The sequence below is a fragment of the Mus caroli genome, unplaced genomic scaffold (genome assembly GCF_978045245.1).
Source record: "Mus caroli unplaced genomic scaffold, Mus_caroli_1 scaffold_4, whole genome shotgun sequence".
Lineage (NCBI taxonomy): Eukaryota > Metazoa > Chordata > Mammalia > Rodentia > Muridae > Mus > Mus caroli.
Window position 1 is genome coordinate 35,648,428 of NW_028227259.1, and position 144,179 is coordinate 35,792,606.

Sequence of the window (144,179 nt, forward strand, 5' to 3'; positions counted from 1 at the left end):
ACACAAGTCAACAGGAGGGATCAGGGCCTGGAGATGCCTGGAGAAGTTCTCTGCTGTGCCTATCAGCAAAGCAAAGGTCAGCAAAGACGTGAGACCAAGAAACATTCAGCTATGCAAGCAGCCAAGCTCAGCCTCCATCACTATTGGTCAAGACCTTTTCATACTCCCTTCAAACATCACGTGTCCTCCATGGGTCTTGCCTCAGCACGTGAGCCTGTCTCACTCTGCCAATCAGCCCGAGTCTGTGGAAGCAGCAAAAAAACTGCAACATCATCAAAAGTTTTTTTGACTTGTTTTTCTCTATGGAGTCCTGACAAATAGAGTGGATCAATACATGCATGTCATTAGTGAAGAATCCTTCATCACGTGTCCTTTCACGTGCTTGCTTTAGCAGAACATTCTTTCTCCTGTGTCTGCTTCCGTGAAACGTTCCTTCAGGAGTCTGCCTCAGTCTTTCACTTGTGTCCACTTCAGGAAAACACTCCTTCACAGTTTTGCCCCAGTAAAACATCGTCCAACACAACTGACTTTCCAAAGAACCCTTAAGCATCCACTTCACACAAGTACATACACAGTAATATACGCATGTATACACATAAACATAAGTATGCACACATGTACATACACACATAAATGTACATGTGTACACAAAGATAATTGTATGCATGCACACATAAATATACACATTTACCCAAACATAGATAAGCATATTTTTAGATATAACTTCATACATAAATATACACATGAATATACATATAAGTATACACATATACAAAGACATAAAATACCCACATGCATACACAAATATACATGACTATACATGTAAATATACACAGACATAAATATACCCATATGCACACAAGCATATGCATGTACACACATAAATATACTCACATACACTCTGTTTTTCCCGTTTTCCTAGTCACTTTCCAGTTTTTTTAAAATTAGGTATTTTCTTCATTTACATTTCCAATGCTATCCCAAAAGTCCCCCATACCCTCCCCTCCACTCCCCTACTCACCCACTACCACTTCTTGGCCCTGGCGTTCCCCTGTACTGAGGCATATAAAATTTGCAAGACCAATGGGGCTCTCTTTCCAATGATGGCAGACTAGGTCATCTTCTGATACATATGCAGCTAGAGACATGAGCTCTGGGGGTACTGGCTAGTTCATATTGTTGTTCCACCTATAGGGTCACAGACCCCTTTAGCTCCTTGGGTACTTTCTCTAGCTCCTCCATTGGGGGCCCTGTGATCCATCCAATAGCTGACTGTGAGCATCCACTCTGTGTTTGCTAGGCCCCGATATAGCCTCACAAGAGACAGCTATATCTGGGTCCTTTCAGCAAAATCTTGCTAGTGTATGCAATGGTGTCAGCATTTGGAGAGTGATTAGGCGAGGATGTGGAGAAAGAGGAACACTCCTCCATTGTTGGTGGGATTGCAAGCTTGTACAACCACTCTGGAAATCAGTCTGGTGGTTCCTCAGAAAATTGGACAAAGTACTACCAGAGGATCCCGCAATACCTCTCCTGGGCATATATCCAGAAGATGTTCTAACTGGTAAGAAAGACACATGCTCCAGTATGTTCATGGCAGCCTTATTTATAATAGCCAGAAGCTGGAAAGAATCCAGATGCCCCTCAACAGAGGAATGGATACAGAAAATGTGGTACATTTACACAATGGAGGACTGCTCAGCTATTAAAAAGAATGAATTTATGAAATTCCTAGGCAAATGGGTGGACCTGGAGGGCATCATTCTGAGTGAGGTAACCCAATCACAAAAGAACTCACATGATATGTACTCACTGATAAGTGGATATTAGCCCAGAAACTTAGAATACCCAAGATACAAGATACAATTTGCAAAACACATGGAACTCAAGAATAATGAAGACCAAAGTGTGGACACTTTGCCCCTTCTTAGAATTGGGAACAAAACACCCATGGAAGGAGTTACAGAGACAAAGTTTGGAGCTGAGATGAAAGGATGGACCATCTAGAGACTGCCATACCCGGGGATCCATCCCATAATCAGCCTCACATACACTCTTAAATATCCACATGTACACAGGTAAATATTCACATGTACACACACATAGTTGAAGTTGAAACTTAAAAGTTTTTGGAAAGTCTCATATTGGAAGGTGTTTTGCTGGGTCAAACACATGAAAGGACAGTTAGCTGGAGCAGATACAGGTGAAAGGATGTTCTGCTAAAGCAAGCGTGTGAAAGGACATGTGATGAAGGATCCTTCGCTAACAACAAGCTTGTATTGGTCTGCCTTACATTCTATAATTGAGCTCCATTCTTTGGGACTCCACAGAAACTCACCAAAACCTTTGGGTGGTGTGCTGTTGCTTCTTGCCACTTCTGTGGACTTGGGCTGATTGGCAGAGTAATGTTAGCTAAGATAGACACATGTGCTGCATGTGCTGAGGCCAGACTTGTGGAGGACATGTGATGTCTGCAGAGAGTCTAAATAGGACTCCATGCACAATGACAGAGGCTGAGCTTGGCTTGCTTATAGAGCTAGCTGTGCAATGCTTATTGGTCTCGCATCTTTGCCGATCTTCACTTTACTGAGAGAGGAACAGCCGAGAACTTTTCCTGGCATTCCTGTTGGCCCTGGTCCCTCCTGTTGACTCGTGCTCTGGCTGAGGCATGGCTATCTCTGTTAGGGAGTGCCACTGTTGTTGATTCATATTTGCTATCCTGTTTTCTACTGAACTAGACTGCTGTTATATCCATGAAGTGTTTGCCAGTGGATCAAGTCTCCTCTGCTAACCTGTAAACTGAACTGCTGGTTTCCTGACAAAGCAGATGGGATCTGCTCCAAATAGCTCCACTTCCCCCATAAACTTTCTTTTCTACTGGTGGGTGGTGGGCTAGAAGGGAGGTTAAAGCATTTAAGAACCATCATTAGAAGTCTTAGAAAAAAATTAGTTACACTTAGTGTTGGCTTGTGGTTAAGGGCTGTTGGAAGCTCTTTCAGAAAACCCAAGTTTGGTTCCCAGGGCCCTGTTGGGCAGTTTCCTTTTGCCTGTAACTCCAGCTCTAGGAATCCAGTATCCCCAGCCTCCAGGCACAGCACTCATGTGCACATACCACACATGAACACATCATTTTTAAAAAAGCAAATGTATTCTTCACCTTTTAACCAAAATGGCTTTAAAAAGAGTATTATCAAGTTACAGAAAAATAATATTGTTATATACTATTCATGATCTTAGCACCCAGTCTATACATACTTAGTGAAATATTAAAACCCTGACCATGAAGTTAAGAGAGAAAAGGGTGCTCACGGTAGTCAGCATTTCTAGACAACGCCACACAGGAGTTCTTGCCAATGACTCCACACCACTGTACATGTAAACAGTCTAGAAGCACACAGACCTTTAGCAAAGCCACTGATGTAACACAACACTTTCCATACTTGCAATGAATGCATAGAAGATGATGTTTTAAAGCTGCCATGCATAGCTCTCTATAGCAACCAGAACCTAAGGACAGGGCTACCACAGTCACAGGCCACCAAGGAGACGCACTTCAGTTTCCTGAGAGGCGAGGGAGCACTTGAACAAAGAATAGTCCACACTCATGGGCAAAAGGAGCCAATCCAGGGTAGATGTCAACTGTCCCTTAATCTTTTTTCCCTAAGCGTAGAAAAAAAAATGACAAAGAAAGGTGGAGAGGGCAGGGGTAGAGGGAGAAGTATTTTCTTTTTTTTAAATTTTTAATATTTTTTATTACATATTTTCCTCAATTACATTTCCAATGCTATCCCAAAAGTCCCCCATAGCACCCCCCACTTCCCTACCCACCCATTCCCATTCTTTTGGCCCTGGCATTCCCCTATATTGGGGCATATAAAGTTTGCAAGTCCAATGGGCCTCTCTGAGAAGTATTTTCAAAATCAGATTATTTGAAGTAGGAAGACCCACACTGAATTCAGGCAACACCTGGCTGCAGCCCACAGAAAAGGACACAGAAGAAGAAACCTTTGCTTTTTGCCTGCGTGTCCTCACCCTCACTGGCAAGTTCACCTACCCTGTTGCTGAGGAACTCCTTCACCAGCAATAGAAACAACTTCTTCAGGATTCCAAGGCAGACTGAAGATCAGTTGCTCCCCAGGAATCCTTCAGGACCATAGCACCAGATTAGGACTGCTGAAACAGCCAGCCTACAGACTGGACAACTACCAGTTCTCAGCCTTACACCTAAGACAGTCATTGCTGGAGTACTCTGGACCACAGGGTTCACGGCACATCACTGTTCCAGTGTGACACTCCCAAATGCACTGTCACTGTCCAAGTCACTGCCAGTTCTCTCCAGGGGCACACCCCAAATGCATTGTCACTGCCTAGGTTCTCAGGGAACATATGGTCCTATCTTTCAGGTCCTGGTTTGATCTACAACGTATGACCTAGAAGCACCTTTGGACCCTCATCATGGCCAGCATCCAACAGGACCTAGACAAGACAGGGAAGAAAGGTTCAGCACCCAGAAGTAGACAGACACAGGCCCTGGGCGCTCCTGTTTGGGAAGAGCTTTACTAGACCTTCTTTGTCTTCCAAGGCACTTTTCCCTTTTTGTCTCCAGCCCTGGTTCTGTCTGCTGGGCGATTCTGCAAGGTCAAGGAGCACAAGGAGTTTGCCCCACCCAGGCTGGTCTTGATTGTTACAGACATGATTGTGTTACCTAGAGTCTAAAAGGCAGGGATTTTTCAATGTCACATTGCATCTATTGCCTTAAAGTTAGTCATCCCTTTCTACCTCTGTCTGAAGGCATCCATGCCTCATTTGAACTCACTCTTCCTTGTGGTCCCTCAGGGAGGCAAATTCCAAGCAACACACCCTCCAGCTGAGGTCACCGTCAGCTTTCCTCCCAGAGGCCCAGTCTCCCCTTCATCTTGCAGGCATCTAACTAACACTGTACTGGTATTGAATGTCTCGTGTAAACTAGCAATGGACCATTTTCATCACAAACAAACCAACACATAAATATATGTCTGCAGCCAATGCTCTTAATGGCTGTGCCATCTCTCCAGTGTTCATGGAGGATTTCCACTTGTATCGCCCCTGGTCTTGGAAATTTTCCTCAGAGTTCTGTACAGAAAATAAAAAAGCAGTGTTAGTTCCATAAAGTGCTGCATTTGTGATTTTTGAGAAGGTTGCTGTATGCATTCTTGGTATTCAATCAATATTATTCCGTTAATATCTTATTAAAAAGCAGACTATCATTTTCTAAGCTGGAATCTGTTATTAAGCCAAGTTAAGTGTGAGACAGCAATTTAACAGAACATATTCTTTTATTTTGGTGTAAAATGCAGGAACATGACTTTATACATTTTTTTTTAACCATCAGGCAAAAGAGCATTGCTTAATCGTGATAGACTTTCTTCACTGAAGTCTTTATGTTGGGCTCCATGGCACACACTTGCCTGCCTTGGCCAATTACTTCATCCTTACTTGTCAGATGAAGAAACTGAGACTTAGGGATGACACAAGGTAAGTGAGCAGATTTGAGCCCACGTATGGCCAGCATGCACTGTGGCACAGTGACTCAGAAAGCACTTGATGTCATAAGAGGGGACTGAAATCCTGGACACCCATGCGCCTGGATCTCTGCAGGTGTCTGTCTGGAAGCAGCTCTTCATTCTTCATTTACTTCAGAAGCTCGCACCCTCTGCTCCCGGGAAGACACTTTGCTAGTAAAGTTTGGAGAATAAAAAGGCAAATGAGCTCAGTCCCCTTTCCTAGAGCACTGCCTGGTCGCACACAGTTAAGAAAGATCGCTCTCCCTGACCCGCTTCAGCCTACACAGTTCCACCTTAGATCGACTGACGTACAGGCAGCTTGTTTTTTCCTTGGTTCGGGGGTTCTCTGCTGAGAAATGAATTTCTGCCATGAAGGGACAGGTAAGCTGGATAGGCAGGCTGACCCTCTGATGGTCTTGTTCTTTGAGTATTTGCTCAATTTTTTTTTCAATTGGATGTTGACTCTTGAAGGCCTTGTCATTTTTTTTTTTTTAGTCCTTTGCTTGAGCAATGGCTACATAAAGACCATGTCCTCCAACTTGGATATCTAAGTGGATGTGCTGTGCAAACCTTAAAATGTTGGGGACCTGGCCTGCTTGAAAAATAGCTCATTCCTTTCCTTGGTTTTTCTTTGCTTTATTGCTTTCCCAGACTCTCCCTCCCTCCCTCCCTCCCTCCCTCCCTCCCTCCCTCCCTCCCTCCATGAGCGAGGTGGTACACCTTCTTCATCTACCTTTTGTGTCTACACTCTTGTTCTTATAATAACAATAAATTGTGTGCTAACAATTACTCTGATACCTAAACCACAGAAAGACCCATCAAAGATAGAGAACTTCAGACCAATTTCCCTTATGAATATAGATGCAAAAATACTCAATATAATTCTCACTAACCGAATCCAAGAACACATTAAAGCAATCATCCATCCTGACCAAGTAGGTTTTATTCCAGGGATGCAGGGATGGTTTAATATACAGAAATCCTCAACGTAATCCACTATATAAACAAACTCAAAGACAAAAATCACATGATCATCTCATTAGATGCGGAGAAAGCATTTGACAAAATCCAACACCCATTCATGATAAAAGTCTTGGAAAGATCAGGAATTCAAGGCCCATACCTAAACATGATAAAAGCAATCTACAGCAAACCAGTAGCCAACATCAAAGTAAATGGTGAGAAGCTGAAAGCAACCCCACTAAAATCAGGGACTAGACAAGGCTGTCCACTTTCTCCCTACCTATTAACATTGTACTTGAAGTCCTAGCCAGAGTAATTTGACAACAAAAGGAGATCAAGGGGATACAAATTGGAAAGGAAGAAGTCAAAATATCACTTTTTGCAGATGATATGATAGTATATATAAGTGACCCTAAAAATTCCACCAGAGAACTCCTAAACCTGATAAACAGCTTCAGTGAAGTAGATGGATATAAAATTAACTCAAACAAGTCAATGGCCTTTCTCTATACAAAGGATAAACAGGCTGAGAAAGAAATTAGGGAAACAACACCCTTCTCAATAGTCACAAATAATATAAAATACCTTGGAGTGACTCTAACTAAAGAAGTGAAAGATCTGTTTGATAAGAACTTCAAGTCTCTGAAGAAAGAAATTAAAGAAGATCTCAGAAGATGGAAAGATCTCCCATGCTCATGGGTTGGCAGGATCAATATAGTAAAAATGACTATCTTGCCAAAAGCAATATACAGATTCAATGCAATCCCCGTCAAAATTTCAACTCAATTCTTCAACAAATTAGAAAGGGCAATCTGCAAATTCATCCGGAATAACAAAAAACCTAGGGTAGGAAAAACTCTTCTCAAGGATAAAAGAACCTCTTTGGGAATCACCATGCTTGACCTAAAGGTGTACTACAGAGCAATTGTGATAAAAACTGCATGGTAGTGGTATAGCGACAGACAAATAGACCAATGGAATAGAATTGAAGACCCAGAAATGAACCCTATGGTCACTTGATCGTTGACAAGGGAGCTAAAATCATCCAGTGGAAAAAATGACAGCATTTTCAACAAATGGTGCTGGCACAACTGGCGGTTAACATGTAGAAGAATGCGAATTCCTATCTCCTTGTACTAAGGTCAAATCTGCGTGGATCAAAGAACTTCACATAAAACCAGAGACACTGAAACTTATAGAGGAGAAAGTGGGGGAAAGCCTCAAAGATATGGGCACAGAGGAAAAATTCCTGAATAGAACAGCAATGGCTTGTGCTGTAAGATCGAGAGTCGACAGATGGGACCTCATAAAATTGCAAAGCTTCTGTAAGGCAAAAGACACCGTCAATAAGACAAAAAGGCCACCAACAGATTGGGAAAGGATCTTACCTATCCTAAATCAGATACAGGACTAATATCCAATATATATAAAGAACTTAAGAAGGTGGACTCCAGAAAATCAAATAACCCCATTAAAAAATGGGGCTCGAGCTAAACAAAGAATTCTCACCTGAGGAATACCGAATGGCTGAGAAGCACCTGAAAAAATGTTCAGCATCCTTAATCATCAGGGAAATGCAAATCAAAACAACCCTGAGATTCCACCTCACACCAGTCAGAATGGCTAACATCAAAAATTCAGGTGACAGCAGATGCTGGCGAGGATGTGGAGAAAGAGGAACACTCCTCCATTGCTGGTGGGATTGCAAGCTTGTACAACCACTCTGGAAATCAGTCTGGTGATTCCTCAGAAAATTGACATAGTACTACCGGAGGATCCCGCAATACCTCTCCTGGGCATATATCCAGAAGATGTTCCAAACGGTAAGAAGGACACATGCTTCACTATGTTCATAGCAGCCTTATTTATAATAGCCAGAAGCTGGAAAGAATCCAGATGCCCCTCAACAGAGAAACGGATACAGAAAATGTGGTACATTTACACAATGGAGTAGTACTCAGCTATTAAAAAGAATGAATTTATGAAATTCCTAGGCAAATGGATGGACCTGGAGGGCATCATCCTGAGTGAGGTAACCCAATCACAAAAGAACTCACATGATATGTACTCACTGATAAGTGGATATTAGCCCAGAAACTTAGAATACCCAAGATATAGGATACAATTTGCGAAGCACATGAGACTCAGGAGGAAAGAAGACCAGGGTGTGGACGCTTTGCCCCTTCTTAGAATTGGGAGCAGAATGCCCATGGAGGGAGTTGCAGAGCCAAAGTTTGGAGCTGAGACGAAGGGGTGGACCGTCTAGAGACTGCCATATCCGGGGATCCATCCCATAATCAGCCTCCAAACGCTGACACCATTGCATACACTAGCAAGATTTGCTGAAAGGACCCTGATATAGCTGTCTCTTGTGAGACTATGCTGGGGCTTGGCAAATACAGAAGTGGATGCTCACAGTCAGCTATTGGATGGATTACAAGGCCCCCAATGGAGGAGCTAGAGAGAGTACCCAAGGAGCCCAGGGAATCTACAACCCTATGGGTGGAACAACAATATGAACTAACCAGTGCCCCCCCCCCCCCGGAGCTCCTGTCTCTAGCTGCATATGTATCAGAGGAGGCCCATTGGTCGTGCAGACTTTATATGTCTTAGTGCAGGGGAACGCCAGGGCTGGGAAGTGGGAGTGGGTAGGTGGGGGTGTGTGTGGGGGTGTGTGGGACTTTTGGGATAGCACTGGAGATGTGAATGAAGAAAGTACCTAATTAAAATAAAATAAAATAAACTACCTTTAAAAAAATTGTGTGCTAACCCATTGACCTGAAAGTATATTTGCACCTTCATGAAAATCAAATGTACTGTCACGTAAACTCCTCTGGTGCTTAGAAAATTTTATTGATGCTCTGGGGGAGTTTCTCTTTACATATAGCTGACTTGTGTGTGCAGACACTCTTCCTCTGTTCTTAACACATTTAGAAAATAGCCAATCTACCATGTAAGCGTTTCCTTTATTAGGATGCCATTATTAATCCTCTCTTCAGCCTTGGCTCATTTTCAAGCCTGGGTAATCACAGCTCTTTTAACTATCCTGCACAGCTCTTAGTTTTCAAAGCCTTTAATCAGCTTCATGGCTTCCTTCAGTGCCTCCCGAGCTCTCCAGTTTCCTCTTTGGTTGCTGCACGGAGATCTGGACTCAGAACCTTAATAAGTTTCCAGCCAGTCTGAGCATGATGGTTCTGCATATCACTGTAATTCGTGAATCGTGATATTGTGTTCAAGAATGGGATGTACAGGCAGGTACTCATCAGCTGACCCTCTCCAGGTGACACAAACTTTAGCATTAGATTCTAAGCAAATGATGTGTTCACCAGGTGACAGTGAAGTACAGCAGAAGGTCCCCTAAATACCATATAACTTGGATAATACCAAGGGTCGAGAATTTCAATAGTTTATTATTCTATATTTTCCAGTCTTAACTTTAATAGAGATACTAAAATTATGGAGTCTTAAGGAAGAAATAAAATGGTTAGTAAGAATAAAATTATGAAGCCTTACAAGTAATAAAAGTTCAAACTATAGCGAAACATCCCTTGTTTGTTGTCAGATTTAAAAATTTTTTGGATAATGCAGAAAATAACACTCTCCAAACACTGTTGGAAGAACAGGGCAACAGAGGAGTGCTTAAGTAATGTGTGTTAAAAGTTGCAGTGTGTATATTACCACCGCCCCCAGCATCTCTGCCTGTAGAAAAGTATTCTATGAACATGTGGAAGTTCACAAAGTTACATAGACTTTACTGAGCTACTAAGGTAGCAAGACTGTGCTATGAAATAAGGAATAAGCCAGCTAAGGAACTGTATGAAACAGCAGAAGAAACTAAGAAATGAATATCAATATTAAAGATGTCTGTGCACCGGTGCAGGGTATGTGTGTGCCTCATTATCCTAAACTGGCCTTGAACTCTTAATCCTCCCGGCTCTGCCTCTGTGGTGCTGGGATCACAGATGCAGCACCAGACCTGGCTCCTCCCTGGTTTATAGAAAGTCTTTACTGGATACTATTTTTATATAAAGCATTGATTTTAAAAGTACACATATGTATGTATTAATGTGTGTGTGTGTGAGAGAGAGAGAGAGAGAGAGAGAGAGAGACAGAGAGAGAGAAGCAAAATCTGAACAAGTAAGACTCAGCAGTTCTTAGATGGATTGGAAAACTGTGTTCATGTGACTTCTATCCACAATTTGGAAAGACAGACAAATGAATACGAAGAACCACAGCACACCAGGGCAAAAAAATGCACATATAAAAATATGCGGAAGCTGGTACTAGGATTCTTGTACTAGATACATCATGTCTATATTTTAAGCAAAGATTGAAAGCTGTATTGAAAGGTAGAAATCTTGTGTGTGTGTGACCATTGGAGTGTGACCATTGGAGCACATATGCAAGGATTTTAGAACTACCAGGTCAAGGACTTTAATAAAATTTATGCTAAAGAATCTAGGGGGGAAAGCAGACAACATCAAAGAAAAGGAGGGTGATATGAATAGAGAAGCTCTAAGAAAATATACGACAAAGATCAAGCATGCTGTAAAAAGAAATGGAGACTGTCCTCAAGGTATTGGTTAGAGGTTGGCCAGGACTGAAAACAGCGTCTGAAGATAGAGCCATCTGCCAAAACTGAGAAGAAAAAAGAAGAATACGTGGACAGACTGGCCGAGGTCAACAAGGAGATAAAAACTAAGCATGAAGGCAGCATCAGAAGAAAGAAAGGAGAAGGAGAAATATTGAAAGCAGCATCGACAAACTTGAAGCAAACTTGAGTATTTGAAGCAAAAAAGGAAAACTTCACGTTAAGGTCAGATGCCAGACACAGACGTAGGGAATTCAGGAAATACCACACAGGACCAATGCCCAGAGCAACACTAACAGCAGTGACAGCCAAACTACAGCTATGTCATCAGATTAAAGTGACAAAGCTGGGAGTCTTGATCAAAGCCAGAGGGGACATTTTCCCCACTGGGGAGGAGAGATAAGTCCATCTGATGTCTCCAAAACCACACAGGAGGAGAGAGAGGTGAGCACGCAGTGGGCTAGGGAGAACCGGGCAACTGAGGCTTCCACATGCCAGATATACAATCTCAGTGTTGACACGGTTGGCAGAATGTGAGTCACTTAACCTCAGAGCCATAGTTCCCTCTTCACAGAGGGGCAGGACTATTGGGAGTAGAGATGAAGCGCAGAATGTGAGGGTTTCCGGGGTCCATGACTGGTTGTGGTGCTGCTGATTATCCTACTCAGCCGGGCTGTCAGTCACATGACAGAAGAATAAACAAATGTCAAGGCTGGTGACAGAATAAACTTCTCCGAACACATTGTCCCAGGCAGGAACGGGGCACTGCTGAGTAATGATAGGACTCTCTCTCTGTCTCTGTCTCTGTCTCTGTCTCTGTCTCTGTCTCTGTCTCTGTCTCTCTCTGTCTCTGTCTCTCTCTGTCTCTCTGTCTCTGTCTGTCTCTCTCTCTGTCTGTCTCTCTCTCTGTCTGTCTCTCTCTCTGTCTCTCTGTCTCTTTCTCTCTGTCTCTCTCTGTCTCTCTCTCTGTGTCTCTGTCTGTCTCTCTGTCTCTGTCTGTCTCTCTGTCTGTCTGTCTCTCTCTGTGTCTCTCTGTCTCTTTCTCTCCGTCTCTCTGTCTCTGTCTCTGTCTCTGTCTCTGTCTCTGTCTCTCTCTCTCTCTCTCTCTCTCTCTCTCTCTTTCTCTTTGACATAAGGTCTCACTATGTAGGTTTAGCTTACCTAGAACTTGCTCTGTAGATCAGATTAGTCTTAAACTCACAGGATCTCCCTGCCTCTGCCTCTCACCACACTTGACCTAATAGGGCTCCTAAGGGCTCTGAGACCACAAAAAACATTGAAGCTATGGCTGTCACTCCAAATGGAGAGAAACTTCCTGAAATGCCAGGTCTCTGGAGTAAGAATTTTGTCCCTCTCCTAGTCCAAGAATAGAGTTTGGAATGTATTAGGCCTATAATCTATATTTGTTGAAATCTTAACAGATTGGGAAAAAATTCTTATCTTCTAGGAGGCAGTGTTGTTTTGGTCAATTGAAATTTTTTTTTGCCTTAGAGCTAGAGGCTTCCTGTGTTTCCAAGGCTGTGTTGAGTTCAAGGGTTCAAACCATTCACCTAGCTCAGGCCCCTGTGAACCTGGAACTACATCTGAATGCTGTATGCCTAACTCAGGAGCTGTGCATTTTGCAGAGCTATTCTCTTTTGTCTTTTGAAAACAATAAACTGGTTTTGATTTTTTTTTAGCCCAAGTGGAATGTTAATCTGATTAAATAAGTGTTGGAGATGTTTTAGGATAGTTTATTCCTGGGAAAGTGTGGTCTCCCTTCCCCCACCTGCTTGAACCTGCTTGCTCAAGGGTGGAGCTTCCTGCTCATTCGTCCTGCCACGCCTACTGCTGGACCCTGCCTTTGCTGCTTGGAGGCACACACGTGTTCGTCCTGCTACTGGACCCCGAGATTGTTTGGCGGGAAATCGGGTTCCCTCCCCCTTCCTTTATAACTGAGTGTCTGGAAATAGTAAAATTGAGCTTTGATCAGAATCTTGTCTTAGCTTCATTCCCTTCTCTTGCGGCCTAGCCCCTCTTCTCTTCCAGGTTTCCAAAATGCCTTTCCAGGCTAGAACCCAGGCTGTGATCTGCTGGCCAGACACAACAGGAAAGAACAGGAGAGAAGGAGGCTTTGATAAAGCAAGAAGCACAAGAGATAGTGGATTGAGAAGTGACTGTTGGGATGTGAGTTGGGGAAATGGTCCCAGTGCCACTGCTGGCTATGCTGCAAGTGTCATGCGTGTATGTCAAATGTGCTTAGACTGTGGAGACACAGGCAAGGACAGTCCTAGGCCACATTCAGTGGACCTCAGAATGCTCTTCAGGCATATATCTTTATATAACAGATAATTAGATGGTTGAAATGTATAGCTTGAGCTTGGACCAATTAGGGTTCCAGCTTTCCCGAGAGTGAGGCTTTGCCATGCCTACAGGAAGCATCTTCTTGTCGGCCAGAGAGACCCCTGTCCTGCTCCATGAACCATTGGCTCAGCTGCATCCTGCTAGCTATGGACACAGCTGCAGCACAACTGTGTTTCCGTTCATGGACTGAGCAATGCAAAGGCCTTCAGCTGGCTCAGCTGCGAAGCATCAGTTTCTGTCACACACATCCGACAGACAAGATACCTGAGGGAGAGCAGTCAAATAACTGCCCTATGACTGAAGCTGTAGGTGACAGTCAGCATGTAAACTTGGCTCTGACTCAAGATCTTCGTTCTGTCAGCCATAATGATGCTTATGTTCCTCCACTAGCACCCACCGAGGAAGGGATGCATGAGCAGACAGAGGCTGCTGCCTTGCTCAGGACAGTGTCTACCAGAATAAAGGAAAGGAGAAGGCAGTCCAGCAAACTATCCTGCTTCAGTGTGGACACAGTACTCACAAAGCAGATGGAGCGTCATCCATCACGATAGCCTGTGTGAGCTTATCATTTGATTCTCAAGTCGTCTGGATAGTAGGCTTTTTGAGAGTAGACCTTCTCTGCATCTATCTATCATCTATCTATCTATCTATCTATCTATCTATCTATCTATCTATCTATCTATCTATCATCTATTTACCTATCTACCTACCTATTATCTCTATCTATCTATCTATCTATCTATCTATCTATCTATCTATCTATCTATCTATCATCTATTTACCTATCTACCTACCTATTATCTCTATCTATCTATCTATCTATCTATCTATCATCTATTTACCTATCTACCTACCTATTATCTCTCTCTCTCTCTCTCTCTCTCTCTATCATCTATTTACCCATCTACCTATCTATTATCTATCTACCTACCTATTATCTCTATCTATCTATCTATCTATCTATCTATCTATCTATCTATCTATCATCTATTTACCCTTCTACCTATCTATTATCTATCTACCTACCTATTATCTCTATCTATCTATCTATCTATCTATCTATCTATCTATCTATCTATCTATCATCTATTTACCCTTCTACCTATCTATTATCTATCTACCTACCTATTATCTATATCTATCTATCTATCTATCTATCTATCTATCTATCTATCTATCTATCTATCTATCTAATGGAGCATGAAAGTCAGAGGACCTTAGCAGGAGTTGATTCTCTCCTACCATGTGGGACCCAGGGACCAAACTTGGGTTCTCTGGCTAGGCAGCAAGTGTCCTTTATCCAGTGATCCATCTCACCAACCTTCCTTCTGTATCCCATGTCATGCTTTTATGCAATATTACATAAAGATTGTAAATGCTGACTGATGCTCGTATAGAACTTTTACAACCAGAGGCAGGGGCACAACATGTGGATCTTCAGAAAATGAAACATGGAAAAGGGTTTTTTACTTCACCAGTGTAGGTTGTAATAGTAACAAGCATTCACAAACAAGGAAGAGATTCAAGGAGGCCATGTCTTTCCAGGTCCCACTGCTGTGTGTCTTGAAAGTCCCTGTAACAAAACCACAATCAGAAGATACAGGAAGCAGGCAATTCCTGCCAAGTTAAATTCATTGGAATCTTTCTGCTTGTGTGCCTCAAATGCTATCAGTTTAAACATTGTCCGCTGCCATCTTGGCGCCTGAGTGACCTAGCAGAGAAGCAGAATAAGCTGTGGAAGACAACTTCAGTCGGGCACGGACTCATTTCTGTTGGCTGTTTCACCGTTCAGCCTGTCTCCTAGTTAGAAAAGGGAGGATACTGTACATTTACATTTTGGAGTTACGAGGACCGCTGAAGCCTATGAGCCAGGAGTGATAGCTCTTGCCTGGAGCCAAAACACTTGAAAAGCTGAAGCAGGAGGATTGCCAGGACTTTGGAGCTATCTGAGCTGCATTGCAAGTCTCAGGTCAGCTTGGGCTACAAAATGAGACATTTTATTAAGCCAAATGAAACAAGAACCAGGGCTGAGGATGTAGCTCAATCAGTAAAGTACTTGCTGTGCAATCACGCAGACCCATGTAAATAGCCAGGGATGTAGCCGGGTACGGCAGAATACACGTGCAATCCCAGGGAAGCAGAGCCAGGAGGATGCCTAGGCCGAGAGCCCACTAATGCAGGCTCATGAGCGACCATGTCTCAGAAACAAACAAGCAGGCATAAGCAAGTGGACATCTCCTAAGAAACAGCATTCAAGGTTAATCTCTGACCTTCACATACATGACCACAGACACACAGGCACACATGCATACAAAAACGTTTGTGACACATTTCTACAGGGAGTGTAAGCTCCATGTGAGTTGACATTAGAGACATAGTAACTCCTGAACTGTCCACAATCTCTGCAGTTTTCCATTTATAACCAAACCCCACACCATTCTGGCTGAATTCCTTAAGTATGGCTGTGTAGAATTCCGTTGTCTCCAGCGGTGTGAGCCGAGAATGTCGCTGACAGAGCTTCCAGCTTTCCCCTGTCAGTCCCTGGAAAGCACCTCTGGACTCTGTTTCCCCGTGTGTCCTTGACATGAATAACGGGAATGAAGAACTAGTGAACATTTGAGTTCTCATTGTGTGTCAAGTACTGTGCTGGACTCTTAAGGACATGGTCTCAGTCAGCTCTCCAAGTGTGCCTGAGTGAGATATGTTATTATTACAGGGTGCGTATTTTTGCAGGAGTGGAGGACAAGCAAGTGTGTGATATGGGCAGTAGTGAGAGCACCCTAGGAGGAGACAAGAGTCGGAGTGGCTATGCAGCAGTTTGGGACACTCAGACGTTTCTCACACAGAGATGACCTGAAGAAATGGAGGGATGAAGATAGTATAGATACTTACGTATGACGTATTTACAATAAGACACAAGTATTATAAACATTTATGAGGCTGAGAGAAAAGGGCACTGTAGAGGCTGCGTTTGAATACTGACTCACTATACCATGTGACCTTGGTATGCCTCTTTTTCTTTGCTTTAGTTTCATCACATACAAAGTCTTAAATTGTCCCTATGTGTATAAGGTTGATACCATGAGAATTCATATATGTGTAAAAGGCTCCCTCACGTTGGGTTGGCACTTAAAAAATACTGGATGTCATGTTTGAATTTTTTAATGTGCCTAAAATTTTAATATATGTATAATGCAGAAGTATAAAACTATAAACATTGTTACATATACTACATTTGATAAATGTAAGACCATCTTTCTAATCACACATTGCGCGATTGCTCTCTGGGGAAAGATTATTATATTTAGGAGAACATGCAAAGGGCCTGGGGCAGGTGATGCTCAGAGTACTGAAGACATGGGTAAAGCCATCAAGGAAAATGGCAGGAGAGGAAGTTGAGGGTAGCAGGGGTTGGGGTCAGCCACAGAGGGATTTCAAGTCCTTGTAAAAGATGCAGCTGAGTTGGAGAGTGAATTCATGTGACTTTCCTTTAAGGTTGTTGTTGCTGCTGCTGCTGCTGCTGCTGCTGCCATTCTCTAGAGAAAATCTTGAAGAAAAAAGGGTACATGTCACAAAGCTGTTGAAATCCAGGTGGCTTAGACTTCCCGTGGTGGTTTTGAAAGCACTGCGTTCTGTCTTTCCTGTCCCATGCCACAGGTTGGAAACTGTGTCTCAGGTAAAGCTGCAGTCCAAAGTCACATAGCTACTACACTGTACAAGTGAAATTAGAACACTAGTCTGGTTCCTGGACTGTAGGGCATCCCTAGCAGGAAAAGGGTGGCAAGTTTGAGACAAGGATTGAGGAAAGAGACTTGACCTATACTGCCACACCCTCTGCCCTTTGAGGACATCAGAGGAAGAGTCTCCTGGGATGAGAAGGCTGCATCCCACACTTGGTCCCTGCTTATACTTCAGGGTCTTTCAGGCTTAGGAAGTTTTTGCACAGTACTGGCCTCCCTCTCTCCCTTCAGTTTGTTAACCACACATGTAATATACGGTCAATACTCTTTAGAAGCCTCCACCTCAGCCTGGCAGTGGTGGTTCATGTGTTTAATCCTAGCACTTTAGAAGGCAGAGGAGGAAGAGGAGGAGGAGGAGCCCATCTTAGCAAGGTCTTTAAAAGTACTAGTGATGATTCTGGCCAAGATGGAGTAACTCCCTTCTACTGTACTCTGCTGGCTAGTTACAACCAAACCCTAGTTTTAACTAGCCAGTTGTCTTAGTTAGGGTTTCTATCCTGCACAAAACATCACGATCAAGAAGCAAGTTGGGGAGGAAAGGGTTTATTCAGCTTACACTTCCACATTGCTGTTTATCACCAAGGAAGTCAGGACTGGAACTCAAGCAGGTCAGGAAGCAGGAGCTGATGCAGAGGCCATGGAGAGGTGTTACTTACTGGCTTGCTTCCCCTGGCTTGCTCAGCTTGGTTTCTTATAGAACCCAAGACTACCAACCCAGGGATGGCACCACCCACAAGGGGCCCTCCCCGCTTGATCACCAATTGAGAAAATGCCTTATAGGGAGATCTCATGGAGGCATTTCCTCAGCTGAGACTCCTTTCTCTGTGATAACTCCAGCCTGTGTCAAGTTGACACAAAAACCCAGCCAGTACACCAGTTATAACTAAAAGGTAGGAAGCAACTATCAGGAGACTAAAGAGTAAGGAAAAAGTGGCTCAGGACCTGAAGACTCAGCACAGCTCAACAGGGGATGACCTGCTTGTTTCCCCCATCTTGTACAGTCTAGTCTGGACACAAGGAAAAATTGTAATTCACAGGCAGGGAGGGAAGGAGGGAAGGAGGGAGAGAGGCAGGGAGGAAAGGAGGGAGAGAGGCAGGGAGGGGTGTCTTTAAAGAAGAAACCCTTTCTATGCTATATATCCTGGTCCAGATTAACCCTCTAAAGGATACTGCATCCTCTCCACTGGATGCTTTCACTGTGGTTAGGATGGGTGGAGCCCTGGCAAGAAGCCCACCTGATGATGGACGGACAACAGAGGGCACTTTTTCTCTGCACAAACCACTGGGAGGATTCCTGAAAGGAAAGGGCAGAGGAAATGGTCTAACCTGGGTATTAGGTCACAGGTTATGGACGTATGTTAGAACAGCCATATATCAAACTAGGATGCATGTTCCGAACCTAAATGGGAACCAGACATATAGCATAATACCTGAAATGTACAAGATATAATTCAGAGTTGCTCACCCTGTGAAGATCCAGGAAAATCTCTACCTGAATGAGAAACACCAGTACCAAAATGACTCCGTTGTTGGAGCAACTGACAAGAATGTTAAAGTGGCTCTCATAATTGCTTTAAACATCAGTGCGGAGACCTGCGAAATAAATGGAAAATACAATTTATGAAGAGAACAAAATGAGGCTGACCCATGCCTTTAATCCCAGCATTTGGGAGGCAGCGGCAGAGGCAGGGGGATATCTGTGAGTTCAACACCAACCTGGGATACAGAACCAGTTCTAGGACAGCCAGAGCTATATAATGAGATCCTGTCTCAAAAACAAAACAAAACAACAATAACAGAAAATAGATCAGTGCCTTATTCAGTCGTCACCAGAGAGGCTTTCTTTCTCTTGCAGCAGACAGTAACAGGTGCAGAGACCCACAGCCAGGCATTACGTGCACACACACACACACACACACACACACACACACACACACGGGGTGGGGGGAGGAAGAGTGCTCTCAATGAGATATCTCCATCAAATCCCTCCAGTTCCAGCTCAGGAAACCCACGAAACAGAGGGGATGGAGGATGTCAGGATAACAAGGCCCACAGAGACTGAGCCAGCAAGCACAGGGCCAGCACAGGTCTGCACCATGGCCTCTGCATTTATATTAGAACTGTTAGCTGAGTGTTTTTATGGGAGTCCTAGCATGTGGATGAGCGGGTTTCGGATTCTTGTGCCTGCTCTTGGAGTTCTTTTTCTTCTGTTGAGTTGCCTGGTCCAGCCTTGATGTGATCTTTTTTTCTTTTATCTGGTTATGTTTTATTTTGTTGTGTTTGGTTGTCATCTCTCAGATGCCTGATCTTTTCTAATAAGAGACAGAGAGTGGGTGGATCCGGATGAAAGAGGATGGGGAAGAACTGGGAGAAGTAAAGGGAGGGGAAGTAATAAACAGGATACATTTTATGAGAATTTAAAAGAAAAAAAGAAGAAAAAGAAAAGGAAGGGATGAACACATCAGGACAGGAAAATACAGGACCATGGAAAACTATGCCCTACCGAGCAGACTCAGCAACGGTGGGAAGAACCAATGAGCAAAACTAGTAAAGACAGTCTTGTCTGAGTGGCAGAGAGAGAATGGCGATGGAATAGAGCCTTGCGGATTGTGGAATAATGATCACAGGTCTAAAATATGTGGAGTCCCAGTGGAAAAGAAAAAGAATGTAAAGCCAGGAAAAAAATGGAGGATGTAATGAATGTAAAACCTCTGCAGATTTTGTAAAAGACATAAACTTGCAGATTCAAGAAGCTTGGCTAAACCTCTAAAACATCCATCTCCACGTGCATCACAACCAACGTCCGGAATTAGAGAGCAGGAAGACGGAGGCGCATCTGGGAGACTGTGGGAGAGAAGGAGGGCATTGGCAGTGATGACTGACGTCAGGGGAACAGACTCCAGCAAACGGTGGCACATGCCCCGGCTCTGAGAGCATGCCACCAGAATCCTACATACACCAAAGTGTCTGTGAAGACACTCTTAGGTCAGAGGAGATCAAGAAACCCAAGGACACTTGACTTAAAAAATATTTTAACCAGGCATGGTAGCACATGCCTTTAATCCCAGAGCCTTCTGTGTAGCTTAGGCTGGCCTGGAACTCACGGTGTAGCCTAGACTGCCTTGTGGAGATCCACCCACCCCTGCCTCCCCATTGCTGTGCCCCAGCTTCGTTCACATCTGCTGCTCTCCAATTTAAAACTAACAGTTGAAAGCAAAGATTTAAACATTGCTGTGCCTTTCACTGTATATGGAAATAATATTAAAGACAGCTCAACATTATTTGATGTTCCTTCTAAAATAGTAAAATATTCATACTAGGAGTTACTAATAAGGAATAAAACTATAGAAAGATATAGTGAAAACACTATAGATAAAGCAAAATAAAATATGAGAAGTTCAGGCAACCCACAGGTAGATAGGAAATTGGAAAAAGGAGACAAAAGATGACAAGAAAATAATAAAATAGCAGGCATACTTTCTTCTGCTATTAATAGTTATAAGGTACATAATATAGTCTAATCAGGGGCTCGAGGAGGATTGTCAACATGGACTTTAGTTGTTATAATGCAGACTGTGGGGGAAGCGTCTTGAGCACGGTGCTCTCGATAGAGTAAGAAGTAGAAGACAGGCCATCCAAGCATGCATTAACAAAAAGCATGCATGGCTCAGATAAGGTGGGCTTTAGAGTAGGATGTCACTAGGGGTAAGAGACTTCTCACAGAGCGGGAAGAGAGACAACCATCGGAAGATCACCAAACGATACCACTTCTAAACCCATGGGACGCAGATAACAGAACCCAAGAAAGAACTAGGTGGATTGATGTTTTCCCACAGCCCTCTCCGTATTTCATATAACTGGACAGAAAGTCAGCAAGGACCTGGAAAGACTGCCGCAACGACGGACCCTCCTGACATTTGCAGACTGTTGTGTGAGGTGACAGTGGAGCAGGTGTCTCTTCTCAGGCGCACATGGGACATTGTGCAATTTAGGGAGCAGGGCCCCAAAGGGGTCTGCTGAGGCAGCTGACTGCTCCTAGAGAGGAGCTCGCGGTGACTATGGAAGATCACTTTCCAAACATGACCACCTAGATGTCTGTCATGTCTGCCATGCTCAGAAACTTCCGGTTAGGGCTGCATCTCTCCTGCTGAGCCTCTTCCAGAGCCTGGCTGTGTATGGAATCAGGGTCTCCACTTCTCTATGACCAAACACCCCTGAAGCTCACCCTCATCCTCATTGGGACGGTCAGAGTACTGCTGGTGTGTCAGTGGTCACACCTTATTTTTGTAGGACTTGCTCATTGGCATTCCTGCATCTGCTCACATGGGGATGTTCTTGCCAGCCTGTTGGTCTCTGTGTACGCGTCTTGGGAGCAAATTGTGCATTCGTCTGCCTTCTTTGAGGTGCTGGGGAACAGCAGGAATTTTATTCCACACTTTCCCAATCTCTAGGCTTGTAATAAGCCTGGAACGGTGTCTGGCCATATGGTGGAGGTTCCGTAAATATTTGTGGGTTGAAAGTGTGTCCTAAAACATGCTCAGTGGGGGATTTTGAATTGATGATGCCAGGTTGACTCTCGTGTTAAATGCCAGTCTTCCTGGAACGTTGCGTTATCAGAATGAGTGGAGGGTACTTTCTGCTTGCTTTTGTCCAGATTCCTCTAGCCCTAAGTACACCCACTCTACTCCCTTCCTCACACAGGCAAGAGTTACAGGAGGAGGTGCCATGCCACGTGTGGCCAGCAGGTGTCAGAAGAGAAGCATTGCTTATAGGAGGAGGAAGTTGGTGCAGACTGACTGAATAACTTCTGGGGACAGAAAGAAACTTCTACACGCCAACACCCAGGCGCTCTGTCACGATGTTCAAAGCAATGGAGTAAAAAAACACATTCCCACACTCTCCCCAAAACTCACACTTTTCTGGTTCTTCACACCCTTTCTGTTGAGGCTTCTAGTTTGGCAGCCCTGCACATCATTAATCTCTTCTCGCTGTCTTCTATCTACTCCAGGAGTTCCCAGTTTCAGATGTTGTTTTTGTTTTTGAAGATTCCAGCAGTTACGAATCTCCATCTTTTTCATCCCTTTGGTCCACGAGTTTCCCAGTCTTCTTTTTATGATCGAGTGCCGCTGTTAGCCACATGGTGGCTCATAACCATCTGTAGTGGGATCTGACGCCCTCTTTTGGTGCGTCTGAAGTCAACTACAGTGTACTTATGTATAATAATAAATGAATTTTTGGTCTGGAGAAAGCAGGGACAACCAGAGAGAGCAGAGGTCCTAAAAATTCAATTCCCAACAACCACATGAAGGCTCACAACCATATGTACAGCTATAGTGTACTCACATACATAAAATAAATAAATAAATCTTAAAAAAAAAAAAACCCGGCACCCGAGGTTCTGTTTAAGGCCCTGTTTTCAGTTCTCTGGGTTATAAACTTAGTGGAATTTCTGGATCATATGTCAGTTTATCTCATATTCCTGCATCCCCCATAATTTGGAATGGGTCTTAATGAATCTAAATTTACTCTTTAGCATCTCCCCTGTCCTCTGGAAGCTCTTCTTTCCTTGGCAAATCGCTGTCCCAGGCCCTGCTTCAGAGAGCTCCCAACCCAGGGTGATGCTGGCGGCAGCTACATCTCATACACAGGCCTGAGTGAGGTCTGACTGTCCTATGGAATTTAGGCATTGGTGTCGATTTAATATGCCACCTTTCTCCTGTTTCCTCGTCTGTAATAAGACTTCTTAAAAGCCAAGGGACACTTATGCAGAGGGGAAGGGTTCCATCAGAACCCTTTCCAAAAGAAGGGAACATCCGAGTGTTCTCACATCCAGCAGTACTTTTTCCTTAGTAATCACACTGTTTTCACGTGTGATCACTAGGCTCTTCCAGTCTCACGGTCTTTCTCTGTCAGAGGGACTAGCTACCTCATTCACAGAAAGCGAAAGGAAGGTAAGAGGAGAGGGGCTGCAGCCCTGGCTTGGGGGTTAAGAGCTCTTGCTTGCTCTTCCAGAGTTTGGTTCCCAGCACTATATCCGATGGCCCCCAACTGCAGCAGGGAACCACACTTGTGTGCATGAACCCTCCCCCCCTCTGAGAACGTATAGAGAGAATTACAAATAATAATTAAAAACCCGAAAAAGAAAGAGAAAAGATCTCTGGGGAACTTACCAGACCAGAGGAGGAGCAGGCACAGCGTCCCGCCCTGCTCCTCCTGTCTTCCCTCAGACTAAGCTTCCCACCCTGTTCCTCCCGTCTCACCTCAGATTAACCATCCAAGATATCTTCACTCTCTTTTCACACAAAATTATCTATAACTTACTGCTAAGGGACAATGATAAGTAGTCACACTAAGAAATAAGATCAAATCACAGAATGCATTAATCTTAGGGGCTTCTTATGCTGGGTGTGGCTGTACTGCCCTTGATTGACAACTCTATACTGCCCCATCTCAGCTTCTAGCAGGCAGCATCCCGTACTTCTCAGACATCTCTCCATTCATGGACTAGAGCTGAAGACACACCTGTTTCTCCATCAGGCTTAGAGCAGGAACCCAGAAACCAAGTTATCAAGGCAGGAGACAAAGTTCACGGGGCGGGGGCCAGCCTTCATCTCACTGCCCAGTGAGATAAACCCGGTGCTTTTCTGCCCAGGGGCCTCTTTGTCCCCTACTAACCAAGATGGCTCAGAGTCACCAGCTACTAGACAAAGTGACTTTAAAGGATTTTCTGTCTCTAAAGTGGTAGCTTTCTCAGGTCCCCTGTGGTCCATGTTTAATCCTATTGAAAAGAGACATACTTTGATGGCTGGCTCCGAGGTCATCTCCCGCACTTTCTAGAATGGTGCATTTCATGAGACTCCACACAGCTCGTATGTGCTCTTGCTGGACCTCTGGGGTCTAAGGGCATAGTCTCGGGTTTTACAGTTCCAGACCATTTTAAACATGTATTTGCCTTTTACTGGAAACTTCAAAATTAAAGTAGGAGCCTATTTGTAACTATGTGTGCACCATGAGAAGTTGAGGCATACCGCAGGCTCTATAGGATTTTCAGTTCAGTGGAGCAGAGATCTAAGAACACAGAGCCTAGCCAGGCAGTAGTGGCGAATGCCTTTAATCCCAGCACTCAGGAGGCAGAGGCAGGCGGATTTCTGAGTTCGAGGCCAGCCTGGTCTACAGAGTGAGTTCCAGGGCAGCCAGGGCTACACAGAGAAACCCTGTCTCAAAAAACAAAAAACAAAACAAAACAAAACAAAACAAGAACACAGAGCCTTTGTTGACAGCAGGCAGCACAAGCATGTCTGGCTGACTCCCGTGAACCTGGTGAAGCCGTCCCTCATGTGTTCACACAGCAAATGCAACTAAGCCAGATCCTGGAGTTCAAAATATGTCATAAACAACAAAAATGAGCCTTCAGTAAATGTTTTCATTAAAGGGATTTTCAAAAAACAAATGTTAGGAATTGTAGTTATGGGATATTAGAGTCCATTGTCTGGTTAGTAAAGATAAGAGGCTTGGTTGGGCCTTCAGCATCTGGCCTGTGTGAGCCAGGGTGTGGGTCCCCAAGTTCACATCCTCCAGGCATGCTGAGTCTTATCAGTATCCATTCCTTTGCATATCGCCTCTGTCCTGTCTTTCCACGTGTGCTCCAAGCCTGAGTATGTTCACCTGCGGCTACTCTGTGCCTCTCACGCTCTTCTAGTTTGGCAATCCAGTCCCTTCACTAATCTCATCCAGTCCCTTCACTAGCCTCGTCCAGTCCCTTCACTAATCTCATCCAGTCCCTTCACTAGCCTCGTCCAGTCCCTTCACTAGCCTCGTCCAGTCCCTTCGCTAGCTCGTCCAGTCCCTTCGCTAGCCTCGTCCAGTCCCTTCACTAATATCATCCAGTCCCTTCACTAGCCTCGTCCAGTCCCTTCGCTAGCCTCGTCCAGTCCCTTCGCTAGCCTCGTCCAGTCCCTTCACTAGCCTCGTCCAGTCCCTTCACTAATCTCATCCAGTCCCTTCACTAGCCTCGTCCAGTCCCTTCGCTAGCCTCGTCCAGTCCCTTCGCTAGCCTCTTCTCGCCATCTTCTTTTGAATCGATTCCATGAACTCCTTGTCTTAAGTCACTGGTCCTCTGATCTCTGCAGTCTCCAGCCAGCAGTGACCAGAACGACTAGGACACCAAGGCAGGTTCACGCAGGAACTTTACTTCAGGCTTTTTCTTTTACAGCTCTCTTCCCCAGCAGCTTCTTCTTAGGGCAAGGGCTAAACTACTCTTATTCTACTACTACTGGCTTCTACCTAGGGCAAGGGCTAAACAAACTCTCTTCACTACTACTGGCTTCTTTACAACAGCTAGCTTCTACCACTTACAACAGCAGCTTCTACTACTCCATCCTTCTCGCAGCAAGGGCTAAACTCTTCTCTCTACTTGCGCAGACTCACCTCCTTCTAGCTCCACTCCACCTCATCCAATCAGAATTCACACACGCTCCAGGCACGAGCTTAGATGGTTCACAGATAGGCTGACAGATCTGGATCATGAGGAACTGTCCAGCCTGGCAGGCAGCCCACGCATGCAGCCTCACTGCACATGCTCGGGCAAGGCAGTAAACAAGTGGGTTTCACGGGGCCTGTGGCCGCACCCGCTTCCCGAAGTCTTAGATACAGACTGCCCAGTTCTGGTGTGTGTTCCCGTGTATCTTAAAGATTCCAATAGTTAAAATTTCCCCATTTTCATCTGTTTCCCTATCTTCTTTGAATAGTTTGGTTATAATTCTTCAAGTTCCTTTCTGAGTTCTCTGTGGATCTCTTTTCATTGTCTGGTTGTCTTTGAGGCTTTAGTAATTTGATTTTTTTCCAAGACCTGACACATTTCAAAGTTTCCTATAGTTGAGTTTAAGAAGCTGACCTCGGTGTGCAGAGCTGCTCAAAGTGATGCCTGAGCAGATTCAAGTTGGGAAAAGAGAGTTTTGAAGGCAAGGGAAGTGAGGCTAGCTAGAGCGTGAGAAGAGGCAGCCATAGCCAGAGTGGCTATGGGACAAACACAGGGAGGCTTCTCCTCACGTGGTTGTCAGAGCAACGTGACATCACATTAGCCCCACCTCTTCAACAACTCCAGCGGCCCAGTGACTCTTGCTGTCACCAATGTTGGCAGCAGGCAAAATAGGCAGATCACTCGTCCCTTTTATTCCTCCATGGCTCCTTGACTTCCAAGTTGGAAAACCCATTTTCTTTACCAGGAAAATGGTTGCCACGCCAGGATTTACCCAGGTTTTACCTGCTGAGGGCACACGGAACAGATGCTGACGTCTCCTGTGTGCCAGGCTTATCCTCATAATCCAAAGGACTTCCTGTTGTCACATCATCTCCGCTGTTCTTATAAGCACAGAACAGAGGTAGAGGACAATGCTCACTGTTAGGTAACAGGGCTGAGAGCTGGACCTAGGGTGCTGTCCAAACTTCCCAACCTAAAGCACAGCTTCTCCCTCAGTGAGCACCAGGGAAACTGCAAGACTCTGTTTCCTCCTCGCAACCCATCCCATCATGGTCTGAGCTCGGCCCACCTCTGCTCTCTGCCTCCCAGCTTGCTGTATTCATGCAATAGTTTTCAAACCACATTATCATTCTTGTAAATCGATTACTGAATAATGGTCAAAGTGAACTGAAAGACTTCAATATTAATCAATAAAAGGTAGAGTATGAAAATACATAATCAGTATTTGTAAAGGATCATTGTTACATTTAAGTTCCATTTTCTCCTTGCATTCAAATCAGAAAATCTGATACTGATTCTGACTTACATGTTAGAAGGCTGTCATGGGGCTGGAGAGATGGCTCAGCGGTAAAGAGCACTGGCTGCTCTTCCAGAGGTCCTGAGTTCAAATCCCAGCAACCACATGGCTGCTCACAACCATCTGTAATGGGATCTGCTGCCCTGTTCTGGTGTGTCTGAAGATAGCTACAGTGTAGTCATATAAATATATAATAGATAAGTAAATGAAAAACAGAAGGCTTGTAGTGGTTGCTATATTATGTTGAAAATACTGAGTGCCTGTGTCTTTCTCAGAAGTGGGGTGAGGCACACCTGTGTGGAAATGTGTTTGCATCTGGGAGCACCCAGAGATCACTATGGTGACAGTGTGGTTGGCAAAGTCAGGCTCTGTGAGGCATGCATCCCTCATGGTACTTCCTCCCCACGGGGCAGTGGGCTCCTGGAAGCTGGGGGCATGTAGAGTCAGGCTGTATGTCCTGCTATAGAACACTGGCAAGAACTCCCCACTCAGCCACAAGTAGCATGCTAAGTGAAATCAGAGACTTTCAACTTGAGGGAATCTGACAGCCCAGAAAACAAAATAAACCTGGGTTCCAGGTGTCAGAACGAGGCTTCCTGTTTTATGAATTATAAAATTTACCCTAAAGGCAACTTTCATGTCAGCTTTTCATAACTTGATAACCTATCATAGGAGAAAAGCTTTTTAATGTTCTACCTACTGCCAAGTACTACAGACGTCGGGAGATTAGCATTACGCCATAAAACAACACCAGGTCTCAGCCTTCAGTGGAAGAATCCGTATTACCTGCCTGTTATCAGCACGCCACTTGGGATGTCTCCACTCACTCTCACAGCATGGAAATAAAGAACAGGTAAAAATTAAAAGCTAAAGCAGAGAAGAAATGTCTGCCTTTCCATCTCTGCAGCACCAGCCACTCCTGGCTGTTCGTTTGTGAAATGGGCCAGTTGCAAGGCATTGCTCACTGGATGTTTGCATTTCACTGAGTAATTTTGTCAAGTTGATTTTTGTAAGAAGTGACACATGGAGCCTAGACTCGAGTAGATCATTGCTGCCAACCCTAGTGAGCCAGATAAAAAGATATTTGGGCCTCGGGGCCTTTTCAAGGATGAGGCTGTCAGAGGTCCTTTCAGTGGCTGGCTTTTGAAGATGCTGAGCTGTGACAGTCACTGCCGGGTCAGTCGGCCTCAGGAAGCCTGAGTACTCTCCTTTACAAGGTTCCTCTGGTGGAGCCCAGCGCTGGCCTCTGTGACCAGCCTGAAGTTCTGTCTGTCCCCATGGCATGGCAAGAGGGGAGGAGGACGAAGAGGAGGAAATGACAGAGGGAGAGTGCTGTGTGGTGTGGGAAGAAGGAGTGGGCATGTGCATCGAGGAGGGAGGGAGCAATGGTTTCTGGGTTTACAGTGTCTGAGAAACTTGGTAGCTTGACTTATCTCTCAGAGATCCACCAGGGCCTATGGTCCACTTCTCTGCACCGAGAAGTGGTAAGGGCCTGGGTTTTTTGTTTGTTTGCTTTGTTTTGTTTTGTTTTTGAGACAAAGTCTTTCTATGTAGCCTGTCCTGGAACTCACAATATCGACTAGGCTAGACTCGAATTCATAGAGATCTTCCTACCTCTGCCTCCAGGATTCTACTATGTCTGGATTTTAACTGAGGCCTCGCCTTGAGAAGACTCATTAGTGACAGACAGTGATCCAGCGTGGCGACAGGCTCTTTCCTATGCCTGGCAAACTTGGGCAGGAGCTGTCAGACTGACAGGTCTTTTCAATGGCAGTTAGACTACCCTCAACTGAGCCGAGCTGCTTTAGACACTGAAGTCACTGTGCCCAACACCCCCCTCCACTCCCATTCCCACCCCCACCCCCAGCAACTATGGAAGACCACAGGATCCAGGACACACCTTCCTATGCTGCCTTTTGGTGTTGGAGCATTAGGTGTCTCCGGAATGGCTTCTCTCGCTTACTTTTACTGTCATCATTGGTAGACTGGGATGAAATGGGGTGGTGGCACTTGGAGGTGGCACTAATAAAGATGGCAGCTGTCATGGAGGTGGCACCTAGTGCCACCAACATAATAACAATAAACAGTAGCAATTAAATGGCAGGTAGAGAGTTCCAGAGAGCAGATGGAGAAAAAACAGAAATCAGAGACAGGAGAGACGATAAGAGATGACCGTCCAGAGGGAAGAGAGCAGAAGGCTGTGGAGAGCTAGGAAGAGAAACTAGAGGCCCTGCTGGATAGAAGGGCCCAGCCTTCCGAGGCCAAGTTTCTCAGACACTCCAGTTCCAAAACTTCTAATGTCGAGCATGGAAGGTCCTAATAGTCTAGGCCTAAGAACTGTAACATTAGTCCCTCAGGTATTTAACACTAGAGGGTGTAGGTCTGAGCGTTCCAGAACCAGAGACCCACTGCCCACTATCACCTCCTGCTGGTTACAGTAACTGCCAAGTTGAAGTGGGAATAAGTGTGTTGATTGTGGTTAAAGCCCAAAGCAGTAAGCCTCTGCCTTGAGCACATAGAGCCTAGACCAGAGCTAAGTCCCCTAGCTCTCCAGACTCAGGACTGTAAGCCTCAAGATGTGACAGCCCAGTCACTAGGTGCTAGGCACTGAGAACCGGAGACTGCTAACACCAAAGCGCTTCTCTTTCCTGGCATGGTTTCCGTTTAGGTGGAACCAACAACCTCACCCAGGTGGCTAGAGCACCAGCTGGGGAGGGTGCAAGGGCTGAACTATACAGACCTTGTGTTGATTCCTTTCATTTTTGGACACACTGTTTCATTTTTTGTTTTGCAGTAATGAGGATTGAACCCAAGACCTCACACATGTTTGTGTTTTACCCTAGTCCCAAACACATACTCCTTTTTAATGTGAGAGTATACCATGTGAGAATGCTTCAATACAAGATTTCAAGCTCCTTCCCCAGCACCTTGTCTGCCTGCATGCTGCCATGCTTCTCACCATGACAAGAATGGACTAAAGCTCTGAAACTGAAACTGTAAGCCAGCCCCAATGAAATGTTTTCCTTTATAAGGGCTGCTATGTTCATGGCGTCTCTTCAAAGCAATCAAACCCAGACTAAGACAGGGGCCTGAATACCCTTTCCCGAATATCCCACACATAATTAAAAAGAAGATAAGCCTTGTTTATAAAAAGGTCCCTGGATTTTCTCTGCCTTCTTTTCCTTAACCTTGATGTGAAATGTCTTAGTTAGGGCTTCATCACTGTGAAGAGACACCATGACCAGGACAACTCTTACAAAGGAAAATTGGGGCTGGCTCACAGTTTCAGAGGTTTAGTCTATCATCCTTGTGGTGGGAGGCATGGCAGCATGCAGGCAGACATAGTGCTGGAGACAGAGCTGAGAGTTCTACATCTTCATCCAAAGGCAGCTTGAGCATAGGAGACCTCAAAACCCTCCCCGACACGGGCACACTTCCAACAAGGCCACACCTCCTAATAGTGCAACTCCCATGGGCCAACAAGTCCATGGGGGCCAAACCTATTCAAACCACCACAGGAGGTAACAACAGAGCCTGCAGTATGTGGGGGAGGCAAAGATCATCCCTGGTATACAGTCCACATGATTTTATAGTCAAATACCTTAAAGAGGCTGTCCTGGTATACTGTGTTTATGCCTCTATTTCTGCTCGGTGATTATTAAAAACTCCTTTTATTACGAAAAATATATATTCACACAGAACTGCAAAGCTGTGTAATGAATCGCAGTCTTTCATTTCATTCTCCCACCTCCTCCTTTTTTCCTGGAGAATGTTAAAACAAATTCCAGGTTAGAAACTATTTTCCACCCATCAGTACATTAATATTCACCTCTTTTTTTTTTTTTTGCATTTGTGTGTGTGTGTGTGTTAGGGTTTTATTGCTGTGAACAGACACCATGACCAAGACAACTCTTATAAAGGCAACATTTAACTGGGTCTGGCTTACAGGCTCAGAGGTTCAGTCCTTTATCATCAAGGTGGGAGGAGCACGGCAGCTTTCAAACAGACAGGGTGCTGGAGAAGGAGCTGAGAGTTCTGCATCTCGATACAACTGCAGCCAGGAGAGACTGTCTCACAGGCAGCTAGGAGGACGGTCTTCAAAGCCCACCCCCACCGTGACACACTTCCTCCACATCTCCTAATTGTGCCACTTCTTGAGGCAAGCATATTCAAACTATCACAGTGTGTGTGTGTGTGTGTGTGTGTGTGTGTGTGTGTGTGTGTGTGCATCAAATTTATATTGTCAGGCTTAATGGTAAGCACCTTTACATGCTGAGCCATCTCTCTGGCCCTGGTACCACCTGCTGTTGTGGAGCACAGCAGAGCCACTGTCTATGATGCCCTTTATCCTATGTGTGGGCTTCCCGGGTTCTGCAGCCACCCAACACCCAATATTATATGACCAGTGGACTGAGAAGTCTGCAGACATCAACACAAATACCAGGTCACCTTATTTGGCCCACGTGCCTTCAACCACCCTGCATTGTTCAGGGCATGACAGGGTCATAGACTATCTCCAGGACCTTCAGCCCTTTCCTTCCATGGGCTGACTGGAATGGGATCAACTGTTGCGATACCTCAGGAAGGCAGGCCAAACACTGATCTTATGTACATTGTCTTGTCAGTAGACAGGTCAGTGTGTGTCCCTTGAATCGCTTCCACAGACTTCTCATTGACCTTCTTAGGTGAGCCAGGTGGTGTCTCTCTGCCCACTCCAGCCCTCCCCACTCACTGCCCTCGTTTCAGAGCTTTCATGTGATCCCACCCAGCAACATGTCCCATGAGGGAAGGAAGGCAGATGTGACATCTAACAGGGTCTCCACCACTCAGTGTTCTCATGGGTTTTGAAGACTCCATAGCAGCTTGTGACTTTGTGAGTATGGTCTCACAATCGTCACCATCTGGCTGGAGCACTGAGCCCACCCATCTGCTTTGGCTTAAACACACCACAATGGCACCTCTCTGATCTTCTTTTCGGTTCTGGGCTCCTGGTGCGATACATACACCCTACTGATATCCTGGGACTGATCGTTCCATCCCTAGGATCTCTTGCGTCTGATCTTAGGGTTTACCGATGCTACTGCTGATAGCATGAGGCCTGGTGCTCTGTGTGTGTCTTGGCCTGGTGACCACATGTTCCTCCATGGGACAAATTCCAGTAATGCTTCCAGGTAATCATATGTTCCTTGCTCCAAAGTTCCTCTGGTGTTACCCTCCTGGGAACTTTAGAAAAAGGCCTTCTCTTTCTTCCTTCCTTCCTTCCTTCCTTCCTTCCTTCCTTCCTTCCTTCCTTCCTTCCTTCCTCCCTCACTCCCTGCCTGCCTGCCTGCCTGCCTGCCTGCCTGCCTGCCTGCCTGCCTGTCTGCCTGCCTGTCTGCCTTTTTTTCCTTTTCTATATCAGACAAGGTATTACTCTAACCCACTATGTAGCCCAGACTATCCTCAAATTCATGGCAGTCTTACTGTCTCACCACCTATATGCTTAGAGAAAGCTTTTAACCAAGGTTTCTCAGATCTCCATGACAACTTCCAGAATGGTGACCCTGTGATCTTGGTTTTTGGTCAAGAATTTTTAATAGCAGTACCTAGTGGTGGGAAGTGGGCCTGGCATCTGACTCTGGACCCATCGGAGTAAAGGCCTCAGCAGTCAGAAAAGTAGCCCACCCAGGGTCCCCTTGAAGCAAGGAGGAGGTCTTCACATTCAAGCTGATGGAGCAGGGCTAGGAGGATATCCCCAGAGTTCTGCCTAGCCTAGGATAAGATGCCAGAATGACTTCGGAATCTACTGGGGTGGGAGGAGGACTGGGCAGTCTTGACACAAGAGTAAGTGATGTGCCATGACATCACTGCAGGTTCCTGTGAATGTGTGACCCCTACTTGTACATACAAATAAGCGCCTCTGCTCCAGGGTGTCCAGGGATGGTGGAAGGACACCGTCTGACATTTTTCAGGAACACGACCTTTATTCGAATGCAAAGGGATCAACGACACACAAGGGCCAAGTTTCCAAAAACTGCCCCTCTTTGTTTGCTCCTCCTGTGGTCACCCCCATGTGGGCACAAGAGTGGTGTGAAGGTTGACTCCCTGGCACGTGCGGTGGCAGCAGGTCTGAGGTATCTGACAGCAGTGTGGTTGTGGGGTTCACAGGCTTAGAGCATCCTCTCAGCTGTTCCTGGCATGCCTGCTCTCTGTATCAAAGGCAGCCTCCCTCCCACCACACTAATAAATTACAAGGGAATTTATGTAGATCAAACCCACGAGCCTCAGGAGTCACACAGTGGGAGAGGCAGTCTGTGGCTTACCTGCCACTGTGGGCCTCTGTGTAAAGACCTTCTGTCAGCCCAGGATTGGTGGGAAACGGTACAAAACTGCCCAAGCTCTCCATCCCTGCCTGCACGGGCCTCCTGGAAACTCCTTGGGGCCCAGATCTGAGTCCCAGCCTTGAGGGATCCTAAGAGCTGCTTGCTACTGAAGTCTAGGTTTAGACGCAGTTATCTGGGGCACACTCGGCCTCTTCTTCAAGCTCGGGACAGGGAGTCCCATTGTTAGCAGGCTGAACACGGACATAGCGAGTTCTGCTCTTGGCTCCCAACTTTCCACATGGTCCTCCACACAGTCCCCAGGATGACCACAGGGAAACCTCACAGTCCAGCGGTGTCTCTGGAACTGGATAAAGCACAGGGGAGACTGGATGTGAGTGCTGTGTAAGACACTTGGAAAAGGCAGAAGGGACCACCCTGACCTGTGCATTCATCCCAGGAAACAACCCTGCTCCAGAGTCTGAGAGAAACACTTGCTTTTCTCAGGAACACGGAGCAAGACACATGAGAGGTACCACTGATACAGACTCAAGTAACAGCCAAATGCCTGGCTGGACTGTTCCCCTCTAGACATAAGCTTCAGGGGGACTTGTAGCAGCCTGAACCCTGGGATCTTACCAGCTGTGGAGGAGGTGTTGCAACCATGGGGACCTCTCTAAGGGTGGTGGCTCTCAGGCCACAGTGACCTTCATAACTGACATTACTGAAGTACTACAAATGCCAGGAAATGCTTTGGGTTGTGGGGCCTTACTCCCCATTGAGATTCAAACCCTTTCAATAGAATTGCTTTGGTTTGTGTCTCCTCTGTTTCCATAGTATTCACAAATTTAAAAATAATCGGTTGGGAGTTGTAGCTAAATGACCTGATGATTTCCATTTTCTAGATAAAAGTGCAAATGTCCCTATATTCAACACATGCTAAACCAGCCAGCCAGCCAGAGGAGAGCAATCACCTACAGGAGGCCAGGAGCCCGGTCCCCACCATTGCAGACACAGGAAGACAGTGTAGTGCTAACAGCAGCTGGGCTGGCAGCTCCCTGAGAAGCCTTAGATGATATACATAGGATCTGGGGCACAACTTCAGCTTGGATTCTTTCCCCAGTTCAGACAGCAGTAGACATGAAGTAGACATAGGAGGTCAGACACACTTTCCCAGCCTGTGCTAACATCCTCCAACTGCTAGCCTATCCACCCCAGGGTTACAGATGGGAATCATGGAAATTACCTGAAAGGCTGTCAACGATTTCGTTGCCTCTGCTGGCCAGGTCCAGGGAAGGTGGGGCAAAGGCCCTGGGACTCTGCTGTAGCCGCACGAAGGTCACTTTGGCGATGGGAGGTAAGGACTTGAGGCGTGGATAGTAGAATGAATTTGCTGGGTGGCTGGGCGATGAGGCTGTTATCTGGATGAAGGAAGGAGAGCTGGAGCTAACACAGGGGTTGGGACGCCCACGTTCAAGTGCATGTTTGGCCTCCTGAGTCAGTATCCAGCATCTAGCAGAACACTGCCAGCAAAGACTCCCAACTTGGGTCTCATCTCTGCATGACTCTCAAGCCCAGCATAGCTGGAGGTACCCGCATAGCCTCTCCCTGAGACTGAGAAATTTCTCCTGTCTCCCAGAGGCAACAGTGCAGCTCAGCTGAGCCGCCTGTCTATAGAACTCCTGCTTATGCACTAGGCAGGCCTATACATGCCTCCTCGCTGGAAATGAAGTACAGTGAAAGGCCCTTTATCTTGTTCTCTCTACAGATTGCCAGATCCCAGGCATTCCACTGTTAACCTGAAGGCACCAGAAATGGGACTACTCTCTAAAGAGCATCCACAGGCTGGAGTGCCCAGAGGTCCGCCTGGGGCATGCCAACGCCTTTGCCCTGTCCTTTAGAGTAAACAACACCCTCACAACCAGGCCAGGCACCCTCTTTGTTGCACCCACCTCAGAGACAAGAGCTGCCTGTGCATTGGGGAGTGGCTGCAGCCTATGGAGAGGGGCAAGGGCTGCTGACCACTTACCTCAGTCACTGTGTCTTGTGGGATAGTTGCAAAGTTAGGGGAGGAGAAGGTGAAACCACTGTCGGTCCCTGCATCGTGTGGATAAAGATCCAGGACCACCTGCTCCTTCCAGCGGCCTCCCTCACACAGGTCCAGACTGTCGATGCCCACAAACCAGTCAGGGCTGGGGACAATGCGTACCACGAAGGACACCTGGATGGGGCCAGAAGACTTAGCAGCTGCAGCCATCGGGACATACCCTCTCCCAGGCTAGCCATGACTTACCAGCGAGTGCCTAGGGTGCACCTCTAACTCTGTGGAAGTCTGCCCGGTACCGCTAGGGATGGCAGGAGCTGAGAACACTGCGTGCACACTCTGAAGTTTCTCTCCTGCAGCTTCGATCTCCTTCATCAGTGCCCAGGCCTCACCACGCTCAGCAAAGTCCCTCAGCCCGTTGCTGACATACTCATTCTTCCGCCACATGCTGTAGTCAGAGCTGTGAGCTGCCCCTGTGCAAAGGCCTGACTGCATGAGTATCCAGCGGGGTGGACAGCAGCAGGGCTATAGACTTTAATTCCACATGGCTGTCCCCAGGGGACACATGCCCCTCTCCCCCTGCCCCCGCCCCAAATATCAGCTCCCTGACTGAATGGTAAGGAGCCGCATCCACTTTGAACACAGAGAGACCGTAACATCCTTCACACTTATGTGGCTAAGACACCTGGCTGGGTGACTGGTGTCCCCAGCTTTCCTGCAGCTACTGTGCCCTCCAACAGCCACTGGGACAGTGGGTATTTAGCAAGGGCTTCCTGTGTTGGATGCTTCTCAGATTACAGTGACTTGTACTGTGTACTGTGAAGCCAGCAGGTACTGCTTCCTGCCCTGTAGCCTCCTGGATGAGGCAGAAGGAGGAAAGGTGCTCTTACCCAGCAGAGAGGACCACTGTGCAGGGGGCCGGAACAGAGGATACTGCTTGGGAAATGCTGTCTGGCTCCACTTGCCAATGAAAGTGATGCTGTATCTAGCCAGAGGCCGGGCTGTACAAACCGATTCTCCCCCCAGCGGCTGGCTTGTGGTGGAGCCTAGCATGGCCAGGAGGAAGACCCAAAGAGCTCTGCTCAGGGCAAGACTCACGTTTTCCATCACCTACAGCAGAGGGAGAGAAGTGTTGGCACCTTTACTCCCAGGGCCCCTGTCCACGGAACCCCAGGAGAGAACAGAACAAGCTCCCAGGGTGAGATGCCTGCAAACACACCACTTGGTCCCCAGAATGTCCTTCGAGAGTTTCCCAGATGCCACCCAGTGAAAAGGGCACCAGGTACTCGGCCGGTTTCACTGCTTGTCTGCAAGAATGTCAGTGTAACTTGTGAACTACAGCCCCCAGGACTGTAGCCCAAGGGACAAAAAGTTAATGGGCTTACAATTATCTCTGTTACACACCTCCTGGCCGCTTTACATTGTGTCCCCTGCACTGTGAAGTGCGCCTGGCTTGTACACTTCATGGACTAGCTGTACATGGGGCTAGATTAGCAAAGCTGAGGTCATGCCCAGCCCCCAGGGTAGTCTCTGGAGTGTTACAGATTCCTGTTCCAGGAGCTCCAGGCCCTCTTGAGATGTGAACAACGCACTCACCTGGCAAAAGAGTCAGAGGCAGGCTGCTGGGCTGTCAGCTGCCGGATTGGTCCCAGAGCTCCGAGATCCTATGTATGCCCAAGGTTAGTGCCTCTGGCCAGCAGATAGGCCCCAGCTCTTCCTGTCTTCTGCCTCAGTGCCTGGTCCCAGAAAGTGCCAGAAGGGGCTTGAGACAAGGAAGCAAGAGGCTTTCCTGCTGCAGGGGCTTCACTGCTCAACCTTCTCACTAGTTCTGACTGCTGTGACCTGCTCCAAACTGAGCTCACTCTCCGCCCCCTTGGGCTAACTGCTGCCCTGCCGCACCCCTTTCTTTGTCTTTCCCTCTCCCTTCCTTCTCTCCGCCCTCCTCCCTCCTCTCACAAGCCCTCTCTGGGTGGTGCTGCAAGGGGCTCTGTATTCAGAGATAGGAGTCTGGGGCCAGAGGCCACATTTGGTGCCCTGTCTGAACTTTGTCACAGATGTGGCCGAGATGTGACCCACATTTCTCCACTTGACAAATGTGTGTGTGTGTGTGTGTGTGTTGGGGTGCTGAGGAACCCCAGGTCTACCAGCTTAGCTGTAAAAGGCTTTGGGGCTCTGGGTTTCAGCCAGCCAGACCCCTCTTTCTCATAGGGGCCTGAGGGCCCACTTGGCCAGCCGAAGTAAGCAGCTCGGAGATTTCAAGCTGCTCCTTGGTCCACCTCCTCCCAGCTTCCAGGCCTCTGGCCTTCCTTTGGACTGGGTAGTAGAACTCTGATGTTTACTGCAGCCCAGTGTCAGGGAAATACTCTCAAAACTACTGAGGAAGCCTAGGAACTAAGTAGAAAGAAGAGTGGAGGGAGACGACATACACAGCCTCTGCCGGGTCCCCCACATACCAAAATATCCAGGGAGCTGCTCCAAGACACATTCTGGGTTTTGGACCAAGTTAATGTTTCAATGTCAGACAGACAGTGAGAGAGAATAAATAGAATCTGCGAAGCTCAAAGGCAAACAAAGCGAATGACTTCACCCTCATTTCAAATAAATAAGGCAGCCACATAGCAGCAACTGTGGACATAACATTTAGGCACCAGGCCTAGAGGCCAAAGACAGACTGCCCCAGAATGTCTCAAGCTGCTGGTGAAAGTCACCAAGAAGCCTAAAGTTTCTGGCTGGGTGGGCTGTAGCTACCCATGTGTAACTCACTTACAATAAGCAAGCTAGCCTATGTTAACAGCGGTTGCTCAATGACTTAAGCTGAGCAGCCGTAGGTCACACATTGAGTAGCGATGTGGCATGGCTTGTCAGCAGTACATATTCCCACCCTGTGGGCAACTTCAGTCCAGATCCCTATGCCCAGCGTAGCCCCTAAGGCTCACTGCATTCCAAATGACAAGGTAGTCATCAACAGCCCCAGCCCAGGGCAGCAGAAAGCTTCTCTCTCAGCCTCAAGCCCATGAAGTGACTTGAGTAGCCACTGATTTGGCAATGAGAACAAGCCAAAGCCAGACACCTCCAAACAGAGTGGCCACCGCCAAGCCAGAGCTGCCCCAGGAGGGCTGGGCAGAAGGATAGCCAGGCAAGAAATTCCTTTAGTGGTGGCAGTGTCCCCTAAAAAGGAAAATCCCTGAGCATGTTCATGGACATGATGGGACAGGGGGAGGACTTGGCCACAGTGTAACAATGGTTCTTTCAGGGCTTACATCCCTCCTTAGGTGTGGCACAGGCCCCTAGGCCTGACCTGGGCAGAGACAAGCTCCCAAGTCATATCTGCTGACTCAAGCTTGGGATCCCCACCCATAGAATGGCTGTCTCCTGTGGTACACGCAGGCTTCGGACATGCCTGGCTGCCAGGTGTCCCAGCTATGAGTTAAAAACTCAGATACCATACCTGCCAGCACCCACCGACCCACACTCCATTGCTCACCGGCTCCAACCTGGCTCCATGATGCATGCTTTCTATACCTTGGGCAATATTCCCAGAATGGGGCTACCAGACTGGCTCCCTCGTGAGCTTCCCCTCCCCCTCTCTACTGGGCACTGGACAGTCCCAGTACTGGGCCTTTGCTTACAGTCCCTCTACCTAAAGAGAGCTCTTCCAAGCTGGCTTTGGGTCTCAGGGAAAGCTCAGCAGTCATCCAACCCAGAGGAACATCTGCTCGCCCACACCAGCCTTTCAGTCCACTTCAGACTACTTGCCATCTCCTGCAGCGAGGGAAAGCCATTCCAGCCCCATAAGCAGCTTGAGTTTTGCTGCAGGATGTTACATGCTCACAGGGGCGTGAGTAGGCTGAGGGCAGACTCTGGACTAGGCTTCTGGGCACAACTTCTAGAGCTATGCAATTAGCTGGGCTGCAAAGTTGGCTGCTAGACCAACCCGCTCAGGAACTTGTCCCACGGGGCATTGTTGCCTTCCTCCCTTCTGTTCTCCCTCCCTCCTTTCCTGTCTCCTATGTCACTAATCTGGGTCAGATTTCAAATAGCACCCTCTGACTCAGGACCTGAACTCTAGCCAGTGAGCAAGGCCTGGCTTCAGCTTTGTGCCCTTTGGTTTCTTGGAAGACACCTAGGAAGAAAGTGAGAGCAAGAAGCCTCAGCACCCACCCTATCCACACCCCTTAGCTTCTGAGCTCATGCAAGTGGGGCCGCTTGCACAAGTGTGAGCACTGCAACTACGCAACCCCAGAGGGAGCACTGAACATGTCCTCCCAAGTCAGCACAGTATGTCTGTACAAGACAAGTGTAGGAGACCAGACCAAGACCAGACCATGCCTGGCATGTGACCGATCAGGAGAAGACCAGCCAATGCTGTGTGGCTCTAAGGCAGACCGTCTCCTTCTATGGCACAACAGTTGGCCTCCTTTCAATGTGAATATGAGGCAACAAAATGACTGCTAAGGCCTAGTGACCTACATTCCATCCTTAAACCCATGTGAAGGTGAAGAGAGAGCAAAAATGGGGGTGGGGTGGTGTAAGAACTCCTGAGAACTCTCTCCATCAAAGCAACAAGGACACGGACAAAGATAATTGGACAGGACCAGAACGTGGTGTCTAAAGTGATGACAGGACCACACAAACGGTATGGTTAAGGGGAAGGCTTTTGTTGTAGGAGAGAGGGGGAGGGGGAGGAAGAGGGAGAGGGAGAAACATAGTGAGAAATAGCAAGGTTAAAAGGAAGATGAGTAGCTGGGGGGAGTAGCCTATGAGCTGGAGGGCATTCAGGGTAGGGGAGAAGGCGGGCTGCTGGCATGGGCTTTGAAAGGTGAGGGGAATTACTCTTTTGGGCAGATGGAAATCAGTTTCACAAGCTCCCAATGAATGCTTGCTTTTATCTAAGTGCCAGTCCATGCTGAACTCATTTCTGAATATTTGGACTGCCTTTTTGGAGTTTGGGGAATTGGTGTTTACTTTGACTTGACACTTAGTAGACCAAGGCAGGTGGATCTCTCCGAGTTCTAGGTCAGCCTGTTCTATATACTTAAGTCCGGGCTAGCCAAAACTGCATAGTGAGACTGTTTCACAAAATTAAAAAAAAGGAAGAAATGTCTGGACAGGGATTTGGGTACTCTGGAAAGTAACCAAAGGCTTGCGACCATAAATGGGAAGTTATTTTGTCAAAAAAATTAGGGAAGCTGGCAAACCTTTATGTACCTCAGATCTAAACTTTGCCTCCCCTGATAGTGGAACTAGAGACTGTAAGCCAAGGCCTGGGACAGCATGGGGCTGGAGACTTCTTAGGACATCATTTCCAGAAAGACATCTTTCTGTCCACTCTCTGGGAGCTCCCTAGAAGACCCGACTTGGGAAGCTGTCCTTAGATGACTTGATTCTAAGCCTGTCCCCAGAGGTTTTTGTTGGAAACAACTACAGGTAATGCTTAAAGCTGTTGTCCAAGGGCTGGGTAAAGATGGAGGCCAAAATACCTAGAATGAAAATCTCAGAGGCAGGAAGGACACAGGGGACGCTGAGAACTCCTGGCACATTCCTAAGACCCTAGAAGGCCATACATTCCAAGAGCTCAGGAAATACCAGTGCTCAGGCAAGGCCTGACAAGGCCCCTGCTTCACCTCTGACTGACCTTGGGGCTCTTTGCAAGCAGGAAGTGGGGGCTAATGTGCTTACTAAGTGCCTGGCTCACTGTCTCTATCATGAGAGTCCCAACATACAGAGAAGCCCACAGCTGAAAGATGAACTGACTCCAGGCATCTTCAGTCCCGTAATTCACTGACCGCTGAGTTAACCAGGAAAAGACTCTATGGCCATGCATGGCAATGAACACAGATATTTCAAACTTAAGCTGGAAAAGTCACTAAAGAAACCTCAACAAACAGCAACCCCTGAAGAGAGGAAGCATCTAATTTCCAGAGCTGTCAAATTATACTCTCTAAGCTGTTCAGGCTCCAGCCAAAAAAATGTACAAACCATGCAAAAGCAGAAGGAAGCACGGCCCATACAGAGAGTGAGAAAGCAGCTACAAGAATGCACTGAGGAAGCACAGGCCTTGGGGACACTAGCTAAAGACTTTACCAGTCACAAGCATGCTCAGAGACCGAAGAGCCAGGCATGGCAGCTCGCACACCCGACCCCAGCACTTGGGAGGCAGAAGCAGGATTAGGACAAATTCCAAGCCAGGCTCCTCTCCATAACAAGCTACAGGTCCACCTGGAGTAGGTAATACGGATCCTGCCACAAACCAGCTGCATCCCCCAGAGGAAGCCACATCTGATAAAGTGTGGGAGTGGTACCTCACAGAGGAGTGACACCAGCGAATGGTAGAGATTACAGGACAACATAAGCCTTGAGGTTGAAAGGTGAGATAACCAAACCATTCATTACAAGAGCGCCGCAGGAGATCTGGGAAGACGGGATTAAAAGTCCATAAAAGGAATAGACCAGTTGATATTATCCAGTCTCGGAAAGAAAACAGGATAATGGAAACTAAACAAACACTGGAGACTTGCAGGGAACCATCAAACACAAACAGTTGCGTAACTGAAGTCCCAAGGGGAGAAGAGGACATACAAGAGTGTCTGTGTAGAAACCATAGCTCTTGTCCTAAGGGAAGAGCAAACAGTTTATTCTGGAGCCATTTTGAATGGCCATGGCTCCAGAAACACAGATTTAGGTTACCCCCAATTCCGAGTTCCAGTGTGGGAGTATTAGTTCCGCAGGGGTTTTTGTACGTTTTACAGAACAAAAATTGCCAAAAATCAAGGCAACTTTAAAAGACATTGATGGGTGCACCAGAGAGGAAGGTACAAGATGGGGCAACTGCATCATACACAGACCCAAGATGGCATCTGATGGCACTGTCTGGTTCTCTGTGGAAGCCAGTGTCCTGCTAAGTTAAAGCTTCTAGGAGATTTTCATTAATCATCGCAAGATGTTAATTCTAAGTTACTAGCTTCTGAGAGGTTTTTATTTATTGTCCTAGGGTATTAGTTCAGAAACAGAGTGTGGCGGGGCATGGCTGTCCCAGAAGGCTAACACTAGTCCAAGATAAAGCAATTAGCCTCTGAGCCTACCAAATCCCCACGTTCTCACAGCACCGACATTCCAGTTGGCCCGTCAGTCTCTGCAGACACGGGCTACTTCCAGGAGTTTTCTTGTACAGAGCCAGACATGCTTTCTTTTCAGGAATTTTCATTCACAAGAGAAAAATTATGTGAAAAAAGTAACAGCTGAAACTTTCCAAGACAGATGACAAAAGGTAATGGACACACCCAAGAAGCTCAACTGATTCTAGGTATGGAACATGCAAGACCATCCCGGTCATAGCTAAGCATTCACAGGCCAAAGAGTCCTGGATCGGCAAGAGAAAACCAATCCATCAGAGGCAAGCGTTATCCTGTTAGATTTAATACTTGACCCTCACCAGAAACCATGTAAGTCAGTAGGGGTGGGAACCTGAAACAAAGGAGCAACATCAACAATAAAAAAGCCAACAGCTCTAAAAGGGGCCGCATTCCACAGTAACCCCAACCAGAACTTCTGGTTAGGGAAGCTACCCCAAGAGAAAGACTAAAAAGGGAATTGTTCAGACTAAAATGAAGGGACAGTCAGCCGAAGCCACATGAACAAAGAGATAGCAGCAAAAGAGGCAAGACAGGAGGCCCTGGGGGAGGGCAAAGAGTAGGCGGGAAGCAGACTCCAACTCAGTAACAGTTCTGCTGGAGAGCCTGGCTGGTGTAACTGCATTGAAAAGGTCTATTGAGTTTATGAACTTCCAGGAGAGGCGCAAACATGAATCGCAGTTGCTTTCCGGATGAGCAGCTGCCTGTTCTCCACCATCAGTCGAGTGTGTGTGTGTACTCCTGGCGTAGTTTGCACACAACCTGCAAGAGCTAAGTGGCCACAAGGACTCTGTCTTCCGGATATCCGTAAGCTGTACTCAGATAGCTAGCCGAGGTGGCGATCACAGATGTTCATACAGCTACGATTGTTGTGAGCCCGTTAGGATTTGAGTGTAAAATTCCTTCCGGAGGCTCTGTGTTGGAACAGTTGGGTGCTGTGTAAGAGGTTGTGGAACATTTAGGGTATGAGGCCCTACGCTGAGGTGGGTCGCAAAGGGCAGGCCTTGAAGGTTATTCTCTGGGGCTCTCCTGCCCATTGGATGAGGTGCCTCCACTGCCCCCTCCGACCATTGGATGAGGTGCCTCCACTGCCCCCTCCGACCATTGGATGAGGTGCCTCCACTGCCCCCTCCGACCATTGGATGAGGAGCCTCCACTGCCCCCTCCGACCATTGGATGAGGTGCCTCCACTGCCCCCTCCGACCATTGGATGAGGAGCCTCCACTGCCCCCTCCGACCATTGGATGAGGTGCCTCCACTGCCCCCTCCGACCATTGGATGAGGTGCCTCCACTACCCCCTCCGACCATTGGATGAGGAGCCTCCACTGCCCCCTCCGACCATTGGATGAGGAGCCTCCACTGCCCCCTCCGACCATTGGATGAGGAGCCTCCACTGCCCCCTCCGACTCCAATGAAGCATTCCTGCCACGCCTTCTCTACCGTGATCAACTGCTCTGCTCTGAAAGCGGGAGCCAAAATAAACTCGCCTTGTCTGTGTCAGGCAGTTTAGTTACAGCAGCATGAATTAGCTAACCTACCCTGCCGTCCAGCTGCTGACTTCCAGGAGCTTTAAAGGATTGTGGCCTTCCTCTCCCCATCCCTATTCATCATTCCTTTTCCTTTCGGGAGCTCAGACATGAACTATTAAGTTATTCACCAGGAACCACATCTGTGAGGACAGTTTAAAAAGTGACACTATCAGCGTGACAGCTCTGAGGGGAATGGTATTCCTGGTGGTCAGGAGCCAAGGAATACCACACAGTCACACTGCACAACAAACTTCACACAAGAGATTTATTCGGGAGAACACCGGAGGGCGGCCGCCTCTGCTCAGGCAAGAAGCAGCAGAGAACTGGTCAGGCTTTATATAGGGTTTCTTGGGGGTGAGCTCAGACTTTTTACCCTACAGATACCATGCACACTGGAAAAGGTGCAGGCTCTGAAAAGGCCTGAGCAGACGAGTTTGTGTGTCCAGCTGGTCCTTGGCCCAGAAACAACAAATGAGCTGGAACAGATCAATGACAAAAATGGCTGACCTTGGGGAGAAGCTGATCATCAGACTCCTGGCAGTATCAGACTCAAGTTTCCAATCTTAACAGCAACAACAACAACAGCAGCACCAGCAGCAGCAGCAGCAGCACAATGCCTACCAAAACCAGGAAAGCAGTGTACACTTCAGGGGGACAGTAAATAGAAACTGTCAATCAAAAGACCTGCAGATGAACTTGTCATACAAACACTCTACAATGACTGCCCTAAGATGTCCAGAGAACTAAAATGGGATGAAGAGAAAGCCAGCAGCATGATGGGAGAAGGAAATGGAACTCAATGCAACTCAAGCAGCCTTTCCAAGACCCTCAGTAACTGCAGTCCTCGAGGATGGGGAGCCTTGGATGGCTCATGTAAAATGTCTATGGATTATGTAAAGTGTCTGTGGATTACGGAGGGATGGAGAATGTCCCCCACCTGTGTCTCCATTCCCAATATTGCTCTTTTGATAACAAGAACTGATAGAAGTGATATCTTTCCATGTTGTACTGGATGTTATGAACAGTTCCTTTTAAGTCCCCCTTAGCTGCTCAAGACCAAATGGTTCTTATTTGGAATGGACAGCCCTTCAGAGATCCTCCCCGCCCCATCCCCGGTAAAATGGTGGGTTACATCACGGTAACCTTTGATTGTCTTACAGATTTGGAAGAACAGTAAAGATAGTAATGAAGGCTTATGAACAAAAGCATCTTGCATGAATAGAAAGGGCAAAGTAGGAGTCATAAGGTTGTTGGGTAAAATTCTCAGCAACAGACATCAGTTGCCTCTCTTTGAATTGTTAGTCAGAGGCCCCACAAACTGTAAAGACTATCGCCATTGCCCTTGCTTATATATCAGAACTAGATGATAAGATCTTATTGCTGGAGACACCAGACAATTCGATGACACGACATGAAATAAATCTGAGACTAAACTGAAAGTGCTCTCCTTACCACCTCACTTTTACTGTGCCAGGCAGTGCCATGAAGGCTGCTGGGGAGAATTCTCACCAACAGTCCTGGCAGCTATGCTCCTTGTGTGGTAAGATAGAAATATGCCAGGTGAGATGCGCCCACTGGCACGGGGGTGGCACTACTGACGTGACCATAACCTCCTGCTTTCCTGTCAGATTTAAGGACAGCTCTGAATGGGGAACCTCACAACTTAAGCTGTAAACTGGGGCAAAAGCCAGAAACTGGAAAGTTCATAGGCCACAGGAGGAAGTAGATTGCTTTGTTGAATGGATGGACAAAAACGTACAAAATATTAGAACTGGTGAGTTCAGCAAGGTTGCAAAAACAAGATCAATATTAAAAAGTCAGTTGCATTTCTGTATACCAGCAATGGACAGGATGAAAATAAAATTATAAAAACCTATTTACATCAAAAAAATATATTCTTAAAAGTGAATTTAACCAAGAAAGTACAAACTTTTATATTAAAAAAAAACTTACAAACTATCATTAGAAGAAATTTGAGAAGACCTAACAAATAGACATGGCAATACTCCCCACAGCGATCCGCAGATTAAATACTATAACTGAGAAAACTTCAACTGCTGGCTAGGCATTCCTATAATCTCATTATTTAAGAGGCTAAAGCCAAGGATCACAAGTTCAAAGCTAGCCTGAGCTATATACAAGACCATATTTGGAGGAGATGGGGGCAGCTTTTACTTTTTCTTTCTTTCTTTCTTTCTTTCTTTCTTTCTTTCTTTCTTTCTTTCTTTCTCTCTCTCTCTCTCTCTCTCTCTCTCTCTCTTTCCTTCCTTCTCTCTCTCTCTCTCTCTCTCTCTCTCTCTCTCTCTCTCTCTCTCTCTCTCTCTCTCTCTCTCTCCCTTCCTTCCTTCCTTCCTTCCTTCCTTCCTTCCTTCCTTTCTTTTTCAGAGAATGTAAAAACTGTTGATAACATTCAAAGTCCTTCCCGAGAGTGATGTGGATAAAACTCCAAGGGACAGAAGAGCCAAAGTCACCCTACCCTATGGGATCTCTGAAGAGGGATCTCTGAAGACCCTGCTCTGTGGCCTTGAGATCAGGGACATCTCTAAGTCCTCAGTGTTTAGGTTCACCAATTCAGCACAGATGATATGAGGCAGCTACATTGGGGTTTATCTCTAAGGGAGTCTGCTCCCCAACTCCCAGGGGAGGAAGCAGGGACACTCAGCAGGGAAGAGCGGAAGAACCAGTTGTTCTGCCCTGAGACCTGTCAAGGCCCTCAAAATGCAGAGTGAGGGGCACACAGAGAACCACAATACATGCCCTCCCCAGCATCTCAGGTTTGGCTCTGCCCATCCCCTTCCCTGGCCGGAGAAGTCTGGAGGCCCAGAGAAGGGCACTCCCTCTCTAAGGAACCACTTCCCAGCCTGGAAACTCTGAGCTGCTGCGTCTGGCCTCCCACCTCCGCCTGACTCCTACCACCCTGGCTCCAGCCACACTGGTGTCCTACTTTCCACCCTGCACAGTGGAAATATGGGTCAGCATAATGCTCACCAGGCCTTGGGCCAGAGCCCGTGGAAGGAAAAACACCAGGCCAACCGCCTGGCAAAGCCCCAGCCCCACAGCAGGCTCCACACTCCAGCTCGGGATTCAGGGCTGTGGGGAAGATGCCCCCAGCTCCTGCTTAGCTGGCAGACAGAGCTCTGGATGTAGTACAGCTCGAGCTCATCCTATGGACCATCTCCTATCGCCACAACTTTCCGTCTTACATTCATTTTCTGGCTGCTTACTCCTGATACAGCTTGCAAATCACACTAAGGCACTTACTTCTCCGTACATGTCTTTCTCTCCCTAGAGGCAACTGGACCAGCACAGGCCTCTTGAAGGCTCCTGACAACACAGGCCAGGATGATCAGGTTGTCTCTTGTCCCCAAGATACTGGAAAGGCTCATGTCTGCCCTCCAGATTTCAGGATGGGGGGGGGGTCCTCCACCCTTCAGGGCCACCCATGGGTGCATCACAGCCAAGCTCTAGACTCCGTTCACCTCCTTCATGGAGAGGGACTGTATCCTGGTCCCAGGTTAGCCCTGAAGCAGTGCTGGAGACAGGGCCTTCGACAGGAGCTTCATTTGTCCAGAATGGAAAGACGGACAGAGCTGTCTAGACAGATGTCTGAGGCAAAGGGAACAAAGTCTTGACCTGGGTCAAACCCAGGGTGTTCCCTGCTGCTGCTAAGCCTGTGTTTTGTACAGCATCTGGCTCCCCTTCCTTCTAGGAATTCTCAAAAGATGTCCGTTTGACTTTCTTTTTATTGAGACAGGGTCTCACCGAGTAGCTTTCGCTGGCCTGGAGCTCACAGAGAGATCATCCACCTACCTTTGCTATCAGATACTGGGATTAAAGGTGCGTGCTGCCATACCTGGGAAAGGATGTTTGAAAGGGTGTAAACAATACCGTTTACTCCTAAGGATTCAGAGAAAGAGCTGCTCACCCTCCAGTACCACCTGACAGAGAATGTGTAGCGTGGTACCCGAGCAGCACTGGCTCCTCTGCTGGCTGCCCAGCTTCTGCAGAGCCTGGTGGAGACTGGAGGGGAAGCTCTGCTGTCAACTGCATACAGTGTTTGCCAGGCTCATGGGGTAGCTATGGAAAGGGTGAACTTTCCTTTGCCTGCACTCTGGCTGCCATTCCAACCCTGACCCCTAAGGAATCACAGCCACTGGAGGCTTTCTCTCAGCTCCACCCACCTCCTTCCCTAGGGTTTTTGTTTGTTTTGTTGTTGTTGTTGTTTTCTTCTGTGAACCATTAAGTATACCCATCAGGGTATTCAGCACATGTTGGGAAAGGGGCAGTTTCATTCTGTTTTATTTTATTTTATTTTATTTTATTTTATTTTATTTTATTTCTAAGCCATTCCTCAAAGCACTTTCTCAGAGGTCAGAGAGATGAAAAGATTTCAGCTTCTTCACATATGACTGTGTGTCCCCAAGAAGGTGACTTTGCCTCTCTGGGCTTCAGCTTCTCCCATCTGGGAGCACAGAGCACTGTATATTTCTAATGCTCCACCAGGACTTTCCACCTCTTCCATTACATGGTGAAGGCACCCATTGGGGAAATGTACAAAGGTTGCATGGCCATTTCCCCATTGAGAAACCCTGAGAATCCACATAAAGATGAGGGATGGGGAAGTGACTCTGGGGTGCCTGGGTATAGTATAAGAATACTATACTCCCCCTCCCAGGCCGTCCAGAGTACAGGGGAAATGCTAGCACTTGCCAACAGAGAGAACTGCAACCTCAGAAGTTCCTTGTAGACAAGCGGCATGCCATCTAGGGATCAGGCATTCCACACCAGCCCAGAAATGTCACCAGCGAGCACAAAGGAGGATCTCTAGCACATGTTATCCATATGCCAGATCCAGCAAAAACAAAAGAGCAGCCAGCCCAGTGGCCACAAGCCAGAGAGGGCGAGCAGAGCAAGAATCTAAGTATGGCTGCCAGTGAGCTGAGCTGCAGTGAACACAGGAGTCGCAGTGACACAATGCAGGGTCAGCAGGGGCTGGGGTGCCAAGGGCAGGGTAGCAACAGGAAGACAGACAGACAGACAGACAGACAGACAGACAGACAGACAGACTGTGTATAACAGTAGAGCTCACATCCTCACAGAGGAGACAAGTCGACACATGCAGGAATAGTGAACTGAAACTGGTTTGATTTAAATGATCTTATAATCCAGCAAAATTTAAAATAACTAAAACTATCCCCAGCCCTAACCACGTGGAAATGATGTAGCACACTTCTAGGAACCGTTTGTTTACAACAGGAATTCCAGTCTGGACATGTGGAGCCACTAGAAAGCCAGGGAAATGGACAAGAGGAGCCCCAGCACTGGGTGCTCTGTAGTGGGTACAGAGAAAGGATGCTATATCCATACTAAGAAACTCAATCATGCTGGGTGTGGAGGAACACCTTTATCCCAGCACTAAAGAGACAGAGGCAGGTGGATCTCGACATAGTGAGGATTATGAGGGGGAAAAGAAAGCGATGGGGTAGAGAACAAGAGGCTATGTGACTTTCTGAAATCAGTTGTCTGCGCCAGAAAGTCCCGTGCAGGATGGCCATCGCTAGTCAGTGCTAAGTGTTAACATTTAGATCCACATGCAATCAGGGACAAGACAGGAGTCATCAAGAGGAAGACTCCGGAAGGGGTCACCATGTCAGAACTTGGAAACATGAAGCTTTTAGGAAGCCTTCTGCACACCGAGGTGATCCTCAGTGGATTCAAACACCAGAGTTACTGAATGAGAAAAACACAATTAGAGGAATACAAGAAGCTGGAAAGGCGCTTAGAAGTGATCAGCCCTGGGAAGCACGGGAGAAGAAGAGATGCTCACACTGGCCTGGATCTGACTCAGAGCTGGAAGGAGTCAGCCTGGAATCACTCCAGCCCTTCCAATGCATGAAAAGATGGAAAATCTGCAATTCAACTCATGAATCCAGTGTCACTTAATACAGAAACCCTCCGTGGAGGAAAACGGAAAACCAGACAGGCATCACTTCTAAATGAAGATGCAAAACAACCAGACTAAAAACACTAACTTGTGTAGCATTTCCCAGGAGACCTTGTCAACCAGGGCAGGCTCTGTGACCAACTCAGATGGCTTTACTAAAGATAATCTCAGAATCCTGGGAGAGACAAGACAAAGTTAACTTCGACCCTGTGTCCATTATTAGTAACAACAAAATTGACAATGTCAACAACAAAACCTAGAGGACCTTATCATGACTTACATATGAAATACCCCACCCAGGTTCATGTGTTAAGGGTTGACCTGCAGCTCAAGGTCCAGAATTTTAAGAAGCTGGGTCCTGCTGGAGGAAGTGGGTCACCAGGATGTGCCTTGCCCAGGACCCTTCCGGTACCCCTCCCTCTTTCCTGGCTGCTGTGAGACTTGAGGCTCTATCCCACCCGTGCAGAGGCCCAGAGTCCAGACAAACCTGGGCTTGAGCCCCCTCAAGTCCGAGTCAAAATCAAAACAAACCCTCACTCCTTTCGCACTTTCCTTCGGGGTGTGTCAAAAACGCTGAGGCAGCTGGTTACCCTTCAGTGGCCAAGACAGTAGCATCTGCCACTGTCGCTGATGTCCGGAGCTTTCTTAGACATTATAGCAAGTGCAGTAAGGTAAGAAAAACAATGACACAAACATAAAAGAACGTATAGAATAATTTTTATATAACATATAGAATAATTTTTATATAACATATAGAATAATTTTTTGGTGATGATATGATTTCTTTGTATCAAAACTAAAACTCAAAGACCCAGACATGGATCAGTGTGTAGAAACACTTGCTACCAAGCCTGAAGACATGACTTGAGCTTAATTCCTGGCATCCACGTGGTGAAAGAGGAGAATGCCTCACCCCCATTAATTAAAATATAATAAAAGGTTTTAATTAAAAAATTGGTCAGCATACTTTTAATCCCAGCACTTGGGTATCAGATCTCTAAGTTCAAGTCTAGCCTGGCCAGCATAGTAAGTTCCAGGCCAGCCAGAGCTATATAATAAGACTACATCTCAAGAAAAAAAATTAAAATCAATATGAAAATATAAGATAAATGTTTTTAAAAATGTATATTCCTTCTACCAATAAGCATGGCCCTGTATTGTTTTCTGTTGTGATAAATACCATAACCAAAAGCAACTTAGGGAGAAAAGGGTTTATTTCATCTTAGAGTTTACAGCCCATCATCAAGGAAAGTCGGGGAAGAAATGGGAAGTTGGAGGCAGGAACTGGAGCAGAACCACAGAAGAATGCTGCCTGTTGGCTTGCTCTCCACAACTGGATCAACTCCTTGCCCACCCACAGTGGGCTGGCCCCTTCCCACATCAGTCACTAATGGAGAAAATACCACACAAACTTGGCTACACGTCAACCTGATGGAAGCATTTCCCCGTTGAAATTCCCTCCCGAACCATCCCAGTTTGTGACAAGCATCTATCAGTGAAATCTTCAGCAATGCTCCACTGACCATATGGATGGTGTGGAGAGCATCAGAGAGCTAGGATGCTGCTACAAGCAGCTCAAACAGGCCAGGCCCAGAAGGCAAGACTAACATCTCCCCCATCCTGGCTGCTCTGGTCCACAGCTGCTCAGCTTCCTTTCCCCAGACCCCAGGGTGTGGTCCTCAGGCAGGATGATGACCAAGGTTGTAAAAAGGCCTATGGGCAGCTCTTGATGGTGGTGGTGATGGGCACCAAAGAGAGGAAGCAGCCAGAGCATGCTGTCTAAAGCAAGGTCACAGAAGTACCCTCTGACCTCTGTGTTAGCGTTGTGGTCAGGGCATCACCTGACTGCTAGGGACAGCAATGTTTCCCCATGTGAGAGGCAGCCACTCTTTCAGGAGAGTTAAACATGATCTTCTCTAGAGAAGAAAGACAAGAAAGCTCTAGACTCAGCATGAGAAGAACCATAAACAGTGCAGGTCACACAGACAGGGAAACGAAAGAAGGTCCGGCATGTCCCTAGGAGGATGTGATGTCCTCCTGGAGAAGGAACAGTGGCTTCTGGACAAAGTGTCACCTGGGATTCCATGGATGAGCAGGTGTTGTCAAGTGAGAGGAAGATCCGTGAGCCTCTCTGTTCCTTTCGCCATGTTTGCTCCCTTACCGTGGCCTATGAACATGCACAACCACTGTCCACTGTCACACTGTCACTGGTAACTATTTCTGAGAAGTGCCAAGTGACAGGGCTGGAGCAATGGCTCATATGTTAGGAAGGAACAGTTGTTCTTCCAGAGGACCTGAGATCAATTCCCAGAACCCACACTTGTGTGGCTCCCAGCTTCCTGTAACTCCGGCTTTAGGAAATCCAACAATCTCTTTGGTTTCCATGGGCACACACACATACACATACATAAACCAAAATAATTCTTTTCAAGAGAATTTGTGCTGGGGAGATACCTCTGTGGTTAAGAACACTTGCTGCTCTTGGGTCAGACTGGAATTTGAATCCCAGAGCCCATGTTGGGCAGCCTTATAACTGCCTGTAACTCCAGCTCCAAGCTATCGGATGCCCTTCTCTGCCCTCCATGAGAACCCACACCCGTGTACCCACACACTGATCACACATGTATGCATCATTTTAAAATCTTTAAAATTAAAAAAAAAATGTGCCAAGGAAACTCCAGTTGCTGGCTTGTATCCAGTTCACTGCGGGAACCCACGCATTCTGGAAACCACTGTGCTTCAGGCTCCTTCATCAACACTCAGACTGCCTGGGCCTCCGAAAAACTCAGGAATGGCAAAGATGGAGTTAAAGACAATTAAACAATTGCTGTGCAGGAAGGTGGTGACAGGAGTGTGATATGGGTAGTGACGTAAAGACAGAGGCGGAAAGTTCACTGGATAGCCAGCAGTATGAGAGTGGGGGGAAACTGCTGGGCTTTGTGAAGGGCTGCTGTCATGGAGAGCAGACAGAAGGTTTTAGCATCTCAGCGTGATGGAACAAATCACAGCTGGGACTTACTGTGGTTAGCAACAGCCTGGCCTTGAGGCAACCGTAGTTTTGTCCAGCATGCTCACAATCCTAAACCAGTACCCACAGGGTGCTGATTGGCTGTCACAAGTAAGTACTTCTTAGGGGGATGGAGTAAGTGAAAGGCCCTAGATGGATTTCCTGAGGATGGTCTGAGGGCACCGCTAGGAGACCAGCTCAGAGCTAACAGCCCGGGCTGCCAGAGCCGGACGACCCCAGAGGCCCCCAGAGCTCTGACATGGGCTTGGCTCATCAGCCTGATGATGCTTCCAGCTCTGAGCTTTTCTCCTTTCGTGACCTTATCAGCCTGCCGGGATGTGTAAACCATGAGCTAACTGTGTGAGAATGCACTTTCCTCTGGCTGCTCCTTCAGAGTCTGCTGGTCCCCATCAGCACAGCGCTGACCTCCACCTCCGTCCACTCCCAGTTTTCCAGTGAGGAGCCCAGGACTATAGTGCAATAGGCCAGGTATAACTAGCCTCTAGTTACAGCCTTCCCTGGGGGTGACGAACAACAGGGTACCTCTGCTCAGAAGGGCCTGCTGTTGTGGTGAGGTATCAGGCACCCTCAGACCCCCAACGTAGGATGGAGCCTGTGCCTGTCTAAGGGCCCGTAGCTCAGCCAGAAATGCCCTCTTACTTAAGCTGGTGCCACAGGGTCACTGTTCTCCACCAGAATGTCTGGATTGGGTCTGGGTCCCTGGGGTGCTGGGCTTTGCTCTGCTGCTTATAATGGAGATCAGGCATTTCCTGCAAAGAGTGTCCCTCCCAAGACCAGGGAAGATCCGGCTCCTCGTTCCTGAGCTCACCCCTTGAACAGGGTGGTCTGGGCTGTATCTGACTCTCTTGTGTGGCTTCCCCAATGACATCAAATTTGAAGGGCAGCAATGTGGCCTTTTTCTTAAGCCAGCTATAATGACATGCGATTTCACAGCATAAAAGCCACCCACCCCTTCACAGGGAGCAACTCAGCAGCAGCATGTCACTGCGGCCTCGAGAAGAAGAGACTCCATGCCTGTGAGCAGCTGCTTGCTGTGCTGTGAACATGTGTCTCAGTCCGTGCTGTCACGCACGGTGGTTGGTTATTTCCTAAGGATGGACTGACTATCTCTACTGTGGTGCTCTGGTCACCTGTTCTGGGATCATGAGATCCAGCCTGTGCCTGCTACCTGTCCCTTGTAGGAGGAGAATGTGCTGGCTACTTTTATGACAACTTGACACAAGCCACAGTCATTTGGGAAGAGGGAACCTCAACTGAGAAGATAGCCCCATGGTGCATTTTATTGCTAATTGATGCGGGAGGACCCAGCTTACTACGGATGACGCCACCTCTGGGCTGGTGGTCCTGGGAGCTGTAATAAACCAGGCCGAGCAAGCCAGTAAACAGAAAGGCTCTGCTTCAGTTCCTGCCTCCAGGTTTCTGCCCTGATTTCCTGAGATGTGGAAGTGTGTGAAGTAAACCTTTTCCTTCCCACGTTGCTTTTTGGTCATGATGTTTTATTCTAGCAACAAAAACTCCAATGAAGACAGAGACCGGGAGGCTCATGAGACCACAGGGCTCTGTGACCTTCACGAAGCCCCTCTCCCTCCCTATTGCTAATTTCTACTGTAATTAATTGTAATTAATTGCTATTGTAAATAACTGTAGACACCTGAAAGTTACTCAAGCTCTTGTGTATAACCCCTAATGAACTTGCTGACTCACTATGCTGGGTCTGGAGAGAATGCTTTCTTTAGTTTGTCATGCCCTCCCTATGTAAAGTTAAACAGACATTTCTTTACATCTTCCCAGGAGACATGCTATCACCGAATACCAGAGACTAGCTTACTTCTAAGCAGTTAGTTGTTTTTCAGTGTTAGAAGTAGATGTCCTGAGCCAAGGCATCCATCCGCATGTTCCACGTCTTTCTCATGACAGTGGTGTGCACCATGTGTCCTCACTTGGCAGGAGAACCAGTCTGCTCAGTGCTAGGGACCCAGCTCATGTCTTACATACACTAGACACTGCTCTACCAGCCGCACAGCCCTTACTGCCTGAACATTAAGCCTTCCAGAAGGGAAGCCCATACCTAATCGCCTCTTGCTCATCTTTCCATAATAACCTTATAATGAATTTACCTAGTTACTGAGAAAAATCTTCGTTGTTGTCAGAGGAATGCATTTGCTTAGAGTGAAGGTGTATTGCTATGTCTCATTATAAACAGTGCATCACTGCTGCATACAAGCAAGGCTCCTTTTCCTTGCTGGGACCTGCGTCCCCCAGCAGCCCTGTCAAGCTCTCCTCTAAAGCTCTGGCATGCTGCACTTGTTCCCAGTTTATAGTTTCCAGCACTGTTACCACTGCTACCTTTCCGCACGGCCTCTCTTGATGGAAACAGTTGAATCTGAAAGGGGTTTGGTTCGGAAGATCAGCTCTGTGCACAGCGGCCTTCCTGAATTCACTGCTCTTCTTGTAGCTTTGCTGGGGCCTACCTGAAGTCCTAATGGGATGCACATGTGGGTTTGGCTTGTTTCCGGGTGTGTGTGTGTGTGTGTGTGTGTGTGTGTGTGTGTGTTGACCCTTTCTGGGATTTGGGCAGGGGAGGCCTCGCTAATCACTGGCTAAGGCAGGAGACTTGCCCACCCAGGCCTGGATTTCTGGGCTCTGGGTGTGGTGGTCTCTGGGGCCTATGGATAGTAGACTGGCTACAGGTGGACAAGGCACTCCTAGTTGAAATCTCAGGGAAGAAGCCATACTACACACACCTGAATGCAGAATGTCCAGCGGGGCGAGAGGCCTGAGCACATCTGAACTGTGTGGTGGCACTTCAGCCATGCCTGGGAGCCTGTTTCTCATGTGACAGGTGGCAGCTGTGGCTGTTCTAGAACTGGGTCTTACAGCTGTCATGAGAAAGACATGGAACATGCGGATGGATGCCTTGGCTCAGGACTTCTACTTCTAACACTGGTTCTGGGGTTACACAGTGTATGCTGAGACTGGGGATCATAACTAGGGAGCCTGTCCCTAGGGCCCATCATCCTGAGGCTGGATCAGAGCGATCCAGTGTCCTCCCACAGACCATCCATGCGGTGCTGCTCGGACAGGGTGAGGCAGTTGGGGGTGGGGGCACAAGCCATCTGGTGTTGGTTGGCCCATCTCTGCCAGCGCCAGGCCTTTCTCGAATGACTGTCCTCACTCACCCCATGCTCCACCCACCAGTGCCTGCCAGGGCCTCTTACCGTGCCCCACCCAGCAGCCCTACATGGGCATCTCCCACAACAAACCGTAGGTCCTTAGAGACAGGGACAACTAGGGACCCTCAGCTTTGATGAGGTAGAAGGCTGAGGGCCTAGTGGCCATCAGGAAGCCACATTTGTCTCTCAAGCTCTCCTGTTGCTGGCCTCTGGTTTCGGGCTCCCCACGAGAAGAGTGGCTGGGGACCAAAGGAGAGGGAGCTGTGGGGCTGTGGCTTGAGGGAGAGCCAGGCTCAGCATGTGGTTTTCATTTTGGGTGTGACTGGCTCCTCCAGCCTCGGTTCCTCCCCCACACTGGGCTGGGGGCTGCCAGGGTGACCCTGCCTTGCCTGGGGCCAGCACAGACAGAAGATATACTGTGCATTCCCCAAGTGGGCAGTGACTGGACTTTGGCCACCTCTCAATGCTGTCTTCAGGACCAGTTGGGGCTTACTCATCATGCCCGGGCCCTCTTCCCTGGGCTGACCCCTGGGCCTACAGAGCTAATGGAACTGGAGGCTCCCAGGACTTGTGTCCTGGCACTACCCACAGCTGCCTACAGCCAAAGTCACCTGCCTGGTGAGTTAGTACACAGAACACCCTTGACTCTGCCCTTCCTGGATGCTCATTGATCTTATCATCTGAAACAGCCTCAAGTAGGGCACATCTGTAATCACACAGACCAGCATCCTCTGTGGGAACCATGTCCTGGGGAGAGATTCCTACAGATAAGAAGGTGCATAGAAGATAGATGAGGGAAGTTGGTCCACTCAACCAACAGCATCCCTAGGAGGGAGGCAATGTTCTAGCACCACAGGGGCTGCAGGATCCCAGGCTGAGGTTCGGTGAGCTAATCTCTCTGTCCAGAGTCCTGCATGGGAGAAGACAGAGAAAGTCTGGGCTGCCTAAGACTAACCAGGCCAGGTAGTCAGTGCCCCATGAGGGCTGTGGTTTGAATACGGACTCAAGTCCAGGCTGGGCCCTAGCACGGAGGCAGTAGAAGACACGTAGGAAGCAGGCTGGGGAAAAGAGTAAGGTACACTACAGTCACAGCAAAGTTAGCTGAGGCTGGACCACCCCCAAGGTGTGGCTGTGTAGGGGAGCAGATGTGAAGTCATCGCATAGCTTCCCTGAAGAGACCTAGCAGGGCCCCCACACTGCACTCACCTTGGCCCAGCAGCCATCATTCACACATGTCCAGGAGCCAGGAGCTCCCCTGTCATTAGCCAAGCTGGCTAGGCCTAAGGATGGGGTTTTTTCCTAAGCAATTTCCAGGATACTACATTTGCTAAAACATTCACCACTTTTATTTGAAAGCTGGCTTCTGGCCCTGCATCTTGGTTTCCCTGGCCCTGGCTCCCTCTCCGACAGTTACCAGGCCCTGGGCTGGTGTTCAGGCCTGCTCTCCTTGATGGTAGCCAGGCCCTGGAGAACTCCTCCTCACTCCACATATGCTCACAGATCAGAAGGTAGGGGGCTTTCTTAGTGATTGATGGGGGGTGGCCCAGCCCATTGTGGGTGGGGCCATCTCAGGACTGATGGTCCTGGGTTCTGTGAGAAAGCAGGCTGAGCAAGCCACAAGGAACAAACCAGTAAATACTCCTCCTCCATGGTCTCTGATTCAGCTCAGGTCTGCCCTGCCTGAGTTCCTGTCCTGATTTCCCTCAGTGATGAACAGTGATATGGAAGCATAAGCCAAATATATCATGTCCTCTCCAAGTTGCTTTGGGCATGGTGTTTCATCACCATAATAGAAACCGTAGCAAAGACAGAGATTGGTACCAGGAGTTGGGGTACTGCTGTGACGACCTGACCATGTTGTTTTAGGGAGGATTGTGGGAGGACTAGAAGAGTTATTCAGTGCCGAGAGCTCAGTGGGCTCTTCTGTGAGGCTTGAAAGATAAGAATGTTGAGAGCAGTGCAGACAGTGGAGACCTGGTGTGTTTCCGAGGGAAGCAAAGACTGCCAAAACCTTTTGTGTGAAAAATCTGTGGTGTCTGGACAGATGGAGCTGAAAAATCAGCAGGGATTAATGAGAGACCAGAACCATGAAAGGAAAAGCTTTGCCTCATTGGGATGCTGGTCAGCTGGAGCTGAGACATGAGCTGTGATTAAGAAGAGACCAGAAGCAGGGAGGTAGTGGCAAATCCCTTTAATTCCAGCTCTCTGGAGGTAACCTCTGAGTTTGAGGCCACCATGGTCTATAGAGTGAGTTCCAAAACAGCCAGGGCTACACAGAGAAATGGGGGGGGGGGGCGGGCATCACTGAGGTGAAATCTGCTGGGAAGTGTTTCTTCAGAGGTAGCACACAGAAGCTGTGCTCCAGAGGTAGTGCCGAGGTAGTGCCGTGTGCTGGCAGCCAAACTTGGTCATATGTAATAGTCTCCAAGGTAGTACTGGTATTGAAGGCATGAAGAGGTCAGCTGAGGTTTGGCACTTTGAGAGGCCAGGTGAGGTTATTGGTGAAGGTGCAGCCTCAGCAGCATTTGAAGCCCCAGGATAGAAGGGGTAATGGAGAGAAGCTGGAGCCTGGCACTCTGAAGAGAGCCCAAGAGAGGCTATTGGTGAAAGTGCAGCCCACGAGATGACCACCAAGAACAGCAGAAGCCATGGAGTGAAGTTGGCCTGAGCCTAGAAAATAATCTATGTAGCAGAGGGCAGAACCAGAAAAATGACCCAGTCCCTTTGGAGAGCCCAGAAGATTCTAAGTGGATCCCCGACATAGGTAATCAGTGATTACACTGTTCCCACTTCAGTTTTGCCTTGTCTGCACCCCTGTTCCTCATTCTTAAGCAGTTAACTTATTGTTATCTTATAAGAGTCCACAGTTTGGACTTTGGGTTTTAAAAGTGACCTTCAATTCTTTTTAAAGAGACTGAACTTTTAAAGTGTTTGAATTTGTAAGCCTATGGAACTCAGTAAGTTTATAAAATATCATGTGTTGTCCATAATAATGTGTGATCTTGGGGATGATCAGGAAAGAAGAGGTGTGGTGTAACATGCCTGTGTTGTGTTGTGTTGTGTGACAAGAGGTCAGTTATGTTGGATGGTTTTATGTCAACTTGACACAAACTGAAGTCATCTGAGAGGGAGGAACCTCAATTCAGAAAAGGCCTCCATGAGCTCAGGCTGTATACACACTGTCTTAGTCAGGGTTTCTATTCCTGCACAAACATCATGACCAAGAAGCAAGTTGGGGAGGAAAGGGTTTATTCGGCTTACACTTCCATGCTGCTGTTCATCACCAAAGGAAGTCAGGACTGGAACTCAAACAGGTCAGGGAGCAGGAGCTGATGCAGAGGCCATGGAGGGATGTTCTTTACTGGCTTGCCTTCCCTGGCTTACTCAGCCTGCTCTCTTATAGAACCAAGACTACCAGCCCAGAGATGGTCCCACCCACAAGGGGCCTTTCCCCCTTGATCACTAATTGAGAAAATGCCTTACAGTTGGATCTCATGGAGGCATTTCCTCAACTGAAGCTCCTTTCTCTGTGATAACTCCAGCTGTGTCAAGTTGACACAAAAATAGCCAGTACACACACCTACCTGTAGGGTATTCTCTCTTAATTAGTGATTGTGGGGGAGGGCCCAGCCTATTGTGGTGGTGCTGTCCCTGGGCTGGTGGCCCCGGGTTCAGTTTGTTTACAAGAGCAGGCAGAACATGCCATGGAGAACAGACCAGTAAGCAGCACTCCTCCATGGTCTCTGCATCCGCTCCTGCCTCCAGGTTCCTGCCATGCTTGAGTTCCTGTCCTGACTTCCTTCAGTGATGATCAGTGATACAGAAGCATAAGCCAAATAAACCTTTTCCTCTCCAAGTTGCTTTGGTCATGGTGTTTCATCAAAGCAATAGAAACCTTAAGAAAGACTCAGCAGGTTGACACCACAGTCAACTATGGCATTGGTCTTGACCTGCTCTAGTTGACCCGCCTCCTCAAACTGTACTTAACCTTGGCCAACGGTAGCCTCAAACCTAAACATCTTCTGCCTAGCCCAGCCCCCACCACCACACACACACTTCCTTGCCTAGCCCCTGGTTCTACCCACTCTAGGCCAGGTGGGGACAGAGCGCTGTGCCCTTCCATCTGCTTAATGATTGTATGTCACTTGCCCTGGTCACTTCCTTTGAGTCTGCAAGGCTCACCACCAGCCAGTTCTATTGCCAAGCAGCACCTAAATGTCAGAGGCTTAGATCATGCCAGACATTTCACAGGTCAGAGATGATAAGCCAAGGGTGACGGTAGTTAACACAGAAATACTGGTCCTGGGCAGCAGCTTTGGTCTGCATCCTGGAGTAGTCTGAGATGTGCTGCCCCAGTGATGCACAGAGCACATGGTGAGATCCTGGAGAGCACTCAAGGGGTTTTCAGAATAGGTGGCCTCAGGTATCTGAGGGTTCACAGGATACATGGGAGATAACAAACTGGGCTGCACTGTCTGGTTCCCAGGGGGCAGCCATTAGTGGTCTTACCAAAAACAAAGCTTAGCCCTGGAGGCTGGGAATAAGCAAGCCGGAGAAGCTGGCCCTTCCCTTTCTGTAGGAAAATCAGAAGTTTTATGTGATGTTGAACAGCTTGATCAATGCAGGTGCCCACTCTGAAAGGCCTGGACCACAGTACCTTGTTTGGAGAACTTGCTTTCCAGGGCCCCTTCACCATGTCTGGGAATCCAAGGAACATGTGTAAGGGCAAAGCCAGGACCAGGATGGATGATGGGTGATGGGCAAGGGGCAGAGGGCAGGGGCAAAGGAAAACCAGAAGGGTTGAAAGACTCATTCAGTGTGAAGGTGCCCTGAACTCAAGTCTCTCCTCAGTCATTAGTCTCACGGCTGAGCCACTGTTCACCCCCCATATTCAAACATCAGCTAGCCCTATGCAATGCCATCACAGACCTCCTCCCTATCTATCCCACAAAGCTGGGGAAAGGGCTGTGGGGACAAAACAGAGGACAGAGTACCTACAGATAGGAGGTCTGTAGTGCCAGGTCCAGTATGGTGGCCTTATGTCGATGAACACCAATGGAGGCCACATAAGTAAGGGTTCCTCAAGGATGTGAAGCCAAGCCTTTGAGCGAGTGCAATCCCAGTAGGGCAGGCAGCTGCCATGAGGGCCATGCCACACATGGCTTCCTGAGGAGGGGCTGATATGTATGCTCTACTCTGGAGTCCTAGGGACCACACTAACACCCAGGCAGAACACACAAAGTCAGAAGAGAAGGAGCAGCCTGTGTCCTGGGTGTTGCCCAGTGTCTTGCATTGGAGAGCTGGTCTGCTTAGGTGGAGGCCCTAAGTACCCTAAGACCCCTAAGTTCTCAGCTTTGGGAAGAGACAGAAGTGCTAAATGCTAGGACCTACCATCTTTCAGCCCCGTTAGTTTTAGATCATTCCTTGTAGGAAACCTTTGCTTCTGGACCCAATTAATCCAGACATCAACTATCTTGGCCCAAACCCCTTGTTCCTCAACAAGGAGCCCGCCCATATGGTGGTGACCACTTTGGGGCCTCCTAGATGTTCTGCATGCTCCCCATTGGACACCCTATTTTTTCTTTATGGGTCACATCCTTCCTTCACCTCAGCAGACTTGGGGTCCTCAGGGAAGACGGCCTGGGTTCTCAGTAGGTAGTTCCTCTCAGGTGAAGACATGTGGTTCAGTTTAATACAAGAGCAGAACAGCTGCTGTGAGTGAGGGGGCGGGGCATTCCTGACCTTGGTCTCAGAGCAGCCAGGACCATGAGCCGGAAGTAACAGGAGGAAATGATGTACAACGTGTGCCACAGGTAAAAGTATAAGCTCCCAAACTATGCAAAGAACTCTTGCAAATCAATAAGAAAAAGCACCAGGAAGAACTCCCAAAGTAAAAAAATAAAAGAGGCATGTGTGTCTGAGAAAGTAACAAAGGGTGAGCACAAAGGTTATAACAAGCAGAAAAATGTCCAAGGAAGCCATCTGTACAATGGATTTATTTACACAATAAAAATGGATGAAGGCAGCTGGGCGTGGTGGCACACGTCTTTAATCCCAGCACTTGGGAGGCAGAGGCAGGCGAATTTCTGAATTTGAGGCAGTCTGGTCTACAGAGTGAGTTCCAGGACAGCCAGGGCTACACAGAGAAACCCTGTCTGGAAAAAAACAAAACAAAACAAAAAATGGAGTCTGGGGAGACGACTCAGTGGGTAAATCACTTGCTGTGCAAGAATAGAGCTGACATTTAAATCCCCAACATGGCAGATGGCCATGGTATAATCCCAACACACGGAAGGCAGAGGCAGGGAACCCCTGGAATAAGCTGACTACTTAGACTAGCCAAATCAATGGGCTCTGGGTTCAAATGAGAGATCTTGCCTAAGTACACAATGTGGAGAATGGTCAAGGAACCAGCATCAACCTCAGGTTTCCACACTCACGTGCACTTACTTACATGCACAACTGTACATCTATGTGTACCACACACATATAAACATGTATATACACATGCACACTCATGCAAATGTACCTACACATGGAAACATATATATGTATGTACAATACACACACACACACAGAGAAAGGCTTCACCAGTCATAGAAAAGGAATGGTAGGCACAGGCACCATGTCATCACGTGACTGGATTGTGGGCCTTGAGGATACGCATGCTGAGGGGCTGTGAGAAACAGGCACTGCCAAGCAGTGAAGAGCTGTAGCGTCAGACTTTCTCCTCAGATTGCTCACAGCTGTGACTTTGACCTCCACCCCCGGGAATCAAACCACACATGTGCTCACCCATGACAGCCTGCTGACCCAAGATGAGCCACACACCAGAGCTGAATGGAGGTTGTGAGTAAGCCGTGCAGAACCCCATGCAGACATCCAATGCTGACACTACAAGATAACTGTTTAAATGAGAAACACACTGCCTGAGGGAAAGACAAACCAGGATGCTTTGACCACTTTTGTTTATAAACTTTTCTGATGAGACACAAACCAGTCCAGGCCTGGGAAGGCCTGTGACCTTCCATCCTTCTGTACTTCTTGGATATTGCTCAAGGTGACCCATGAACACTCTATTAGAGATTTCTAAATCTTTGTACACTGTGCTGGTCGATTTTGTCAACTTGGCACCAACCTAATCATGTCTGGGAAGAGGGAATCTTAACTGAGAAAATGCCTTCATAACATTGGCCTGTAGGGCATCTTGATTAATGACTAACGTGTCCACTATTGGTGTCACCCCTGGGCAGGTGACCCTGAGTTGTTTAAGGCAGACTGAAAGCCAAGAGGAGCAAGCCAGTAAGAAGCATTCCTCTATAGCCTCTGCTTCAGTTCCTACCTCCAAGTTCCTGCCTTGAGTTCCTACCCTGACTTACTTCAGTGATGGACTGCGAACTCAGGATTTGTAAGATAAAACCCTTTCTTCACCAGCTACTTCGAATCATGGTGTTATACCTCAGCCAAAATATAAATAAATAAATAAACAAACAAACAACAACAACAACAAAAAAACCTTAAGAATCCTCTCTGAAGCTGTTTATCAGGTTTAGGAGTTCTCTGGTGGAATTTTTAGGGTCACTTATATATACTATCATATCATCTGCAAATAGTGATATTTTGACTTCTTCCTTTCCAATTTGTATCCACTTGATCTCCTTTTGTTGTCTAATTGCTCTGGCTAGGACTTCGAGTACTATATAGAATAGGTAGGGAGAAAGTGGGCAGCCTTGTCTAGTCCCTGATTTTTGTGGGATTGCTTCCAGCTTCTCTCCATTTAGTTTGATGTTGGCTACTGGTTTGCTGTATATTGCTTTTATTATGTTTAGGTATAGTCCTTGAATTCTTGATCTTTCCAAGACTTTTATCATGAATGAGTGATCCTGTGGAGCAGGAGGCCATCATGGCCATTTGTATAAGTTACTCAGGGCTCAGGTCTGTGTGGTGGGTGGGAGTAGTGTTGGTTCAGGAAAGACTCAAGGTTCCCAGCTGGTCAGCGCATGATGGACCAGGCCACCCCTATCTGGGCATCTGTAGAGGCCTCCAGGGCTTGGGTCCAAGGTGGGAAGAGGCCAGGCAGGAAGGGGGCCACAGGGCCAGCTGGGGAGTGAACGGTACTGCTCCGAGGGATTAGAGGTCTCCTCTGGGCCCTGGGCTCAGGCCCAGCAGACCAGATGGTTTTCTTTACTCAGAGAGAGCCAGGAGTCAGAGGAGGGACTGGCAGCTGGCCTTCCTCCATTCTTGCGTTTTAATAGTTGTTTTTTGCTGGAAAATCCATTTCCAGAGTCACTCTGGGCTCTGAACCAGAGCATCAGGAAGAAGAGGGTGTTTCCTGGCCTCCTTGGGCCCATTCTGGGATCAGTGTGAGGCCAGATTGGGGTGGCCACAAGAAGTGGCTGGCTACTGCTGTGGCCCTGCCCAGGCTGCCCTAGAATGTCCACCCTCTCCCAACCACTTACCCAAACAGAGGGGTTGAGAGAAGCCATAGAAGAGGATGGAGATAGGTCCCAGGTCCCTGAAACAGGCCCCTCTGTCTACACATCCTCGGGTCCTGCTTGGCTCCTTGTCCAGCCTGCCCAAATGCTGCTCTGGACCTGAAGATCAGCCTCTCACTCCTGCTTCAGGACCCAACCTTTTTTTTTGCTACCACAGAACTCTTGCATGCCCTACCATTCAGGTATCTTGGCTCAGTCTTTTCTAAAAACAGGTGTTACCAAGAAGTCTAAATACAAATCAGTCCCAGTTTGTGCCCCCATGATTTGTGCTTTTTGATCCAATTTGAGCAAACTAACCCTCTCTGACAGGTCATTCTACAGCTCTGCTCACTAAAGGGCGATGCTCCTTCATTTGTTCCCCTTGCTCAAGTCCTAAGCTCTCCCACACTTTTGCATGCACACATACACACAGAAACATACACACTGTACTCCAATCTAGTCTCCCTTGGTCCCCTGTTCTTTTTAGCCCACTAATCTGTTTCAGAATTGGTCACTGATACCATGCCTGCTTTGAGGGGGGTGGGGTGCACACAGAGACCAGAGCAGAATGTCAGATGTCATAGTCCATCACTCTTTACCTTGTGACAGAGCCTCTTACTGAACTGGAAACTCCCTGTTTGGCTAGGCTTGCTTATTAGCAACTCCCTGACCCGCCTGTCTGTCTGCCAGTGCTGGGGAAACAGGTACATATATGGCTTTTTTTACATGGGTGCTGAGGATTCAAACATAAGCCCTTGTGCCTACAGAGCAAGTGTATTTACCCACTGAGCCATCTCCCCAGCCACCACCTGCTTTTTACTATGTCCTAGTCTTAGGATCCCAGATGGCAGACATTCATTATCCATATAAAGTTGACCCATTAAAAACAAACAGCTGAGCTCTGGGATTGATGCCGCCTGTTCACTGAAGCTCCACAGTTCTACTCACAAGGCTTGCTTCTACTTTCAACTATTTCAGCATCCACAGAGGCACAGCCTCTTTGCTTTGGTTGATTTGCAGGCTGGACATTGATGCCAGGCTCAGATCCTTTTGGGAATTACTGTCAAATCAGTTCAGTGGATCACAGCCTACATCTAAAGACTGTGCAGTGGAGGAAACGGGAAACAGAATCACACACAGCCTGGCACTTTGCATGCAAGCTAAAACTTCTGTTTAGTAGTAATTTTCTGTTGAATTTCCTTCAGTGGGTTTTTCCAAAATGCCAGTCCAAGAGCTGCTGGCCTAGGGGTGGTTGTTTGGACAAAAGGGGTGGTCCCACACACAGCCCTCCCTCCCTGTATGTAAGGATGGCCTCCCCAACCCAGGGCCCTCTATCCCCTTAAGATGTAGTGGGGACTACAGTCCTACCTGCTGCTGCCCTCTTCTGGGTCTCCCCAGGACTGCCTGCTCCACAGAAGATGAGTGGAGCAGGTCTTGAGAGCTAGGACCAGAAGGGACCCAGCAGTGCTCCCATTTGATGAAGCCATTAAAACTGGTGCCAGGCGTGCCGGCTCTTTCTGGGATTTTTATTTCTTTAAAATAATTCATACAAATGGTTACAGTCACAAACATGATTTTAACCAAAATATTGCTAGCCTACCACATGAGCAGGACGGCACCACGCAGGCAAGGGTCTGCCAACCCCTGCCTCCCCCAGGACAGAACCCGGTGGTCCTGAGCACCCTGGGCATTGCAGACGCCTCGGAGCCACTCGTGATGCCGCCTTCACTTGGAACAAGGGGTTCATGCCAAAATTAGGAAAAACAGCCTTTGTTGTTTTTCTAAATTATTCTAAAAATAAGACAAGCAGGTAGAAAAACAATGCACTGTGTGGCATAAAAAGAAAAACAGGAAGGATTCATTGTCCTGAGAAGTGTGCCGACGGCCACATTCCGGGGCACGTTCCAACGTAGAAAAGGAAAAATAATCTCAAACTGACTTGCTGAATGCTCCCTCAGGTTTTCTTTTTGTTGACAGCTAAGCAAACAAATCCTTTGTAATGTTCTAAAAACTGTACACAGACAAGAACATTCGTGATAGAATTAGCTACTAACTTCTTTTGCTTAAACGAGGAACGCAAAGGACACAGGACAGTGAGCCAGCCCACAGGACGGGACAACTACAATCAACTTGGGGACGTGCTTCCTCTCGCCCCGCCTAGTGCACGCCCGGGCCAGTCTCTGGAGTGCTAGGGCCCACACTGGATGCCACCTCTGCACACTTGGGTCCAAGAGCGTGCAGCACCCTCCACCAGGTGCCAAGGCTGGACAGCTCCTCACAGGCTACAACTGGTCACTTGTATGGTCTCTATCCGCCTCAGGCTTGACAGTCTGGCCAGGAGAGGGAGCATGGGGTGGGTGGGCCACAGGGGGCAGGCCATGAGACAGGGACATGGCACTGGGAACAATCCCTTCCACAGCAGCTGGGATGCCAGTGGGGGCCACACTCACCACGCCTGGAGGGTACCTGCTGAGAGAGGAGGGCAGACGTGTGAGCTCTACAGAGACCCACCTGCTGCACACAGCCCTTTCTGTATGGTTATCAATGACCCCTGAGGTCCAGAAAAATTGGAGGCAGTAAGCACTTGGTCAGTGCTGGGCAGCATCACAGCCTGGCTTCTCACATGAGGTCTTCCCAAAGCCCCATTCCCTGACTCCTTACTACTCTCTGGCCCAACAACAGTTCTGCCCAGCATTCCTGTCTAGGAGGCCAAACCTCTTGCCCCAAGAAAGTAGACTGTCCCATCCAGCTCAATCCTCTAACATACACAGGAGCCTTACATAAGGGTATAGCCCCAGTCATATGACCCACTACTGCATAACCTACTAGCCAAGGTCCAGGTTTAAGCCTCATTGTCTTGCAGACTGTCCCCTCCCCTGCCTGCTCACCTGTAGGCAGCCCCATTGAGCTCAGGGTGCACCACAGCAGGGTCCATGCTGGCCCAGTGGGTGGCGGCTGTCAGGTGGTCCTTGTTGACACAGTTTTTCAAGCTATCTGGGATCCGGCCTAGGATGTTGGAAGGTACACCAGAGAGAGACAGCAATGTGGGTTAAAACTGCTGCCTCTGTGGGGGCCAAGAGGCAGACCCAGAGCCACCTTCTTGCCACAGCCCTGGCTTACTCCCCATGAACATCACAGGACCATCCACCTGAAAAGTCAGCTCCCAACCTGGAGACCTTAGCCCCATACATGTGCTCTCAGCTCACAAGCAGCTGATAGCATCCAGCACGGCAGGTCTTCATGTACGAAAATGATGTGTTACTCAACGTCACCCCAAGGGACTCCCCTCCCCCCCGCCCCATAAAAGAACAACCAAGTGTCACCTCCCCTTAACAGGCATAAAACAAACTTGCCAGCCTGATAGCATGGCTACCCACCTGTGATGGCTCGCCGGATTTCCCGGGCTGCCTCCTCTCTCATCTCAATGGACGCCTGCTCACTGTACCATGCAGCATGGGGGGTGCAGATGAGGTTGGGTGCATCCTTTAAGGGTCCCTGGCTAAAGCTGAGGATAGCACATACCCAGTCAGAGTGATCTGAGCACCCAAGTCTGGGAGGTGCAGAAGGCAACCAGCCCTGGGATGGGAGGGCCCCTGGCCTTTCCCAAGGCATCTGAAAAAGTAGAACTGCAGGACTAGCAAACCTACCCCAAGGTCTTAACAGTAAGGGGTAGAGGGGCTTCTGAGCCTTAGAGGAAGAGCCCTGCTGTGGTGCTGGCACAGCCCTGCCCAGCAGAACAAACCCTTGGAATGAGGGCTCTCAGACAGACTCCACTGTGTTCTTCAGTGGCTAATCACTCAACTGGTCTGCTATCCCTTGATAGGCTTTGTCAGCTGCTGGAGCCCCAAGAAGGAAGTCAGCCCAGACTGGACTAGAGGCTGCATGCGAAGCCAAGCTAGTGTATGCCTTGGCCCCGCTGAGCATGGGGACCATGGGACCATCATGGGCATCAAGAGACAAACTGAAAATAAGCCAAGTCTAAGCCCAGCCCATTACTATGGCCAAGGCTAGACAGATTCTTGAGAATCTTGTCCCCTCCTGAGAGCAGACAGCAAACCCTCCCCTAACCCAGCCAGCAAGAGGGCAGTGCTCAAATACATGGTCTCCCAAGTCATAGTCATCAGATTGGTGGGCATAGTCCATCTTAGGGCACAGGGGCACCTGAAGGGCTCTGATTCATGCACGTCCAGCGCTGCGCCACGGATCCGCCCTTCCTTCAGGGCCTGGGCCAGTGCCTTCTCATCCACCAGGCCACCACGGGCCGTGTTCACCAGAAAGGCTCCTTGTCTCATCTGAGAAGACAGGATGGCCATGTGAGTGATTGACACTGGGGCTTTTCACTGTAATGACACATCCACAAGCAAATTTCATTTCCCACCCACCAGGGGATGGCCTGATACAGACGAGTTCTGGGAGAGACCCTGGGCCAGGTGGGCAGTAGCATCAGCAAGTACACCCTGCTGTATCAACAGAATGAGACAGGCCCAGGAATTTAACTACTGCTGCTGTCTAGGCCAGAGGCCCACTGTCTCCTGGGGGGAAGGGACAAGGGTAAACTCTGAGGGAAGAGTAGAGGGCTACACTGTGAAGAAGGGACAGCACTGCCCTGTGGGAGAGGGGAGGAGTGTGGTGGGGCAGCTGCAGCGTACCTGCTTGACAGTAAAGTCATTGATGAGGTGGTGGTTGTGCTCATTGAGGCCGCAATGCAGGGTAACGCAGTCACTGTGGAAGAGCAGGTCCTGCAGTGTGCTCACGCGCTGCAGCCCCAGGGCCCGCTCGATTCCATCAGATAGGTATGGATCATAGAAGAGGACGTTGAAGCCAAAAGCCTTTGCCCGAAGTGCCACCGCCTGGCCCACACGACCTGGCAGAGTCAAGAGGAAGTGAGACATGCATCCTCAGAGCTTGCTGCTGGCCTCATAGCCATAATTCAAGGGACCTCTCAGATAACTCTGCCTGCCTACCAAAGTTTTCCTAGATCTCTGGGATCTCAGTCACAAACACTCTGCAGGACATCTGCTCCCTGGGGCTGAGGCACCACAATCAAGGGGTAGGAGGAACGATGCTAGCTGTCACCCTCCAGCAGCCTGCCATTGATCAGTTATACTCACTAATAGATAAAGTCAATACACAATCAGCTTGGCCCCCTCCCCTGACCACTTATCAATGGGTCTACTTATCAGATACCCTTGGTATCTCAATTCTGGCCACAAACAGCACATGTTGGAGCCACACTGAACATTAGAATCCAGCAGCAGGGGTTTGAAGAGTTGGCTCAGAGGATAGGAGTGCTTGCTGCTCCTGTAGAGGAACCAAGTTCGATCCCCAACATTCATGTCAAGCAGCTTAGAACCACATTTAACTCTAACTTCAGAGGACTCTGACACTTCCGGCATTTGTGAGCACCTGCACTCATATGAACATACCTCCTCCTACACACACACACACAGTAAGAAATAAATCTTGAAAGAAAAAAAGAATCTAGCAGCAGAGAGGGTACACTGTATGCAATGTATCTGTCACCTTCCTGGCCCAACTGCACAAATCCACATCCTGTGTCACCTGAGGCAAGCCTGGCTCTGTCAACAACATGCTGGATACAGATGGAGCAGACAGCTGGTAAGAGAATGCTGGGGACATAAGCCTCTCCTGCAGCATCCATCAAGTTAATACCCACCAGGAAAAGAGCAAAGAGAAGAGTCAGGCATGTTGGCAGGACACAGGCAGCTTTAAAGAGGGTAGCCAGGACAGCCTCCCCAGGAAACTCAAGTTTGCAGGAGACACAAAGGTGATGGGAGCAAGTGTGAAGACGCCACTAGAGCATCAGGACCAAGAGGGAGGGCAGGGCCCACCAAGGCCTTAAGTCCCTCCCAATGACTCTACAGGATAATGGCACAGAAGACAGGAAAGGTGCGTCAGGAGGGCCATGAAGGAATGCTGAGGCCAGGGACACAGCAGTCACAGGCCAGGAGGGAGGCCTCTGCAGAATCCAAGTAGACTGACAGAGGGTCACAGAGAAGCTTTTAATACAGGACAGCTGCTGCTGAGAATGTGAGTAGTAGAGACCTGGAGAAAACCTCCCCAATGTGAAAGCTGGGGGCTGCCCTGAAAATGGGCAGAGGGCACTCAAAGAGAGCTGTTTCCTGAGGTACCCAAAGCTGTCAGACAGCACCACCCCAGCACAGAACAACAATTTTAGGGATAAATGTCACTTACTTTGGCCTCTACTATTTCTTTCTAGATGAGACTAAGTATACCACAAACACTCTACCAGATAAGAGTAAGAACAAGCATACCCACAGACAGCCCAGCCAACTGGATCAGCTGGGAGGACTTCTGCTGGGAACACGTGGCAGCATAATAGGCACATGTGAAAAACTGGAGAGGACGGTCAACTGTAGCAGAGAAATGGTCCCTACAAAAGACCCAGTCACCTGTTCTAGAGCTGGAAAAGCTATGAAGAATTCTGCAATGAAGAATCTATTAGAAGATCTAATACCAAAGACAGAACAGCAGCCAATAGAAATGACTCAAACTAAAGCAGAGAGAAAAATGCAGTTTTTAAAGCACTGACCATCATAGCAAATGTCAAAGAGGCAAGAACAAAGCAAGTGTGGCCCAGCAGGGTGTTGAGAAATGCCTGGAGAACCTGCAAACCAGGATCTAGGGAAACTGAAGGATAGCTCAATATGCAAAGGCCAACTGTGTTTCTAAACACTACAGGAAATTAAAAACGCAACTTGTTAACAGCAGTTACCCCTAACACCAGGTTGGAGGGGTGGTACTTAGGTCCTATCACCAGCACTGGGGAAAGCACAGTAACAGGTTTTACAAACGCTGTAGAAACATTGTGTAGTGATCACTACAGAACTCTACTAAGAGAAATCAAAACATGAAATAATAGGATTATGTAATGTCTTGAGGACATGGTAAATTTTAGAGACCAGACTCCCACACCACCACAAGGACTAAACAAATCACAAACTGGTGAGCTGATTCTAAAGTCAAACTATCAGAAATGAATGACATGGCCAGGTGTGGTGGTGCACACCTTTAATGACTTTAACTTCAGCACTTGGGAGGCAAAGGCAAGCACCTTCGTGAGTTCAAAGAAGAGTCTTGAACAACCCTCACACTGAAAGAAAGAGAAAGAAATGGATGCTATGGATGATGGTTTGAATAAAGGTGAACGCCATAAGACTATAGGGAGGGGCATTACTAGTGGCCTTGTTGGAGGAAGTGTGACTCAGCCTCTTCCTGCTGCCTTCTGATCAAGATGTGGAGCTCTCAGCATCTTCTCCAGCACCATGTCTGCCTGCAGAAACCCTCCAACTATAGGGCAGCCCCGATTAAATGCTTTCCTTTAGAAGAGTTGCCATGGTCATGATGTCTCTTCACAGCAACAGAACCCTAAGACGGATGTTGGAAATAGGGACTGTGATATTGCTGTGATAGGCTGGTCCATGATTTTGTTTGAAGGAATGTGGACTTTGGATTAGAAAAACAGTGGAATGCTTTAAGCATTGCTTAATGGGTCATACTAGTGAGAACATGGAAGGAAGTGGTACTGGGGGGTAATTTGAACTGTAGGGCCCTGGCCTAAGAGGTTTCAAAGGATAAGAATTTTAGTATGTGGCCTAGATATTGTTCTTGTGATATTTTGACAAAGAATAAGGCTACTTTTGCCCTTGTCCAAAAAGTCTGCCTGAAGCTAAATTCAGTATTTATGGATTAATTAGGTTGGCAGAGGAAATCTCAAAACCGCCTAGTATTGACTCTACCTGGGGTTCTTAGTGCTCCTATGGAAATCTGCAATGAAGAGACGCAAGCTGAGCAAGGAAAAATACAAAATGTACAACTTGAGGAGGAAAGGAACACCAGACTATATCTTGTGAAGTGGAAATTTCAGGTTTCTTTGGGGACTCAGTCATGTCATATGATGTTTTTCTGAAATTGTCTTATGAGAAAATGCTTGACTGAGAATAGACACATGGTGCTTTTCTGGAAGCAGCTTGAAAAAAGGGCATGTGATGTTTTGCTGGAGCAGACACTTAAGAGGAACCATGATATTTGGAAAGGGTATAAGGATGATTCAGCAGACAGTGGACAAGCAGTATGGTATTGGTTCACTTTACCGGTCTTCGTTGGGCTTTGCTGATGCTGCTCTTTACTGACGATGCTGTGGCATTGGTTTGCCTTGCCCTCTTTGCTGATCATCATTTGTTGTGACTTCATAGAGAAAAATGTACCAGAGACCTTCTGGTGATGTTCTGGCAGCTTCTTGCTGCTTCCATGGACTCAAGCCAATTGGCAGTCACGTAGTTTCTTCTGGATTGAACTGCTGATTCGTGAATGGTGTTTGCAAGTGGATCAAGCTACCACTGCTGATTCTCGTGAACTGAACTGCTGATATCCTGACACCGAAGATTGGAATCACCCCAAAGAACTATGTCTAAACAGGTCCACATCCTCCTTTGCTCTATGAACCTTTCCTTTCCACTCCCTCTGGTGGGTGGTGGGCTAGAAGGGAGGTTAAAGCAGTTAAGAACCCTAATTAGAGTAGGTTTTGAAAAATCTAAGCCTACAATCCTGTGTTCAAGAAGATACACAGATTAAAGAAAAGCCTGATATTAAATGGAATAGAGGGAGTAGTGACCTCAGGGCAAGACTCCACCCAGCCAAGTTTCCAATTTGTGGAAATGAATTAATGAAAAGTTCATGTCTAAGCATGATGGTGCATACCTTTAATCCCAGCACTGAGGAGACTGAAGCAAGCAGACTTCAGAGTTCAAGACAGCCTGGTCTACAAAGCAAGTTCCAAGACAGCCAAGATTAAGTAGTGAAGGAAATCGTCAAAACCAGAAAGCTAATAAAAATGTAATTAAATGAAGGGGCCATGCTTCAACCCCAGTAAGCAGCGGAACTTGGCAGCTTTCAGACACATGGTTCTGAGTTTAAGAGTCAAAGATAGAAAAAAGGGGTTATGGACTCTCCCTCCACGACTAAGAAAGCTACTTAGGCCAGGAATATCCCTGCATGGAGGCCTAGAGAGGGCTACGGAAAAAGAAGCATCATTGTTATAGATCAAAGAGAACTGGAAAGAGGAAACACAAGTTTGTTTGAGAATGCACTATGGGTGCTAATCTGAGTGATCTCAATTTGGTTATTATGGTGGGGGGGGGAGGGGAACAAGAGAAGGAGAGAGATTGAGATTGATTGACTTCTGGACTGACAGATACTACTGTACACTGGGAGTTGGGGTCCAAAAGAGCTAGCAAAATCCAAAAGCATTTCAATGTCTCTAAAGAAAGCGATGCCTGTTGTGGTGGTCTGAATGAGAGTGGCTCCCACAGGCTCATATATTTGAATGCTTGGTCACCAGTTCATGTAACTATTTGGGAAGGATTAGGAGGTGTGTCATTGGGGGTGGGCGTTAAGGTTTCAAAAGCCCACACCACTCCCAGCTTGCTATCATATTAACATTTATTCATTCTGTCTCTGTCTCTGTCTCTCTGTCTGTCCCTCCCTCCCTCCTTCCCCCCTTGTGATTGTGAATCAGATGTAAGCTCTCAGCTACTTCTCTAGCACTATGCCTGCCTGCTGCCATGTTCCTCACCATGATGGTTATGGACTCTACCCTTCTGGACCCATAAGCCCTCAAATTAAATACATTGTTAAGTTGCCTTGGTCATGGTGAAAATAGAAAAGCAATAAAAAATAAGTAAAGCTATCTGCCAATATGTTTTCAGAAAGCCCTTACACAAAGAAGGTCCGAAGTCCAGGACCAAAACACCCAAGATCCAGCATCTCCTTACTCCATGTGCCCTGCAACACAAACACCAACACACTGCTCTAAAGAAACAATATACTAAGAAAAATTAGGAGGCTGCAGAATGTGCTAAACTTGTGACCAAAAGAATGAAGGAAGCCAAAGAAAACACCAGGACAGATCGCCAAGAGATGTAGGTTGTCCTCACTAAGAGCTTCTACTTATAAATCTGAGTGAATGCAGATAAAAATATGTCTTTAAGAGTAACAAATAAATCAGACTTTAAATATCCAAAAAAAGAAAAGACTGGAACAAAACATTGGGTGTTGTAGTACACTCCTTTAATGCCAGAGCTATTCATTATCAAGTTGTTAGTCCCATGGGACGACATAACGAGACCCTGTCCTAAAAATAAAAGATCCTGCATTCACCTTGGCCAGTTTACTGGGGAGGCAGAATTATCTAGCAAATTGCGGAAACCTCTGAGCCCTGTGAATTTATTGTTATTTGACAAATTCAGACATTGTGGAAAGACACAACCATGTCTGTCTATATTTCCTGTCAAAATCCACTCACAACACTGGGCAAGGTACGTGGGTTCAGATGGTCTGAGCCCTGTAAAGTCACATGAAGATGCTCAGAGAAAGCACTGTTTTCAGAGCACTGGAGCAGGCAGACTACTTAGGACACAACAGGTAGCAACTTACAAGGAAGAGCTGGACTTCTTCAGAACCAGAATCTGCTCTCATCAGATATTAAGCGGGTGCCATGTTGTCAATATACTTGTCTGATGAGGCCCTGAGGCAAAACACAGATGGAATCTTGCAGATCCACACCGAGAACCGAACAGAGCCTGACAAGCACCATACCTCACAACAAAAGTATAAGGCTCTCAAATGGTCAGGCAAGAAAGGCACTCAGACTCTTTAGCTACTAAACCACAGCAGTGACAGCACTGATACTGACATTAGTAAGGATCCGCAAAGTCCAAACCCTAGGGTGGCTACCCAACTAACAAGTGCCAGAGCCACACACCTGCTTGAAGAATGCCATGGTGGCCTCCTGCCTGCTCGTCAAGTCACTACACTTCTGTTTAAATCAACGAAAAACAGTGTCCCATGCACAAAAAGACATGTCCAAAGTTGTTCACAGCAGCTTCATCTGTCCAGTGGCTAAACAGATCAACAGCATCCTGTTCAACAGCAAGAGCTTCTGAGTGAGACAACACCCAGAACACAGACTCAGGAAGCCTGTCCATCTCAGTGGGGCTGATGAACCTAGCAAACTGTACCAGATGGAGTGCAGAGACTGCAGTCAGGGAGGCTTGCTGGAAAAGGTACAGGGCTGTCCCAGGCAGAATACAATGTATACTCCCTGAGAGAAACCCAGTACATTTCAGTTATAACAAGAGCATTTTGCAAAAACCTGATAGAGAACAAGGAAAGGGAAGGCAGAAGACTGGGTGTGAAGCCAACAGACATGGGAAAGTAGCTGGCACATCACTTACAGAAGTGAACTTACAGCCCACACTGCCTATGTGCCCTCTCTTATGAATGAGAACTAATCACCAAATTCTACACTGAAGGCAGCCTCAACAGGCTATAGAAAGGAAGAGCAGGAGACAGCAGGGATGCCTGGGGGCATGTGGTCCTCTCCCTTCTAGATGGAGGCCACAGTGTATGGAAGCCAGCCTCAGAATTGTTCTGTAGTTGGTAGACAGCAATTACAAATGACTAGAGGGTCCCCAAGACAGAGGGTGCAGCAACTCCCTCTGGAGTCCTTGCTGTGCCCTGAGGAGGCACAATTCACCATCCTCACTTGTATACTGTACACTCACACACAAGTATGTCCACATGTCCTGAGACCTGGGAAGCTCTGGCTACAGTAGACAGCTTGACACAGCGGAGAAGACAGCAGTGTAGGCCAAAAGGTAGTTAGTGGCAGCCACGTGGCACAGTGGACAAAGTATCATTACAAGGCAGAGTACCAAAAGGACACACAGCTCAGCCCACAAACACTAGTGATGGAAGCAGAGGCTAAGCCACTAATAGAGTAAGACCAAGCAGACTGAAGGGCAAGACCTGAAGGTGGGGCTGTCTTGGCCACCAAAACCTGCCCAGTGACTCCCTGACCCCTCATTCCCCATGCTTGTCTTTCTTCATCCTTCAATAAATCTCAGGACTACTTCCCTGAGGTAGGATGTCCTATCTTGTCACACACACTGGACAGGGGACAACTACTACCCTGAGGTAGGATGTCCTATCTTGTCACACACACTGGACAGGGACACCAAACAGCCCTTCATGAGAGTCTACTGGGACAACTATATGCCAGGTCTGTCACTTCCGGTAACTCAGGTGACCACACACATCTCCCATCTACTGACGCTGGCAGCAGTGCTGAGGCAGGAGTACAGTGCAGCCCAGGTTAGCCAAGGGGAGGCTACCTGGTGACAAGGGAGCCCTCAACGCTGAAACTCCGGCACAACTTACTGTGCAGTTTCTCTGGAACACATAACAAATGGGTACCAACAAAAAGCAAACAGCTGTGAGAACAAGCAAGGGAGGGTGGGGACTAAGTATCACCTCAGCAGTACAGAAACAGGCCCTGAGCCCATACCCACTCAAGTCTTCCAGAGCTGTGAGTACACTAGTACCAGGCCCACAGTCTCATGTCATCTACAGTCAGAGGTCCTTTAGCCAGAGCACACATTCAAGGTGGTGCTTCAGCAGTAACATGTCAGTTACACGAGTGTGTATGTAACTGTGTACATATCTAAGTGTGTCCATGTGTATACCTGTCTGTTTCATTCACGTATAGTATACACATGTGCCCACACATGCATGACCTCCATGGATGGCACCTGTGAAAGACTTAGCCTGGTGTCTCTAGCCCCGCCCATAGACTTCCTCTCCTATGTCCTATCCTGAGCTGAGGATAGCAACACAACCAGCAACTCTTGGGCCTCCGCTTTATGAAGTGCAAGGGTAGCAGATGGGTAAAGGCTATTTGTGCTGAGTCACAGTGGCCAACGCACCTAGTCCAATGATGCCCAAGGTCTCTCCACGGATCCTGGCAGCTCCTGAAGCCACCTCTCGGATCTGCTCTACACTCTGGACTCGAGTGCCTTCCCGAAGGGCCTGGTGTAGCCAGGTGGTTCGTCGGTACAGGTTCAGGATGTGGCACAGGGTGGAGTCTGCCGTTTCTTCCACAGATGCTGCCGGCACATTGCACACTGCGATGCCTACGAAACACACGGAGACACATGTACCAGGCCCACAGCCTCCTGTCATCCGCAATCAGAGATGCTGCAGCCAGAGCACAACCTCAGGCTTGTGCTTCAGCAGTAACATGTCAGAAGACACAGCCCACAGCCACCAAGGAGACTACCTGTCTCTATCATGGGGCATACTTAACCTGTACTCACAGCCTTGTACAACACTGCTGTGGCAACCAACAAGCAAACAGACAGAGCTAACTGCTCTTACCATCCCCAGCCTGAAGACTCTGGATGTGCAGGTGCTGAAAAGAAGCCAACCCGTCAGTACTCAATTCTTCCCATGTGGATCACTGGCCACTCAACATTCCTAAGCAGCCATGGCCACACTGGCAAAGGGCCAGAGCCAAGGCACATCTTGGGGCTGGCTGGCCTCCACTTGTGGACACTACATAAATCACAACTTCCAGATCCCCAGGGCTTCCCAGGCCAGACATGCCCTGACTTCAGAACTCACCAACCCTCACTGTCCTGGGAACAAGTCAGATAGGGCTTCTCTTCCCTAACCACAGTGCCCCAATTTTCCCAAAGGCCTATGCTCAGGTACTGTAAGCTGACACAGTCTATCCTCCCTTGGGCTGCCCGTAGCCCTTATCCTCAGAGGGTCCCACCATCCCAACCACGAGCCCATCCTCCACAGTGGCCTTGGCCCCAACTCTACTTCCTACCTTGGCTAGATGCTTCCCACTGAGGTGCTAGGACAGGACTGTTTTTTTAAGAAACTATCTTAAGAATTAAAGGTAACTGACACAAGGAGGAACCAAGAAAGGACCCACACATCATCTAGAAAGAACTCACTTGAAATAAGCAAGGGTATAGGGAATAGTAGCAAGTAGCCCTGAGGCTCAGAAACAAAACTGACCCCTGAGAAGGCATATGGCAAGCAAGGTACACCCTGTTCCCCATATCTGGGCTGCAGGGGACCGAACTTGGCCCAGCCTTACGCTATCCCAAGCTGAAGAGTGGAGCCTGTGAATTCAGGTACTATAGAGACAAATGGTGGGGCCTCGTCCAAGGAAAAGCAGGCCAGCCTCCAAGGTTGTGGCCCCTGTGGCTTGCCAGGCCAGCATGAACCAACAGAACAAGACTGACTTTCCCACCACAATATAAAGTTCTCAGTTGCCATGTGGTTCCCCTAGACAGGTCAAATCTAGCCTCCCTCTATAGCCTTAAGGAGCAGAAGGGCAGAATGATGTCAATAACAGACACTGTAGAGTGCAGCCTTGCTTTGTCAGTTGGTCCCTAGCACAGAAACAGGCTAAAATAGCTAAGTATGGCCATACTGTTTCAATGAAAATGCATACACTGATGCAGAGTCATGCTCGTGTGCACAATTTGAGCACACATGACTTCATATGTATACAAGTATGGTGCATAGTCCCTGTTCTGGGAAGAGGACAATGACCTCTCTGACTGGTCCCTTGTCTCAACCTAAATCCTAGGTCTGGTAGGTTGGTGACAACACAGTGAGTAAAGTTATACCCACATCCTGTGCAGCCCACCATAACCTGTCCTGCCCATAGCCCCAAATCAAGAAGCAGTCCCAGCAGGCGTCTCCTGATTGTCCACCAGAGCCTGAAGGTTCAGTGAGACACCTTGGTAAGTGGAAACAGGGGCTTCAGAGCTCCTACCTAGATCCCCAGCTGACTTGATGTCGATATTGTCAAACCCGCTGCCAATTCGGACGATGATTCTAAGAGCTTTAAACTTCTCCAGATCTTCTCTGGTCAGTGTGATGGTATGGTACATCAGGGCGCCCACAGCCTCATTCAGTACCTGCATTGAGAGAAAACAGGCTGCTCACTAAGCTGTGCAGGACCCACCAAAGATACCCAAAGGCTGAGCAGCCAGTCAAACCAGAGGGGCATGGGAGGCAGAAGGAGCACAAGAAAATACACTGGGAACACAGTGCAGGGAAAGCTGTGTTCTCACAGTAACAGTTCTCTCAGAAGAGCAGCATGCTACCATTAGAGACTCAGCAGAGAGGCTATGGATGGTGTCCAAAGGCAAAGAGTAGCAGCACCATGTGCTAACAACCAGACTCCACGCCCAAAACAATGGGGCCCAGTCCACACCAGTCTCCTTGAAGTGTGAAGAGCATCCACATTAACAAACATATCCACATTAGATTGGGAGTGGCAGGGCTAGCCTCTAAGAGGGCACCATATTCTGTAATAAGCCAACTGTGGCGCCTGTCGTCCCTTGTACTGGTACTTCCAGCTGGTATAGTTAGCTGTGGAGTTAAGGCAATGCAGTGAGAATTTTGGTTTCTTTAAAAACCCAGTTATGTGGATTTGGTTTTAATCCCGGGTGTGGAATATGAAGTTGCTTCAGTCTGTCCGCAGCTATTAACTATGCTCCAGGAGAGGTGTGATTTTGCCAGCTGCAGATAGTTAAATTCTGGGGATGTTGAAGAAGGAATAAATGCCAGAGCCCCAAGAGAGGCCAGAGGTACTCCAAAGAAGGTGGCTGCTGCTCCTGCAGTTTGACGAGGAGTTGGAGATATCCTGTTAACAAAGATTGGACTGGCACCAAGAAACAAAACATCCCTAATCAGCAAGAAGTATTCTAAAGAGGTCTACACCCCCTTACCTCTCTAATCTTCTTTCTCTCCTACCTAGTAGATATAAGAACATAAAACAGCTGGAAAAAAAAATAGTCCCAACAAGGCATCCTTCTGGGGCCATGGGTACTCCGTGGGGAAAGGCTGACACAGCCTCCCTTTCTACAGCTACACCTCAATAGGCAGGTGCATGGCCCAGAATGCAGACAGCTGTCACTGAGGCAGAACAGCCTTCACCTGTCATGAAGAACCCTAAGGGCAGAGACAGCCTTTCCACTCATTCTGGGTCTAGGGAACATTAGACTACTGCACATGGAAGCAGCAGCTAGGAGCTGAGGGAAGATCCTAAGAGGCTGAAACGGGGCCTCTGGGATGCAAGGGTGAGTGGCCCCTAGAGCATAAGCTCAGGGCCAGAACTGATGGTTGCCCCTGGCTTCAAGAAGGGAATTGGGGCCACATATGCTACTTAGACCTGTGTAGAAAAGTGGTGCCCATACGACAGTACAGTGTCATGAAGAGCCCATGGGAGAAAGTGAAAGGGGAACGGCAGCTGAAGTCTCCCGGAATAAGGGGAGACTTAGGGAAGTCCTTGACTGCTTTGTGCTCTATGGACTTCAGATGGGCAGTCACGAGCACAGGGAGAAGGAAGGACCTGGGACAGCTCTGTAGAACAGGTGAGGCTGGGGAATCAGTCCCACATAATGATTTTTTGCTGAGGCCCATGGCAGTTAGAGCAGTGCAGACCAAAATGGAAAGATCTCAGGGTAGTATTAGGTTTCAGACAGATTTAACACCTGATATGAGCCAGGTGTCCAGTCTGGACAAACAAATGCTCATGGGTCCCTTACTATGTTTGCGAAGGGATTGACTGTGGACAGGACAGATCCATACCTAAATAAAGGCCTATGTCGGGTATGTGTGTCACCATGCACGTGGACAGCCAGCTTGCTTTTATCCTCAGCACTTAACCATGAGAATAATGTCTTTCAAAAGGATGTTTTCAACGTACTGCAGAATGTAGCAACAGGGAAGGCGGAGATCAAAGCATCTGAGCTTTCTACTGCACTCTGACTGCTGCCAGTGCTAACTCGCCCATGATAAAAGCCAGTGTATTCACTTCCTTGAGTTATTTCTTAGAAATGGAGGGTCCTCTGTGGGTCTAGGCTGCCAACTGCCATGCTGATACCAACACTGGGTTTTCTGCAACTAAAACACAGCCTACTGTTCATCCACTACCGGTGCTTGAATTTGCTTCCTGGGTGAAACCTGCCTATGTCTCTCTGTGAGTATTTGTTATGTGTCTTTTTTTTCTTTGTACCTAGTATGAGGTCATCAGTGCTCAGATGCAGGACAAAAGCATACTAGGGGTGGATTTGCTAGACAGTGGGCAGAGATCTACAGCCCAGGTCACCACCACCACCCACCCTGTAACCTCTTGTATGGGTGCTTCTGGGTCTGTCCTCTTAGGATAGGCCTCCAAGAAACCATGCTTTGCAAGCCACTCACATATCCCCACCCACCCACCAGCTGTGTAACCAGGTTAGATTTGACCCTAGTGTACCTGGTGTCCTCAATACCAGAATGCAAGGACATGGGTCCCAGACGTCTGTAGTAGGTAGAACATAAGAGGAATGACTAATGCAGGTCAGCTACCTTTGGCTGTAAATGGGTTCTGAGTGCACCCAGCGGCAACAGGTTCTGAATGGAGCTCATGCCCCAAACCACAGTAAGATTTCATGGTCAGGGCAATCTCCTGCTGTGAGAAAACTGAAGCTCCAAACCATACTGGATGGTTTTATCACCTGAACAGCAACAGTTACCATATGAAACTGCAGCTCTTCCCACCTCACCATCACGTCAGATATTTTCCTGATGACATAGTCAACTATAGGGAGAGCAAACACTGGCTGAAGCCTCTGCATACTATCCAATTTCACAGACATCTGGGGCCCTTGCACTGTTCTGCTCCCCAGAAGGAAGTGGCATCCAGGTTTCCTACTGGTCACCTGCTGGGAAATTGTGAGTTTTCATGGGGCCAGAGTGGGACTTGATGAATGGTTTTATATAAACAGTGCTTCTCTGGCCAGCTTTCTGCAAGGACTTCCTTTTCCTGATGACTGGAAGGGTCTGAAGATCTATACATGGCCCTTGGGCCAAGGCACAAGGGGTCCAGTTGACCTCACGGGATTTTATTGCTGCTTACTTTCCTGTGTGTCACTTAGAATGCCTAGATTTCTTTCTGAAGTTGCCTAAGTCTCCTGATTGTCCAGCTGTTGCCATGCAACCAGAATACCATCCCAGCCCTGGAACCAAGTTCACCAGCACTTTGCCCAAATCCCTGAAAGCCACACACATCCCTCAATCCCCTGTTTTGTCCCATCAAAGCATAAACAATGGGTCTCCTGACCCATGGCAATGGACACCTGCACACAGTGAAACCCTCTCCTTTCAACCTTTGTCCTGATTCCTGATGTGTCTACAGCTTGAGCCCAAGGTCAGGACCTTTGCAGTCTGCTGGTCACATGAAACACTTCTACCCACTCATTTCTTGAACATTTTAGGTGCAAGAGACTTCCTCTGGCCTGGGGTGTTCTCTAACCATGGGTCATGGAGCGTCATCTTCCCATCCCCATAGGATGCCTTTGGAGACTTCGTGCTTCCCTAAGTCCTCACTTAGCACAACCTGGGAGCAGTGTCCCTGGATTCCTCCTGGGCCCCATGCAGCCCTGGGCTGGAGATCATTTGGCTGAGAAGTTGCACAGCACCCAGCCCAGGGGATGTTCTGAGATTCCTGCCACAGGTGACTTTCCCACATCCATAGACCTCCAGGGTCCATGCCAGAAGAGACAAAGTCTCTGCAAAGTTTTCTTTATTACGTTCTTCACTGACAGTGTAAGATGTTCATCTGCATTGTAGACAGCCATTGTAACACTCAGCCGGTTGCGAGGACTTTCTGCTCTAAAAAGGTGGAAATTACCATATAACAAGGATATATAACAGTTATTTCCTTTCCACACCTAGAGATAGGTATCCCACCTGCCCTATTGCATGTTCATAAGTATTTGGGTACCAGACTCCTGTCTTCTGGCTGTGCCATTCCCTGTATATGGCTTTCTTGTAATATAAGGTTTCTAACCAGGCTTCAGTCATCCCACCCAATTTCTAGCCAGAGGGAAGAGGGAAGGTGATTTCTGTCAGTGAGTGCTGTGTACCTGTGGGTCATGCTTTGCCTGGCCCAGGATCTGTGGCAGGATCCAATTTGCCCAGCATATCACCAAAGGGCACTGAGTGGTTGTCCAATTTGGGCTACTGTGAGTCAAGCTGCCATCCCTTCAGGTATGATTGTGAGAATGCAGGTCATGTCTGCTAGGACAAAGGACCCAAGTATAGCAGCTGGCATGCTGTAAGGATGTAGAACAGTATAGAGTACCCCTGATTACTGTCCATGCTATGCAGCAGGCTCAAGGTCCTTACTTAACACCACTTCCTATTGTCTGGGGAACTCTTCTACCACTGTGTTCTGTTTTTGCACCTAGCCCTCCTCTCTGAGTTCCATGAGCCTGCCTACTCCTTGTTGCTCCTCTCCTCCCATTCCCCACTCTTCTCCACAGGGCCTAAGAATCAAGACTCTGATCTCTTCCTGTTTGCTTACTACTATGCCCTCAGTGGGAATTTTCACTTTCAGTTTTCATGTCTTGAAGCCCTGTGTTTTCAACTTTGCTCCTTCACACCTACCACATGACCTTCAACATGACAATCTCCGTTTCTTTCTTGGCTGATGGCAGCCCATCCCACAGCCAGCCCAAGTCTCCAATGAGTCAGAAGCTCTATTCTACTCACAGAGCCTTACCTCCTTGTAACTGATTAAACAGAAGTGACAAGTACCCAAGGACTGCAGACACACACTGGGCTCAGGCTGGAATGATTGTCCCAGATGACTCTGTAGCCACTGGGGAGCAGGGCTGTAGGTTCACTACATGCTAAATCCCATGCCTGGCAGACTTAGAAGACTGAGTAGTAGGCCATGTGAAGGTAAGTTCAGATATGGGTTTCACTGCCCTCTGGGTCTGAGGCAACATCTGCAATGGGCCAAAAGACCCACCCTTTGAGGCCACAGTGCCACCAAGAACAAAGCTCACCATTCTTCCCAGTGAAGCAAATCTCTAGGCTAACCATCCAGACCATCCATAAGAGCAGGTGCCAGGTGCCTTGAGGTTTCAATCCCCGACTGGCTCTACCCTGTCAACTCCTGATGCTCTTTAGATTTGTTTTAAAGAATGTTTTCAAGCTGTCTTCAGTGAAAAGTCTGAATTAACTTTGATACAAGCAGAAATCATATGAACACACTCCAGGTAACAGAGGAACCCAATATATTTGAGGAAACATGAATCACAGAAACTGCTCAGAGCTGCTAACCACCAACCACAAGCTCTAGGCAGGCATTGTGGGTGAGGATAGCATGCCCTTTTTTCTATATGCCAGGGAGCATCCAGCATAATCACTGCCAGGTGCCCACGGTTGTATTTCCAATGAACTGGCTGTGATGCAAGTCAAGAAAATACAGAGTAAGCCCATCTCTACACATCCTGTCCAGGCCAGGCAGAGTGACAGGCCACACAAGACCAGGTGGTATTTAGACCCACTGTGGCCAGAGGCTAAGGAACATGACTACTGTTGTGTGCTGACTCAGACGACAGCGTGAGGCTGCATGGCCCATGCTCTGGAGTTCCCTACTCCCCCATAAAGCTTGGCCAACTATTAATAGGGACATATAGGGACACTACCTTCTCATGGATCTCCTGTGTGGACTGTGCATCACAGAAGGCTACTGTGGCCACATCCTTCAGGATAGGCATCTCCACTGTGCAGTCCCGGCCATCCAGCAGCGCCACCAGGGGCCGGGGGTGCATGGGCCCGTTCATGATGGGAGGTCGGACGCCTGCAAGAGAGGAGCAGACCACTTAATGTCCTCAGCAGCGCCAGTCTGTGACCAGAGGACTGTACTACCCACTCGAGTTGGAGAGGTCAGCCCTGAGAATTTGCTGCACTCAGCATCTGGTTACATGAGGCTTTGTAAAAAGCAAATTAAAACTGTAAAGAAGAAAATAGAGTTTGCTATAGCTTACTGATGACTGAGTAGACTCAGACCATCAATCCCTCAAGAGCATAGGAGCTGAAATCCTTGTAGACCCTAGGGAGGTTGTGGTAGACAGGGGAGGTAGGAAGCACCTCAGCCTGGCTCTCTACAGCCATAAGCTATCTTATCAACACAGGTATGTGCAGATCACAAAATGATGGGAATCAGGGAAGTACCTGCTTGCTCTTTGATGCCTAAAACCACCATGTGTCTGCCCAGAACCCCACAGTGACCACAGAGTGATGTTTAGCACATGACCTTAACTGTTATCATTCCTAGTGGTAGATTTCAAAGCCCAAAAACCAGTGTGACAGTAAAGAAAAAAAAAGGGGGGGGGGGTGAGGGTAGGGGTAATGACACTCTAAGAACCCACCTCCCAGATCAAGGTGAGAAAGAACCTTGGGCCTGGAGTGCCTCTCAGGAGAAAAGCACTTGCCTAGTGGATGTGAGGCCCTGGGTCTGATTCTTAGCTCCACCAAAGCCTTTGTGGATAAAAAATCAGTTTGTTCCCAACATGACACACTAAACTAGACCCCACTTGGGGCCAAATACAGGAACAAGGATTTCCCAGGTACTGTCTGGCCACCTTCAGCTGGGCAGCAGATACCTTAAAAAGGCTAAAGGTAGGTTCATGGTAGCACATAGCATGAGGCAGGGCTTTGCCCAGCCCTTCCAAAAGCTAACCAAAAGAATGGACCAAGGCACAGTGGGGAGTGGAGGACAAGAAACAAGTCACCACACAGTCTTGCACTGAGTAGGCCAGCGGTAGCCCTGCAATAGCTGCTAGCTAGCAGCAGCCTGTGCAGTCCACACTCACCTTTCTTGCATGCAGGTACAGAGGCTACCCCAAATTTCCGGTGCCAAGAAGTACCTCAGAGAATCCATGTCACAGAAAGACAATGCTCTAGGGACTGCCACACCCATTTTACAGCAAGGCTCTAACGCTCCCAGGCCTGAAAGTGGGTACCTGGGCTGTGACACAGGTCTCACTGACCATGCAGAGGATAATGGAGCTACCTTCTAGACAACACTAAGCCCAAGATCTCCAGCTGTGGGACAGAGGTGTTGCTGCACAGAGCCCTTCCCCAGAGTCAACGTGCCTGAGAAGACACAGCTATACCCATCCATGCCTTCATAAACAGTAAAAATAAAGGTGCTGAGATTAGATGGACCCAACCTTCAAGATGGGTTGTGCAAGGTCACAGGCTCAGCATTTGCATCCTCCCTTCCTTGATCTCTACGGACCACATCCCTAGCTATCCCTATCACCAGGCAACAGAGGTGGACAAATAGCAACAATCCAATTATTCTCCAACTTGGACTTGCAAAGTGACTTTTCTCACATAAAAGTGTTACTTCTTGTAGCAGGTAATGGACTTACTGCTATTTTAAAAGTGTTGGTAAACATCTACTTTTCTCATTCCCTGGCTTGAACACCATATTGTAAGAATCACCAGTGAGCAATGCCCATGACAACAAATCCTCTAAGGCTATAAAGCAAGCCCTCAAAGGACAGTCTGAGCTTATTCCCTAGGAAGTGGCCTATACCTCATCAAGGACCTGCCCAGCCTGGTAGTCTGATAGAAACTCCATTCTCTTACCCTATAGACAACTCCTCATGAAGGACCAACGGATACAGATGTGGCTAGGCTGGGTCTAAGCCTATATCTTCATCTAAAAATGGGTATGATGCCCAAAGATTCATGTGGAAGGACAAAAGACCAAGCCCTCTAAAACACAGTGGGCTTATAATGCCTCTTCATTCACAGAGCTGCTGCAGTGCTAGGGTCCCAAACAAACCCAACTAGGAGGCAGACAAGTCTAGTAATTAGACCGTGCTATACAGGAACACTAACCCAGGACTGGGCTTTACTGAAGACATAAAAGACAAAAAAGCCTTACTGAGCTGTGCTCAGGATCTCTGGTCTCAACTGGGGCTTGCACAGCCTCAAAACTGACCCTCAAGCTCCTTCAGGTAAGACCTGCCCTCAGCCCCCACCTCCATACCTTCAGGACACTTTTCTTACAGAAACCAACCCCTAGCACAGTAGCTGGATGACTGCTGACCAAGGCAGCCTGCAAATACTAAGCACATTCCTCAGGCATCCCACAGTCATCAGCCACAGGTCAGTCTGCCTAACATTGCAGCCCAAGTCCCTCCTGTAGTTCCTTTGCAGAGATGGCTTCACTTGGCAACCCCTACCAACCTGACATTGCTTAATTGGGGCGGGGTTTCCACGACCATGAATTCGCCTGTCCAAAGCTTTTTGTCTTCAGAATCCCCAGGCCGAACCGCGTTCTGTCACGGAGCCTCATCCCACGTCTTATTGTCTCCAACCAAAGCTCTCAGGCTTCTGCTCCACAGCAGCCACTGAAGCCTGCGTCGGGTTCAAAGTCTTACTAAAAATCAAACACAAGAGACAAGTTAAAACGCCATCAAAGGCCAGCTAAAACTCAGACTCCAGGACGCTTCATGAGAGCGAAACTTTTTGCTATATCCTTAGCCCTGTCCAGTTGCAGCAGCAGGAAGACCAACCTGGACAGCAAGGCACTCACTCGCTCAGAGTTTGTGATTCTAGGCTAGGGCAAGCCCCCGAGTCATCTATGTGAACTGAGGAACAGCTCTGTGGTTGGCTACCCCTCCAGACTTCTTCAAGTGTTCTCAAACACTTGTGTTCTCAAACTGAGAGGTCAAGGCAACTGACACTGAATACAGAAACATGCAATTACAGAATGGGGCCTACCAGCTGGTCCTGGGAGTTTCTTCTCCTTTATACTTACATTTCCTGACATCTAAGTCTGTCCCAACCATGTTCCAGCATGGATCTTTTAATGAGACTTTCAGGAAAGCTTGCTAGATGCTGGCTTTCCAACATTCTACCCTACTTCCTTCCCAGTCCCTTCAAAGCATCCCAACATAGCTAACAGTCACCTAGTTCTCCTGAAAGTGCTGCCTAGTTATGTTCAAAGTGTGGGCCTTGACACCCACACACACGTTGGTAGGGCCTGTAGCCCAGAAACCTAGGATATTAGAGGTAAGCACAAAGGCCCAATCCCCAAAGTGTGTCACTGAGCACCCAAAGCCCTGGTCTCTGTTCCTAACATTTGGACCCACACAAGGGCCAACCCCTCAGTTTAGCTGGACATTGGGATACTAGGATGCTAAGATGGAGCCTGGCCTGCCACCCTTCAGCATCACCAAGAGACAAGACCACTTGTCAGTCAATGCTCTGGAAACTCATCCAGAAAGGCCACACATGGCCACAAACCAAGTTAGGTTGTGGCCTCAGAACCCAGCACCCAATGTATTTGGGGAATCTCTCTTTCCAGAATACTCACAAACTTTTTCACAAGCTGTCTCTGTGAATTCCCAGCACACAGACCCAGTGCTAGCTTCCAAGATATGGCCAGCCTTGAGGAACACTACAGACAATGGACAGCCAGTCAGTAAAGCAGCAACAACGCCCTAGAGTCACAGCCTGCCCGTGCCAGGCACCTGCCACAGGCCCAACCCTCCTCTTAGTAGGTGCCATGCCGAACCTTCCCAGCAGAGGGCACTAAAGAGCCACTGCAGAAGAACAGACCTAAAGTCAGGATGCTGGAAGCTCTAACAAGACTTGTGGCAAGGAATATTTGTTCCTTGCATGGGGCACTGTCATCTGCAATATCAAAAACAACATCTATCTGGGCTGTGAGGGCTCTGGTAACCTGTCTCAAGCAACCAACCAACCAACCAACCAACCAAAAACTTCCTTCTGGGAATGGCCAGCACTTCTCAACCAAGATCGATACCTCCTTCAGCCACTCCCATCCTCCTTAAAGGCCCTCTGGGAAAGAATTCCTCAGCAATTGGGGGAGGGAGGTGTCTCTCCTACCTCTAAGCACTGATCCCTCTGGATTACAAGGCCAGCTCTAATCCCAAGTAGCCCTCTCTAATTACAAAAACTGTCCTGTAGGCTGGTCCCTGCCCACATCTGGAGGTCAGAGGACAAAACCTGGCCACTCAGATCAGGTGGAGGCCAAATCTGTAAGTGCCTGCTACCTGGTAAGAATGGAGCTGAAAAGTGAGGACAACAGGAGGCAAAGTGCTGCTACATGAACCTCCAGGGCAGGCACTGCCCAAGGAATGGGTAAAGCAGAGCAGGACAGTGAGGTGGCACTGAGGGAAGGTGTCTGTGAAAAACCAGAGTGTTCCACAGTCAGCTGTGACTTATACCACAGGTCAGGGAAGACACAGAATAAAAAACACAATAAAGGGCATGGATTTGCCACATTTCCAATCATGCTGGCTATTTTGTGTCTATGTGTAGCAGTTTGCCTGTGTGTGTTACAACAAATACTGCCAGTCTTGACACCCTAGAACACCTGCCTGTTTTCCTGTGGGAAAACTATTCTCACTGGAAGAACACAAGACTTTCCAGCTTATTGGGGGCTACTACCCTTCCTGCCTTTCTTAACAGGACAACCTTCCAATGCTGTAGAGAGTCCTGTCCTTGTAAAGGACACAGAGGTCATGGGATTTACAGAAAGCTTCACTGCAGAATTATCTCCAGACAAAGCAGCCCTATGTATTTCTACTGGAGACAGTAGCAGGAAGAGCACCACAGCCACTCAAAACAAGGGATAGCAATGTGGCAGAGGGGTGCAGATCTTTCTGGGTCCCCACTCCCATGCCCCCCAGTGAGGTACAAACCCTTGCACCCCTGGTCCATACATCATCATCCCAACCCTACTGAATTTTTCTTTGACCCACCCAGCCAATGTAGCCCTGTCCCAGAATCTTCAAGCTCCGACTCTGTCTTTATAACATAGTTCTGATGCTGACTGAGGACATACAAAGACCTGGGACTTCACAGAAGCTAAGTCAGGGAAATCTGACAAGAGGCCACACAAAAAGTTTCAACTTTATAGAAAATGAGCCTGTCTTCTAAAGCTTACATCCCGGGGCTTGAAGGCAGGCCCAGTACCAAGCAAGCCAAATCCTTTCCTGACACTAGAAGAATGAAAGCTAGTGTAAAGGTGCTGCCATGCAGTACAGACCTCAGGACATGTCTGCTTTCCACACCATGCCGGGAGGCCACACAGCTAGTAGTTCACATGGACAGGGGGTCGTCAGCAGTACCCAGATCTGAGGATCAATGTTCACTCAAGTTTCTTGCCAGGTTACCCTATGGGCACTCACCAATGAAGTACAAAAGGCAGGTAGGAAATAGTGAGCTGCTGGAAGGCCAGGAGTCTGATCCCACCTAGAGCCCTGAAGGGGACACCAGACCTCTCTGAGCATGAGACTCATCTGGAAAAAGGTGAAGCACAAGCTGAAACCTGCTACAGGCCCACGGGTGACAGAAGATAGAACAGAGGCCAGAGCAGGAACAGTGTATCACTGAGGTCCCACCAGGAATCCACAGGCCCGTGCCCACACTATGTACAACTAACATGGCACAGTGCCCTCAGACATCTGTGGAAGCCAGGCTGACACACACAGCAGGGCCATGCAGAGAAAGAGCAGCCTCAAACCACAGCTGCCACCCTAAATAGTAACAAGACAAGCAAACTCATAGAGTTCCGGAGAACAGTATTACCCCACACTACACCACAACGCTGTCCCTGAACTTGGCACATCCCACAGCTGTCACCCCATGCTGCAGATGAAACAGAGAGAACACACATCTGAGCCCAGCCCATATTCACATCCTGCTATCATTCTTCCAGAGATCATGCTCCCCCGGGACTCAAAGATCTTAGTCCAACCCTATAATGGAGCCCCGATGTCCTGCATGCCAGCCACACTGGGGTAAGCATCCTGTGCATTCCTGTTTATATTGGACACGTGACAAAGCAGAACACAGTAAGGGGACATACTACCTGGGGAATAAAACCGCTAGGTATCATCTTGCTGACACCCTGGCTCACAGGGTTCACTTTCCTAAATACTGGACAGCTAAACTCCTTCCCTTTTCCTTCCTACAAGGCAAATTTGTCCTAATCAATCGAAAACTTATCACAACAAGGGACATAGCCCTGGGCCAGGAAAGGTTTGACAGGCAAAGCTGTCCTAATGATTTCTGGAAGGCAATGGGCTGGGCCTGCCCTCCCGACCCCATGGGAAATTCTGGACTACAACCCTGCTGGTTTGGGTGCAGAGCCTCTTCCCACAAACGTGTGTGTATACACATGAGCCTCCAGGGAGTTCAGCTCAGAAGAGGTGCAGTGTTGGGGAGGAGTACCCACCAACAGTCAAGGATGGAGGCAGGCCTGGAGGGCCTTACCCCGCCACACCCTTAAACAAACTGACAGGATCTGCAAAATGGCCTTGTGTGATAAGAGGTGTAGTGGGCCATCACAGGGCGCCTCCCTTTTTCCCTCCTGCCTACAGTTATTTCCTGCTGGCAGCTCACGCTGCGAGGATTCCTCCCCTGCCAGCTTTCAGGCTATAAGGAAGAAGGCAGTGCCCTTGTGAGAGCAGAGCTGGGGGTCAAGCCGTGTCGTCATTAAAGTGGAAGCGCCAGAGAGGGACACTACAGGGCACTTGGACGGTGGGCAAAAGGCTCCTCCCTGCTCCGAAACCTCTCGGCTGCCCCGCCCGAAGGTGGGGTCGTCTTCGCTGCGCGTGCGCCAGGCTGCGCGGCCAGGGAAGGCAGCCAAGGAAGGACTGCCCTCCACAGGCAGGACCCCTGTGGCTTAAGGACTTTCATAAATGAATAAAAAAAAACTTAAGTGAACCAAATCCAGGGGCCAAGCTGAGCATCACTTGTCGTCCAGAGGGGTGATAGGCATGTAGGCCACCCATGTTCCCTCAGTGCCACCTCTAGAGACTATTCGCTCCCGGATCTGCCGACCCGAGGCCCATGCGGAATCCGCAGGCTCGTCACTCCGGGAACACCTAGGTCCCGGCTGGGTGTCCACGAGAAGGATCCTCGCGGGACCCCGGGCCAGGAAGACAGGCCCCGCTCGGTCACAGCCTGGGTCGCACCACCACAGACCCCTTTGTCACCTGCGCGGGTCGCGAGCGGGCATTGGAAAATAGGGACGCGCACGCGCGTGCAGCAGTTCGCGCATGCGCACCACCCGTTAGCCTCCTGGGTTTCTCCCTCCCGCGGCGCGCGCGCAGCGAGCGCGCACGCGCACTCGCACACAAAGCCAGCGCCGCGCGCGCCCGGCCGCCCCGCCCCCGCCCCTCCACCCACCCCACCCCCCCGCCCGCAGCCGGAAATGCGCGCGCGCGGCCTTACCCAGCGGCAGGCCCTTGTTGAGCAAGTGGGAGCTGCCCATTGAAAGGTGCGGGTGGCCGCGGGCCCCGATGAGTCCGGCGCTCTCCGCCGCCGCGAGCCCTGCGCCTGGGGCGGCTTCGGCGCAGTCTGCTACTCCGCCCGGCCGCCTGCGCCCGGCCACCGCCGTGCCGAGCCGCCACCGCGCCGCCAGCCGCGCTCCGACCGACGAGCGGGCGGGGACACGCGGCGCGCGCGCGCGGGCGTGGCCTCGGTTGGTCTGCTGTTTGCAGGCAAGGCGGCGCGCTGGACGTACGCGGGCGGCTCAGGGGCCCAGCTGCCCGCCGGCCCGGCGCTCGGCCCCCACCCCCAGCGCCCCTCCCAGGCTGGATTCCCTTCCTGGACACGCCCCCAGCTGTACCCGCCCCCCGGCCTCCCCTCCCTTGCGCGTACCCCGGACTGCGCCCCTGCCACTCCTTGGCGCGGTGACCTGGGCCGGAGCCTGAATGGTGAAGCAGCCCATCCGCGTGGGGCGCTACCAGTCTAGTCGCCGGGGCCTCAAGAGGACAGCGAGAGGGGTTCACTCGGCCCCTTGTGCACTAGAGCTGGGACCGCGGACCCAGGAGCTGGACAGCGCCCCAGCCAGGGAAAGTGATCTGTGCACAGGGACAGATGCCGCTGGCCACCCCAGAGTAAGAGACTGACTGTTGGTGGGACTGTCAGACAGGCGTAGCGAGGGATACAGCTTAGCTGTTAAAATAATAATAATAACAACATCACGGAAACAGTCCAAACTGAAGGATGCTGAAGGCCATATGGCTACGTATTTTGAAAATCAAATCTTTGAGAAAGGTGGGCAGTATCAATGAGGGATGACAAGGGCCTGGGCATCTGTTTACAGAAAAATAATGCTTTGAAAATACCTTCCAATTCAATCTATTGGCAGACATGGATGGAGAAAAAGATCTAACAGGTGGAGTCTCGAACCTGCTACAGTATTTCCTAAATAGATCGAGGGCTAGGGGGGAAAGCCAGCAGATGTACACTTTCCCTTAATCCCCACCCCTATCCTGGACTGTCTCTCCTGGTCTGCTCCAGTTTTCTCAAGCTGCAGGTGACTCCCTACAGATCTGTCCAAAGGGCTCCTCCCAGTTGTTCCATCCTAACATAGCAACTCCATGGCAGAGTGACACCTCCTATTCCTTCTCAGCCTGCCCAAGTTCCCACTTTTTCTTGCACATTGTGACTAGGACCACCACATCACTCCATCCTTGTGAGGGATTATATCGGGGCTTGTATAAAAACCCTTAGGGCCTCCCATTGCACTGGTCGGAAACCCAGGCTTCTTGTCACCATCGCACTAGCTTGGACTCCTACTCCAGGGATGGTCCCTGCAGGCAGGAGTCTGCTCCTGAGGATGTGAGGTAGAAAGCCACTAGGTAGAGATGTGGAGATGCACAGCCCATCCTAAGAGACCCGAAGGCCTTAGGACTGCCCAAAGGCACCTATAAGCACTTGCTTCTGAGAGAGCAGCTGGTGTCTGTTGGGCCACATTCACCCTCACTCCACTCTGTTCAGCATTGCTCAAGGCCTGAAGTCCTGAGCCATCATCCTGGTGCCAGTGAGAGAGTATGATGTTTTATCCTTACCCTGGTAGTCTCCACCACAGGCCATAGGTTGGACTGGGTACCGGGAAATGGACCCATCCTGCCTGCCTCAGCTGTTTATCCTCTGGCAAAGCTGTACTTTTCCTGGGAGGACAAGACCCCCTCTGATAAGGGGACCCCAGTTGTTCCCTTACCAGAGCACTAGGTTTTCATCCAAGGAATGGGCCTGGTAACACCACACTCCCCTCAGCTTAATCAAATCACATCTGCCCGCTGAGACTAGAGGATACCCTGTACCCAACCAAAGAGACCTATGGAGAGACAGACAGGCCCAAGGCACTGCCCTGTGTGCCAGCCCTTCTTGGAAGTAATTTGAGAATCTAACATAAAAGGTTTACACTCTGCCTTTCTCAAATATTCGGATTGTTTACATAACTTACAGAATAAACAGTATGGAAACTGGATGGAGCTTTAAGCATATGCACTATAAGACATATTAGAGATATATTCTATATGCACTACAAGACATATTAGAGGTATATTCTGATGCTCTAAGTTCTCCAGTATAATGCTTACTTCCTCTTCTGGTCACCAAAAGATAGACACCTACCTACATATCTGCTGAGGCCCTGGAAAATATTTGGAAACTTTACAGGTGTTATCTCTGTTAGTGAGACCTGGTGTTTGGGAACATGTGGAGCCCTGGAGCTCTGCAGAGACTTAGGAAAACAACACTCCAGAAAGTGAGCAGAAAATTCAAAGTCCAGATACAGTGCAGGAAACAGAAGGCTGTGGCTGGAGACCAGGAAGAGCTGGGTTTGCAGGTTTGGGGAAGGGATATCATGGTTGTTGAGATACAAATGGCAGAGACCCCATGGGGCTTGTCAGCTTGATGCGGATGGGTGACTCAAAAAATACCTAGTAGCATCTAGAGGAAGGTTAGTATTAGGGACAGGAGGCAGAGCCCAAAGTCTGGCCACTAAGCAGAAAAGCTAGTAGAGACAGGGTCCTTATACTCCATCTTTTCTATTTGGAATCAGGCTGAAATACACCAAGGTGGGGGTAAACAAACAATATTTGGAGAAAGAAATCTAGGCCTCCACCTTGGACTCTAAATGACAGAGCTTGCAGAAGATAACACGTGCAAAAACTTCACAGTGGATTGAGTCCAGTAAAGAGGGTTCCTGAGAAGCAGGCACTCTCCGCTATTTTGGACCTATTTTGTTTTGAAATATAGCTGTAACCAACCCCTCCCCCAACTTCTGGGACACATCTTAAAATTAAGCAAATGTGATTTAAAAGAAGATGGCCAAGATAAGCTCATACATTTGAATGCTTGATCCCCAGTTGATGAAACTGTTTGGGAAGGATTAGGAGGTGTGTCACTGGGAGTGAACTTTGAGGTTTCAAAAGCCTGTGTTATTCTCAGGTCCCTCTCTCTGCCTCCTGCTTACAGATCAGATGTTAAGTTCTCAGGAACTGCTTTGGCATCATGCCTACCTACCTATGCCCTTGTTCACTGCCACAATGCCCATAAACTCTAACCTTCTGGAACTCTGGGCCCTTGAATTAAATTATTTCTTGTATAAGTTGTCTTGGTCATGGCATCACTTCACAGCAATAGAAAAATAGACGACAATAAAAGTGAGCCACAGATCAGCAGCTGCTTATGCTCCACAGCCTCCCTACAGGCCTCTTCAGTGCTGTGCCAGTGGCTCCTCTGTGTATTGGTTACTTTTCTTATCACCAAGACAAAAAACCTGAAAGAAACAGTTTAAAAGGGCAAGGGTTTATTTTAGCTCAGGAGAGGTAGTCTGTCATGGCAGGGAAGGTGGAAATGAGAGCAGGTCAGCCCACAGTGGTGGGAGCATACAGCAGGGCTCCTCATATCTTAGTAGATCAGGAAGCAGAGAGCAGATACAACCTCCAACACCCCACTTCCCACCCCACAACCCCATCCCACCCCATCCCACCCCACCCCACCCCTTGTGCACACAGTGACCTACTTCTGCTAACTAATTCACAAGTCCTGTTGGTTTTCCAACCTCCCAAAACACTGCCGACATCTGGGAAACAAGTATCCACAAACATTTTGAACTGGCAATTGTATCCCCTTTGTTGCCAGTCTTGACTTATTCCTAGTGCTGTCTTCTCTAGCTGTGGTTATGGCCACCCACTGAACTCTTATCTTGTATCCAGTGCAGTGACTAGAGGCAAGACACTTAAACACTCATGACCAATAAGCAACTTTCTGTGCATATGGCCCTGTGTTTCTCAAAGCTCCCTGACACTTCGCACATGCTAAATTCTGTTCTTTGACAGTCCCCATCCTGAGGCAGCAATCTGGATCCTCCCAGAGCCTCAGAGCTCCCAGCATGAGCCTGGAAGAGAGATAAACACTCTCAGAAGTGAGGTTTGATGTAGCCAGAAACTGCAAGGCTGGGTCTGTGTAAAGGTGCTCACAGCTCATCTTTACTGAGCATGGTACCCATAGCTCCGCTAGAGGGCTCCAGTGGGAGTATAGTAAACATTTGTAGTGAACCCACACCAAGGTACTGCAAAATTTGAACCTCACAGCAGATCTGCACCACAAGCATCAATGGGCTCTACAGCTAAGGCCTCACTTTCCCACCCAGATTCTCAGTGCTTTGTGGAAAACCACGCACGATTGGTGCCACAGCTAGTGTACCTCCCGGCCTCCAGATTTTCTGTATTTACAGCTATAGTTTGTCAACAAATAATACGAAATTAAAACACTGCTACAAAATATTCACAACACAACATGGTTAGCTCTGCACACATTTGGGCTTGTCTACGAAGACACCTCCAGGAGGACTAAGGAAGAGAACTCATCCAGAATGTGGTGGTACCCACCACAGGCTGGAGGCCCAGTGAGGAGAAGAGGAGGAGGCAGCTGGTACGGTTCGCTAGGATGTTCTTCTCCCCTGTGCCCTCCTTACTGTGAACTGAAATCTCCAAAACCAGGAGTAAAATAACCCGTTAGGTCGTTTATGTCAGACATTCTGTTACGGTGACGTGAACACTCAAGGTGAATGAGGTAGAGGTTCTAACTTTTGTAATAGTAACAGAATTATTTTGTAAAATAACAATATGAAGCTGGGCGTGGTGGTGCACGCCTTTAATCCCAGCACTCGGGAGGCACAGGCAAGTGGATTTCTGAGTTCGAGGCCAGCCTGGTCTACTTGTAGTAAAATGTTAAATAGCAAAAGTGAAATCATAGCAGGGACTTTAAGATGATAGATACCAAAAGGTTCGTGTCTGCCTCTCTTCAGAGTGTTGCATCATTTAATCACACACATCTAGTGAGTTCTAGAGCAGCTGAGCACTGCTGTCCTCCAGTTAACTGATGGGGAAAATGAGTCACAGACAGCTAGGCAATCTTTCAATGCTCCATACACAGAGAGCGACAAAGCTAGGACCCAACATCAAACCAACATCAGGGCCCAGACATGGCAGGATATAACCTACATCAGGTGAGTAGAATGGCTCAGACTTGCCTTGCCTTGTCTGCTGAATAGCAACGTTCTAGAGAAAACACACAATGTTGCTGATCCCCATTCTGCTTGCTCTCTCTCTCTCTCTCTCTCTCTCTCTCTCTCTCTCTCTCTCTCTCTCTCTCTCGTGTGTGTGTGTGTGTGTGTGTGTGTGTGTGCGCGCGTGCCATTGGCATACCACTGCCCAATACATTCCATGGAGGGACACTAAAGTCCCTGTTTTGAAATGGAGATGGCGATAGCTCCTGGGGAAGGCAGGATGACAGCTCCCACTGAAACTGGCCAGGTCTCCCAGAAGGCACAGCCTCCTTTCCCAACATGTACACACGCCTAAGCTGAAGATGACACCCTCTAAAATGGTTATTAACATGTATTGAACTAAAGCAAGACAATGGGGGGGGGGTACTGATTATCTGAGACACAGCTTTCTGCATCATTGGAAGTAATAACATAGAGTAGCTTGACATCTGCCGCCAACTATGAACTACCTGCCACACACAAACCTACTGGATATGTGAGAACTTCTCTAGGGTTTTAGTTGGGGAAGACCACCTGTCCTTTACTGGCAGTGGAGTGGTAATGGGGAGCACTGTGTCTCAGGCCAGACTGGTCTGCCATACAGAGCTCAGTTGTGGAGGCCCACACCAGTCTTATAAGCTGATGGCACTGAGCTTGTCCTAGACTTCCCCATTGACAGATGCCCTGCCTAGCACTTGCACAGGCAGGATGGAACGAAGTATTTTGAGCACTCCTTGGCACTGTAGACTAGACTGTGGTCACAGAGAAGAAACCTGTCACTTGCCTCTCTCACTTCTCACCTCAGTACCCTGAACTCCTTTTTAATGGAAGCTGAGGGCCAAACCCAGAACCTTTTGTTTGCTAGCAAACAAACAGAGCTAAATCCCCACCACTATCCCCTTTTAAAGATCTGTTTACTTATTTACTCCTTTTGTTTTGTTGTTTGTTTGATGGTTTTTGTTTGGTTTGCTTTGTTTGTTGTTTGTTTGAATCAGGGTTTCTCTGTGTAACCCTGGCTGGCCTCAAACTCAGAGATCTGCTTGCCTCTGCCTCCTAAGTACTGGGATTATGGGCATGCACCACCACTGCTCAACTGTATTTATTTATTCTTAAGTCACTGTCTGTAGCCCTGGATGATCTGGAACTCAGTCCTACAATGTAGACCAGGCTGGCTTTGAAATCACAGAGCTCTGCCTGCCTCTGTCCCCTGAGAGCTGGGATTAAAGTGCCACCATGCCTAGATATTTATTTTATTTATGTGCCTGTACATGTATGTGTGCGTGTACATGACTTTGTGTGTACCATATGTGTGCAATGTGTCTGCAGAGGCCAGAAGAGGGCATTGGATCCCCAGGAGCTAAGGTTATAAACAGTGAGTGCTAAGAACCAAACCCAGTTCCTCTACAAGAGCAGGAAGCTTTCTTAACTGCTGAGTGGTCTCCCCAGCCCCTCAAGTCCTTCCTGTTCTTGGAACAAGCATGATGTGAACACACATGTCCAAGCCTTGTCCACAGCCTCACAGCTGCCTGGCTCGCAGCTGCCTCTGGAACCTCTGCATGCGCATACTCTCTATGAGGGCTAGCAGGATGGCAGCCCACCCAGGCTCTAGCCACAGGGCACTCTGCAGCTCCAGGAGCATGTCTACTCTGTCCTACAGACTCTATGGCAAGTCAAACCATGGCCTCTGGGCAAGGCCTGCATCCTAGTGCCCAGAGAACTCTAAGGCAAGTGCAAGCTCCTTGCAAATAGTGTCATGTAATCTGAACTCTCCCACAGCAAAAATAAAACTCACGATGTGGGCTTTACATATGAAAGCATTGATCCCTACACAGGGGCATGCTTAAACCTCCACAGAAGAGCGTTCCAAGTCGAGGTTTAACATTCATTTTTCTGTTTCTTATACTAACAAAGGAAATTGCTATTAGTGCTCTGCTGTATAACTCAAGCCTCCTACCTCAGCCTCTGGAGTGCTTGGGTTACAGGCATTCACCACCATACCTGGTTCAAATTTTTCTAATTAAGATTACGGCTCTAACTCAAACAATGAAAACATACAGAAAGGCTGAGTGCACCGGTGACTTGGCATAAAAAAAAAAAAAAACTAGAATTCAGGGAGCAATGTTATGAGACGCTGGGATTTTAGAATGAGTAATTACCCTTGGAGAGCAGACAGACGGGCACTCTGCTTCAGAGGATAACAAATCTATTTTTATTGTAGTGAAAAATTCATTCACACCAAACAGTCTGAGGGTTGAGCTGAGTCTCATGATGGGTGAGGGCATCGTGACTGAGGACAGATGGAAATCACTGCCTGAAGTACTTTGCTCCAGTCTCTCCAGGTTTGCAAAAATCAACCTTCCAGGACTTGTGCCTCCCTGCAGGCTGTGGAGGCTGACAGAGCACAGTCTGCCCACAGAACATGGTCCTGCCCACTGGAGCATGGACGACAGCTAGACAAGACACACTAGCCTTGCTTGTTTTTCTAACTTCATCAAAATGCCTAAAGATGCTAGGAAGCCTGGATAAGCCAAAGTCTAGAGAGTCTGCAACACCGACCCTGGGCACTGGGATGAGTGGCTGCTTTCACTTCTGTAGAGAAAAGAGAGGCAGCAAGCTTGTGGAATATGCAATGAGCAGATGATGCAGACATGCCCTCCCAGGCCAGTATGGGGTCTAGATTTCATTTCTAGCCTTCCTGTAGGTCTCATAGAGCATATGGGCCTTGGGTATATAACTGGGGGCTGGAGTCCTTAAAGGAGTCCCTCTCTGATGGAAGGCCTCATCTGAGTACACACCACAGCTTTCTGAAATCTGAAGACAGGACAGGGGGCAGAGAGAGGTGCCCAGGGTCATAGAAAACCAAGCTGGGCAGCAGCCAGACTCATTCGTGAGCGACTGTGGTTCATTTGTGAAGCTGTGAGAGACCTGAGCTTTGATCTCATCCACACTCAGACCCCAGTTTCTGCTGCATGGAAGTTCTGCTCTCCATTGCAGTACACTTACAATGTCTGAACCTCATTAAAGTAACAGCACATCCTGGACTCAACTGCTCAACGTCAGATACATGGGCTCATCCTGTCACATGAATGTTCTGACCAAGGAGGAAACCTGCCCTTCCCAGATAAAGGATACTATTATTTCCTAGTGTTTCAGCAAGTCTTTACTCACAGTGAACAGCATAAAGTTAAAAATTACCGTGGTGCCCTAGAGATGCCTCAGTGGTCACAAGCACTGGCTGTTCTCCCAGAAGACCCAGGTTTGATTCCCAGCACCCACCTGACAACCAAAACCCTCTATAAGTCTAGTTCCTCTGCCTATGGTATCCTCTCTTGGCATGTAAGTGGTACACAGACTTATATGCATGTAAAACACCTATTTAAAAATAATAATAAAATAAAGCCAAGCGTAATGGTGCACGCCTTTAGTCTCAGCTCTCAGGATCCAGGGTCAGGCAGATCTCTGGGAGTTCAAGGCCAGTCTGGTCTACACCTTGAGTCCAGGCCAGCCAGGGTCACACAGAGAAAACCTGTCCTGGGAAAAACAATTACCAGACACACGAGGAAGACATGTTGGTAGACAGTGACTTAGAGAAGTGGCATTGATGCAGTGGTCAGATAGGACTTTAGCCATGAGCATAGATCAGAGACGGGGGCAACATGTATCAACAAACAGGACATTTCAGCAGATCGGTGAGAGCCATAAGAAGCACCAAGGAAATTCTAAAAGTAAAAAAAAAAAAAAATGGCATTGAAAATGAATTAATCGGAGGAAGGAATCTGTAGACTTGAGGATAGGAAAATGTTAATTAGGGCTCATCAGGTAAAGGGACTTCACCAAGCCTGATGGCCTGAGCTGGAGCCCCAGAACTCACATGGTACTCTGTCCATGCACGGGCTGTGGCATTCATGCACACACATGTACACACACACGCACACAGACACACACATGCACACACAATCAATAAAGAAATGTTAAGAAGAAGAAAATATAGCTGGGTGGTGGCACATGCCTTTAATCCTAGAACTTGGGATGAAGAAGAAGGAGGAAGAGGAAGAGGGAGAGGAGGAGGAAGAGGAGGAGGAAGAAAATATGACTTATCCAAACTTAAACACAAATGGGAATAAATGAATTTTGTAAAAGATATCTGATCCATGTATGATTCTATACTGAGGAGGAAGGAAAACCATGTTTTTAAGAGCATCCTGGCCTACAAGGTGTGTATCTGGTCTTTGCTACTTTGTAGGTTCTTCTTTTGCCCACTCTTTATCACCCCAGTTTCACTTCTTATCATTAGATAGGAGAGAAAGAAGGATAGAGGGGGAGAGAGAGAGACCCCTGAACCTATTTTCTTTCTTCTTTGGGCACAACTACTAACACAGATGCAACCAAGCTCCTCCTCCTCCTCCCCCTCTTCTTCCTCCTCTTCCTCCTCCTCCCCCCCCCCTCCTCTTCTTCTCCCTCCCTTTCTCCCAGCAACTAGCAATCACCTAATCTGCCTCTCAGGACCCTAGCATTTATAAACCCTCTGAAAAGCTCCCAGAATTCCAAATATCACACAACTGCAGAAACTATCTGCAGCTGCCAAAACCACGCCTCTGCTAGAGCACAAGGCAAATCATAGTCAGCTGCTATGAAGCAACCCCCGATCCCCACACCTGGGATAAAATGAAAACATATTCTTACAATAGTTCTGTGGTTTTTAAGAAACTAATATCTCAGGACTCTCACGACATCAGTGAGAGACTGTCCTCACCAAAGAGATGATAACGTGGGAAAGTAAATATCCCCCACACTGGAAGAGCTGAGCTCAGCCCATGGAACCTACACACAGGTGGATGGGAGGGACAGCCTGCAACATTGTCCTCTGATCCCCCTAGCATACTGTGCCATGGCACACAATACCCACGCACCAATACACACAAGTGAAGACTAATAGAAAACTGAAGCCTAGAAGGAAAACAATATCAAGACAAAACAAAAGAAAAGAACTAATCCTGTTACTGGATTTAAAGGCTTGATAACCAGAGCTCAATCTCAGAGTCCAAGAATCTACATAGTAGAGGAAGAAGCAGACTAGACTCCCATAAGTTATACTCTGACTTACATACACACACACACATACACACGAGAGAGAGAGAGAGAGAGAGAGAGAGAGAGAGAGAGAGAGAGAGAGAGAGAGAGAGAGAGAATGACACCCAGAAACATGTGGGATGGATACAGAATGGAATGGTCAAGGACGTTCCCAAAGCTATAGAAAAGTTCATCCCACACACCACAGATTTTACCAAACTCCAAGGGAGATAAACCCAAGGAAAACTACTCCCTGACAAGTCAGCCATGCTGCTGAAAAACAAAGATAAAATAACCACAAAAGCAGCTATGGATAAATGAGAAATAAAATCTCAGCATTAAAGATGGAGACTGTGGGAAAGAACAATTGCTAGGTGGTTGTGGTGATGACTGCACAAGCGAGGCAATCTGAATTCCATCCCTGAAACACAAGAAAGATAGAAGAAGAGAGCCCACTCATGAAACTGTACTCTGACTTCTACATTTACTCTCCAGTCATGCACATGCATCAACATCACCACCACCACTCGCCACACCCACTCCAGTGAAGTCTACATGGCAAGTCCAAAAGCTTGGCCACAGTCCTGAGGCAAAAAGTTTCACGGAAACTTGTCTCCTGGAGAGTCTCTGGCGTCCCATAACCAGATTTGTCCCTGCGATAGTGTGGAGGGCCTTACATGCTTTCTTTCAGTATTTTACTGGATAAGAGCTAGAAATCTCAGGGCAAGTTCTACAAAGTAAACTTAGAATTACAGTCAGGTCACTCCCATGTGCAGGAATTTACAATGGTCTAGGAAGAAGGAGGTTTGTGGTTTAAGGAGGAACTAGTGTATTGCATTATTCATGAAAAGGTTAGCAAGAGCAGAAACCCGTGATGGTAGGTTATACAATAGACTAGAATTGTGCGAAATCCTCACCTGGCTCCTAGAATAGCTGACTTTAGATAGGGCCACTTTTTAATCTCAGTTGTAATCACTGCCTGGTTCCTGTCAGTCTTTATGTATGCATTTCTCTGTTTTGTGTCATTATACATCAGACAACTTCAATGTACCTTTGCTGATGTAACACCTAACTTCCTTGTTTTCTTCTGTAATGTAAGTCTGATGCTTGCTTTGAGAAATTACATTCAGATACAACACCTTGTATCTGTGTCTGTCACTTACTGACTCCTTCTCCACTTGAGTGCTGGGACCCTGAATTCTCCCTTGGGTTGAGGGACCGACTGAGTCCAGCCTGCTGCAACCACTACCACCACCACCATCACCATCATCGTCTTATAAGATACTGGAGAGTAGGGGGAGATCCTGATGATTTGACTAGGAATTTATGTATGAACACTGAAGGTCCTGCTCCCCATTTGGTTCTTGACTGATTCATAAAGATGCTATCAGCCAATGGCTGGGCAGAAGAAATGGGACTTCCAGGTTTCCACAGGCAGGCTAGGAGATGGAGGAGAAGGAAAGAAAACTTGCCATGCTTCAGAGAGAGAGAGCCACCAGTCATGTGAGATCTTGGGTGGAGTGGCCATTGGTCACTTTCCTGACTGAGCCTGGGGTAGCAGGCAGGAGATTAGAAATGCAACTAAGCTGAGGGTGCTGAGGGTGCACTTTGGGTACTGAGCAGAAGAAGGTGACCAAACAACTAAATTGAGGTCAGATTTAGAGGTGTTGAGCTAGGACTAAAGGTAAATGAGCAACTAAGTTGAGGGAAGACTTAGAGATGCTGAGCTGGGAGTAAAAAGAAGAGCATGCTAGCTTAGGGAGCCATAGAAGAGCCCAGCCATTGAGCTAAAAGCTTATTAAAAATAAGCCTCTGTGTGTGTGTGTGTGTGTGTGAGAGAGAGAGAGAGAGAGAGAGAGAGAGAGAGAGAGAGAGAGAGAGAGAGATCCACAGATCCCGGTGGCTCCTGGGCAGTGGCTGGTAGCACAGTCCACCCAGAGCTTAAAGCGGGGTAGTAGAAAATACATGCTACACCAGAGAACAATGAGTGTTACAGAAATAACACAATGCCAGTTCAACATTCTGTCCAGCACAAATGAAGATGTTGTGAGCACATCGTGCCTCAAACACAGATGAGCATGTTCACATCCATTCCGTGATGTCAGAATACACTGAATAATAATCAGCTCATAAGCTACTTTGTTTTGGTGGCTGCAATTTACTAAGTATTTCTGGTTGTCCTTGACAACTGGCTGTTGGCAAAAAAAAAAAAAAAAAGTTTGTAGTGTGGTTTATTGTGTTCCTTGCCCTTTAAGAGACCCCCAGCTGCTGGTTAACTGGCCCTTAAAGGGAACTGCTTGACCCTATGACCTTCAGTGTAGATTGCCTCTTGGGCTTCCAGAAACACAAGAGAATATAAAAACCCAGCAGAGTCTGAGAGGGGAAGAGTAGAGTCAGGGAGTAGGGATAAAGAAGACAATTGGTGTAGAAAGAAAATGGAGTAGGGCTGAAGAAGGGAAGACAGTTGGCGCAGAAAAGAGATCAAGCAGAATGAAAATAGGGGATTTTTGAGCCAGGAGAAGCTGAGCGAGCCAGAGGAGATACTGTGAGGAGCCAGTTGAAAGTGAATTGAGCAGAGTGAGAAGAGAAAATAGCATGGAACATAGACAGGATGTTCACACCCATTCCATGATATCAGAGCACACTGAATAATAATCAGTTCATAAGCATCTTTGTTTTGGTGGCTGCAACTTACCAAGTGTTTCTGGTTGCCCTTGACAGCTGGCTATTTGGCACATAAGTTCTTTTATTCCAATCTTCATTACTAATATTGAATTTCAGGTCATACCTGTGAGTGTTCCTGCTCAGATGGAAGGGTAGCCTGGGACGGGAACCCAGGAACCACACAGCTCTGAAAGGAGGCCTCCTCAGCAGAGGCAGTGCAGCTCCCAAGGGATGCTCGGGAGCCTCAGCCCTGCCCCACTTCTTCATTTCTTCCTTTCTTTTCTTTGTCGCTTCTTCGTTTTTCTCTTCGTTGCTTCTTGGTTTCTTCGGATGAGAATGCCATACCAGGCAGCAGATCTCATAAAAGAGATTGCAGGGTCCAGAGCGTGGAGCGACAAATCCAAAGTGGCTACTTCTGCTCCCAGGAGCAGACAGCAGGGAATCAGACAAAGGGAGGTACTTATATAGAAATCCTTAGGGCTCTGAGCTTTTCAGGGCAGAGATTTCCAAAGTGAAGATTGCTCAGATTTCAAGTCCTGAGCTTGGGGACCTCAAGGATTGGTGTGTTTTCTTGATCAGCAGTTGATGGGGTTTTGTGGGAAGCTCAGGGACTGGTAGATTTTCCTATTCAGGAATTGGTGGCTCTTTCCCCCTGCCCCTTTCCCCTGCATTGGGCCCATGGGTTGGGATGGGAAGATCTTCCTGGCTGGAGGTGGCTTTGGCTAAGGCACCATCACTGCTGAGCTGCTTGGTGACACTGGAGGAGAGCAAGTGCTGCCACCGTGGACAGTTCCTGTGGCAGCAGGCTGAGGCAAGAAATGTGACAGGCATTGCATCACCATTCAACAGTTCCTGAGGCATGCCTCTCAGGGGACTACAACACACACACACACACACACACACACACAGACAGAGAGAGAGCGAGAGAGAGAACATAATAGCTACCAAAGGGTTAAAGAAGCCAGAAGATTCCCAAAGGCCATCGCTGAGGACAGAGCTGACAGAGTTGCAGAAACATCGCTGCAGGTGGGAGACAAGTAGGGACTAAGCTTGGCTCTCAGCTGCTGGAGGCAAAACCAAGCTGTAGGGTCTGGTGGAGACAAGCATAGGACCATCAATGTAAAGTTTGGACGTGTCTGAAAAGATAGGTGACTGGGATGGATGGATGGATGGATGGATGGATGGATGGATGGATGGATTTGTAGACAACTGAAATTCAACTGGACCATATAAAGCCCTGGGAACCAATTGAGTTGGAATCCTGGGTAAGTCAACAGCTCTGCCTGTTGGTTCCTTCACCTACACACAGGGTGTCTGGATAACTGGTCAGTGGGGCTGTCACAGCCATTTCAGCGTTACATGTTATATAAAAGTAACAGTAACTGTATTACATAAAAGAGGACTTTATGGGTTCCAGGTGATAGCATGGGACCTTTCCTTGTTATAATGTATCCCATAAGCTCTGGGGCCTGGTTCATCTGATATGTTACTTTGACAATTATCTTACTTATTATTTGTCTTCATGTGATTGTGTCTCTATGTAAGTATGTGCACGTGAGTGTGTCTCTGCATAAATATGTGCATGTGTATACAGCTGTCCGCAGAGACCAGAGGCATCAGATCCCCTAGAGATGGAGTTTCTGCCTATTGTGAGGCACCTCATGTGGGTACTGGAAATGAACTCGGGTCCTCTGCAAGAGCAGTGAGCACTCTACTTCTGGGCCATCTCTCCAACTCCTCTGATGTGTTTTTAATATCTCCATGCTGAGTGGTGATGGTAACATGGAGTTACCTTGGGCAAGACACAGCATGAAAGCTACTGTTCCCAATGATAGAGAGTGTCTAGGGCAGGGTGTGGTGTGATCTTCATAGAACAGGACTAACAGTGGGCAAAGCTAGGTAAGCTCACTTCCATAAGGCTTGCTCTAGTACCCAAGCAGAGCTCTGGAAGAGGAAGGAAAGGAGTAGCTGGAAGCTGAACTGGCATGAAGAGATGAGAGAAACAAAAGACTAAATATACAGATGAACGTGCCAGGCAGTGGTGGTGCTCGCCTTTAATCCCAGCACTTGGGAGGCAGAGGCAGGCGGATTTCTGAGTTCGAGGCCAGCCTGGTCTACAAAGTGAGTTCCAGGACAGCCAGGGCTATATAGAGAAACCCTGTCTCGAAAACAAAAACAAAAACAAAAACAAAAAAACAAAAAACAAATGAATATGCAACACTATCTACTTATGATGCACATACATATAGGGGAGAGAGGAAGGAAATGAAGAGGGTCTAGCTACTGTCTATTTGGGAAAAGATTATTCCTCTAAACCAGTGGTTCTCAGCCTTCCTAATGCTGATACCCTTTAATACAGCTCCTCATGCTATGGTAACCCCTAAACATAAAATTATTTTCACTGCTATTTCAGATCTTTAAATCTGCTTCCATTATGAACCATAATGTAAATGTTTTTAGAGATAGAAGTTTGTCAAAGGGGTTGTGATCCACGAGTTGAGAACCACTGCTCTAAGCTTTTGCCTGCAAAATCATCAACCTTCTACTGGGGTGACAGAAGGGCAGAAGCAGAAACACTAGACACAGGAGCTCCAAGGAAGGATGGAGGATGCCAAGTAAAACTGCGCTGATCAGGTTCTAATCTTACAGATGAAGAGCATGAGCAAACCACCAGGAGCAAATCGAGACGTGTTAGATGTGCACACAACAACTTCTAGAGCCACACTTCAAAATCATCATGGAGGGTCCCACTGGACAGCTGTCAAAGGAGAAACAGGGGACACTAATATCCAAGCACAAGCATCCAACCAGCCTCAGTCTCCCCTTATTTAGATCTTATTTAATCTCTCTAAAAAGGTTTGTTTCCTGTTTTGTTCTCTTGCCTGGGTTTGCTGAGGTTCATTTTGGGCTTGGAAGACAGCTTTGAGGCTCCCATGTGGGGGCAGCAGGCCCATTTGAGGGGCAATGAAGGCAACAGTTCAGCCCCCTCTACTGCCTATCACCTTTGGAGTAGTGTTCTGTGTCCAGAGCCCCGATTCCAACGGAAGGGGTGGAGAGAAGGGAGGAGAAGTGGCTTGACCCTGCTCCTGGGTAGAGAGGAAGGCATAAGGACCTAGGTTCTGTTAGCATTCTGTTTAAACTCCACCCCACAGTTACCTGGCAACAGCCAGGTAGGCCTGACCCACTATAAAAAGGACTGCTTACCCCCTTTCCCCTCTCTCTCTCTCTCTCTCTCTCTCCTCTTGCCTCGTACTTCCTCTTGCTTCCTCTTGCCTTCTTGGGCTCTTCCCTTCCCCCTCCACGAGCTCGAGGCCATGGCCGGCCTCTACTTCTCTATTCAGTCTATCTGTCTCTGTCTCTTACTCTGTCTCTGTCTCTCTCTGTCTCTCTCTGCCTCTCTCTCTCTCTCTCTCTCTCCCTCTTTCTGCCTCTAGTACCCTCTTAACTCCCCTCCCCATACCCGGAACAAACTCTATTCTATACTATACGATTGTGTGGCTGGTCTTTCAGGGGGAAGGGATGCCTCGGCACGGGCCTGCTGAGACACCCCCTACCCCCACACCTCACCACACCCAGATAGAACATATTCTTATACTTCTTTACCTTTTTATAAACACATTAGGTTTGCCGTCCCCAAGGTCCTAGCTTTGCCTCCCACCATGAGCCCACTCATCACAGACCTTCCAGGATGCTGGGGACTAGCGCTTAGGTCCCCTATATTCTAGAGGAGTGGAACCTTCTTTCAGGAAAGACGGGAGAGGCAGTCACTCCAATTCATGTAGCTAGCTGGGAATCGTACCTCTGGGTCAGGCACCCACACCTGTGAAGTCCAGATATTAGGTCTCCAGTTCCACCAAAATGAATAATGAAAGAATCACCTCGCTGGCGCAATAGTGTGGTGTGTAAGTACATAAAGGGAGGAATGCTAACACCAAGTTGCACTGTCAAACCCACCTTTTCTTTTGATTGATAACAATTAGGAGCAACTCTTCAAATTGCCAGTGGCTCCTCCAGCCTCCAGCTTGCTCTCCTGGGGGTTCTGTTGTCACAAGAGGGGCCAGGACTCCCACTGGGAGACAACTCTTTTCTCATAGGACTTGCCCACCGTTCTGACTTCCACAGGTACAGATGATATAGACTATTCTAGGCTGCCTCTTTCCAGGAGGACAGAAGATGTTTCTGTAAGAAAAAAAAAATACCATTATGGGGGCTGGTGAGATGGCTCAGTGGGTAAGAGCACCCGACTGCTCTTCTGGAGTCTGGAGTTCCCTCTTCTAGAGTGTCTGAAGACAGCTAAAAAAAAAAATACTAAAAAAAAAAAACCATTATGATGATTTTGACCCTGAAACTGCAGCCGAGCTAGGACCGGTAACAGCTGCCATGCCAGCACTGTCCTCTACAGATCAGGGCACTTATCTCCACAAAGCCTGGGGTTGGGGAATGGAGAACGATGACGCAACAGGAGCACCCCCTGCTAGCGGGCCAATAACTGTGACAAATGGAATTCCTGGTGTCTATGGTGATGGATGAAATGACATGCCAAATTAATAAAAATAGGGACTGCAAAGCATGCATTTTTATTAAAGAATAATTTTGCAATAACCACGTAATGCAGAGGCCTCCAAGCAAGAGATTAAATTACATGCTGGGAAAATCTGGCATTTCGTGATAAACTGCAAAGTCAGACTTTCTCCAGCAGCTGGAGACGGAAGTGGACAGTGTCTATAAACGTGCTTTACAAAGCAGCCGATGAAACAAAGCAATGGAGCGTCTGCTGCGATCCACGGTTCTGCCCAGAGTAATGGCTTGTCTTACACAGTCTTCTGCACAAAATCATTTTCACTAACACTCTTGTTCTTAACGTTAAAGCTACATCATTTTATTATTACCCCTATCAGGCAGAATTACTACACTAGAGATAACATTCCTATTTTGACTTTCTGAAGTCAAGATTACAGGGTTAACCACCTTCTTCATTCTCTGTGGTATGAAACCGTTTTCTGCTGGGCAGTGGTGGCGCATGCCTTTGATCCTAGCACTTATGAGGCAAAGGCAGGTGGATTTCTGAGTTCGAGGCCAGCCTGGTCTACAGAGTGAGTTCCAGGACAGCCAGGGCTACACAGAGAAACCCTGTCTTATAAACAAAACAAACAAACAAACAAAAAAAACCCAAAAAGCCATTTTCCTCTAGCCTACCTCTGCTGCTCGAACACAGTAGATATCTGCCTTCTAAAGAGAGGTGGTTCGGATGTGCAGTACCTGTGTAAAACCTGTGTAAAAGAATTTGCGTGTTAGCTATTCTCTGTGGTACAGTAGACCTGCCTCTTCCCTGCTCTGCCCCCTCTTCCCTGCTCCCCCACCTCCCAGGGGCATGCCCCTTCCCAATGGGGTGCTCACAGCTTGGATATTGTTTGAGAGACTCCTTCTCAATCCTTCACACACAGTTGTTGTTTCCTGATATGTGTACCTCTTTAAGCATTTGGGCCAGGGCAGGAGGTTGTGCAGGGATCCAGGGCAGCACAAACTGAAGACATCCTGGGGCAGTCTGCCTGCTGTCACAGGAAGCCTCTCCTCTGGAGCACAGGATCTTCCTCAAGGCCTTAGCCTTCTTCTGTTGCCTGTGGTCACAGCACTGAGAGGATACAGCCTGGGCACGGTCTGGACCACAGACAGCCCCATTCTCCCACTAGGGAAACTGGCTAGCTGTGTCCCCGACCCTCAGTAAAGCCTGGATTGATCAGGGAGCATAAATCTCCTTTCCCTTCACCAAAGCCCCCACACCTCCATGCAGAAAGATGACCTAAAATAGGGGCATCATTCCTCTCGGGGCCTTTACATACTTGCTTAAGCTGTCTCTCCCTACATAAAGCTTCATCTCAATAGGCTTCATTGAGTTTGTAGTTCTTGTTGTTTTAAAGAAGGAGATTGTGTTTTCCTAGTGTTATGGTTATACTGTTAACTTGACAAGATGTAGGGTTACCAAACTTTTGGGCATGTCTGTGAAGCAGCAAATTGGGTAAGCTGAGGTGGGAAGACCTACCCTGAAGGCAGGTGGTACCATATCATTCACTGTACATTGTTCTTTACTGGCCCGCCTTCTGTTCGTGCCTGATAGACAGTGATGTAACAAACCCACCTGTCGGCATTTCTCTACAGCTCAACAGCCAGGATGGCACAGTACAACCTTGTCTCAAACAAACCAAACAGGAAGCTGGGGAGATGGCTCAGTGGTTAGGAGCACTGGCTGCTCTTTCAGGGGACCCAGATCAATTTCCAGCACCTGCATGGCAGTACAGGACTGTCTTAACTTCTGTTCCAAGGATCTGACACCCTCACACAGACATACATGCAGTCAAATCACCAATGTACATAAAATAAAAATAGATTAATTAAAAAAAAAACAACCAAAAACAGAGGGAAAGAATAAGTACTTAGATTAGTACTCAGAACGTGCCTCAGAAGTACTCAGACTAGTACTCAGAATGTGCCTTAGGTTGCTTCAGCTTGGCTCTGAGGTCACCCAAAAGCCCCTTCAAGCCACTGCGCCAGTGGTCTATAATGGGTGTCCCACAAGATGGAATCCTCAAGGCCACTAGAGCCCCATCCATAAGAAAATCTATAGCTGCAGGTCATAATATGGTCAAGGCTCTGATGTCAGAACACAGAGAGGGGCGTGGTGGCGCACGCCTTTAATCCCAGCACTCGGGAGGCAGAGGCAGGCGGATTTCTGAGTTCGAGGCCAGCCTGGTCTACAGAGTGAGTTCCAGGACAGCCAAGGCTATGCAGAGAAACCCTGCCTCGAAAAACAAAAAAACAAAAAAACAAAAAAAAAAAAGAACACAGAGAGAAGGGACCAGGAGCCCTGCAGAGTGAAGGGTACCATTGGAATTGCCATTGGGCTGGGTTGGGTGACAGGTGACATGGAAATGCCTGGCTTCTTTAACAACTCAGTTGTGTCACGTGATGTTTTCCCGGAAGCTGTCTTGTGAGGGGGCATGTGAAAACAGACACTTGTGATGTTTAGAAAGAATATAAATGGGACCCCTTAACCAGTGAGAGGACAATATTGCACTGCAATGCTGTGCAAGGCTTCACTGGTCTTTGCTATTTCTGCTGGATCACGGTGTTTGATGTCTGCTATTGAACTGAACCACTTGGTATCCTAACACTGAAGACTGGAATCACCCCAAGGCACTACTTCTAAACAGATCAACCACACCCTTCCCTTATTAACCTTCTTTCCCCACTACCTCTGAGGGTCCGTGGGCTAGAAGGGAGATTGAAGAGTTTAAGAACCCCAATTAAAGTAAGTTTTGAAAAAAATCTAAGCCTATATACAGGGCTTTAGGAACGACTGAATTTCTCTATTCACCACAGGTTATGCTAAAGACCGGTAGGAAGGGAAGCCTGGGGCAGCATTCCACAAGACATGTATTACTCTCCATCCTCCCCCTAGGAACCAAAAGGCCACCAGGGAGGCCAGGTAGAGGAGGGGCTGTTGGCACCTCTGAGCTGATATTTGGATGATGACAAAGCTGGAGAGCTGGGAGGAAGAGTAGCTGAGAGTCTCGGGGAGTCAGAGCACACTGAGGACTAAGCCCTCACCTCCCTGCCTTCTCTCCTGCTACCTCCATTGCAGCCTGGCTCCCCTTTGAAAAACGCTGGCCAGCTGTCCCAGCAGCGAGGAGAGCTGGGCCAACGGTGACTGTGTTCCATGACACTCAAGGCCAGGGCTGATCAAAACAACAGCTGGGGGTGTCAGGTCCTGCCCAGGTCATTCATGGAGAACAGAGTAGTTTAGCAACCGGATGCCCTTTCTGAGGCGGAAGGTCTTTCCGAGATGGTGGTGTCAGAGGGTCATTTCTGAGGCTAGAAAAAGCACCGAGGAATATAAACTTTAATGCCTGGGGCTGGAGAGCTGGAAAATGCTTGCTGTTCTTGCAGACGACCTGGGTTCCATGGCCAGCATACATATCGAGTTCAGTTCCAGGTGACCCAAAGCCCTCTTCTGGTCTCCAGGAGCACTGCAATACACTTGATACATGCATGTTAGCAAAACATATAAAGTAAAAATAGATGAATATGAATAAATAAATAATGGGCTAAGGAGCTGGCTCAGTGGTTAAAAGCACTGGCTGCTCTTCCAGAGAGCCCAGGTTCAATTCCCAACACCCACGCGGCAGTTTACAACTCACTGTAACTCCAGTTCCAGAGGACCCAAAATCTTCTGCCTTCCTTGGGCGTGAGGGATACATGTGGTGCACAGACATACATACATGCAGGCAAAATACCCATACACATAAAAAAAAAAAACCAAAATAATTTAAAAATTTTTAAATAATAAATTCTAATGCCTCTGAGTCCAAGAGGGTGGACTGCTTACAGGAACTATCTAAACAAAAGGAGGTTCTTTTTAAAAAAGCTTAAAACTTGTTTATACTCCTCATTTCCAGAAGAGGATACTGTGGCTGGAGAGATGGCTCAGTGGTTAAGAATACTTGCTGCTCTTCCAGAGCCAAGGTGGCTCACAGCTCTGAGATCTGATGCATCTGGTCTCCTCAGGCACGTGCATTCATGCACACAAACCTTTATGCAGAAACACACATACACATAATTGAAAACAATTTAATTGTTTTTTTTTTTTAAATGAGGACGATCCCAATTCCCCTCTCCCAAGCATGGGCTGAATTTATGGCTCGTTTTTCAAAGTTATATTTTAAAATGTGTAGAGAAGAATCTCATCTAAGCCTTACCTGTCAATAAAAAAGCCAGTGGCCAAGGAGCTGAGGCAGGAAATAGGAGGTGGGACACTGACAGGAAATAGTGAGAGAAAGAATAAAGGGAGATCCCAGAGAGATGCTCCAGGAGACGCTAAGGGAGACAAAAAGAAAGAAGCAGGCTGGGACTGGAGGAGAGGTAACTAACCATGTGGAAGACATAGAATAGTTTGTATGAGTTAAATAAGTTACGGGCTAGCCAGGGACGAGGCAAAGCTTGTAGCCTAGGCATTTATTGACAAATATTAGACTCAAGAAGAGTCATTTTGGGAGTAGGGGCAGGCAGAAAAAAAAAAACGGATTTTTTTTTTTTTTTCGAGACAGGGTTTCTCTGTATAGCCCAGGCTGTCCTGGAACTCACTCTGTAGACCAGGCTGGCCTCAAACTCAGAAATCTGCCTGCCTCTGCCTCCCAAGTACTGGGATTAAAGGCATGCACCACCATGCCCGGCTTGGATTTTTTTTTTTTTTTTAATAAATGCCCTCTAACACTGTGATCATCAAGACAAAAAAAAAAAAAGTCTGGAGCAGAAAAGAAGCCTAATTGGATCCAAAGAACCTTCCTCTCCCCCTCCAAAAACAAACAAACAAACAAACAAAAAACCCCAAAACAACAACAACAACAACAAAAAACTATGCTGGTGACATTGCCCTAAACAAAATGACTTTGACTGGGTAAACAGAATTGTTGTTGGGTAAATAAGCCTAAAAGCTTATTACCACATGGAATTATTACCAGAAAAGCACATCTCCTAAAGCAGGTTCCTGTCTACCAGAACCACCCATAAGCCTCAAAGAAACATCAGTTAGCCTTCCCCAAAAATCAACTACCTTCAGGCAAGAGCACCTAGCTCCCAGTCAACCCTGGCAGCCTGCATCAGCTCAGACCCGCCCTCATCCCCCACCCCCATCCCCACCCCCACCCCTTGTCCTGATGACTGACCTATGAGTTATGCTTGCTTTTCCGCCATTTTGCTGTCTCTGCCCTAGAGTTAGTCTGGGTAGTTTCATCCCCAGTAAACCCTTCTACCCACAGAGCAGTCTGTTTGGTAGCTTTGAAAGGACAATATAAACCCCATTTGTTCCCATTTAAGGACCCCATTTGTCTCCATTTTGAGAACCAGACCTGCTTTCAAAAAAGACCGTAAGGCACTAGCTTCAGGAATAGGCCATAAAATCCAGAACAAGATCATAAATCTCTCTCCCAAAGAACAGCCTGGGGATAACCACAAAATGGGGAACTTTATTTTTGCATAGTATCTGAGTCTGGGGTCTTCCTTCAGCGATTTTCAGACCCTTAAAGTTTCTCTATGCCATCCTTTATATTTAGTGCCTGAAACCGAGGAACACTGGATTCCCCAAAGGCCTGGCCCCTTCTAATGAAATGGAACTGTAGTTTTTTGACCCTCCTGGGCGCCAGTAACTTGCTCCTTCTGGCATCTGCCACCCAGCATATTTGATTCTAAGTTTTAGAGTCTGCTTCTTGAGCAGTTTCATCTCTAACTATCTGCCTCTCCTCGGCTTACTTCTCTCTTCTTCAGGTCTCTCTTCATTTACTCTAGTAAGTGCTATCTCACAGCTCTCTGTTCAGTCTCTCTCTTATTGGCCACTGGAACCTGTCTCTGTGTCCCGACCCTCTATTGCTTAAAAGCCTCCAAAGCAGCTTCCCTACACCCTCTTGTGTGCCCCTCCACTGCTCCAGGCATCACTCTGACAAGTCTCTTTCCCTTTGGGGCCACCCTCAGATTGAGACCCCATCACTATGACACTTACCTTTCCTGTGTCTCCATCCCTACACTATTGGAATCTTACTTCGCTCACAGTACACAAGGCCCCCTCCTAAGTCTCTCCCATCTCCTCCTTGTTCTCCTGGAAATTTCCCGCGTCTCCCTTCCTGCCTCCTCTATCACTTGTTCCTGGGGTTTGATTTATCTCTAACCATGGGCACTTCCCATTCAGAATTAGACTTGGGATTCCTCACTTGCCCTCTCCAATCTCTTTCCCTCCTCAGACTCAGAGATTCCATTAAGGCACACTGTCTTACTGCTAACAGCTTGGCTTCAGTATAAACTAGATGTCTCCATGGCCAGAAAATGGCACACCCAATTTCCAAACTCTCAGATTATGACAACTTCAACCACTGCACAAGAAAATGATCCAAAAAATTCCCTTGTCTCCAAGCTTTCTCTGTTCTCCTCTTGAAAAATCTCATTTCTGAGTCCCTCCGATGACTGCATCCAGTTTTATAGACTCAAATGACTGTTGGGTATGGGTAATAGTAACTATTGTCATATGCTGCTCTACTCTTTTGTAATAGAAAGGCTGGCTCTGGCCAGGTAGTAGTGGCACACTCCTTTAATCCCAGCACATGTTGGAGGCGGAGGCAGGCAGATCTCTGTGAGTTCAAGGCCAGCCTGGTCTACAGACCAAGTTCCAGAACAGTCAAGACTATAAAAAGAAACCCTGTCTCAAACAAAACAAAACAAAACAAAGTCTGACACTGAGCTGTATTTGGCCTTCCCTTTCTAGCCTCAAGCATGCTTGTTTAAAAGCTCTCTAAATGAGGAAAATACCTAATAAAAAGAAATTAATTCTAAAAAAAAAAAAAAAAGCTCTCTACAAAGTGGGTCAGTAGTGTGGCACACTAATTTTGTTAGCATTCCTTCTAGGCTCTGCTCCACAGTTATCTGGCAACAGTCAGGTATGCCTGACTCACTATAAATGCTTGCTCCCTCCTTACACTCTTACTTTCTTATCCTCTTACCTTCTCTGTCCCTTCTTTCCCCATTCCTCCCTCTCTCTCTCTCTCCATGTGTTCCTAACTGGCCTCTGTTCTCTCGTTCTCTCCTCCCCCACACACCCCATGCCCTGCTCTACCTTTCTCTGACTCTACTCCCTCAACTCCCCTTCTCATGCCCTAAATAAACTCTATTCTGTACTATATATACCATACTATACCATGGCTGATACCTCAGTGGGGAGGGATGCCTTAGCATGGGCCTGAAGATGCACCCCCTTTCACCTCCTGGTTCTTTCTTTTTCCCAAAACACAACAAATTTAATCCCAGCACTCAGGAGCCAAATCTCTGCAAGTTCAGGGCCAGCCTGTTCTACAAAGGGAGTTCTAGGGCAGCACAGGTTACACAGAAAAATCCTGTCTGGAAAAGCAAAACAAGTTTTCTCCGAAGTCTCCATCCTGCTTCAGGTGGGACACGGAACTCTGACAGGGAGGAGAGCAAAACAAAATAGCCCAGAAACAGCTGAAGTAATCTCTTCCCAGCAGGATCGCTGATCTTTATCTTACTCTTCTTTTTTTCTTGTTCAATATTTTTAACAATGACAAAGTGTAATCACAGATGTTTAACTCTCTGAATATCTCCCTCTTGTATCTCTGAAAAAACTTTTGCTAAAGTGTAAAGTTTCTTTTATTTCAGGATTTGTAAGCCCATCCTATAAACTTTCTCTATTTTAGATTTGTAAGTTCATTAGGTGTTGTTTAAAAGGTCCGTAAATTTTGTAACAAAAAGTTCGTTTAAAACTTGTAACAAGGGCTGGAGAGATGGCTCAGCGGTTAAGAGCACTGACTACTCTTCCAGAGGTCCTGAGTTCAATTCCCAGCAACCACATGGTGGCTCACAACCATCCATAATGAGATCTGACACCTTTTTCTGGAGAGTCTGAAGACAGCTACAGTGTACTTACATATAATAAATAAATCTTTAAAAAAAAAACCAAACTATTATAAAAAAAAAAAACTTGTAACAAAAAGAGTTGAGCAGCATGATTTCACGTATTTTGGCTTCAACTCTTGTATAGGAAAATGGATTTCCTTTAAAGGGTGTGTGCCCAGGGGTCTCACCTTGGGGTAAATAGCAGCAGCCCTGTGGCTAACAGACATTTTTACTAAGGTTAAAGAGAGGGTATACCATGTGACTTCATCACCATCATGGTTATATAAACTGACTATTGTGGCATCCATAAAACTGGTACTACTGAGCCCTCTGTTGATCACCGTATCTCCCATTTTTAGGTTTAGATATTGATTAGGATGGGTGTTGTATGATTTTTCTCCTGAGAGTGTGAAATAAAAGATGAGGACAAAACCATTAACAATATTTATGGAAAATAGGACTAAAAAGGGCATACGTTTGATGATTACAGTTTATAAGTTCCTAGCTACAATGGTCTACTCAGGTCAACAGAAGCTGAGTTAGAGATTTATGCCTACCCACGTATGTCTGCTTAACTTGCTTAACTGTGTTCAACACCAGGTTTCTAAAAAAAATTTCTAGATCAGAAACAATATATGTTTCCTTTTTCTTTTCTTTTTCTTAAAGATTTATTTATTAATTTTATGTATGTGAGAACACTGTCGCTGTCTTCAGCCACAGCTGAAGAGAGCATCAGAGCCCATTACAGATGGTTGTGAGCCACCATGTGGTTGCTGAGAATTGAACTCAGAACCTCTGGAAGAGCAGTCAGTGCTCTTAACTGCTGCGCCATCTCTCCAACCCAAAAATATATGTTTAATGAGTAAGGTTTATGGATTCCTAAGGTCCATTCAGGCTAGAAAAACTGAGTTGAAGATGTATATCTAGACTCTTTATCTTTGCCAACTTTGTTAAACTTTTGCTATTTAGGTAAACTGAGTCATACAAGAAATGTAATAGTCTGCAAAGGGACACTATGAAAGGATCAGAAAAATGAGACTCCCAGTCTCTCTATGGATTGTATTAATGATTTAAAGTTTTATTTTTATGCTAAAGGATCTTTAATTAAATCTTCAATTCAAATTTTAAGGCTTAAACAGAGAAAAAAGTATAAAATTATAATCTTATTAAAAAATAAAAAACTTAAAGACAACTAAGACATGAAATTAATGGTTAGTCACTTATATATGATCAAATTCTTTAATGAGCTAGAACTATGTTTGTAGTCATGCTAGGTACAAATGTAATTCATTTACAGGAACAAGTTTTAGCTTTCTGTATTTGTTTGTCAAGGTTAAGCATTTTCTTAGTCAGGGTTTCTATTCCTGCACAAACATCATGACCAAGAAGTAAGTTGGGGAGGAAAGGGTTTATTCAGCTTACGTTTCCACATTGCTGTTCATCACCAAAGGAAGTCAGGACTGGAACTCAAGCAGGTCAGGAAGCAGGAGCTGATGCTGATGCCATGGAGGGATGTTCTTTACTGGCTTGCTTCCCCTGGCTTGCTCAGCCTGCTCTCTTATAGAACCCAAGACTGCCAGCCCAGAGATGGTCCCACCCACAAGGGGCCTTTCCCCCTTGACCACTAATTGAGAAAATACCCCACAGCTGGATCTCATGGAGGCACTTCCCCAACTGAATCTCCTTTCTCTGTGATAACCCCAGCTGTGTCAAGCTGACACACAGAACCAGCCAGTGCAAGCATGAAGCAAGTAACTAAAACCTGTTTAAAATCAGGTTTACTTAATAGGTTAGATAATGGCCTTCAACCCTCTCAGATATCTGCTGAATTTGACACTTAAGGTGTTTAACGAAAAAGGCTTCCCCTAATGGCAAAATACCAGCTTCTGACAGACCTGTGGCTGTCTACAAAGACAATTCCATTTAGCCTTGCTTTCAAATGTGGTAATGCTGACCACTGGGCAAAGAACTTCCCCATGCCTCACTCACTGCTAGGCCCTGCCTATCCCAGTCATTGTTCTCTTGCTGTGAAGAGTCACCATGAGCAAGACAATTCTCATGAAAGATAGCATTCAGTTGGAGGCTTGCTTACAGTTTCAGAGGCTCAGTCCCATCATATGGCAGGGAGCATGGCAGCACTCATGGTGCTGGCACAGTAGCTGAGAGCTACATCTTAATCTGCAGGCAGAAAAAGAGACAGACAGGGATAGGTAGAGAGATAGGTAGATACATACATACATACATGCAGATATATAGATACATACATACATAGATACATAGATTAGGTTTGGCATGGCCTTTAGAAACCTCAAATCTGGGGCTGGAAAGATGGCTCAGCATTTAAGAGCACCGACTGCTCTTCTAAAGGTCCTGAGTTCAAATCCCAGCAACCACATGGTGGCTCACAACCATCCATAATGAGATCTGATGCCCTCTTCTGGTGTGTCTAAGGACAGCTACAATGTACATACATGTAACAATAAATAAATCTTGAAAGAAGAAAGAAAGAAACCTCAAATCTCACCTCCAATGACACACTTCTTTCAACAAAGCCTCACCTTCTAATCCTTCTGATCCTTTCAAATAGTGCACTGCCTGGTGACTAAGCATTCAAATACTAAGCCTTTGGGCATGGGAGGTCATTCTTATCCACACCACGACACTCTCCAAACGGTGGGCACTGTTGGGTAGATTACCCCATTCTGCCTTGCCAAAATAGGCCAGTCCACCAGGTTCCTCTGCAAGAAAATTGTAGATCTCTTGGGTCTGGGGGCCCAAGACTTATGCTGCTCTGTGTGGCAGCCAAAGAAGTAATGCTGTTCTGTGTGGTGGCTGACAACCTCTACTACCAACCAACAAAGCCATTGAGATAAGCATGGAGAAGCTCAAGGTGGCTGTCCTGGTAGTAGGTGTCCTGTTTCGAGGTTAGTCCATCAAAGAATACAGACACTCTGAAAGGCAAATAGAGAGTCTTTCTTTCTGGCTCGTGGATGAGCAGTGAACTTAAATCACGCAGCCCTGGGCCTCATCAGTCTTTGTCTTTTATGCACAAAAACCACATCCTGGTCGACACACTTCAGTTAGCAAGAATAGTAAGAAGCAAAATGACAGAAGCCAAAAAGCAAGGTTAGTACGTTTGGAAACGTTCCTGGATCCTGGAACGATGGAACTGACCTTTAATAGATTAAGTCGTTGTTCCTGTTTTGACATGTGTGGGAAGTTATGTGCAGGGTTTTAAAGTGGCATCCGTTGTGCTAAGGTCAGGTGGCTGTTACATTCCCTACTGGTTCTATGCATGTGAGTCAAATTGAGGACTCATTTTGAGGCAGGGGTTATAGTGTCCCCTTAGCATGAGAATTTAACAGAGATTACTCTCTATTCTACATGGTTAAGTAGAAGGTTGGGCAAGGATACTATAATAAGGGCTAGGAGCAAGATGGTAATGGCCCCCAGCTATGGTCATGAATAGTTAACCACAGGGACCAGGAAGACATTTTGACAGCAGTTGTTCACTTTTTAAAAATTTTTTTAAGATTTATTTATTTTATGTATATGAGTATACTGTAGCTGTACAGTTGGTTGTGAACCACCATGTGATTGCTGGGATTTGAATTCAGGACCTTCAGGAGAGCAGTCAGTGCTCTTAACTGCTGAGCCATCTCTCCAGCCTGTTTGCTGTTTTTTAAAGGTTATTTTTTTTTTTTTGACCATGGCCAGACTTTCTCTAGTTACTACTCCTGACTTGTGAGCACTGAAGTGTCAAGTTTCTCCTAGTGTCATACAGAGATGGCTCTGTTTCATGAAGAGGAGGTCCACTTATCTGTGTTTCTGAAGAACAGTCTTCACTAAGACATCTGCCTGGGAAATAGAATTTTCCAGATGGTCCAGTTCTATGTCTACTTGAGTAGGTTTGATCCCCCATCACTAGGGCTGAGATTCTAACTGTGGTAAAGCCCGCTGTGCTTGCCAGACCAACAAACAGGAACATGAGAATGGCAACAGCTTGCCATTCATGAGAAAGCCCAGAATTTAGATTTAAGCGAGCCCTACCCTCTTCTCTGTTATAGGCAAGCCCCTGTGCTGTAATAGACATAAGGATGTGAAGGAGTGGGGCTCCCTTACTGCACACTTGGTTAAGACATTAGTGCAAATAAATCAGGGAGTCTCTGGCTCCTGGAAATACACTTAACTGTCATCCCTGGAGTTAACCTGTTATATATGGCTACAGGAATCTGCATGAGGAAAGTATATAGGAATATCTTGGTGACCTTTCCTTAGCGGTCCACTAGGGTGAGCTTAGGCTGGTCCCATTTATAGTTGTCAGGATTGGAAGTAGAGATTATTGTTGGATTAACCTCTATTTTAGCATATTTTGGGGTGGGGCTATTGAAGTCTGGCATGGCCAGTAGTCTTTCTTAATTTCCATACCCATGGAGATACAAAGAAAACAAAAAAAAAAAAAATCAGACAATCATAATCACAGGGCCCATGTCACTCTTATGTTTAGGGAATCAAATGACCTGGTGACTACCCATCTGTCATCTTCTGTAGCCTCCTTCAGCTGGGTGTGGTAGACTCATGGGGTCACACTGGTGATTTTCACTGCTGTGGGTTTGGGGAGGACAACAGGGTATGGACTTTTCCACATTGGCTCCAGAGCTGGGTTTCTCTTCACCCATACAAACCTGCTAGGGAAGAACTTGTGGCTAAGTTCAGATACAATAGCACAGCCTCTTGAGGCATCTTTTGAACTGTCCTCTGAGTCTATTGCAAGGCCTCTGAGGACTTGAGAAGGGATTAGTTTGTAGTTTATATTTTGTGAACCTCTCTGAGCTTAGGGCAGTGTAGAGGAGGTAATTTTTCATGTGGGTGAAACATCCTTAATATGGGGTGCACCTAGCTCTTAAGAGGGCAAAGAGAAAGAGGTTGCCCCAATTTTCTTTCATGGGTCACAAAGACACATTTTGTTGAAATCTACTTTAAGGTCCTGTTCATTCTACTTGCCCTGGGCTCTGTGGCCTCTAGGCACATACCTCTGCCACATTTTGGGAAAATGTGAAGGCTGGGCCATTGTTGGGCTTCAGAGTGAGGGACAATACAAATCTAGGAATGAACTCTTGGAGGAGTTTCTTGGTGACTCCATAGGCTCATATGTTTGAGCTTCATCAAAGAGTGGTACTATTTTAGAAGGACTAGTAGGTGTAGCCTTGTTGGAGCAGGCGTGGCCTTGTTGGAGTGGGTGTGGTCTTGTTGGAGGAAATATTTCACTGGCAGTTGGATTTGAGGTTTCAAAAGCCAATGCTAGGCCCAGTCTCTCTCTCTGCCTATGGACCAGGATGTAGCTCTCAGCTAGGGCTACACCACTATGTATTCTGTGCCACCATGCTCCCTGCCATGATGATAATGGACCAAGTCTCTGAAACTGTAAGCAAGCCCTCAATTAAATGCTTTCCTTTCTAGGTCATGGTGTCTTTTCTCAGCAGAAGAACAATAACTAAGACAGGTGGGATACCATCCAGAGAAGGTATCTATGAAAACTATCAAATACTTATAGCCAAGAACTGTGGATTTTACTTCTGTAAAGCCCACTTCCAAATGGTCCCTGGGAGTGCTCCCTTGGGTAAGAATTCCTTTCCAGGCTTTCCTTCCTCCTTTAGGGTTCACTTGTGCATAAGTGGTACACCCAGACACAGTGTCGTCGTTAAGATTGTCTAGCAGCAGGAAGTCAGGTCTCCTGCCCATCAAGAACCACTACACGTTTGTCTCCTGTTTGGAATCTTCCCTTTTGCCCACTTCATTTCTTCCTGTGTTACAATTTGAGTTGTCTTAGTTAAGGTTTACTGCTGTGAACAGACACTGTGACCAAGGCAACTCTTATAAGGACAACATTTAATTGGGGCTGGCTTACAGGTTCAGAGGTTCAGTCCATTATCATCAAAGCAGGGGCATGACAGTGCCCAGGAAGACATGGTGTAGAAGGAGCTGAGAGTCCAACATCTTGTTCCAAAGGCAAACAAGAGGAGACTGGTTTCCAGGCAGCTAGGACAAGGGTCTTAAAACCTACTCCAACAAGGCCATACCTCCAAACATTTTCAAACCACCACAGGCAAGATGACCAAGATCTGAAAAAGCCCCCTAGTTTTCAGGCTGCCTTCTGGGTGGTTATACTGGATGGTTTCCTATCAACCTGACACACCAAAAACATGTGAGAGGAGAAAAACCTTAATTTTAAAAATGCCTCTATGAGATTGGCTATAGGTAAACCTGTAGGGCATTTTCTTAATTAGTGATTGATGGAGGAGGGCCCAGCCCATTGTGGGTGGGGCCACCCCTGGGCTGGTGATCCTGGGTTCTGTAAGAAAGCAGGCTGAGCAAGCCACGAGTGCAAGACAGTAAGCACTAACCCTCTAAGACCTTTGCATCAGCTCCTGCCTCCAGGTTCCTGCCCTGTTCCAGTTTCCTTCAGTGATGGACTATGATGTGGAATTGTAAGCCAAAAAAGCCTTTCCTCCCAAAGTTTTGGTTATGGTGTTTCACCACAGCATTAATAGCCCTAAGACAGTGGTCAAATCTGCTGCCCTGTTTCCTTGGGTCTCCAGGGAATCCCCCTTTTGATGCCCTTTTCAGTGAACAATGGGTACCTCTTTTGGCAGCCATATACCCTGTATTAGGGCCAGGATTTCTTTTTTGTTTTGATTTTCTTTTCAGCTGAGATGAGGATAGTCCTTTCTCTACAGAGGACCCATGGGCACGTCAAGTAGCAAATGCATACAGACTGTTTGTGTACATAATAATGGTTTTACCCTTCCTACAATGAAGTACCTGGACTAACATCACGAGCCCAGCACTTTGTGCTGAAGTCCATCAGCTGAGGGTCCGAGTCTACACTGTCCTGTCCAAGGTGACAGTGGCAGCCCTAGCATACCTGATTTTGTCTTGAACAAAACTTCTCCCATCAGTGAACAGTACCTCTTCCACTTCCTGTGGAAGGGCATCTGTTAAGTCCAGCTTGATGGACTGGACCACACCAGTCACTTCCAGCCAATCATGGAGAGACTTTGCTGAGTTATCATCTGGCAGTAGGCTGGATGTGTTGATGGCTGGTGTTTTACGGAATTGGATATGGGGTGGTCCAGGAGAAGAGCTTGACAATGCTTTATTTGGGTACTGGGCATCTACTGTTCTGGGACTCCCCTCAGGATGACCTTTACAAAGTGTGGGGTGATTAGGAACAGTTCATTTCTCACTCAGGATTAGTCTGTTGGCTTCTTTTACTATCATGGTTATAGTAGCAACTGCCCACAAACAAGCCAGCTAATTGGCAGAAACCGGATCAAATCTTTTGGGTAGGTAGGCCACTGGCCTCTTCCAGGGTCCCAGTATCTGGGAGCCACCAGTTGAGATACAGAGGTGGTCTAGCATCAATTAGGAATTTTATAGATTTGCCACCTACCTTTGATGTTTCCCTGGGCTCCTGGAAGCTCAATGTAATGGAGCCCTGGTCCCATTGGTCCTCACAAACATGAAGGGTGGGGCATCTTTCTTCCCTCTTGATTTGGGCATTTATTTTTCCAGTGTACTTTTTTGTTTACAGTCAGCACATAGATCTCCCCCCACCCCCGTCTCTGGCATCCCCATCTGGGGTCTCTGTTATCAGTCTCCCTGAGTGATTCCAGTACTGCTCTGGGCAATTTTTGTTCTGCTTCTCTTCTACATAGCCACAGTTCTTGCAACCCCTTTGAGCAATCTCCAATAACTGGGACCTGCTCATACTCTCAAACTTTCTAACTTCTGAAGTTTCTTTCTTTTGTTTGTTTGTGTTGTGTTGTTTGTTTGTTTGAGACAGGGTCTCTTTGTGTGGACCTTACTCTCCCAGAGCTCTCTATAGACCAGGCTGGCCTCGAACTCAGAGACCTGCCTGCCTCTGCCTACCAGGTACTGGGATTAAAGGTGTTCACCTCCACTGCCCAACTCTGAAGTTTCTTTTTTATATCTGGGCTGTCTGAATAACAAAAACAATATAGGTTTGCTCTCTGGTTTTCTGGCACACCTGGGTCTATGGGGATAAACACCCAGTAATTCTAACAAATGAGCTCTAGGAACCCAGTGGGCAGTTTGGAGACTCTTATGTTGCCTTGTTCACCCTCGACAGATCAGTAGGGTTTCTAGCAGTTACCTTCAATCTTCCTAAAACAGCCAGCAGAATTGCCTAGAGCCTTCTCACCCTGGTCGGTGCTGGAGTCCCAGTCAGGCTGAGCATCGGAAATCCACTTTATCTGGGCTTCATTGTCCAACAGCAAACCCTGAGCTGGCCCAAATGTGACTTCCCTATTCTCAAGCCAGATTCTGTTCTACTTGTTGTCCATAAAGAAGGTGACTGGGAGCTTCAAGGAGTAGAACAAGGAGACCAATGAGAACCTGAGGGGGGTTGTTTTTGTTTTGCTTTGTTTTTGTTTTTGTTTTGTTTTGGATAATTATGAGTTCTGAGTTTTCCAATTACACAGATCATTGGTTGAAAAGGAAACATAAACCATGAAAGTGGAGGGGAGGAATTTTCAGGACTTGAGCCTACTAGAGACACCTCCCATAATGGGAGGATGTGGGCTGCCTCTGCCCCAGAGAAATTGCTCCCAGAGCTTCCATAATCAGAGCCACTCCATGTGTATGGAGGGGAGGGGGTGTGAGAGGTAGAAGAGTCTACCTTTCTCCCACTCCACCTCCCCCCCCCCCATCCTCATGACTAGGGGCCATGTGGAAGGAGGAAAGTCAGTTTCCTCTGGCCACCAAGAACAGGTGAAGGTTTGGATTTCTTTGGGTAACCTGGCTGAACCAAGAGAATTTGCATCCCCAGTGAGAGAACAGACAAAGTCACTGGTCAATATAGAGAAACTGGCCATGATGGCCAGAGTCTCCAATATCACATTCAACTGGGCCACCTGACTGCAAAAGAGGACCAATCAATTTCACAGAAGGTCCAGAGTTTTCCAGGGGAGAAACAGAGACCATACCAGTCCTTGTTTGCAAAACCTTCTCTGGGCTGCAGCCACTCCCAGCCATCCCACACTGTGCACCTCACAATGGCAATGGTTGAAGGTCTGCTTGCTCCCAGTGCCATTTAAGATCTGTTTCTCCAGCCAACATAACTGACAGAAACACAAAAAGATGTACACTAAAGACAACCAGGGTGTCACCACACAGACTAAAAACAGGGGATCTAGTGACATGGATCCCTGACATATAATTAGAGCTGCTTCCACCCTTTTCTAAGTGTCCTATGCAGAAGGGGCCATAAACAAATTCACCTCTGGAGACAGATCCAGACAACATTCTGTAGTTTCCCATTTAGGGTAGAGACATCAAGAGCATCTAGGTTGATAGGAGCAGAGGCCAGAGAGGTTCCTGAGGCCCTGAGTATGTACTCTCTAGGAACTGTCTGTTCCCCATGCTATCAGCCCAGAGGGCATCTGAGCCTTACCCTGTCCCCTCAGTCCCAGCATTTCAGTCTCTGGGAATGTCATGGGCACCTCCAGAACATTGCAAGGTTAAGTATACCAGAGAGCATACATGGACACTCTTAAGGCCAGATAAAAAGTCTTTATCACTTACCAGCAGATGCATGGTGAACTTGCCCATATCATGCAGACCCAAGCCTCACCATTCTTTGCCTTTTATGCCCAAAAACCACATCTTGGTTGACACACTTCAGTTAGAAAGTAAGAAGCAAAACTACTCACTGAGGACCCAAATCCTCTTGGTTCAGCCAGAAAGCAAGGTTAGTACATTTAGGGAGTTTCCTGGATCCTGGAACAATAGTGTGGTAATTTGAATGAAAATGGCCCCGCAGGCTTATAGGGAGTGGGACTATTGGGAGGTGTGGCCTGGTTGGGGTGGGCGTGGCCTTGTTGGAGGAAGTGTGACACTGTGGGCGGGGTTTGAGTTCTCAGATGCTCAAACCAGACCTAGTGTGACTGTCTCTTCCTGTGGCCTGTGATGTAGAACTATCAGACTCCTCTCCAGCACCATGTCTGCCACCATGCCACCATGCCACCATGCCACCATGCCACCATGCCACCATGCTCCCCACTGTGATGACGACAATGGACTGAAGCTCTGAACTGTAAGCCAGCCCCAATGAAATGTTTTCCTTTACCAAGTCGCTGTGGTCATGGTGTCTCTACATAGCAATAGAAACTTGAACTCAGCCACACGGATTAGGTCTTTGTCCCTTTTTTGGCACTTGTTGGGGCCTACTCGCTGGATTCTAAGGCCAGAATGGTACCTCTAACACAGCCAGTTGTGTTAAGGTCTGGGGTTTGTTACAGTCTCTGTCGTTTTACTTGACACAGAGGCCACTTCCTGCTCAAATTTCTCCTTCTCAGTTCCCTGTGATGGCATTGACAGTGAACCCTACACAGTGTAGCAGCCCCAAGCCAACCTCTGCCAGCTGGTCCTCCTAGGCTGCAGCTGCCAGGTCAGTCCATTCATAGCATTCACCTTAAGACATTTGGCTTTACGGTGACTTTGGGTACAAGCGCTGGACATACTACTTGCTGATGGTACACATTTAAAAACCCTTTTCAAAAGTTCAAATTAGGGGCTGGTGAGATGGCTCAGTGGGTAAGAGCACCCGACTGCTCTTCCAAAGGTCCAGAGTTCAAATCCCAGCAACCACATGGTGGCTCACAACCATCCGTAACGAGATCTGGCGCCCTCTTCTGGAGTGTCTGAAGACAGCTACAGTGTACTTACATATAATAAATAAATAAATCTTTAAAAAAAAAAAAAGTTCAAATTACCTAAGTCTCTTAGATAAAAAGGCTTTGAGGTGGAGACACAGCTTCCAGAGTTCCAGGACCCAGGAAAGTCCCTAAATGTACTAACCTTGCTTCTTTAGCTTCTATAGTTTTGCTTCTCACTAACTGCTCTTACTAACTGAAGTGTGTCAATCACAGTATGGGTTTTGTGCATAAAAGGCAAGGAACGGTGAGGCTCAGGGCTGCATGGTTTGGGCAAGGTCCCCCTGCAGCTCCTGGCTGGCAGTACATACTACCTACTCCGATTCAAGAGTGTCTGTGCTCTCTGATGGAATTGCCTCAAAACCCTGTGGTCTCCCTTGGGGCTCTAACTACAAATCCTCCTCAGCCCACCGGTTCATCCTCCTGGACTCAAGTGATCCTCCTGCCTCAGCCCTGCATTGTGCTGGAGGCACAGGCACAGGTAACACCATGGCCGGCTCAATGCAGTGTTCTAAATAGAGAAAGGAAGCAGATGCTGTTGCCACATGGTGAGCCACAGATAAGTGCCACACTGTCCCTCATGTGCCTTCCAGAAAAGCCTGGTTGTGAGTTGCAGCCTGCAAAGCCACTACCCACTTCAGTTACTCTAGTAGGCTGCTATGCAGGGTATGAATCCCAGGGGCTTCCTTTAGGCTGGGATTAGAACGGAGCGTAGCTCCTGCTCCCTTGTGCTCCTCTCATGCTCCTGGCAGTTTCCCTTTGGTATTTTCCACTTTCCATATTCATGACATCTTGTTGTTTTCAATTGAGTCAGATGGAGGGACTGACTATTGGTTTTTAAACCATCATATTCCATATTTTCTTTTTTAAAATTTTGTAATTATATTTATGTACAGAAAACTTAGTGTATGTACATTTAACCCAATTTAGTGGCAAGTTCTTTTTTAATATTATTTATTTATTTTTATTTATATGAGTACACTGTAGCTGTCTTCAGACACTCGCCAGCAGAGTGTGCATCAAATCCCATTACAGATGGTTTTGAGCCACCATGTGGTTGCTGGGATTTGAACTCAGGACCTATGCAAGAGCAGTTGATGCTTTTAACCGCTGAGCCATCTCTCCAGCCCAGTGGCGAGTTCTTTAGCTTTTGCCTTTTCCAGCTTGGCAACTTGAGCCACAGACTTAGGACCCAGGATGTTTCCTCCCCGGTGGCAACGGATCTCGTCATATCTGTCATTATAATTGGTCCTAATAGGTTCCATCAGCTTAGCCAGAGCACCCTTGTCTTCCAAGTTAACCTGTGTGAAGGCAACAGTAGTGCATGTCTTCCTGTGGATCAGGACCCCCAACCTGGCCTTTCCCTTGATGATGCAGTAGGGCACTCCCATCTTTTGACACAAGGCAGGCAGGAAAACCACCAGCTCAATGGGGTCTATGTCATGGGCAATCACCACCAGCTGAGCCTTCTTGTTCTCCACCAAGGTGGAGACTGTATTGACTCCTGTTCGGAGGACAGGTGGTCTCTTAGTTGGGACGTCACCTTTGCCAGCATCTTTCTTCTCAGCACAGGCCAGTAGCCTTTGCTTCTTCTCTTGCTTTGTCTCTGGCCTGTACTTGTGGGCAAGCTTAAGCAGCTGAGTAGCTGTTTGCCTGTCCAGAGTCTGGGTGAACTGGTTAATGGCAGGAGGTACTTTGAGCCGCTTATCGAGGATGGCTCTTTGCTGCTGCAACCTAATGTAGCGGGGCCATTTGATGAAGTGTGTTAGATCTCTTTTGGGCTGGATTTCCTCCCCAATGCCAAAGTTCTTGGGCCTTTTCTCAAATTGACCACCTTTTTGACCTCCTGTTTCTTGACAACAGCAGCGGCCGGGGCCACCTTCTTCCTCTTGGCCTTCTTTCTTTTGGGCATCTTGCTCAGCTAATGGAGAGAAAAAGAAGAGGGAATTATCTCCACATTTTCTATATGATTCTACCATCTTTAAAATATCTAACTTCATTTCTTTCTAATTTTGTTTTTGTTCTTATTACTTCTTGCTTTTTTCTTGAAGATTTATTTCTATTTATATTTGTGTGTGTGTGTGTGTGTGTGTGTGTGTGTGTGTATCTTGTTCCATAGAAGTCAAAGAGGATGTCAGATTCCCTGGAGCTGAAGTTACAGTCAGTTACAAACCACTTGATGTGGGTGCTGGGATCTGATCTTGGATCCTTGAAAACAATAAGTATCCTAAATCACTGAGACATCTCTCCAGATTCTACTTTTTAAAAATGGTGCTGAGGAGTGAACTCAGTTCTTGCCTGTGCTATACAAATTCTCTAACACATTGCCACATCCCAGGCCACACTTCTTAGTGTCACACTGTGGTGGTTTGAATATGGTTGAGTATCACACTGTGGTGGTTTGAGTATGGTTGGCCCAGGAAGTGGCACTATTAGGAGATGTGGCCTTGTTGGAGGAAGTGTGTCATTGTGGGTATGGGCTTTAAGACCCTTCTCCTAGCTGCATGGAAGAGACAGTCTTCTCCAGACTGCCTTTGGATCAAGAAGTAGAACTCATGGCTCCTTCTCCAGCACCATGCCTGCCTGGATGCTGCCATGCTTCCTGCCATGATGATAATGGACTGAGCCTCCTTTTAACCTATACGCCAGCCCCAATGAAATATTGTACCTTATAAGAGTTGCCTTGGTCATGATGTCTCTTTTCAGCAGTGGGAACCCTTAGAAAGAAGTTGAATGTGGTGGTTTGAATATGCTTGGCCCAAGCCGGGCGGTGGTGGCGCACGCCTTTAATCCCAGCACTCAGGAGGCAGAGGCAGGCGGATTTCTGAGTTCGAGGCCAGCCTGGTCTACAAAGTGAGTTCCAGGACAGCCAGGGCTATACAGAGAAACCCTGTCTTGAAAAACCAAAAAAAAAAAAAAAAAAAAAAAAAAAGAATATGCTTGGCCCAGAGAATGACACTATTAGGAGTTGTGGCCTTGTTGGAGGAAGTGTATCGTTGTGGGGGTGAGATTTGAGACCTTTCTCCTAGCTTCCTGGAAGAGACAATCTTCTCCTGTTAGCCTCCCAAACAAGATATAGAACTCTCAGCTCCTCCTGTACCATGCCTGCCTGCCTGCTGCTGTGCTTCCTGCCATGATGATAATGGACTGAACCTCTGAACCTGTGTTTGGTGTTGTTTTGTTTTGTTTTGTTTTGTTTTGTTCAAGACAGGGTTTCTCTGTATAGCTCTGGCTGTCCTGGAATCCACTCTGTAGACCAGGCTGGCCTCAAATTCAGAAATCTGTCTGTTTCTGCCTCCTCAGTGCTGGGATTAAAGGCGTGTGCCACCACTGCCGGGCTTGAACCCCTGAAGCTGTAAGCCAGCCCTAATTAAATGTTGTTCTTTATAAGAGTTGCCTGGGTCATGGTGTCTCTTCACAGCAATGGAAACTCTAACTAAGATACATGCACTCTACGTTTTTATTTCTTGCTTTGTAACTGGCACAGGTCTTTAAAGCTGTGGCTTTCCCTGAGGTCCAGCAAAGTGAAATTCTCTGGTTGCTTCTAACAACTTCCATTAATGCCTGCCTCCTCCATGGTTCTGGAGAGGACCATGCTGTTTCTGGTGGGAGTTTTACTGGAGGTTTTAAGATCGAATCCTGGACTCCAGAACCCAATTAATCTAGACTCAACCACCGGTTTTCATAAAGTCATTTAGACAGACAAGCACTTGTAAAAAGAGGTAAAAAGAAGCTTTATTCAATACAGCCACAGTGGGAAGAGAGATGACGAAAGAGGTCAGTGACCTCCAAGTCTGTCTCCAGTGTCCTAGCATGAAGTGTAGTTTAAATAGAGGACAAAAGCTATGCATAACTAAGCAGGCCTGGTCCAGTGTGAACCTGCCCATCACCAACCCATCATTCATGTGTCCTGTAAAGTGATTATATTAATTGTCAGAACTCTGTGAAGCATCTTTCTGGGGGACAAATTTCTCTCCTGGCTAGTGTAAGTCTTTCAGTTCTCTTCCACCTGCTTGAGATTCCTGAGGGAAGTTCTATTTTCTGGGGGGGGGACCATTGTTTCAGTAGTGTGCTAGCCACCTTTGGATACAGTGCTAGTGTCTTCCTTTAGAATATCTTCATTTCTACCAGAATGGTTAAAGGGCCATGTCTCTTAGCATCTTCTCTGAGACATTGCTACCAAGGATACCCACACTTATCTTGTAATGTTTTCATTGTAGCCTCATAGATGGGTGGTTTTAGTGACTATTTGGGAGACATTCCCTCTAATGGTCTACTTGACTCAACTGCTCAGAGTGAGAGAAACTACATTAGTTTCCTAACATGTAGCCAGGCTACAGAAACACGTCATGGGGGTGCATCTCACTGTTTGAATTGATCACCAGAGCTAGTTGGGCTGACTTCTGCTAGGGACACTGAACATAAGACTTTCTGGATTAAGACACAGAGCTTTGTCTTTACCTAGCCTTGTAACTTTAGGATGCCTACCACCACCTCAGGTGCAATCAAGCAAGTTCATATCTAACCATCCACCCCTGGTGGACTCTACTGACCCTCCCTGAAGGGCCTCTGGACTTTCAGCCTGGAGCTAACCAGAAGCCATTTCCTAGGAGACATTTATAAGCAGATGTGAAAATAACAATTATGTGGTTTGGGCAGTTTCAGTCTCTAGCTAATCATAGAAGCTGATTATAGGTTGTGTTACCAAATAATTTCAAGGGAAAATCAACTCATGTTATTTTCTTGCCAATAAACCACTCAGCTCTGTGGTCTTACCATTTGCTGTGAAGTGTATGGTTTAGTCAAGGATTAAGTTTTAAGATAGAATTGGCAGGTATTCACTGCCTGTGATAAGACACATGGTTCAAAATAACCACAAGGGCAACTTCAGTTTAGAAAGCCATTCTGAAGCTGACAAAATTACTCCCTGGGTAAAGGCTCCTGACAAACAAGTCTGACAACTTGAGTTCGATCCCCAGACACCACATAAAGGTGGAAGGAGAAAAATCACGTCCAGAAAGTTATCCTCTGACCTCCACACGCATGCTGTGCTCCCTAACACCACACATCGTGTGCTCCCCACACAACTGTAAAAGGACAAATCCTGTTACCTGCTACCCAAGGCAGATGCCTCCGCTACTGCACCTTCTCAATGCATTTATTTTGAGCTAAAAAATTATGATGTAAGCCGAGCATGCCCAGCTGGAGGCATTCCTGTCCAATATCTATATCTATACCTATACCTATACCTATACCTATACCTATACCTATACCTATACCTATACCTATACCTATACCTATGATACACACACACAGTGTATCCCTGGCTGGCCAAGAATTCACTATATAGACCAAGCTCGTCTTGCACTTGTTTTATATATAGGTCTAGGGTTGTTCAGAGATTCACCAGTGTGATCATGATACCTATTAAAGAGGCTTTATTTAGATACTGGTAGCAGGTCTACACCCAAGTTTCAAGATTCCCAAGGAATAGTACCAAATTATATTAGTCAGGGGCTTTTAAAGGAGACCTCAAAAGGCTATATACTTCCTGCCTTCATCCAGTCAGGGTGGAGGATCCATCCTAACATTCGTTTTGCCTACGTGTAATCAAGACTCATCCTCTCTATGTGCAACCAAGGCAAGCAAGCTGTGAAGAAGTGAAAGCAGGCAGTTTGCTATGTTACATGAACAACAGTTTTGTATGCCACAGACATGCAGAATTATGAGAATAGCTCCTAGCATTCTGGGAAGTTATCTGTCCTTGGACAAGTGGGGCTTACAAGTTAGAGCTATTTTGTTTTATAGATCTCTTGGGGTTTATGTTTGCTTGCTCTGTTTTTGAGCCAAGGTTTCAACTATGTAGCCCTGGTTGTCCTGGAACTTATTCTGTAGACCAGGCTGGCCTGCAATTTAGAGATCTGCCTGCCTCTGCTTCCCAAGTGCTGGAACTGTCCCCCCTCCCCTGGAGTGCTGGAATTAAAGATATGCACATAACTTATCATTTTATAGATCTCTTAAGCACAGTAATTTTAACTTAAAACATAATATTAGTCATCACAAACTAGGGGAGATAATGCCTGCCTCTGTCTCTGCCGCTGGAGTACCTGGTCTAAAGGCATTCGCTATCACAATGTCCAGTGATTGTTCCATGGCCTTGAACTAAGCAAGTCTATCTTTTCTTTTCTTTTTCTTTTTTCTTTTCTTTTCTTTTTTCTTTTCTTTACTTTTTTTTTTTTTTTTTTTTTTTTTTTTTGGAGACAGGGTTTCTCTGTGTAGCCCTGGCTGTTGTGCAACTCACTCTGTAGACCAGGCTGGCCTCGAACTCAGAAATCCACCTGCCTCTGCCTCCCAAGTGCTGGGATTAAAGGCATGCACCACCACGCCCGGCTAAGTCTATCTTTTCTTAAATTATTTTAAACAGAGAATGCTTAGGAATGTATTCCTTTATTGGTTGTTGTTGTATTATTGTTGGTAGTGTTGATGTTGTTGTTGTTAAACATATATTTTGAGACTTTTATGTTTGTGTTTTGCCAGAACACTTTTGTACATCATATACATGCAGTGCCCATGGAAACTAGAAGAAGGCATCAGGTCATTGGGGCTGGTGTTACAGATGGTTATGAGCTGCCATGAGGGTGCTAGGAATAAAAAACTCTGTCCTCTGGAAAAACAGTCAGTGCTCTTAACTGCTGAGCCATCTCCCAGTCTTTTATTTCATTTTTGAAATATTTATTTACTCTTTGAGAATTTCACACCTTTATACAACATATTTCATTTATATTCATTCTCCATTCCAACTCCCCCAGACCCTTAAGAATGTCCTCCTTAACTGAGCATGTATACTTAGGAATAGTCCAACCCCCATATGAATAGACTCCTCAAGTATAGTCCCATGTGCTTCCTGTGCTGAGAAAATGACCCGTGCTCTCCTCAGCTCCTGCAGGTGATAGATCCTTCTCTACACTTTTACATCTTGGCTGTGCTTACTTCAGTTCTGCACTCACCAAGATGTAAACCTGTTGTCATCAAGTTCAGGGCTGGGTGGGTGGGAGGAAGCAGCTGACTGACAGCTCCTAGGTCCACCTTGCGATAAAATCTTTCCCAGAAGGATGGTAAATTTGAAGCAAGACACTGCTTCAAGAATGAAACAAACAAAAGAAAATTTTCTTTTTGTGACATCCAATGCTGTCATGTTTGCTTCTTTGTGTACTCTGAAATAAACAAGAACCTTGCTGTGTGTGCGGATTCCAGGCGCCAAGTCCCCAGGCTAACGGTGGTCTCCCTGTCCCTCTTCTCTGGCTGGTTCTCTTCAGAAGGGGCTTCCAAAAGCCTTGTGTACCCTACAGCCCGTCCTCTGATGTGACCATTAGTAAGATAGACAGCTACTCCATGCCAAGTCATTCAGAGCTTAAAGCTTAAGATTTTAGTAGTGTCATGTCAGGTGCTAAGTTGGACAACAAATAAAAATTAAAAAATAAAAATAAGGGGCTGGAGAGATGGATCCGATGTTAAGAGCACTGGCTGCTCTTCCAGAGGTCTTGAGTTCAATTCCCAGCAACCATATGGTAGTTTATAACCATCTGTAATGAGATCTGATGCCTTCTTCTGGCATGCAGGTGTACATGCAGACAGAACACTGTATATGTAGTAAATAAATAAAATCTTAAAAAAGTAAATAATAAAAATAAATACATTTGGTGTTTGTCTCCAGTGTGACAAGTTGTTTTTGTTTTTGCCTTGTTTTTCGTTTGTTTGTTTGGGTTTTTTTTTTCTATCAAGGATAGTTAGCCTGATAAGGGCCCATATTTCCTAGTCTCCTTCTCTCCCCTTCATGCCAACTGGCCAGTCGAGTCAGATCCCACCAATAAGGTGAGACAGTCACCACCTTCATTAGGGATAAAGACAGAGGTCAAGCTGGCCACGAAAGCACATTAGCCTGGCATGACCTTTTACAACAGAAAAATTGCCATAGTAAGTTTCTGTCACTGTATCCCTTTGTGTGACTCTGAGATACACACACACACACACACACACACACACACACACCACATACACAGCAGTCCCCGAAGCCCTTGGGGAGACAGGAAATTCAGAAGTGACAGCTGTGACCTTTCCACTCCACCTGAATTTGAGCTAAATGAGCCTCAAGGTGGGTGGGTCCAGGTGGACTCCCAGAGAAACCAACTAGCTGTTGGGAAGACCCTTGGTTAGTGGGAGGACCTGCCCTTCTCCCTCAAGGAGGGCCAGGACAGGAAACTGAGATGTAAAAGTTATTGGATGGGAGAGATGCAGAGCAATTACAAGGTTGTTGGAGGCCCTGAAGCTGGAAAATGGTATAACATGAGAGATGGTACCTGCCTGATGTGGAGGACGGTTTTGAGTCAGCTTGACACAAGCTAACATCATCTGAGAAGAGAAATTGCAACTAAGAAAATGCCTCCATAGCTGGGTGGTGGAGGCACACACAGACCTCTGAGTTTGAGCATAGCCTGGTCTGCAGAGAGAGTTCCAGGATGGCCAGAGGTACACAGTCTACTCTACCCTGTTTCAGAGGGTAGGAGGTAATGGGAAGAAAGAAAAAAATTAAAAAGAAAGAAGGGAAGAAAGAAAAGGAAGGAAGGAAGGAAGGAAGGAAGGAAGGAAGGAAGGAAGGGAAGAAAGAAAGAGAAAGAAGAGCCAGGCGTGGTGGCGCACGCCTTTAATCCCAGCACTCGGGAAGCAGAGGCAGGCGGATTTCTGAGTTCGAGGCTAGCCTGGTCTACAAAGTGAGTTCCAGGACAGCCAGGGCTATACAGAGAAACCCTGTCTCGAAAAACCAAAAAAAAAAAAAAAAAGAAAGTAAGTTTTGGGCTGGTGAGATGGCTCAGTGGGTAAGAGCACCCGACTGCTCTTCCGAAGGTCCAGAGTTCAAATCCCAGCAACCACATGGTGGCTCACAACCATCCACAACGAGATCTGGCGCCCTCTTCTGGAGTGTCTGAAGACAGCTACAGTGTACTTATATATAATAAATAAATAAATCTTTAAAAAAAAAAAAGAAAGAGAAAAAAGAAAGAAAGAAAGAAAGAAAGAAAGAAAGAAAGAAAGAAAGAAAGAAAGAAAATGCTTCCATGAGTCCAGGCTATAGGCAAGCCTCTAGGGCATTTTCATAGGTATGTATATGTGTATATACATATATATACATATATATACATATATATATGTATATATATATACATACATATATATATACATGTATATATATACATATACATATATATATACATGTATATATATACATATACATATATATATATACAAATTTTTAAATGATTTCTTTTTATTTTATGTGCATTGGTGTTTTGCTTGTATGTGTGTCTGTGTGAGGGTGTCTCATCCCTGGAACTAGACTTACAGATGATTGTGAGCTGCCATGTCGGCACTGAGACTTGAACTTGGGTCCTCTAGAAGAGCAGCCAGGGCTCTTAACCAATGAGCTATCTTACCAGTCCCAGGGCATTTCCTTTTCTTTTGTTTTTGTTTTTGTTTTGTTTTTTCGAGACAAGGTTTCTGTCTTGAAAGGCAGTCCTGGAGCTCACTCTGTAGACCAGGCTGGCCTTGAACTCAGAAATCCGCCTGCCTCTGCCTCCCAAGTGCTGGCATTAAAGGTGTGCACCACCACTGCCCGGCTTTCCTTTTTTAATTAAAATAAAATGTATTGATTCTTGTGAATTTCACATCATGCACTGGAACCCCATTCATCTCCCAGGACCTTCATATCAACCTTCTACCCTTGCAACCTTCCTCAAAAAGAAAAGAAAAAAAAAAAAAAAGAAAACAAAAAGAAAAGTTAGAAACAAAAAACCAAAACCTCACTGTGGAATCTATGGTGTTTTATGGTGTGTTACACAGTATACTCATTTGTCTACACATCTTTACTTGCAAATATTGATTGCAGTGAGTCATTGGTCTGGTCTGGGACCCCTGGCTTCTGCCACGCTATCAATACTGGATCCTCACCAGGACTCCTCTTGGACAACCTGTTGTCAGGGAATTTTCTTATAGTGTTAATGAAGTAGGACCCAGCCCATCATGAGTGGTGCTCTCCCTGGGCTGGTGGGATAGGCTGAAAAAAGCTATGAGTAGTAAACCAGTAGTAGACAGCACCTTCCATGGCCTCTGCACCAGCTCCCGCCTCCAGGTTCCTGCCCCGTTTGAATTCCTGCCCTTAATGCTTTTTATGATGAACTGTTGTTTTTGGACACATGTTTCATCATAGCAATAGAAACCGAACTAAGACAAACTGGTACCAGGAGTAAGGTATTGCTGTGACACACCTGACCATTTTGTTTAATGGTGGTGGGGGCGATGACGGGAATTGGGGAAGGACTCTGGAACTCTGGGCTAGAAAAGCCATTGAGTGCTGAGAGGTCAGTGGGCTGCTCTGTAGAAGTTTGGAAGATAAGAACGTTGAGAGCAGTGTGTGATGGTTTGTATATGCATGAACCAGGGGGTGGCACTATTTGGAGGTGTGGCCTTGTTGAAATAGGTGTGGCTTTGTTAGAGTAGGTGTGCCACTGTGGGAGTGGGCTTTAATATCCTAATCCTAGCTGCCCGGGAGTCAGTATTCTGCTAGCAGCTGTTAGATGAAGATGTAGAACTCTCAGCTCCTCCTGCACCATGTCTGACTTGATGATAATGGACTGAACCTCTGAACCTTGTAAGCCAGCCTCAATTAAATGTTGTCCTTAGAAAAGTTGCCTTGGTCATGGTGTCTGTTCACAGCAGTAAAACCTTAAGACACAGTGCAAACAGTGGAGGCCTGGCATGTGAAGTTTCTGAGGAAAGCAAAGTCTATCAGGGCATTCGTGACCGGAATCTGTGGTTCTGGTCAGCTGGAGCTGCAGAATTGGCTGTGGTTAACAAGAGACCAGAAACATTAAAGCAAAGCCTTTGCTTTTCTGGGCCAATGGACACCGGTTAGCTGGTTGTGAGAAATTAGCAGCGATTAAGAAGAGAACAGCATCACAGAAATGAAATTTTCTGGAGGCGTTTTCTTAGAGTTAGCACATAGAAACTATCTTCCATAGGTGGCTAAGGTTGAACCTCACACTGTCAGCTCATCTTGATAATATGCAAGAGTCACCAAAATGGTACTGGTTTTGAAGGCATGAAGGGGTCATGAAAAGCAGCTGAGTCTTGGCACTAGGGGGGTGGCCAGGAGAGGTGCAGCCTCTGTAGGAGTTGAAGCCCCAGGATTGAAGGTGTAATAGAGAGAAGTTGAGGTTTAGCACCATGAAGAGAGCACAGGAGAAGCCATTGATGAAAGTGCAGCCCAGCCACCGCAGAAGACCCCAAGATTTTAAAGATGCCAGAACCATGAGATGACCACTAAGAGCAACAGCAGCTGTGGAGTAAAGCCAGCCTGCGCCTAGAAGGTATTTTGAGTGTGTTATAGAGCATCAAGCTAGAGAAGTGACCCAGGTCCTTTGGAGGAGCCCAGAAGATCATGAGAAAGTCCCAGACATTATATTTGGAGTGATTTATACTGTTGGAGTTTTGTTTTACTTTGATATGATTGTGCCTCTTTCTTGAAATAAACTATTTAACTTATTTTTTATTTTATAGGAGCCCACAGTTGAGAAACTTTTGATTCTAAAAGAGACTTTGGATTTTTCTTAACAGATCTTTTAAAAAGTGTTTGAATTTGTAAGACTGTGAGACTTTTTATGTTCGTAAAATGTTTTATATTGTGTTATCCATAGTAATGTATGATCTTGGGGATGAACAAGAAAGAAAAGGTGTGGCTTAACAGTGACATGTCTGTGTGTCAAGTTGACAAGAAGTCAGTCATGCTGGGTGGTTTTATGTCAACTTGACACAAACTTAAATCATCTGAGAGGAGACTGGGAAAATACCTCCATAAGCTTAGGCTGTATACAAACCTGCATGGCATTTTCTCCTTTTCCTTTTTAATTAATTTATTCCTGCATGGATGTCTGTGGGAGGGTGTCAAATTACTTGGTGCTGGATTACAGATAGTTGTGAGTTGCCATGTAGATGCTGAAAATTGAACCCTGGTCTCTGTAAGAGCAGCCAGTGCTCTTAACCACTGAACCATGTCTCCATCTCCATGAAGGGCATTGTCTTAATTAGTGATTGATGGGGGAAGACTCAATCCATTGTGTGTAGTAGGGTTTCCACCTTGGGCTGGTGGTCCTGGGTGCTATAAAGCAGGCTGCACAAGCCTTGAGGAGCAAGCCTGTAAGCAGTACTCTTTCTTTTTTTTTTTTTTTTTAAAGATTTATTTATTTATTATATGTAAAGTACACTGTAGCTGTCTTCAGACATTCCAGAAGAGGGCGCCAGATCTCGTTGCGGATGGTTGTGAGCCACCATGTGGTTGCTGGGATTTGAACTCTGGACCTTCGGAAGAGCAGTCGGGTGCTCTTACCCACTGAGCCATCTCACCAGCCCCAGCAGTACTCTTTCAAGGCCTCTACATCAGGTCCTGCCTCCAGGTTCCTGCCCTGGATAATAGACTATAAGATGTGGGATGAAATAAACTCTTTTCTTCCTAGGTTGCTTTTAATCATGGTGTTTTATTGCAACAATAGAAACACTAACTAAGGGTTGGAGAGATGGCTCAGCAGTTAAGAGCACTGACTGCTCTTCCAGAGGTCCTGAGTTCAAGTCCCAGCAACCACATGGTGGTTCACAACCATCTATAATGGGATCCAATGCCCTCTTCTGGTGTGTCTGAAGACAGTGACAGTGTAGTCACATACATGCAATAAGTAAATAAATCTTTAAAAAAGAACGAAAGGAAGGAAGGAAGGAAGGAAGGAAGGAAGGAAGGAAGACTAAGACACAAGGGAGCAAACCCCATGGGCACTACTGGGGTGGTATCGCCCCTAGTAAATTGCCCATGGTCCTGTAAATAACCCCTCACCATGTTCCTATAAGCAATCCTAATTAAATTTATTGGGTCACAAGCAAAAAACATCATGACATGAACCGATGGAGAAGAGGAAGAGAATAAGTAGGAGGAGGTAAGAGAGTAATGAGAAATGGATATGATCAAAATTATACATTATATGAAAATATCAAAATGAAATGGCATAATTAATATATGCTACAAAAATTAATAAATATGCATCAACTCAAAGATTTATGTAGCTACAGAGCCACAAGGTCCCTCTGAGCTCAAGCATAACTATTCCTGGAGGATCCAACAGTCAAGGCCAAGGGGTTCCAAGTCATAGGGGGCTAGACAACCACCTACTTACCCAAATTCCCAGCATGACATTTCTCTGCGCAAATTCAATGTGTATCTGGGGGTGGGAATGGCACGGGATCCATCCTTAGAATAAAGACCCAAGTTAACCAACATCTTTGCATTAAAAAAGATCATTCGGGGAAAGTACCCAGTATGGCTGGCATATGAAGAATGTGTCCCCAAATAAGGCTCACAACTGAAAGTTTAATTCCACCTAGTGGAGCAATGGGCAGGCAACTAGGCCATTAGGCACTAACTTGACTTGTTGGGTGCTCTTGGGGGTAAGGCTTAGTTGAAGGAAGTAGATCACTGGGTCACATGTCTATAAGAGCATGTCTGTCTTGTCTTCTGAGCCTTCTCTTGCTCTCTCTGCCTTCCACCCACTATGAGAAGCTACTTTGCTCCACCACATGCTGCCTGCTCAGCAAAATCAAAAGGCCCAGAAACAATGGGGCTAAATGACCAGATTGAAATCATACACTGAAATAAATCCTACCTCCCCTATGTTTTATTCTCAGGGGTTTTGTCAGGACAACGGAAAGTGACTAAAATGAAAGATGGTATCAAGAAGTGTGGGCTCGCCGGGCGTGGTGGCGCACGCCTTTAATCCCAGCACTCAGGAGGCAGAGGCAGGCGGATTTCTGAGTTCGAGGCCAGCCTGGTCTACAAAGTGAGTTCCAGGACAGCCAGGGCTATACAGAGAAACCCTGTCTCGAAAAACCAAAAAAAAAAAAAAAGAAGTGTGGGCTGGAGAGATGGCTCTGGGGTAAGAGCATCGGCTGCTCTTCCAGAGGACCTGGGTTCAACACCCACGCAAAAAGAACCTGACTGGGGCCAGGAGTGGTGGCGCACGGCCTTCATTCCAGCACTCAGGAGGCTGAGGCAGGCTGATTTCTGAGTTTGAGGCCAGCCTGGTCTACAGAGTGAGTTCCAGGACAGCCAAGGCTACACAGAGAAATCCTGTCTCAGAGAAAAAAAAAATGGACCTGACTGCATTTTGCCCATGTTCTCAGACTTTCTGTAAGTCTGAGTTCAAGATGGTAGACTAATTAGCAGAGAAAATATCAAAGTAACTCAGCATTTAGCCTGTGGTATAATGATTGTTGGCTCCTTTTAGTCAGCTTTAAAGTGATAATTGGGAGCAAAAAGCAAAAAGCTGGCTTTTAAAACTTTCAAAGGAAGCTCACTTAAAGTTATGTCCAGGGCAAGTGTAATTGCTCAGAACAGGCCCAATACAAAGAAGACAAGTGGGAAAGATGCCTTTCTCAGGAATTAACCAGACCCCTTCCAGCACAAGCCTAAGGGTGGAAAGGGAAAGTGCAGCTGGCAGAGATTTTCTTGCTTGAACAGAGCCACCTATTTATCCCAAGATTTAGCCAACCAGGCATTTGGAAGTCACTGCAGCCACAGTTCAAGGAGGCCTGGCTCCTGCTCCTGCTCATAGCACATGTCAGCGGTGTCCATAGGATGCTGGTTCTGCAGGCATGCAGAATGTAAGAATGGCTGTGGAGGCTTCCACTTACACGTCAGAGGAAGGTCTGGGATACCAGGCAAGGTGTGCTGTCATCTTACCAGCAGCCCATAATAAGGCTGAATGAAAGGAAAGGACATGGCTGCTCCTGGGTATGGTGGAAGAGATAAAAGAGAGAGCATAGCCAGAGGCTAAGACATTTGAGAGTCCATAGTGGGGACATGACCAGACTGAGCTGGACCATGTGGGGAGATGGGGAGGGGAAGGGAAGGTGGAGAAAGGGAACAATGTGCAGCAGCAAGAGGGTAAAGGTACAAACGGAACAGGTAACCAACATGGATGGATTATATAGAGAAGAGCAGCCAGCCCCTGAGCTGGAGAGTTTGGGGCATAGGACAGGATATGGCAGTCATAGGCTGTAGTAGGTAAGGACTGAGGGATGCTAGGAGAACCTGGCTGGAGGCGGGGTCTGCTTTGATATGTTAAACAGGCACCTCAGTCTCGTGAGTGTGAGGCTTTTTTGTTTTTTGTTTTTGTTTGATTTCTTGAGACAGGGTTTCTCTGTGTAGCCCTGGCTGTCCTGGAACTCACTCTGTAGACCAGGCTGGCCTTGAACTCAGAAATCCACCTGCCTCTGCCTCCCAAGTGCAGGGATTGAAGGCGTGCATGTACCACCACTGCCCAGCCTGCTGTATTAAGCTGTGAGCAATAGAAACCTCTAGATGTTGGAGTCGTCAGGGGTATAGAACATCTGCTGAAGAAAGCCATTGACACTGAGAAAAGCCAGCTGACTACAGAGGCCATGGGGACAGGACTGACCCCCCAAAGTACTTTCACAGAGTCTGGGTGTTGAACATG

General features: G+C 47.1%; 2 protein-coding genes across 5 annotated transcripts; both read right to left on the reverse strand.

Annotated features, from left to right (window-relative positions):
* Nucleotides 1-32,903: 32,903 nt before the first annotated feature.
* Spon2 (spondin 2) lies at nucleotides 32,904-37,791 on the reverse strand. 2 transcript variants are annotated; one of them, XM_085836606.1, is made up of 7 exons: nucleotides 37,753-37,791; nucleotides 36,896-37,035; nucleotides 36,190-36,409; nucleotides 35,549-35,772; nucleotides 35,285-35,476; nucleotides 34,502-34,676; nucleotides 32,904-33,622 (listed from the first exon to the last, which is right to left on the reverse strand). In XM_085836606.1, the coding sequence occupies exons 3-7, from the start codon at nucleotides 36,404-36,406 to the stop codon at nucleotides 33,438-33,440; spliced, it is 993 nt and encodes a 330-aa protein (XP_085692732.1). In that variant the 5' UTR covers nucleotides 36,407-36,409; nucleotides 36,896-37,035; nucleotides 37,753-37,791; the 3' UTR covers nucleotides 32,904-33,437. The 2 variants fall into 2 exon arrangements, with proteins under 2 accessions (XP_085692732.1, XP_021019186.1); XM_021163527.3 differs by lacking the exon at nucleotides 37,753-37,791 and having other exon boundaries at nucleotides 36,896-37,191.
* A 28,292-nt stretch (nucleotides 37,792-66,083) lies between these two features.
* Ctbp1 (C-terminal binding protein 1) lies at nucleotides 66,084-92,792 on the reverse strand. 3 transcript variants are annotated; one of them, XM_021162515.3, is made up of 10 exons: nucleotides 92,557-92,792; nucleotides 87,532-87,724; nucleotides 84,972-85,126; nucleotides 79,256-79,400; nucleotides 77,385-77,591; nucleotides 69,228-69,442; nucleotides 68,740-68,870; nucleotides 67,956-68,083; nucleotides 67,467-67,584; nucleotides 66,084-67,047 (listed from the first exon to the last, which is right to left on the reverse strand). In XM_021162515.3, exons 2-10 carry the CDS (start codon nucleotides 87,536-87,538, stop codon nucleotides 66,861-66,863), a joined length of 1,293 nt encoding a protein of 430 aa, XP_021018174.1. In that variant the 5' UTR covers nucleotides 87,539-87,724; nucleotides 92,557-92,792; the 3' UTR covers nucleotides 66,084-66,860. The 3 variants fall into 3 exon arrangements, with proteins under 3 accessions (XP_021018174.1, XP_021018173.1, XP_021018172.1); XM_021162514.3 differs by lacking the exon at nucleotides 87,532-87,724 and having other exon boundaries at nucleotides 66,084-67,044; nucleotides 92,557-92,784; XM_021162513.3 differs by lacking the exon at nucleotides 87,532-87,724 and having other exon boundaries at nucleotides 92,557-92,779.
* Between the last annotated feature and the right edge of the window lie 51,387 nt (nucleotides 92,793-144,179).

Coding starts and splice junctions, on each gene's coding strand:
- Spon2 (XM_085836606.1), bottom strand. CDS start 36,406: ATGGAAAACGTGAGTCTTGCCCTGAGCAGAGCTCTTTGGGTCTTCCTC. Junction 34,677..35,284: donor CACAAGACACAGTGACTGAG/GTAAGTGGTCAG, acceptor TCCTTCATCCAG/ATAACAGCCTCATCGCCCAG. Junction 33,623..34,501: donor AATCGTTGACAGCCTTTCAG/GTAATTTCCATG, acceptor TGCTTTATCCAG/TTCCAGAGACACCGCTGGAC.
- Ctbp1 (XM_021162513.3), bottom strand. CDS start 92,596: ATGGGCAGCTCCCACTTGCTCAACAAGGGCCTGCCGCTGG. Junction 68,871..69,227: donor ATGACTTTACTGTCAAGCAG/GTACGCTGCAGC, acceptor CTGTCTTCTCAG/ATGAGACAAGGAGCCTTTCT. Junction 68,084..68,739: donor CATGAATCAGAGCCCTTCAG/GTGCCCCTGTGC, acceptor TGCTATCCTCAG/CTTTAGCCAGGGACCCTTAA.